This window comes from Suncus etruscus, chromosome 7 (genome assembly GCF_024139225.1).
Source record: "Suncus etruscus isolate mSunEtr1 chromosome 7, mSunEtr1.pri.cur, whole genome shotgun sequence".
NCBI classification, from domain to species: Eukaryota; Metazoa; Chordata; class Mammalia; order Eulipotyphla; family Soricidae; genus Suncus; species Suncus etruscus.
The window spans coordinates 110,924,082-111,068,260 of record NC_064854.1 but is presented as its reverse complement, the minus strand read 5'-3'; the positions used below and the strand labels follow the sequence as shown (position 1 = coordinate 111,068,260).

Below are 144,179 nucleotides of genomic sequence, written 5' to 3'. Positions count from 1 at the left end.
ATGTTTGCTGCTAAGGTTCTTGCCATTGGTGTTCCATTCTCGAAGACCTTTTTGATATATAGGTCTTCAAGTGTTCTCCCTATTTTATTCTCAATAAATTTTATAGATTCGGGTCTGATTTCAAGGTCTTTGATCCATTTTGAGTTGACTTTTGTATAAGGAGTGAGGTATGGGTTGATTTTCACTTTCGTACATGTGGTTTTCCAGTTGTGCCAACACCATTTGTTGAATAGGCTTTCTTTGTTCCATTTCAGATTCTTGCCTCTTTTATCAAATATTAGTTGGCTGTATATCTGGGGGTTTATGTCTGGGAAATCTGTTTGAACCCACTGGTCTGAGGTCCTGTCTCTGTTCCAGTACCATGCTGTTTTGATTACTATGGCTTTATAGTATAGTTTCAAGTTAGGTAAGGAGATTCCACCCAGCTTCTTGTTTTTGAGTATGTGTTTGGCTATCCTGGCTCTTTTGTGGTTCCAGATGAATTTTGTGATTGATTGTTCTATTTCTTTAAAGAATTGTGTCTGGATTTGGATAGGGATTGCATTAAATCTATATAGAAGTTTGGGTAGGATAGTCATTTTGACTATGTTAATTCTACCTATCCATGAGCATGGGATGTTCTTCCATTTCTTTAGATCGTCTTCAATTTCTTTCTGAAGCGTTTTGAAGTTTCCCTGGTATAGGTCTTTCACTTCTCTTGTAAGGTTGATTCCTAGATACTTGATATTTTTTGATACTATCTTAAATGGGATTGTATTTTTAATCTCTCTCTCCTCAGCTTCATTGTTTGTATATAGAAACGCAACTGTCTTTTGTGTATTGACTTTGTATCCAGCCACTTTGCTGTATTGGTTGATTGTTTCTAGGAGTTTTACTGTGGACTCTTTAGGGTTTTCGATGTATATCATCATATCGTCGGCAAATAGAGATAGCTTGTGTTCCTCTTTCCCTATTTGAATTCCTTTGATTCCCTTCTCTTGTCGGATTGCTATTGCTAGGACTTCTAAGGTTATATTGAATAAGAGTGGAGAGAGTGGACAGCCTTGTCTAGTTCCTGAACTTAGTGGGAATGCTTCTAGTTTCTCACCATTAAGTATAATGTTGGCTGTAGGCTTTTCATATATAGCTGTAACTATCTTGAGGAAAGTTCCTTCTAACCCTATTTTGCTGAGTGTCTTTAACATGAAAGGATGCTGGATTTTGTCAAACGCCTTCTCTGCATCGATTGATATGATCATATGGTTTTCGTCTTTCATGTTGTTGATGTGGTGTATCAGATTGATTGATTTGCGTATGTTGAACCAACCTTGCATTCCTGGTATGAATCCTACTTGGTCATGATGTATGATCTTTTTGATGAAGTGTTGGATTCGGTTTGCTAAGATTTTGTTAAGTATCTTTGCATCTATGTTCATTAGTGAGATTGGTCTGTAGTTTTCTTTTTTGGTGGTGTCTTTGCCTTCTTTGGGAATGAGTGTGATATTAGCCTCATAAAAGGAGTTGGGGAGAATTCCTGTTTTTTCTATGGTTTGGAAAAGCCTATGGAAAAGTGGTAGTAAGTCTTCTTGAAATGTTTGATAGAATTCACCTGTAAATCCATCTGGGCCTGGGCTTTTGTTCTTAGGGAGTTTTTTAATTACATCTTCAATTTCCTCTGAGGTGATTGGTCTGTTTAGTCTTTCTAGATCCTCCTTTTCCAGTCTTGAAATAGGGTGTTTGTCTAAGAATCTGTCGATTTCTACTGGGTTCTCTAACCTAGTTGAGTATAGTTGTTCATAATATGATCTCATGATGTGTTGTATTTTTTGGGGTTCTGTTGTAATCTCTCCCCTTTCATTTGTGATCCTACTGATTTGGGTGTTTTCCCTCTTTTTTTTGGTGAGTTTTGCCAATGGTTTGTCTATCTTGTTTATTTTTTCGAAAAACCAACTCCTGGTCTCATTGATTTTTTGTATTGTTTTCTTGGTTTCGATGTTGTTTATTTCTGCTCTGGTTTTTATTATTTCTTGCTTTCTGGTTGTGGTTGGATTCCTCTGTTGCTGTTGTTCCAGTTCTTTGAGGTGATCTTTTAAACTGTTGGTTTTGTTATTTTCCTGTTTCTTGACATAGGCCTGTATTGCTATGAGTTTCCCCCTAATTACTGCTTTTGCTGTGTCCCATAAGTTTTGACATGTTGTCTCTTCATTGTCATTTGTCTCAAGGAATCTTTTTATTTCTTCCTTGAGTTGTTCTTTGATCCAGCTGTTGTTGAGCAGCATGTTGTTTAATCTCCAGGTATTAGTTTTTCTCCATTGCTTCTTCTTGACATCAATTTTAACCTCTGTTGCATAGTGATCTGAAAGGGTACTTCTTATGATCCTTACCTTTGTGGTCTTATATAGGTTGGCTTTGTATCCTAAGACATGATCTATTCTGGAGAAGGGTCCATGTGGGTTTGAGAAGAATGTGTATTCTGCTTTCTGGGGATGGAGGGCTCTATATAAATCTATTAGCCCTAAATCTTCTAATTTTTCATTTAGAGCTCTTATTTCTTTGCTATTTTTCTGTTTGGTGGTTCTGTCCAATGGTGATAGTGGCGTATTGAGGTCCCCTACTATTATCACATTTCCCTTCATGTGTTTCTCCAGGTTTGCTAGTAGTTGCCTCACATATTTTGCTGACTCTACATTAGGTGCATAGATATTGACCAGGGTTAGTGTTTCTTGATCTAATGTTCCCCTGATCAGTAAGTAGTGACCCTCTTTGTCTCTGATCACTTTCTTGAGGTTGAATACAATTTGGTCTGATATAAGAATGGCTGTCCCTGCTCTTTTTTGTTTTCCATTGGCCTGAATAATTACTTTCCATCCTTTTATTCTAAGCCTGTGCTTATCCTGTAACTGTAGGTGTGTTTCTTGCAGACAGCAGAAGTCCGGTTTATTTTTTCTAACCCAGTTCTCTACTATGTGTCTTTTAATTGGAGAGTTCAGTCCATTCACATTTAGGGAAATTATTGATAGAGAGGACTGTTGTGCCGTTGTATTGTGTGGAGTGGTTGTTGTTACAATCGGGGGTTTGGATTATGTAATTCATCTCTGAGTAAGTCGTTTAGGATCGGCTTGGTTTGCACAAATAGTTCAAGTTCGTTCATGTTTGAGAATGTTTTTATTCTGCCCTCCCATATGAATGATAGTTTTGCTGGGTATTGTACCCTGGGTTGGAAATTTCTTTCATTCAGTCGTGTAAATATGTCATTCCACTGTCTTCTTGCTTGAATTATTTCAAATGGGAGATCCGGTTTGATTCTTATGTCCTTTCCTTTGTACTTGAGGTTTTTTTTCTCCCTTATTGCTTTCAGGAGTTCCTCTTTCTCTTTGTTTTTTGCCATTTGGATTATTATGTGTCTTGGTGTTGGCTTATTAGGGTCTATTTTATTAGGAACCCTCTTGATTTCCTGGATTTGTCCTGAAGTGTCTTTCCAGAGTGTGGGGAAGTTCTCTGTTATTATCTCCCTGACTACCTGTTCTTCCCCCTTCCCTATTTCCTCCCCTTCTGGTATACCCACAATTCTTAGATTGTTCCTTTTGTCTTTGTTCATTAGATATTGGATTTTTCCTTCCAGTGCTTTGCCTTTTATTTCTTTGTTGGTTTCTTGATCTTTTTTTGATTGTAGTTTTCCTTCGAGTTCTTCGATGTGCTTCTCCAACTCTGTGTTTCTGCTCGTAAGGCTTGTTACTTTGTCTCTTAAGTCCTTCACTTCTTTTTGTATGGTCTCTCTCATGTTCTTTGACATTTCTTCTTTAATTTGGCTGATTCGTTCTTCCATGGTTTTCTTATATTCGGTAGCTAGGGTTTCTTTCATTACTGTTAGTAATTCCTGCATTTCCTTCCTCATTACCGTTTTTAAGTCTTCTTCCCCTGGATCTGTGCGATTTGGTGGACTTGGGAACTTGCTAGGATTTGTCATGGTGTCTCCAGTTATTAGGGATTTCCTTGATTTGCGCATGGTTCTTTGTATTTAATGGTGTGTTTTGGAGTGCTGTGGCTTCTTTTTTTGGCCTGCTTGTTCCCCTTCCTGAAGGTGGTTCTAGAGGGGCCTGTTGGGTGAGCTTGTTGAACCTAGCTCTTTCTCCTCCCCTTTGCTGCCTAGGGGTCAGCCTTCCCTGTGGGACCTGTCCCTTTTCTGCTCCTTAGTTCTGTCAGCGGTGCAGTTCCGCTCCTGGCCACAATGTTTGCTGGCGCTGTTGAGCCTAGTTCTCTGTCCCCCCTCTCTCCGAGAGTCAATGGAGCTCCGTCCCCTCCAAGCCTCCGTTGAAGGAGTTCCTTCCGCCCAACCCAGAGCTCTCGTCCTTGGGGAGTCCCTGGTCCACTCCAGGGCCCTAGGGGATGGACTGTTCTAGGTCACCTGAGGGGCCAGACGACTGGCCCTATCTCCCTTGTCTATTCGGGTTGTTCAAGTTGCCCTTCCAGGTGCCCACCCAGAGGAAGGGCTTCCCTCAAGCCACTCTCCTCAGCGCTTGTGGTTCCTGGGGAAGGGGCTTGGCCTGGCAGCAGTGGGGGAACAGGCCTTACAAGGCCGTTTCCGTGCCTCCCGGGGTCGCAGGGAAGGGATTCGGCCTGGCAGCCACGGGGGAACGGGCCTTACAAGGCCGTTTCCGCGCCTCCCGGTTTCGCAGGGAAGGGGCTAGGCCTGGCAGCCGCGGGGGACCGGGCCTTACCTGGCCGATTCCGCGCCTCCCGGGTTCGCAGGGGAAGGAGCTCGGCCTGGCAGCCGCGGGGGACCGGGCCTTACAAGGCCGTTTCCGCGCCTCCCGGTTTCGCAGGGAAGGGGCTAGGCCTGGCAGCCGCGGGGGACCGGGCCTTACCTGGCCGATTCCGCGCCTCCTGGTTTCGCAGGGAAGGGGCTAGGCCTGGCAGCCGCGGGGGACCGGGCCTTACCTGGCCGATTCCGCGCCTCCCGGGTTCGCAGGGGAAGGAGCTCGGCCTGGCAGCCGCGGGGGACCGGGCCTTACAAGGCCGTTTCCGCGCCTCCTGGTTTTGCAGGGAAGGGGCTAGGCCTGGCAGCCGCGGGGGACCGGGCCTTACCTGGCCGATTCCGCGCCTCCCGATACTTTTTTTTTTTTTGATACTTTTTGCCTCTTGGATTTGTAGAGCAGACTTTTTCCAGAGAGTGGGAATGTTTTCTACTATTATCTCTCTCACTACTTATTCTTCCTCTTTTCCTTTTTCCTTCCTTTCTGGTATTTCTATAATTCAAAGATTATTTCATTGGTCTTTGTTCATCAAGTACCATACATTTTCTTTTAATGCTTGTCTCTCCTTTCTTTTTTGAACTTCTGTATGGATACTCTCATCTTCTGATATTTTTCTTTGAGTTGGTTAAATTGTTCATCTATAGATTGCTTAACTTTGCAGGCTAGTGATTCCTTTATTTTGCTAAAACATTAAATGTTGATTTTAAGTCTTCCTCTGTAAGGCTCAGACTTTTTGGTGGACTTGGAAATTTGTGAGGATTTCTGTTTATGTCCCCAACAGCAGGTGTCTTCCTTAGTTTCCCACTGCTCTTTGCATTTGATGGGGTGGAATGCTATAGTTTCAGGGTGTTGAAGAAAATGATATATTGAACTATTAGTATAAATTTTTGCTAAAGGTATATTTCCTTTAGAGGTTATTTTTCTAAACAAGTGAGGTTATCTGAGTATAAAAATATTGCAAACTAGTTCATTGGTTTGTTCAGTTGAGTTTTAGCTGAATATTTTCTAAGAGAGAGAAGTGCAAGATCCAATCTACCTGGAACTATATGATAGAAATTGAAATGTCTTCATGTCCATGCAGTTTGGGAAAAGGAGGATTGATGGGAGGGGCAGAGGGTCCCTGGTCCACCCAGACACAAACCTGAAATGGCCTCAGGAGACAGACAATCAGGCCAAACCTGAAAGAAGGCTGAGGGGAATTCTGGCAGTCAGCACTGGCTGTGTTTGATAGAAAACTATTGTAAAGTTTTTTGTTCTAGATTAGATGTTCATATATGAATAAATTTACTTCTGGATTCTTTATTTTATCTTAATAGCTTGGGCATCTGTTTTTGTTCTTTTATCCCAATGCCATACTGTTTTTATATTTCTTCATAATATAGTTTGGGAATATGCTATTTCCACTTTTAAATTTTTTCTCATCTCACAACTACTTTGGCTATTCAGGGTCTTATTTTGGCCCCATAACAATGTAAAGCTTTTTGTTCATTTTCCTTGAAAATTTGCTTCTGCCTCTTTTACAGCATATATACCTATATGCTGCTTTCTCATCTACTACATCATGAAAATTTCTCTAGGTTACTTTCAATATATATATTATTACATTATATTATATATAATACTTTCAATATATTATCCTCTTAAGAGGATAATATTACAAGGTGTATAGGTAAATATTTTTCAAAGAAATAGAATCACAAGGAACTATAAATATTCATCTATCTTTATCTTTATTGAGATAAATTTTGAGGAGCTGGCTTATGCCTTTGTGGAAATATTATAAATCCAACTATGCAGTGCACTGAGCAGGTTGGAGACTCAGGAAATAGTTGAGGTCTGAATCTAGATGGAAGAGCCTTTGTTCTAGGAAGGTCTGCAACTGGTTGGTGAGGGCCTGTTGTCATCACATTGTATAATCTGCTCTATTTAAAATCCATCTATTTATGAGGCTAGAGAGATAGTACAGTGGTTTAGAGGCTTGCTTTGCATTTAGCCAGTCTATTTCAAGACCTGGCAGCACGATTCTCCCCCAGAATTCTAAGGAACCCTGAGCTCAGAGCCAGAAGTAAGCCTCGTGTACTGTAAGCATGTTACTTCCAAAGCTAAATAAATATGCAAACAAACAAAATTCATCATTTAAATGATCATTTCACTCAAAAATATCTTTGAAGACTATCGAAAGGTAGTTAAACCAAGTCTTGGGGTAGTGTGGCCTAATCATTTTAATATTAATAGAGATGTTAATACACAGATCAAACCTAATGCTATTCATAGATAATTAATAATAAATTCATTTATCAATTTATTTCACTGCTAGATAAATTTTTGCATCCTTGCTTCTGTATGTATATGTGTGTACATGTGTGTGTACTTATATTTTTTACCATAACCAGTGGTGCTCATGGTTTTCTCCTGAATCTACATTCAGGGATCATCACCCTTGGAGGGCACAGGTACCATGTAATATGCCAGAGATTTAATCCCAGTTGACCACATGCAAGGCAAGCATTCTGCTTGTTGTACTATCAGACCAATCTTTCTGTATATTTTCTTAATAAGCAATGATCTATTTACAAGTTCCCAAAACAAAAATAATTGGATTCAATATTACCCTTGTTAGTCATTTTCATAGGTACCATCAAAACACTACCAAAATCAATGTTGTTGTTGTTGTTGTTGTTGTTGTTGTTTTTCATCTAAAAGTGATTTGGGTTACTCTGGCAATACACTTGTAACTGAAAGTGTGTTTTATGGGATTTTGTTTTATTTTGGGGGCCACATCTGGTGGGGCTCAAGATTTACTTCTCACTCTGAGCTCATGGATAACTTCTACAATGCTCAGAAATACAAGAGATCAAACCCAAGAACAAGGCAAGCACCTAGTCTGCTGTAGTATATCTCTGCCCTTGTGGTGTTCATTTGTTTGTTTAGTTGGTTGGCTTGTTTTTATTGTCTTACATATTTTCTTTATTTTTTAGGGGGTTAGACTGTTTATTTTATACTAAAACAACACAGTGTCCGCTAAGAATTTTCCAGAGTTGAGTACAGTCACCATATGCAAGAACTCAAGAGTTCAAGCAAATATTGACCCACCAAAAAAAAAAAAAAACTTCAAGACACATTTTATTCAGAATTCCAAAGCGCAAGGCAGAGTATTGAAACTCAGAAGAACTCACATACAAAAGGAGTCTCGGAAGATTCACAGATCAATCATATGGGACTTTGAGGCAGCAGTAATGAAGGGATACAGAAAGAAGTAGCATGGGAATCAGTGGAGTGAACTAGTCACAGAGAATATTCTATCCAATAAAGTTATTGTTCTGATTTAAAGGAGTGATGCAGAGCTTCATGTACGAGCAACAGCTTACAGTTCATAGCCTTGAAGTGGGGAACTCCTTAATGGGGGGCTTGTTCCATAGGAAAGTAGGAAGGACCAGATAATCAAGGCAGCCCTCCTGGAAGAGCATAAGTGACCTCACAGGCCTCACCAGCATGCCCCGGCCCCACCCCTTGTTGGCATTCATGACGTCACAGATGACCTCACAGAGCAGAGATTTTCCAGTCTCCTTGGTCGGTGTGTTGAGGAGAGGAGACTTTCTCTATAGCGTCTTGTTTGGATTGAGTTGCAGTATGAAGCTGGCCACCACAAGGGTGGTGGTACTGCTTTTCCTTTTGGCTTCTAGCCAAAGCTTCCCGGTCCCAATAAGGAAGTCTGAGCCAGGTAGGACTCGCTCCCCAGTTCTCTGCTCCAGAGGGAAGAGCAGAGCGCCCTGGCCTTCTCTATCCTCCCACCAGACCATCCAGAGGAGTCAGGGGGGAGGCTCTCCATGGACAGCAGTGCCCATCACTGGCCCCGGAACGATGGTCACTCTGGGCCAGCTGTCATCTGGGCATTTCCCGGGATCAAAGTCCCACAGTCTTCCTCCTGAGAACGAAGCCCATTCAGAGTCCCACAGCCCATGGGGCTCATGGGTGACCACATCACACCTTCTTGCTGGCAAGCTCTCTGCTCCATGGCTAGGCCCTGTCTTTCCTGACACAAGGTACACCCCACCTCCCTTCCCTGTTTCACCAGAAACCAAGACTGGGGCACAAGCAATGCCACTGAGTGGTGAGCTGAGCGGTTAGCAGGGAGAAAAAGATGTCTACATACACAACCGCACAGGAGACAGACACAGAGGCACACAGACTTCATGTGAAGACACACAGCTACACTTGCATATACACAGCCACACGCAAACACATGTGATTAGAGACGCACAGGAGCATGTACTTAGATAAACATAGTCAGATCCAGACTGTGCATAGGCATACAATCACACACACACATACACACACACGTGTTCTGGATCCCTGGCCTCGCCCTTCCCTCTCCACAAGAACCAGACATGTGGCCATTCTACACCCCAGCCCATCCCCATTTTTTTTCCCACTGTGGCCAGCCCAGACATCCACAGTCCATGAAGTGGTTTGCTTCTCCACATCTTCTAAACCACTATGCACCCTCAAGAGTACTTCTTTGTCTCTACTTGGAGTATATGAGAGTCCTTCTAGGCCCAGAAACCTTGGAAACCTCACAGCCCAGTAAGGACAACCTATGGCAGGCACCATACTGCCCAGGCCCTCTTGCTCTGCCCCTCTCAACTTTCATTACTCTGGATACCTTCAGCCCCATCCCACATCACTCCTCAGAACCCATCCATGACCCAGGGTCCAGCTGCAACTCTGAGGTGAGATTGCCTGCAGGTGTGGTCAGGTCCATTGTCAGTCTGGCTGGCAGGTCCATAGCAGGATGACTACAGAGGTCCTCATGGCCAGGTAATGGCCAGATAATGGCCAAATGCCCATTCGAAGGGAACTGGAAGATGTGACTCAAGAGCCCCACACGTAACCAAAGCCTGCCACTCTTCCCTGTCCTCCACAGATGTTGGCCCTGGCATCAATGACGGTGAGGACAACAAAGGCTTGGATGGCAGCAAAGGGGACTTCGAAGATGGTGGACATGATGGCATTAGCAGCAAAGTCAATATTGGTGATAGGGATATGTTTATGAGAGGCCACGGCATGAATATAGAAACATCATCAAAGGCAGTGGCAGAGGTGGTAGTAGAGGCCAAGTTAGAAGCATCATCCAGCAACATTGGGTGGAGCAGCAGCAAGGCCAGCAGCCTGGGTGATCTCAGCATCTCAAAAACTGTAAGTCCTCTGAGTAAAACCAGCAGCTTGGGTCTCAACAGGGACACCAAATTTGGTAGCCTCGGCATGTCCAGTTCTTTCAATGCTCTTGGAGAGACCACCACAATCAGTGGTTATGATGGATCAAGCATCCCTGGTAGTCCCAGTGGATTCAATGGCTTGGGTGGTCTTGTGTCGACCAATGCAAGACCTCTGACCAAAAGTAGCATCTTGGGTCTCAACAGGGACACCAAATTTAGTAGCCTCGGCATGTCCAGTTCTTTCAATGCTCTTGGAGAGACCACCACAATCAGTGGTTACGATGGATCAAGCATCCCTGGTAGTCCCAGTGGAGTCAATGGCTTGGGTGGTCTTGTGTCGACCAATGCAAGACCTCTGACCAAAAGTAGCATCTTGGGTCTCAACAGGGACACCAAATTTAGTAGCCTCGGCATGTCCAGTTCTTTCAATGCTCTTGGAGAGACCACCACAATCAGTGGTTATGATGGATCAAGCATCCCTGGTAGTCCCAGTGGAGTCAATGGCTTGGGTGGTCTTGTGTCAAACAATGTAAGACCTCTGACCAAAAGTAGCAGCTTGGGAAGATCCAGTGACCTTAAAAGTCTTGGAACTCTTAGTAAATCCAGGAACATCAGTGATACCAGTGACAGCAACCGTCTTGGTAATACCGAGAAGAGCTTAAGCGGCAGGTCCGGCAGTGTGAGTGTCAGTGTGGCCATGAACTTGAAGGTCATTGAGGTCAACACCATGAGTCATCTCAGCGGGTCAAGGGGAACAATGGCCTCAGTGGAACCAGAGGCTTGGGTGCTCTCAGCAGAAACAACTGCATCATTGGCCTCGGCAGACACAGCTGAACCCGTGGCCTCAGTGGAAACAGAGAAATTGGTGATGTTGGCACCTACAATTGACTTTCCAAAGTAGGTGAAAATGTGGGCTCTGTCACCCCTTGACCTGTAGGGCTTTGAGAGACATAGGGCCAGAGCCTGGCAACTACTGCCACAAGGGACAAGGGCTACAGGCAGCCTGAGTTTGGGGAGAGAGTGGTGAAGGTGCTGATGCTTCACCATGGATGTGCCTGGGTGTTGAGAGCTCCCTTTTCCACATGCACATTCACATGACCACTCACACACTGATATACACACTTAGCAGGCACACATCACATTAGAGGCACATATATACATAACACACTCTCGTCCCTTCACATACATGCTCAACACTCCTATGCTTAACACACAACTTGCATAGACACACATATACACACCTACCTACAAGGAACAGTCATACTTCACATCCAAACATCAACACGCTCCTCCACTGTGCCCAGGAGTCTCCCTGAAGGGTCAGGTGAATGGCAATTGCCCAGGCAATGAGTGGCAGGACAGGGTGGAGAGAGAGGGAAGAGAAGTTTCAGCAGGAAGGAGTGTCCTTGGTGGTCCAGAGGAAGCCAGACAAAGACCCCCTCTCACCAGAGCAGGCCAATCCAGCGTAGCACAGCACAGGGGTCCCGGCTAAATCTAACATCCCCTCCAAGAAGCCCCCACAATTAGCCCCGCCCTGTTGAGGAGAGTGTGTGAGAGAGTGTACCAAAGAACCCTGCCTTGCATTACAACGATTGGGTCTGGTGCACTGACTGGCTGTGATCCGTTTTCCAGGTCCTGAATGCTTCATGCCTGAGATCTCCCGAGGCCACCAACTTTGTCTCTGAGATCTCACGAAGAAGAGGCTGGGGCCACAGGCTCTACCCTTCACTTCATACAATTAAAATATTACTTATATGCCTTGATGTGACCCTTTTTACGAAAATGCTCCCTACTATCTGGTCAGTGGATATACATATTTACAAGGACAAAACAGGTGAGGGAAAGGAAATTTTTATTATTCAAGAGCTTTTGTCCCCAAAACATCCAGGGCCCTGACAGACTGGCTTGGCCTAACCTCCACCCTAGCTGGGTCCCCAGTCAGGGAGGAGGTAAGTCTAGGGGGTGGGAAGAGTCAGGGAGGAGAATGTCCAAGGAGAGGGGAGTCCAGGGAGAGAAAAGTCCAGTCAGGGGAGGGAGTGGTGTGTGGCTCCAGCTGGAAAGAAATTGTCCTGCCCCAGCCAGTCCCCTTCCGGAGTGGGGTGCCTGGCCTTGACTGGCCCAGAGGGGAGGCCTGAGCTTTGCACACGTGGTAGAAGTGTGAGAGTATGTGCAACTTCGAGCACATCTTGGGAGGATTCCTGGAATGCTCAAAATCACTGGGCAGGAGGTCACCCCCACTGACCATGTTGGAGGAGCCAGAAGAGGGTTACCTGACTGCAGAGCTGTGGCAAGAGCTGAAGGAGCATGAGTGGGCACTGCCATGGGACCTGTTGAGACACTTTCTGGGACCCTCCTACCCACACTCTTCGGCCCTCAGCTCCAACAGGAACCAAGGTAGCTGGCAGCCATGTCCAGGTCACATGGAGCCAGAGTGTTTTTTCTGGAGCCACCTGGACCCGAGGCCCACACTGCCCTGGGCGTCCTCCTGCCCCTTTTCTGCATATGATTAGTCCATGAATGAGCCAAGTTCAGAGGCCTGATGACCCAGTGGCAGAGACAACAGCAGCAGGAGGACTCCCAGATAACGGAGCATCCCCACTCACACACACCATGTGCACTGATGGTCAAGTCAGGCGGGAGGCTGTGCAGACCCCAACACGACCAGCCCCTCTGAATGCCAAGGAAGGTGCTTGACATGGCTGGTCACACCCGGAGATGCTCAGGGGTTACTCCTGACTCTGAACTCAGAAATTACCCCGAGAGGCACAGAGGACCCTATGGGATGCCAGGATTCAAAGCACAGTTGCCCTGGATCGGTGCAAGGCAAATGCCCTACTGCTGTGCTATCTCTCCAACCTATGTGTCATACTTTCATTTGATATTTGTTTTATAGCTCGGATTAGGGGACAGAGATAGCAAGGGGATTCATCTAATTGTTTTAGGAAACTGTGATAATAATAGATGGAAATGATCACTCTGGACAAGAGCTGTATGCTGAAAGGAAGTAAAGTGGTATGCATGATACACTTTCAGTAATAGTATTGCAAACCATGGTGCTGGGGTGGGGGAGGAGAGAGACAGATTAGATAGACAGGTAGATAGATATATGATAGATAGATAGATAGATAGATAGATAGATAGATAGATAGATAGATAGATAGATAGATAGATAGATAGAGATGGGTAGGTAGGTTAGGTAGGTAAGTAGGTAGGTAGGTGGGTGGGTGGGTGGGTGGGTAGGTAGGTATAGGTAGGTAGATAGGTAGGTAGGTAGACAATAGAGTCTGCCATAGAGCAAGCTGCAGGGTAGTGTGGGAATGGGAGCAAATCAGAGGAAATTGGTGTTGCGAAATGAACACTGATGAACTGATAGGTCTTAGGATATTATATGACTGAAACTCAACCATAAGCAATTTTTAACTCTGTCTCAATGAGATTTAATTTTTAGAGAGAGAGGGGAGAGAAAGGGGTGTAGAGAGAGGAAGAGAGAGGGAGAGAGAGGGAAAGAGAGGGGGAAAGGGGGAGGGGAGGGGGAGGGAGGAGGAGGAGGAGGAGACAGAGAAAGGAGAGGAGAGAGGAGAGAGTGGGAGAGGGGGGAGAGAGAGAGAGAGAGAGAGCGAGAGAGAGAGAGAGCGAGAGAGAGAGAGAGAGAGAGAGAGAGAGAATTACCAAACACCCAATTAGCCTGGGTTTGATCTCTGGCATACAAGCAAGCCTTCAAGGAATGATCCCTGAGCACAGAGCCAGTGCTCTGAGCCATAATCTGAGCACAAGTAGTTGAGGCTAAATACAAAACAAAACAAAAACAATAAATAAAATCAAAACTGGGTTTACCTGAAATATAAAATTATATAACTATAGTTTCTATTAATTACCTAGAAGGTTTTTCTTCTCAAAAAAATATGCAAACCGTGATGAGAAAAAATAAGACATCTAAAAGTCATCGCATGAACAAAAAGTCAAAATTCTTTCTGCATTCACTGCTATTAGTTGGTTCTGTGCAACTGGGAATATTCATTGCTGTCAGAATTCACATTTGCTGTTCCTCCTCAATTAGTGAGAGCAGAGCAGGTAGGGCATTTGCTTTCCACATAGCTAGTCTGGCTTCAATCCTTGGTACTTCAGATGATTCCCCAAGGATTTACAAGATCCCTGAGCACAGAGATAAGTCCTGAGTACAGACAGACAGGTGTGGTCCAAAGGACTAAAATAAATCAATGAAAGTGAACAAATAAAGTTATTCTTCAGTGAAAAAACTTCCATCAGTGTGGCTGAAACCCTAAAAGAGTGTTATTGTTGTAAAATTGTCCACCTACCTTGCACTGGTCAAAGAGTATTGTTTTCCAGGAAAAAATAGGGTTTTGCAGATAAAAAGCCCTCACTGTCACAACTTCTTTTTCTCATCTTTTTTTTGGGGGGGGTGGGGGGTGGGTTTGGGGCACACCTGGGATTCTCAGAGATAAGTTTTGGATCTGAGCTCAGAGATCACTCCTGGAAAGTTCCAAGAGACCATATGGGGTGTTGGGGATCAAACCCCTGAAAGGCAAAACCCCAATCTTGCAGTAGGTACAATGATAGCACAAACACTCCACAGTGATAGTTGTATACTCACTCTAGCCCAAGTCTCATCCACTTTTCTCAAATAGTTAAATCTTCACATTCTTCAAGGACGAATGGTTTGTTGAAGTATGTTCTTTAACATCACAGAGCTAGCTCTTTGTGCACCTCTCTGAGATAATCCTATTATCCAGGGGCCCCCATTTTGCACCCTCATATCCTGAGGGTTTCTATCTAATTCCCTTGTGCTACTGCTCTGTGTTGGATACTAATTTTTATCTCCTTTCTATTTAAGAAGAAGCTGCACATACACATTTTTCTCAGAGCATCCTAGAGTAGGTTCAGTTCTGGTAGAAAAGCACTGAAGTCAATAACAAGGAGGGGTTTGATTTGGTCAAGAAAACAGTGATTAGAGAAAAAAAAGAAAACAGTGATTCCTGCAGCTTCTGAGATGCTGCAGCATCTGTTATGTCCTACTCTCATTGCTACCCAGTCCCCATCCTTCCTCCCATGGACACGGACGCTAACAATGTACAATCATTCCTAGGAATGATTCTGTCACAACATACATATTATTTGCAATCGATTCACATTTTGTTGCTTTTCTTTATGGTGCTTTGAGCCTCCCAAGCAATTGTCAAGTGGCCAGAAACACTCATGGCTCATTGGGCCAGAAACTTTGATATTCAGGGGCCAGAGAGATAACTTAGTAGTAGGATGTTTTCCTTGCATGTGGCCAAACTGGGATGGATCTGGGTTTGATCCCTGGCATCCCCAAGCTTGTCAGGAGCAATTTCTGAGTGCAGAGCCAGGACTAACCCCAAAGCGCTGCCAGGTATGATCCCTCCCTCCCCCCAAAAAGAAAAAAAACTTTGATGCTCAGCCTGGTGATGTGATGCAGTTCAGATTCAGTAGAGCTGGATGCCACCAAGGCTAAACACAACCGTGCTGGGGGTGGTGGGATGTGGTATTGGGGATTGAATTTAGGGTCTTGCACATGTGGACATGATGTCCACTAGGCCATCTCTCTTGCCCTACATTTCATTTTTTGTATAACTGGTACAAATTGAGTTAATAGTTGTCTTGCTTTTTGGGGCATGGTTCCTGTAACAATATTCTTCAATTCTTGGAAAAGAATACACATTTGTTCACAGTATTTTCTAACCCAGTCATGGATTCAATAGTTTTTGTTTGTTTTTTTTTGTTTTTTTGTTTGTTTGTTTTTTAATTTTTATTGTGACCAAAGTGCATTACAAATCTTTCACTGCATCATTTATGGTACATAGTGACAATGAATGAGGGGTATTCCCACCACCAGTGCTGTCCTCCCTCCACCCCTGTTCCCAGTATGCATTCCATATCTCCCTTCTTTACCCCCCAGAATGCTAGTGCAACTGGTCTCCACTTTACAGCTTGTTGTAGATTGAGCATCCATTCCACCATCATTGGAGATAAAAAGGATAAGAAAAAAGGGAGAAAAAAATTTGGTGACAACTACCAAAAAAAGAAAGAAGAGAGAGGAAAAAAAGAAAAGAAAAGAAAAATGGAAGAAAAAAGAAAAAAATGGACCCGGTAAATAAAAATAAAAATAAATCTCTAAATAATAACCACAAGGGTGAAAAAGAAAGAAAAATGGAAGAAAAAAGAGAAGGAAAATAAAGTCAAAAAACTAACAAATCAAAACAAAACAAGAAAAAGTATGGGTGCTGGAGTGGCAGGGTTTGGCGTCCCCCCCCCCTTTTTTTTTTGCATAGGCACAATAAGCTTTGGGGAAGAAAGGGAATTTCCGTAGCCTAAGATATTCAGGGTTTTTCCATCCTTGAAGCATACCATCATGGGATCAACCCCTGGCTCCATGTATACTCATTACCCCATCCCAAAGGCTTTTTTATGATGCCAGGAAAGTTTCCTCTCGGTTGTGTGTGAGAAAATTAAGCCACTGTAGCTAGCGATCTTGGTATTTGCACATGTTATAGGTCAGGGTCTAGGATAGAGTCTCTAGTTTCTAGAGACCACCATTGTTGTTGTAAGTTCAGTCTTCTGTAACACTTGCTCCCTGTTTTCGTTCAGTCCCTAAGCCAAAGCGTACGATATTATGGATCCAAAGGTTCTGCTCAGTCTCTGTTCTTCAAGTTGGACCTCTGCAATAAGACATCTTGTTGTTGTTGTTGTTTTTTATGTGTCCTGGGCTACAGCCTAGGGTAGGGTTTTCCTTATTAGTCCCAAGGTAGGTTCTGTTCAATCACGGTGGTCAAAGTCAGTTTTCTGTTGTTGGTGCTCTTATTTTTCACAGTTCAAAGGACTATATCTCTTCTGATTTTCATTTAGTGTTAGGTGATGTGATAGGACAGCCTGGTCTTAGGTCACGTTTTCCTTTCCTCATTGTCATATCAAAACTGGCACAAGTTGGTGCCAGAGCAGTGTTATAAATTTCCCAATGGAGCTTAGTTCCTGGTGGTGTTGCCCGGAGCTGTATCATTTCTATGTCGGGGATCTGGGGTTTGGGATTGGACTAACACTGTCCAATTCTCTGGGGACTGTATTGTATCCACATGACACATGTTCAGGATGGGGGGTATGGCTGGAAATATGAGAAGACAGCTTGTCTATGACCTCCTGGGCTGACCACTTAGTCCAGGAAATCAAGATCCCCCCATGCCAGACTGGTCTTCAGGGCCTGGTCTGGCAACTGGGCTCTGGGGGGGGATGGAGGAGGAGGGAAACTCCAATTTCATGCTTTTTTAAACTGGAGAGGAAGGCTGCAGCTGGACCCAGAAGATCTCACATGCCAGGATTACTGTTCCTCTTCTACTGGCATGGCTGGGAATTTGGACAGACATCTGGCCAAAGGCCTCCAGGACTGACTAGTTAGTCCAGGACCCGAGAGCCCCCCACACCAGGCTGGCTTTCAAGGCCAGGTCTAGCATATGAACTCTGGGGGGATGGGGAGGAGGCAAACTCCTCCCCCATGCTTTTTCATACTGGAGAGGGAGGCTGCAGCTGGACCCAGAAGATCCCACATGCCAGAATTCCTGCTCCTTTCCTACGAGTATGGCTGGGAATCTTGGCAGACAGCTGGCCAATGGCCTCTTGGGCTGACCACTTAGTCCAGGAGACCAAGATTCCCCCCATGCCAGACTGGTCTTTAGGACCAGGTCTGGCAACTGGGCTTTGGGGGAGAGGGGAGGAGGGAAACTCCAATCCCATGCTTTTTCAAACTGGAGAGGAAGGCTGCAGTTTGTTTTTTGTTTTGCTTTGTCTTGGGGCCACACCCGGTGCACTCAGAAATTGCTCCTGGCTTGGGGAACCATAAGGGATGCCGGGAATCGAACCAAGGTCCATCCTGGATCAGCCACGTGCAAGGCAAACGCCCTACCATTGCACTATCGCTCCCGCCCAACCGTTTTTTTTCCTTTATCTACACTCTGCAGATCCCCATTTATTGAACCTTTCATTTATTTATTCAACAAAGATTTGTGGTGTATGCAAGGTGTTAGGCACTGTTCCTGACCATAGATGTAATGTACCATTTTTTTTAATTCAGATAGGATTCAAGTTGGGGAAGACAGATCTAAACAAAAAGCATAATAGAATGTTATTTTAGAAGGATGTGTTTGATATTACATCCTGACAACAAGGAAACGGCAACAACTTGATCTAAGAGCAGGTTGTCTTATCTCATCGCCTAATGGTAAGATGAAATCAGAAGACACGTCTTCCTTTGATCTGTGCAAAAGTCAAGATCACTAAGATAACTGACTTTGACAATCATGGCTGGGCAGAACTTGTTCTGGAACCAATAAGAAAGACCCTAGCCTAGTCGTCAGCCCAGGATTTGTACAATATTCAAGATCTCTAATTCCAGACATCTGACTTTTACAACTGCAACTGAACAGAACTTTTGGAACCATAATGAAAGACTTTATCCTAGGCTTAGTCCTTGTATATGTGCAAAAACCATAAAACTAATTATAGAAGACTGATTACAACTGTGATGGAACAGAACTTCTAGAACCATAAAAACTATCCTAGGTCTCATACTATGACCTGTGCAAATACCAAGATCTCTAGTCACAGCGGCTGGATTTTATCATCCACAACTGAGCAAAAAGTATACTGGCACCATAAAAGACCTTGGGGTGTGAAAATGAGCGTGTATGAAGCCTTTAGTTGTTCCCATGGCAGTATGCTTGAAGGGCAGAAAAACCCTGTATCTCTAGGCTAAGTGAATTCCCTATCTAATTTCCCCAATACTTACTGTGCCTATGAAAAAATAAATAAATAAGAAGCACAAAACCTTGCCACAGCAGCCCTAACTTCCTTTTTTTCCATTCTATTATTTGGTGGTTGTTTTTTGTTGTTGCTGTTGTGTTTTTTTTTATAGTTGCTGGTTTTGGTTTATTGTTTGTTTGTTATTGTTGTTGTTGTTTGGTTTGGTTTGGTATGTGAGGGGGAAAATTGGTTAGTACTAGGACCAAACACTTGTATAAACATTGAGTAGAAATAAAAAATGATCAAACTTAAACACTAAACCGAAAGTCAACAACAACAGAATTGATACCCAATTTACAAGCTATATACAGAGGGGACCAGTTACACTAGCAGTCCTGAGGGGAAAGGAGGGAGTTATAGTATGCATACTGGGAACATGGTGGAGGGAGAAAACGCTGATGGTGGGAATGCCCCTGATTCATTGTCACTATGGACCGTAAATATTACTGTGAATGATTTGTAATCCATTTTGTTCCCAATAATTTTTTTTAAATACTGTATATTTGGAGCCGAAGAGATAGCGTGGAGGTAAGGCATTTGCCTTGCATGCAGAAGATAGTGGTTTGAATCCGGCATCCTATATAGTCCCCTGAGCCTGCCAGGAGTGATTTCTGAGCATAGAAGAGCCAGGAGAAACTGCTGAGTGCTGCCAGGTGTGACCCAAAAACCAATGTATATATATATTTTTTTTATTTATATTTATATATATATAGTATATTTCTGTTAGGTTTTCTAATTTTTACATTTAGACATTATGAGTACTTTTTTATTATTTGTGTTTATGTCATAGCTTTAACTTTTCCTCTTTAATTTCTGATTTATTTATTATGTTTTTTTTATTTTACTTTTGGTGATCCTAGCAAAAGTTTTATCAATTTTATTTATAGTTTCAAAATGAGAAAAATTGTTTTTATTGATCTTTTAAGTTATCTCTTAAATGTCTATTTAGTTTACTTTTGTTCTAATTTTTATTATTTATGTTTCCTCTTTAATGTTTATTCTAATTTGTATTATTTCTTTATCCTCTTTAATTTTGGTTCTGTTGTTTCTCCTTTTTAAGTACTTTTAGTTGTAAGATTATAATATTTATTTGAGATTTTTCTTATTAATTAATGTTGACCTATATATAATGATAAACATCTCTAACAACATTTTTGCTGCAATGAATAGGATCGGAATAGCTCATCTATTTTTTCATTGTTCTCTAAAGAATTCTTTTTTTCCTTCTTTAATTTTCTTATTGACCCAAAAAGTGATTCTAAAAGATGTTGTTTAGTCTCTAAACAACATGTTTGATATGATATTAATCTTTACAATCTTATTGACTTTTTATTTTGCCTCAACTTATCTATTCTTTGAAATATCCAATATTTGAGAAAAATGTGTATTCATGTCTTATGTGATCAAAAATTTTATACGATCTTTTCAGTCATCTAATGTCATTATTTTATGTTAATTTTTGTCTAAGTGATAATCTGAGATTTTCTGTAGTAATTATGTTTTATCAATATATTCCTTGAGATATGTTAATAATTAGTATCTCTGTTTTAATGGTCTTGTGCTGGATATATAGATGACTATTGTATCCTTGTTTGACTGAGACATTAATCACATTTTATCAATTTTTATTTTTTCTTATTGTTTTTAGTTTGAGGTCTACTTTTCCAGATAGGAGAATAGCGATTTGTGCCTTATAATAATTATTCATTTTTCTCATAACTACTGTTCCAGAATTTGTTCTGACTTTATGTTTGTCTTTGTATCTAATTGTAATATAGATTGATTCTGCTTCTTTTAATTTTTTACCCCTCCAACCTTTCTGTGTTTCAGAATATTTTTATGGTAATTATTGATTTGTGCTGCTTAATTATTGACATACTATTTTCTGTTTGATGGTTATTTTGTGCATTTTTATTCCTGTTATTTTTATTTATTTCTTTTAATATTTTAAAACATTTTTAAGTGAAGAATCTTATTTTTTTGTTTTGTTTTGTTTTTTTGGGCCACACAGATGGTGCTCAAAAGTTATTCTTGACTTTGTGCTTACAAGTCACTCCTGGCAGACTTGGGGAACCAGATGGGATGTCAGGAATCCAACCTGGGTCCATCCTTACCACTGTGCTATTACTCTGGCTCTATTTTTATTTATTTCTATATCTTATAAAAAGTTTTCTCGGTGATTCTCTCCATATTTTTCTAAGTATCTCTGCTTCCAAATTTTGATTTGTGGTTACATGAATGATGTGTCAAACTTAATATAATCTTTTGTGTATATTGATATTACTCATCAGCATTAGACTATATATATTATGTCACTATTTCCTTTCATGATTTTTTGTTTTGTTGTTCAACTGTTATTTAATAGTGTCTGCTACTCCGTTAAGATTTCTTTCCCCCATCATTCATTGTCACTATGTCCTTAAATATTACTGTGAAAGATTTGACCACAATGAAAATTAATAAAAAGATTTATTTCCTTCTTAATGGTTTGTACTTGCTATTTTTATTTTATTTTCTTTCCATTTAGAGCAGTGTTTCTCATAGCTGGCAATTCTAACTCCTGTTGAGTACTAGAAACATCCAGGGATATGGTGGCCATCTTATATGCAATTCTGACTGGGAGTGGTCATTTTGTTCTTGTAAAGATGGTAGATTTCCAATAGAACGGGTGCTGACGGATCTTTTTTATTTTTCTGAAAAGGGAGCAGTAAACAAAATAAAGTTGGGAATGCTTGATGTAGAAGAACATCTTTCAACATTTTCTGTGGATAGTATACTTTTGCTTGTATCAAAAGGATCAAATTTCTCTATTGTATTTATATAATAATTTTGCTGAGTATAGTATGTTTGGCTAGCATTTTTTGTAGTAGTATAAATATGTCTATCTACTTTCTTCTAGTGTTTGAAGAAAAGTCTTTTATTAAAAAATCTAGAAAAGGTGACTTTGAATGTGTTTTTTTCCTTTTTCCTAGCACTCTTAATGTTTATCATTAACTCTTTGTATAAATCTTTGTGGGATTCAAAAATGTGGGTATTTTTTTTAACTTTATTAACATAGATTAGTTCTTTCCTTAGGTTTGGGAGATTTTTTTTAACTAATATTTCTTTGACTATGTTATCATCTTCTTTTCCTTTCTTCCTCTCTGAAATCCCTACTATTCTGATATTTACTCTTCTAATGTAGTAAAAATTTCTAATTGATTATATTCATTTTTCTAAATCTTGTTTCTCCTCTTTCAAATGAATCAGTACAAAATTTTATCTTCAATTACTGTTTTCTATTTCTTCTGCAAGTTTAAATCTACTGTTAAAATTCTATATTAGATTGAATGACATTTAGTGTGTTCTTCATAACCACCCTATCTGTTTGAGACTATTTTATACTTTGAGTATCTTTGGGGAAAAATTCTTTATGGTCAAGCAACTTTTTTTAATTTAATTAGCTTTACTTAAAGAGCATGTATCAGGTGATTGACATATTTGATAATAATACATTTGTTTTCAAGTAAGTGAAAGCAAAATTATCTAAAAGAAGAAAAAGAATAGAATGAAAGAGTACAGCAACAAGCAAATTTGTGAACATTATTTTATTTACAATGAGGTACTTAAGTCATTGTCAGAGGTCTTGTTCCTAGTTAACCATTCTGTTACTTTATTTCTGAAAATTAGGTGGCTTCAGATACACATTTCCATTTAAAATGGTCTGTTCCTATGAAGATAACAGTAAAAAGACAAAAATTTAGAGTTGCCCAGAAATTCAAACACTATTGCAGATACTGTATTTTATGGGATGTGTTTTCAGCTACTAGGGCTCCTGGAAGTAGAAGAAGATGAGGTAGAGTGTTCACACTAATTCACTCAAAAAAATCCTTATGATATCATTCCAAATACTGGCATACTAGGAGTTTTGATCATATTGGTGTCTCTGCAGAGAGACATAAAGGAGTGAAGCAGGGTCATAGGCAAAGCAATAATTGTGGGTGTTGGGTGCATCAGGCCTGGCTTTGGCATGGCAGGAACTTGGCTCTCCCTTTCCTCCCAAGATTGCCATCTTTCAGCTGAGTGACCAGTCAACCCATAATTGTTCATGGCTCAGTTTACAACTCTTTCAAGAAGAGAGTGAATCTCTGGAACTGGCCAAGTAAGTGCAGACATGGCGACTGAGTTTGTGGGCATCCAAGGTAGTTTTATTTTTGTTTGTATTTTGATATATTGGACTTATTTAGTTCAATATTATATAATACATATTTATAATTTGATATATTGAACTTACTTAGTTCAATATATCAAATGTATAAATATATATGTATTTAGTGAGATTTTTCTTTGTTAAGTTACATTGTGATAATTTTTCTAAGTTTTTTGTCATTTACCTCCTTCAACTTTATGCCTTCAAGTTGCCCTCTAGAAACTTCTTTTTCTGAAGAATTGTATGTTATATTTATTAGCTGCCCACACAGTTCTTTGTGTGTGTTAGTTTATTTTGTTTTCCAACAGGTGACACTGGGGATTTAGTATCAAAATCTCCATTTTAGTTTTAGTTTTAGGGATTTAGTATCAAAATCTCCATAGCAGGGGAAGAATAGAAGGAAAAGGGGATTGAAGCTTTAAATCATTAACCAAGATTTTGTTAATGGCAGATGGAAGAGTAACCCAGAGGAAATTTCCATACTGTCCTCTGACCCTGAAGTCAGTCCCAGCACCTATTGTTGCCAAACTGTTTTACAGTTCTATGCCTATATTCTGTTACCTAATCTCCTTTTCTCTTGAGGAATATAAGGGGATTTAACAGTTCCAATTGGGATTAGCCAAGTTTTAGTTTTTAGTTTGCTTTCTTGTTCTGTTCTGTTTTGTTTTGTAGGGTTTCTTTTTGTTTGTTTTAGTTTGGGTGCTCAGAGGTTACCCCTGACTCTGTGCTCAAGAATTACTTCTGGGGGCCCGAGTGATAGCACAGCAATAGGGCATTTGCCTTGCAAGTGGCTGACCCAGGACTGACACAGGTTCGATCTCAGCATCCCACATGATCCCTACCTAGAGCCAGGAGCAATTTTTTTCTTTTTTGGTTTTTGGGTCATACCCTGCTGTGCTCAGGGGTCACTCATGGCTTTGCGCTCAGATTTTGCTCCTAGCAGGCTCCCGTTAGCATATGGGATGCTGGGAATCAAACCTGGTCCATTCTGTGTTGGCTGCGTGCAAGGCAAATGCCTTACCGCTTTGCTATCTCTCCAGCTCCAACCAGGAGCAATTTCTGAGCATAGAGCCAGGAGTATCCCCTGAAAACCATTGGGTATGGCCAAAACAAGAAAATAAAAAAAGAATTTCTTCTGGTGGTGCTTGGGGAATCATATAAAATACATAGATTGAGTACAGGTCTGCTGCATACAAGAAAAATGACCTATCTTCTGGCCCTTTAGCTTGTTTTTTGTTTGCGATTTTTTGTTTGTTTGTTTTGGTTTTGGTTTTCATATCCCTTTGTGCTTGGGGCTTACTTGGACTCTATATTCAGGATCATTCCTGGCAGTGCTTTGGTGACCATATGTGGTACAGGAGACAAAATCTGGATAAACCATGTGCAAGGCTATCTTGTTAACCCATTACTGTCTCTCCAGCTCATTATTTTTGCTTTTTGCTTGTTTTACTTTGTTTAATTTGTTTTTGTAGAGCTAGTTTTGAAAGCAAACATCATTTACCCATGTCTGAAGGGTTAATGATATTTCTCATGGTAGGTTTTATTATTTTTAATAAAATGTGTTTTATTTATAGAAAGATACATGGAAACATGTTTGTTCTGTCAGTTCTGCTGTTTAAGAAACCAGTGACTTTGAACTTTTTTTGTTTGTCTGTGTTATTTATAATTCACATAACAGAAGGCCATCTAAAGGCAAATGGGTTGATCTATTAGTTACGACATTAGTTGGCCAGTCTAAGATGATCTTGACTACTTAGCAATTCTACTATTCTAATCCATATTTACGAATGTATGGATTCATTACTACAACTCTATATGGCCTGAATATAAGGCAATAAAATTCTGCCAACATTTCTCCTTTAAGACTTCTGTAAATATTAAACAAATTACAGCACTATGAAGATCAGGTACATAGGATCTCTTCCAACTTCCAGAGAGTATAAAGTATTATCTAAACATGAAGTCATATCACCATCACCCTACAGAACTTTAGAAGCATATAAAAGACATCTGGTTTAAAAAAAAAAAAGGCTTCTTTGTCCCTGAAAATAAGAGAGAAGGAAAACCCTGATGTCATGAAATCTGATAGTTTTCTTCTGCTTTACTGACAGCCCATACAGAAGAGATAGCAATCGTAGCATCACTGCCTGAGAAACATCCAGAACAACCTGATCTCTGGATCTAAAAGCAGTCAGAGAAACAAACAAACAAAAAAAAAACAAAAACAAAAAAAAAAACAAAACGAAGAGATTGAAGAGCCTAGAAGAGTCATAGAACCCCAAAGGAAGAAAAAGTAAAATATTTATATCAAACATCATAGACATGGAAACCACAAAATCTTAGTAAGAGGACATAGATTCATGTGAAATGTATAAATGTACACATCTCTCATGTATATATACCAATACACGTATACTCTCCTGAAACAACACAATGCATTTTAACTTTAAAAACCTATAGATGAGGATCAGAGAACTAGAAAGAGACTGAGGTACTTGCCTTGTACCACCTGGATATCCCCATTTAATTCATTACCACATGAACCAGAGCATGGCTAGGGCTCACTTCTTAATACAGAAACAGAAAGAGCCCCTGAACAATAGCAATTTTGTCCCCCAAATCCACCCACCTCCCCACAAAATAAAAAATATTTAGTGAGATGAAATTGTGTGTGGTTACTGGTGAACTAAATAAGTTGTCCAGATCAAGTAAAAGAAATCTGAGGCAGCAAAGCATTAATTTAATGGTTGGGAATCGTGAGAGAAAAAGATGAGAAATTTATCCTCTAAATCCTGGACACCGCAGAGAAAAACTAACCAATTTAACAAGGAGAAAAGAGAAGTTGAAAAGGCAAAAATAATTATACATAGCATAAAAGAAAATATCCCAAACTGTAGAAAGGTCTGAAGCTAATGTCAAATTGACTTGAAAGAAAAGCCTCAGATTTTCTATAAAAATTTCAGATAAAATATTATAAAAGAAATGAATATCTTAAATTATCACCATCAGGTGATACATATTAACATACTTAAAATAGCATTGTGTAAGGTTAGAAAATTTAACAGTTCATAAAACAATGAATGTAAGAGAAAAAGCTCCTTTTCACCCTCTCCATTTTGCTCCTCCAGGCAAATTATCATCATCTAAAATTATCATTACCCATGAAGTGTGATTTCTTGCCATCTCTAAAATGTACACATACTAATATGTATCCCTACAGATACTAAGTTTTTACTCATATTAATACATATTTTGTAGTTTACTAAGTTTTGTCATTTAGTATACCTTCCTTATAAATATCTGCCTAATTCTTTGTAATAGAAATACTGTATTTTCTATAAATATAAACATAATATGATTTTACAACTATTCTCTTATTACTGTACATTTTAATTTTATCCCATTTTCTTCTCTCTTAGAAAGTCACTATAAGCAACCATCTTAAAAAATCTTTTAGGTCTTCTGTAAGCACATCTATGGAGATATACTTACATCTGCATTTTTATTTATTTATGGACTCCAAATGAGTTAAAATGAGGATGTCAAACTGTATTACCCCAGGGAGGTCCCAAATCCAGCTATGGATATTCTTACAAGTTTAAGAGAAAAAAAATTGTCAGACACATATAGAAAACCAGATAGAGGCAGAACTCTGAAAAAATGTAGGCCAGGAACATCAGGGCAAAAGCACAAAACTGGATGAGGTAAGGAAGTTTTCTTCCATGGATCCTACAGAGGGAATGTAGCTTTTCTTAAAATTAGATATTAGGATTCCCATTTTCTCTATGGTGAGAGACTAAAACACAATCTCTTAAGCCACTAAATTTCTACTAATTTGTTATGGCTGCCTCAGGAAACTAAAACAATCATTATTGTTAAGCAGGCATTTTGAAGTAAAGTAAAAAATGGCACCTTGGGTTTGGAGGCAAACTGTAATGAGCCAATGTAGGCCAAATTCTAAAATCTTTCTCTGAAAGGAATTTTCTTCAGCTTCTTTCCAATCTAGGATTGTTGCCAGTTTATAAACTCTCTTGACCACATATTGAGATAAGAAACAGCTGAACATATTTAGTAATTTTCTTGGTTTAGATACAGATATGATCAAATTTATCTGACCAAACAAAACATTTTAAAGGGAGTAGATCATTTTATTTCTTAAAATCTCAGGGAGTGGCAGAGAGATGTTCACATATCTAAATCCATTTCACTGTTATAGCTTTAATGGCAGCCTTGATGGAGAAGGGAATGTTAGACAATCTTTTGGTAATTCCTTTGGTAAAAATAACTATCATGCTATCCAGAGCAAGCATATTCCTTCACAGAAGTTGAGGAGCTAATTACCAACTAATGCCAACAAAACTTGGCTTACAACCACAAAATGACTCTGTAGTCCAAGGCACTGGTCTCTTACTGATAAATTTTAACTTAATGAAACTAATGCTATTTTACACTTAATGGGCTCACAATTTACTAATGGTATGCCAAGAAAACTGTGGAAGATAATGGGGTAGAAATTATTACATTCATTTTCCAAAAGAAAGCTCATCCTCTGTGAGACTATATAACCTGCCCAAGCTCAATTTCAAATCCATTGATGTCCTCTGCACAATAATGCCTCCCGAGATTTGACTCCTCCCAACTAGTCATACATAAAAATGAGCCTAATCATTTTCAGATGTTGCCTTTTGTGCGGTGTGGTATCTTGGTGTTGAAAAGAAATCATCTGTGTTCACACATAAAAAGGGAAATAAATATCAGACTTTCATCCAACTCTCCATTATTATTTGATTCAAAGATTTGTTTCCTTGTTCATAAAGTGTTTTATTTTGGATGTAACTCATTTAAAAAATATTCCAAGTTAAATATCATTTTGGGTGAGATGTACATTTGATCTCTAGCATCAAGTCTATTAATTTAGGTAAATTTTCAAATATACATGGAGGAAGATCACCAGAGAACCAATCATTATTTTAAAGCTCAATTAAGTACATAGCTCAAAATATTTGATTCTTAAGTTTATTTTAGAAATTCATTAATAAGTAAAGTTTTCAGGTTGGCCATTCTCCATAATGCTATAAAAAGAAAATTAAAAGCAAGATCAACTGTTCTTATAAATTCTGTAAATTGGGTTAGAAAAAAAAAGCCCTTAATTTACTTATTTGAAGCCATGGAATCAGTTCCTGGCACTGCTCCTCATAAAACTAAAATAATAAATATTAAAAATTTAAAAACCAAGTGGAAAACCTACATTTTTAATGACTTCTAGAAAACCAGAGAACTTCTGTTCTAAAAATAATTTCCATTTCTATTAACATGTGATAGGCATAATAACTATTTGAATTATAAATAAGAAATAAAAATATCATAATTCATATTTATTTACCCACTAATTTTATACAGTTACCATTATGTTCCAAGCATATGAGGGGCCAGAGTAATAGTTTTACAGGTAGATACTTGCCTTGCACATGGTCCATCTAGGTTCAGTCCCTGGAATTCTACAAGATATTCTACAAGTCCTGTTAAAAGTAATCTTTGAACACATAGCCTTCGGTATTTATTCGTGTGCCCCCCCAAAAAAATAACTTAAAAAATGTGCCAAGCATTTACTGGGTCTAGTCCAGTGAGCAGAATAAAGTTTCTAGTCCTAACACATTTTTTGAGAAAATAGGACAGAGTATTCTGATATTTGGTATCTATTTTTAAGTAAAACATATTCAAAGACTCAAGAATGATCACCTCTGTTGCCCTCAACCGGAATTAGAAGCATACAAAAATCTATAAATACAAACAGCAGTTGGTCTCGATTCTACAACTGAGTTTTAGATAGCCAAGCGAAAGTCCATAACAGTGACATATGCAAAGAAGATGTCATTCAGAAACACAGAAAAATGTTATTCCTGCACAGGATTTTTAAGATTGTAGAATCTTCAGAAGGATGGATCTTTGGAAGAAAGGTTTCTTCCTGCTGATTCTGGTGGAATTTCTTCCACTTTCTTGCCCCTGTTTTGCTGTTATACACATAAATATTTCCTGAGACTGTAAAAGAAGAATACAAAAGATAGAGAAATTTTTACAATTAATTTCAGAGCCTTCACTTATTTCACAGAGGGCATTTTGAGGAATATGGAGATGTCTTCCTTCCTTCTTCTCCCTTCTTCCTTCCTTCCTTCCTTCTTTCCTTCCTTCCTTCCCTCCCTTCCCCTTTTTCCTCCCTCCTTCCCTTCCTTCCTTCTTTCCTCCCTCCTTTTCTCCCTCCCTTCCCCTTTTTCCTCCCTTCCTCCCTTCCTTCCTTTTTTCCTCCCTCCTTCCCTCCCTCCCTTCCCCTTTTGCCTCCCTCCCTTCTTCTCTTCCTTCCTCCCTTCCCCTTTTTCTCTCTCCCCCTTCACTCCCTCCCTTCTTCTCTCTCCCTTTCCCTCCCTCTCTTCCTCCCTCCCTTCCTTCCTGCCTTTCTTTCTTCCTTCCTTTTCTCACTCTCACTCTCTTTATTTCCTATTCTTTTTTTGGTTTTTGGGCCAGATTTGGCAATGCTACACCAAAATTGCTCCGGGCTTACTCCTGGCTCTGCATTTAGGAATTACGTACTCCTGACTCGGCACAGGAAACACTGGGATGCCTAGGATTCACCCAGAGTTGGCCACATGCTGGGCAAACTATTCTGTACCATCTGAGTTCTGCCCCTCATTCTACCTTGTTTATTGAGCATTTGCTAGACACTTATTTTGTAGTACTAAGTTGTCTTCTCAAGTATTGCTCTAGAAAGATTTTTTAAAAAGAAGCAAAATGTGCAGAATTACATTATTTCACATGCATTTCACATGTTCTGATGTCAGAAAGGGGAGCTAAGATGTCAGAAAGGGGAGAAATCTGAGGGAATATTCCTTCATATGGGGGGATTCTGAAACAAAAAAAATATTTCCAAAGTTATTTGGAGAAGGAAATAAATAAAAATAAAATATGATTTAAATTAAACAGAAAATCCTGTGTGGGAAGCAGCTGAAAAAACTCACTAAAGAATCATCTCCAGAAGTTACTCCATTGTGGAACAGGAACAGTTGGCTTTAAAGGAGTGGGAGAAATAGAGCAGGGACTGTGAAGGTGCTTACTAAACCCTGACAAAAGGAAGGATTGAGGTAACAAAAGAAATGGAGCAGAGCCTTAAACTTACTCTTATAAAATATGACCCGGAAGCAAGAAGCAAAACAATTAAGATTTTCAGGGCAAGTACTTCTAGAATGTGTACATCACTGACCCACTGAAAGCCAGCAGGGAACCATCAATTTGAGCCTTTTCAGCTCAGGAAGCAGTACGAGGACAAATTCTGCTATTCCAAGCCTCCAGCAGAGCTGTGATAAACTAAGTGACATCTACCTACCCTAGGCTAAACAAAATGCACTCCCTACCTAACCACATCTAATTTATTGCAAGCAGAGGAAAGAATGCTAGAATTGAAATCTTGCAGAGACTAAAAGCAACAGATCTTTTATTATCAAAATACAGGCCCATCTTTAGCCTATATTTGAATAATGGTACTTTTGTTGGAGTCCAGGCCTAATTAAACTTAAGATCTCACCAGAGCACATATCCCAAGTCAATTTGAGCCTGCCAATGCAATCTGCCAAGTGTTGGCAAATGTGAATATCCTTAGTAGATACCAGGTTTGCTTAGTGTTATAGGTATTACTGAGCACAACTAATATTTGCTGCCCAAGTTTGTTAAAAAGTGATACCCCTTTTGTGCCTGAAAATTATTATTGCAAAAATGTCTTTCATTTTTCTTAAAACCCATAGATGAGTGAGACCATTCTGTGTCTTTCTCTCTCTCTGACTTATTTCACTCAGCATAATAGATTCCATGTACATCCATGTATAGGAAAATTTCATGACTTCATCTCTCCTGACAGCTGCATAATATTCCATTGTGTATATGTACCACAGTTTCTTTAGCCATTCATCTGTTGAAGGGTATCTTGGCTGTTTCCAGAGTCTTGTTATGGTAAATAGTGCTGCAATGAATATAGGTGTAAGGAAGGGATTTTTGTATTGTATTTTTGTGTTCCTAGGGTATAGTCCTAGGAGTGTTTAGTTAGAGAAATAACTACGTTTTGAATTATCCTAATAATGAGAATGTACGAGGGAAATGGAAAGCCTGTCTAGAGTACAGGTGGGGGTAGGGTGGGGAGGAGGGAGATTTGAGACATTGGTGATGGGAATGTTGCACTGGTGGTGGGTGGTGTTCTTTACATGACTGAAACCCAAATACAATCATGTATGTAATAAAGTTGGTTAAATAAAAAAAATGAAAAAAAATGAAAAAAAAAGAATCAGCAGCAATTATCTTCCAATGTAATTCCAAAAAAAAATTAAACAAAATTAAAAAGCCAAAAAAATAAAAAAAAAAGTGATACCCCACTGATAGCAGTGACAACCCAGTAGTATAACAAGAAATCTTATGGGAAAGTTTTAGAGTAATCTACCAACCTCAGTAAGCCTAAATGTAAAAATGTAACACAGAAAATTTAAATAGCACCAATCAGAGCTCAGTAAATTCTTAGGTACTAACTTTAGTAACACGGAGAGATATAATAACCATTTCAAATTGATCTGTGTTGGTCTAAGTTTTGGGAATTCTATTTACCTTTGTGCCATAAGAAACAATACAGGGTAAACTTTTTTGTGCCTGCATGGAGATAAAGTATAGTGATGGGTCGGAGTTTGGGGATACTGGTGATGGATTAGTGTTTGAATATTTAATGCCTGGAATTACTGCATTATGAACAACTTGGTAAATCAAGAAAAAAAGAAGAAAAAAAAAGAAAGGAAGTGGTACCACAAATCATTGTCAGGCACCAACAACCATGGCACTGGGATTGCATACTTATTGTGACTGTTCTTATGTCCCTTTGTATATACCTGATTACAGTAAGCCGTGGCTACAAATTCCTAGCAGCAATCCAGAGTTCCACAAACTCAAATCCATAGATTCTGAGTAAAAGTAATGATCATGACCAGACTGTCATTCAGGTTGGCACAAATATACATCCTCGCCTCTATCTCTCAGATTACACCAGACATATGAAGAGAGAAGTTCATCTGTACTTTTGCACAAGGACAAAGGCCCAGCGGAAAAAAAATCTCATGCATAAAAGGGCCTCCCTCTGAAGACTTCAAAGTGGTAAAGATATTTGCTAAAATGAGAAAGGCAATGCAAAAGAATTTTAGCAAGGAAAAAATTAAGAAAACTATAGTCAAAAATTACTGATCTGGAGACAGAAAGATAGCACAGTAGGAAAGGCACTTGCTTTGCAAAACATGCCAAACCTGGGTTCATTCTCTAACATCACATCTGAACCTTGAGTTTCCAGGAAAAATTTCTAAGCACAGAACCAGGAGTAAGCAGCACTGAGCACTGCAAGGTGCTCCCCCCAATAAACAGAAATAACTGAACTAAAGAATATAGTAGATAGGGGCCAGAGCAATAGCACAGCTGTAGGGCATTTGCCTTGCACACGGCTGACACAGAAGGACCTAGGTTCTATCCTCAGCGTCCCATATAGTCCTCCAAGCCAGGAATGATTTCTGAGCACATAGGCAGGAGTAACTCCTGAGTATTTATGGGTGTGGCCCAAAGACAATATATACAGATATAGATGTAGTTATAAATATAGTTACATAGTAGGTAAACTAAAGCACAACTGAGGGGATCAGCAGTAGAATTATAGAAGTTGAGAAATGAATCACTGCTTATAGATGAGGGAAATGAATCATCAAAAAATAAAAAAAAATTAAAATTCAGATAATAAGAAATTAGATAATAGCACAAAATAGATACAAAATCTTGAAATTGCCATAAGAAGGAAAGATTAACATAAAGAGAAATTTTATAATTTATAGCAAAGTTATTAATGGAAGCCCTATAGAACAGAAGTGAATTGTAAGATAGAGCCAACATATTGAATAAACAGGCATTCAAATTAGAAAACTCTACTCAGGTGGCTATTGATCAAATTTGAAGGAGTGGCACAAGTTTTATAGATAAAACAGGTAAATTTATGCATACTAAAAATGTTTTACAAGCAATCCTAAATATTCCTTTACCTCTCTCTGTTCTACCACTATGAATATTCAATATTCCAAAGAGTTCCAATTACATGTCTAATACATTATTTGAATGAAGACCTTCATGAAGAATGTATATATGCCTATAAAGTGGGAAGAATCAATACTATTTACAGTGTAAGGTTGTTGAGGATTAAATGGGCACGATATATTTTTAGGAAAGTACTCATAAATGTTAATGTAAATTTTTAAAGAATTCCCGGAAACTGAAATTCAGTTATTTAATATAGATCAGATTAAAATATAAGTATATTTTGATTTAGTATAAGTAGTAACAAGTAGTAATCTTTATGGAAAGCTTAGCTGCAGGATTAAAAATCAATAATTTTATATCAAGACATTTAGAGTTATCAGAATTCAACTTACAAAATATCACAAGTTGTTATAGAGCCAAAAACTCATTGTGACTAATACTTCATGTGAATGAAACATCAAAAAATGATTTGACATTCATTTTTCATTTGTGTTTAAACACTCTATAGTCACCTACAAAATAAATAAAGCTGTGTTTTCTGCTGAAAAGGGAAAAGTTAAGTACTTTGTCTAAGTACAAATAGGTTAGAAACTGTGAACCCATGTCTTTTAACTCTCCATTTAAGGCTTTACCAATATCTCCATGACTTTCTATTCCTACCTCTTCTTTTAGAAAAAAGTATTTAATAAAAACCTCTGGAATATTGTATAAACAAGAAACATAAACCCCAAGTTAGTTTCAAGATAGATAAGAGATAAATCTTTAGATCAGGGCCCGGAGAGATAGCACAGTGGTGTTTGCCTTGCAAGCAGCCGATCCAGGACCAAAGGTGGTTGGTTCGAATCCCGGTGTCCCACATGGTCTCCCGTGCCTGCCAGGAGCTATTTATGAGCAGATAGCCAGGAGTAACCCCTGAACACTGCCGGGTGTGGCCGAAAAACCAAAAAAAAAAAAATCTTTAGATCAAATTCATGACCTGTCTGCACCACTGATTTTGTAACTAGCTAAATAAATATGATGCCAAGTAGGGGACTAGAGTGATAGAATATAGTATAATTGATGCAGTGATTGCCTTGTACGCAGCCAATCTGGGTTTGATCCTCAGATCCCACTGGCCAGAAGTGATCCTTGAGCACAGAGCCAGGAGTAAGCACAGAGCAGAGCCTGGTGTTGCCCCCCCAAAAAAAGTTTTTAAAAAGGTAAGTTCTTTAATTCTCAGGTTTTGAGATGTTTAGTGTATATATATATATATATATATATATATATATATATATATATATATATATCTTTGATTCTAAATAGACACTAGTCACTATGAAAGAGAATGTGTAGGAAAAGTGGTAACATCTATTTCCTAAATCTAGGCTTCATGGTGGCATTGTGTGTTGTTATACTTATAGCAATACATTATAATTGATGGGGTGGAAGTGTGGAAAATATTAGTTGGACTCACAGTAGAGATTTTTAATTATTTATCTACATTTAGAAATGCACTGAGTTCATATAACACATTGTATTTTACGCTTCTTTTAGAAGCATCAAAATTTTGGCAACTCCAGATCTATTTCCAAAATACAGTCATTTGAATGAGACCAGAAAATAAAACCATGTTCCAAGTCATCAGTTGCCATTGATGATTGAACATATTTGTCATGTATGGCCTCTTTCAGTTATTTATTTTACCTGTCTGACCTTTAAATGATTTTCCTTTCTCTTTAATTCTAGTACACAGTATCATTGTGCAAAGCATAGTAATAAATCTATTTAACATTCATAAAACAAAATGGGATTGATTTAAATAAAAGCATCAAACCTGGATCAATGGCTTCTCCATCAAACTCAGTCTCATACACAGTGGTTTCCTTTAAAGAAATTACAATATATTAGCAATAAATACAACTTGATTAAGTTAGTTTCAATGAGTGCTGGGTTTAAACAGATGACTTCTTAGAAATTATATCTGCTATAGAAAGCTAGTTATTTAAAAGCCACAATTTATTATTTTTTATTTCTCCCAATTTCTTCTGCAATTTGAATCTCATAACAATGCCCTTAATAACTTGGACCTTCTTTTTTAATTAAAAAATTCTGTTAGTTAAATAATATGGTCATATGCTTATAATGTTATTGACAATTTTGATCTTGATTTACAGTTAACTCTCACCACTAAAGTTTCCAGGACCCCTACTTGTGTCCTAGATACTTTTATTGGCACAATATTTTTTAAATTTAATGTTACAAGTTGAACTGTGTTATCCTAAAATTTATATGTTAAATTTCTAAGCCACATTACTTTAGGGTGTATTTTTGGAGATAGTGCTTAAACAGAAGTAATCAATATAATTTTTTTAAATTTTTATTTTGACCATATTGGCTTACATATCTTTCACAGTAGTACTTTAGGTACATATTAACATTAAATCAGAGGAATTCACATCACCAAATTTGTCCTCCTTCCACCCCCTTTCTGCAACCCATATCCCCCACCATCACCCGCTGGGCTGCTAGAGTAAGTGGTCCCCTCTGTGACTAGCTTACTACTAGTGATCATATATCTGTTTGGTCCTGGTACCCTCCCTTGTTTCTCCCTCTATTTGAGAGGTGGAGCTAAATAGTTCGAGTTATGTGGTTTTGTTTGAAGGAAAGAAAAGCAATAGAATGGGGTAAAAAATCAAATAAGCTGAAAATGAGCAAAGTCCTTCTGGAGGTTTTCAACCTCAGTTTGAGAGAGGACAGGAAAAAGGTAGTTGAAACACCACAACAATGCAGAAAGAAATATCAAATAAAATTTTTATTTGATTTGATATTTTATTTGATATTATTTATTTGATTTGATTTTGATATTTCTTTTTGTAAATTTTTAATATTTTTTATTTAAGAGATGATGAATAAACATTTAATTAAACTTTTTTATTAAAAAAAACCTTTACCAGTGCAACATGCCCATCACCAATCAATGTAAAATTAAAATATATGGATTGGTCTTAATCAAATATGTGTAATGCTATTATATATAGGGGGCATAAGTGGGGAGAAGGAAGAATAAAAAGTGAAGCAAGGAGAAAGCATAAATTCCAACAATTAACTGTGTAATGGCTACATGAGAACAAAGAAAGAAAGCAGTCATCAGCAAGTGAGACCTCAAAAAAAACACCAAATTTGTCAACAATTTAATCTTAGGCTTCCAGAACTGCAGTTAACAACCTGCCCATCTGAGATACTGTCGTATAGCAGCCAAAACTGATTAATACAGATTATCTAAAGGAAAAAGAATATAAAGTTAATATTGAAAGAGAATATTTGAGTACTGAAGAAGATTCATGACTTAATTCCATGGTCAAATGAGAAAGTCCTTGATAAATGAGAAGATAGATGAAGGAAGGCAAAGGGAGACTTTGCCTTATGACTCTCCACATTTATATCAGATATGAAGACATCCAAGAAATGAATAAGTTTAGCTAGAGGGTTGATAGTCTGAGGAAAAGGATGGAAAAAAGGTGATCTAAGGACTCTTAATTTTTAAATTAATAAAATTCCTGCACCCCCAAGATATGCCCTGCAGTAGGAGTTCTCTATTCACTCTTGTCTGCTATCTCTCCTGGAGGAAGACATTCCACAGAGACTATACATTAGTCTCCTCTTCCTTCACCCGATCTTTTTGAAATGTGAAGATTCACTTAGTATTACATAGGTATTTTCCTGTTATCTGCCCCTCTTCCTATGTTGATTTTTCCCTACAATAAATATTTTCATGTAGGAAAGTCAGACCTACATAAGGCTGGGAGTCCCCTAACCCCATGCTTTTCTATCTTATGTGTCTTGTTTCTTTAATCTTTGTGGAACCCCTGCTTCAGGCCTGTTCGCTTTGGTCCATGGCTTATATATACTTTCTGGAACCAAACTTATCCTTATACAGATGAGTCCCGAATCATGTATTAAATTAATCTCAGCCAATTTAGAGAAAGTTTATACAATTTAGGGTACAAACTTTACCATCTGCTAATACATAAAATGTGTTTTCAAATTTAGGTATTATTTTTAAGTAATGATGCATAATGCTAAATCTCCAGTTGCCTAGATGTTTGCTGAATGCAATATATAATATTTGATATATAATATTTGAGGTATATTTTACCTATACAAAATTTTAACAATCAATATATCATGTCATTCCATCTGTGTAGTAAATAGGAATTCAATAGAAATGGATATATGAAAGATATCTTTTGTATTATGTCTGAATTAATTTATCATGTTTATATGGAAAAATTGCATAAACAATATAATAGGTCCTCTTTTAATTTTAATCTTAATCTGCTATTAAATAACCACAACGTATACTTACTGTTAATATTTCTAGCTTGTTTCTGATTCTGGGTACAATATTTTCCTTTTGATTCCTATCTTCTGTTAAAAATAAATAAAAATCAGAAATCAAATTAGTAGGTTTAAAATAGGATAATTTATAATAAAACTGGAACAATAAAAATATATAACTTACCTCCAATATACTTTATTCCTCTGCATAAAAATAAAATAAAAAATGTAAGCTTCATTAGACTAACAAATGGCAAAGTGAATTTCTTTTTTGCAATACATGACTCCGATCACTTCTCTCCCACTCCCTTAAAAAATGTTGTCTGGGGAATAATAAAATGTTCTCATTAACCATCACTATCTCCCTCACTGAATCATAAGTTCTATCTACTTAATAAAAATTCATATCCAGCTCTAATATTAAAGCCATGATATTCTACACCCTGAAGAACTATTTTTGGATGGTGATAAATGCAGTTGCATTTCCTATCCATATCTTTGGTGATTCTGCTTTTCATAGATTCAAACTAAGAATGGAGTACAATACCTGAATTTATAACCTAATCTAGGCTAGTTCTCAGTGGTTGTAAAACACCTGCCCAGGAACCACTTGCACCTAAATAGAATGAAGTTATTCCAGTTGTCTTTTCGCTGATTTGTTTAAAACAATCTCACAGAGCCTGTTTCAGATATTGTAATGTAAAACTCCTTTTACTGTGTTTGCTATTTTTTCAAAAGCACACCCACCTATTTCTGAGCTGTAGTAGATTTAAATCATCAGTGAAATAAACTGTTGAATTTTAGATCTCAATTATGTTCCTCTGTGTCCCTCACTAGCAAACTTACACAGAAGGCCTCACTCTAAAAATCACTAAATATCAACTTTCTTAACTCTTCCTCTAAAAAGTTCAGAAAGGTAAAGCACATACTTAAGTTTAGGCTGGGAGAATTTCTTGGCTACTTTCTGACAGCATTCTAGAGTGTTTCTGGATCGCCAAAGTAGAAAACACACCCAAGAAACCAAACCAGCAGAGAAAACAGCCATCAGAGTGAAGATGAAAGAAATGTACCAGTCACTGGATTTGTACGTGTTTATAGCTGTATACACAATGGTAAGACCTTTTCTCTCCTGGAAAATATTAATTCAAAGCAAACAATGCATTAATTTATGTATTATGGGGGCATCTATTTATACAGAATAGCATAATTATTAAGCTACAGTCTTATACAGAGTGGAAGTTCACTTAAGTATATGAATTTATCTTTAATAATAATACACTTTCCTCATGATAAGAACTATTAAAAAAAAAGAACTATTTTCTCCCTCCCTTCTTGAAATTTTGTGTGGTTTTGATAATGCAAGTTTCCCACACTTGGCTGCAGCGTTCCAGGGATAAAACTGATGGCCTAGGGTATACAAAGCTCTAACACTGAGCTGTCTGGGCCCTAGGTTCCATTTTTTTTTTTCATTTTTACTTATTTATTGCATAGTGAAAGCATCTCAATTGCTAAAACAGTATAAATTAGAAGATCAAAGAGTATCAGAAGTTTTACCTTTGTGGTTTACAAATAAAATGCAATAATCTCACATTCTTGCATTTATAATTCAAAAAGTTTCTTTTCCAAAATAAAAAAATGCTTGCATATAAAAATATACATACTTTTCCTTGCAAGCGCTAGCCAAGGAAGGACCGCGGTTCGATCCCTCGGCATCCCATATGATCCCCCAAACCAAGGGCAATTTCTGAGCGCTTAGCCAGGACTGAGCATCGAACGGTGTGGCCCAAAAAAACAAAACAAAACAACAACAACAACAAAATATATATATACTTTTAAGCACCACAGGTCATAGCAGAAGAAAACCTGAGTCTAGGGGGGAAAATACTCACATAAAGATTCCAAAGACAATTAACTGTGTGCAAAATTCTTTGTGAATCTATAAAAAATATTATCTTCCTTTTCCTGTAAATTCAAGGGGTTGAACCAGATAATGTCTGAGGTTATGTAGTTTTATATGCATCAGTGAGCTTTTAAGCATAATTAACCCTTTTGTAGCTAGAGAAGACAATATTCTTAAAAATAAAATATTAAAAATTCTAGTGGCTTTGTCATTAATATAGAAAAAACAGACCTCTATTCAAAGGCTAGACAACAATATATACTAAAATAAATTCTGTTTAGTATACTTTAGAAGGCAATCAGGAGTTCTACTGGGGCTTTCATAAGTATATTTGAAAAAAAGAAAATACTAAAGACTCTGCTATACTTTTAGTATATCAACCATGCATTACATTATCAGGCACATGGTAGGTGGCTATTACTATGGATAAACTAGTCATTAGGAAATACTGTTTTAAAATTTCCACTTTAAAATTAATTAAATCTCTTCATGAACAGACGTTATTAACCAGTGGGCCTTTCTTATGAATATGACTTTCAGATAATTAAGACTTAATCATGAAGATTCACAAAGAGTTAACTACGGTCCTCCACCTGCAATTATCACAAATTCTCATTTACACAGTTTATATTCAAAGATGCATATTCTAATATGTGGACTGGCAGCTAGAAAAGATAATGTCCAAGTACAAAGGTGTATGGGTAAAGATACCGCTGTTCTAGTAACCTTTTAGCCTTTTCAGGTGAGCTTACATGATTATATTCCCACTACAATATTTCCTACCCAAAGACCCAAATTTAATTCTATAATTCTTTACTTCAAAACTGGTGGTCGGAGGCACTGGGGTATTGGCCCTTGCCACATAAATATCTATAATAGTGGTGCCTGTCTTGGGGTTGATGGCCTTGCTGTATTTCAAGTTGTCATCGATAATATGCACCACAAGATGGTACTTCCGTTGCACTTCAGCTCCAGATTCAAAGTTAAAGGGATTCTTCACAATTAATTTTGGAGAACTTGAACCATGAGTTGGGTCAAAGCCAAAATGATTGTTCTCATTTCCTTTAAAAAAAGATCATTTAAAAATTAGAATTATTTTATGATAAATTGAAGATTTTTTTTTTTTGGTTTTTTGGGCCACACCCGGCGGTGCTCAGGGATTACTCCTGGCTGTCTGCTCAGAAATAGATCCTGGCAGGAACGGGGGACCATATGGGACACCAGGATTCGAACCAACCGCCTTTGGTCCTGGATCGGCTGCTTGCAAGGCAAACGCCGCTGTGTTATCTCTCCGGGCCCCAAATTGAAGATTTTTATTTAAGCTACTTAAAATAGTCTTTGAAACATAGTTGTTAAATATTAATACTAATCACTATTAATTAATGCTAATCAATCTGTGTGGTTTAATGTAGATAGTTTTTGTTTCTGGTCAGAAAGGTCTCATTATTATCAAATTATCCTGCCTAATTTTTACCCTTCCTTTACCTCCTATTTGGAGTTATTTTATCTTCCCAATCAGTACATAGCATTTCAGATCACAACTATTTATTAAACAAAACTTTAAATCCTTACAAAGAACCTGAAGATATGCTATAAATAAAATTAATTTACTCCCTATATTCATGAAGTTTATTATCAAGAAAGAGAAACAGACATAGAATTAATCTGAACAAATAATTGGCAAGTGTGCTTACTAGCATTCATGTGTCCATCCATCCTTTTAGCAAAACTGACCCCTTACTTTAAACTTTAAACCCATTACTTTAAATATATATTTATATACACTATCTTATGACAAAACCTTATGAAAAAAACCTGAAGTTTTTCTTTAAAGAACTTGTCACACATTATAATTTATAATTGCTGATATTATTGCTAGTATAATGAACAGAGTTCTATAAATATAAAATCTATATTTTTATGTTGTGTAACAATTTATAGAATACATTTGGGCTCCTTAAAATTTCTTTTATGTGTTACAAGAGTCTCAATAAAGTTGATATGCTGATATGTATGAATCTAGGAAAAATGCAATTTTAGTGAAGATATGTTAACATCGCATTGAAAGGTGGCTGCAATTTTCATCTTATATGGCAGACTTCCTTGTAACTTAACATTCAGTGTCTCCCATGCAAGTCAGTTTTTCCATTGACATCTTGCATTGAAATCATTTATATTTACAATATAGGAAGAATGAGATTGGAAACATTAAAATAGTTTTTCTCAAGAATAATTGATACCAGAGAGATGAAATATATTTGCTTTTATGTTTATGGCATTAGTGATATTGTTAAGGACTGTATACTATTACAATTTTGATATGTGCTCATAAAAGAAACAATAAGATTATTTACCAGAAACCATCTCAAAGCGCATTTCAAAATCTTGTGAATCTCTGTCATGGCAGCTTAACTTGAAGCCATTGACATTTGTTCCAGCAGCAACACTGTCAAAAATGACTGTCTTATATAGAGAAGGTGTACAGATGGGCGCTTCGTCATTCTCATCTTTGATGTCAATGGTGACCTGTCAGCAATAAAAATTTAAAAAAAGAAAAAAATGTCACATATACATCATTTGACCATTTATATACAAACCAGAAATAAATATTTTGATAGAGTCAGACCACTTATAATTACTAAAGTCTGGAGTTTTGGATTTGAAGAAAGGTTCTGCAGATTTGGTTTCTGTCAATCAACTAGGCAGTTGGCTTATTATTTCTGGGTCAACTGTAACTTTCTGTGTGGCTATTAGGGAGGGTTTCAGGCTCATTAGAAAAGACAGGAAAATTCACAAATTACATAAATAATAAGGAAAGAAAAGTTACAAATTGATGGCTCTAAAAGTTGTGTTCCCTTAAACTTTTAGTTACAAATATATTCTGAGTTTGTTTCTTTTTATAACTTAGAGTTCTCCCCTGCACTGTTCACATGAGATATTTTTTAATAACAGTATTATTTTTTTAAAATATGACCTGACTGTAATTTGGAACTATTATCACCTTTTCTTAATTAAAATACCATAAACTAGGAAACTTTAGTTTATACAGAAAAAGATCAAAATATCAAAAAATTTTAAATGTCAGTGATCGAATATAAGTCAGCTTAGAAAGGTTATCTGCCTACCTCTTAGATGAGTAATAACTTTCTCAATTCTTCTTTACAGAAGAATCCCTGGTGTGCTCTTATTTGCAAGTATTATCCTTTTAAAATGTTGTCTATAATGTTTTAACAAAAACTAATTTCTGGGGAGATAATTCATTATTTAGTACTAATTAAATGAATTGAGCACAGCTATGTGTTCTATTTAATAAGTAAAGTATCTTATGATTTTATGATGTGTTAAAAACAGAACAAAAATGGTATCCTAAGTAATTATTGAAACCCAAGCCCACTACATACCAGATATTTTTTTGGTTCAAGTGTCTTATTGTTACTTTGTTCACATTTAAAAGGGTGGTCTAAATTCCTATCTTCCGGAGATTATTATAAGGATAAGTTCATCCAATGAATATTTAACATTCATTATTTGCTAAGAACTGATCTAAATTCAGAAGTTACTGTAGTAAATCAAATGAACATCTTCTCTTATTAAAATTTCCATTCTAATGAAGGATAATAAATATATCAAGCAATATCACATAGTTATTGTACACTCTCTGAATATTAAAGAGGTAGAGAATAGCTGATCAAACTATGTTAATAAAGCGTTCAGAGAAAGACCATCTTCTATAAATCACTCTACTATTTCTTTCCTGTTTCATTTTAGACCTGTACCTTCATACAAGTATATATTTTTCCAAAACAAGTAATATTTGGTCATGTTATTTGTACAAATGATATTGTTCTATAGTTCTTTTTTGTTGTCTACATTTTAAATATAGGACTATTTTTAATATTCTCTCTATGTTTCTATTTATAAACTAGTATTCTATTTCTTTCTGACTTTTATAGCATGTTTCTATTGCACTTTACTTAATTACTCTATGAAAATAAAAGTTGCTTCATAATTCCACTATAAGACATAATAAAAAATTTTAATGTGCATAATTTTACTGGGTATAAATGTGATTAAAGTAAAAATCTAAATCATGTGGTTATATGGAGGACAAGCATTACTACCTTGAGCAAAGAATTTTAAACAAAACATGTTTGGTGTGTTGAAGAAAAGCAATAAGTTTATGCAACCCAAGTGTCTAATAACAGATGAGTAAAGAATCTGTGATAACTTTATGAAGCTCACCACAAAGAGTGGTGAGTGCAGTTATAGAAATAACTACACAGAGAACTACCATAATCATGTGAATGAATGAGGGAACTGGAAAGCCTGTCTGGAGTACAGGTGGGGATGGGGTGGGATGGAGTGAGATTTGGGACATTGGTGGTGGGAATGTTGCACTGGTGAAGGGGGATGTTCTTTACATGACTGAAACCTAATCACAATCATATTTGTAATCATGATGTTTAAATAAAGAAAAAAATTTTATTAAAAAAGAATCTGTGATAAATATATGTATGAATTGGAATATAACTATGAAAAAAGTGAATCATTCTATTTTCTGTAACTTGGATGAAATTGTAGTCGTCCTATTGAAGTGAATCAGAAAGAAAAAGACAAATACCAGATCATCTTACTCATATGCCAAGTATAAATAAAGCAATCGATCAGCAAGTGCCCAATGAAAAGAATCCTGAGATATGGTTCAAAAGAGTCTTTATAGGCGGGAACTACAGGGAACAGCAAGGAAGGAACCTTGTGATAATGGTAGAGTGATCCTGGACTCTAGTGGTGAGTAAGAGGTAGCAGCACCATAAGAAAAAAAAAATAGAAAAGGCAGTAGTAAAGGGTGTTGAGTGCTTTGAGGTTGATTTGGTAAAACAAAATCATAAATGCGAACGCAATTGTAGCCATTACAATAAAAATTAAATATTAAATAAAAAAGTAGAAATAGCTGGGTTGAAGTAAGAAAAGAAAATACTAAGAAATAATAAGAAAAGAAGATCATAGAGGCAACAGGATCCAGATCATGCAGTAAATTTTTTACTTTAGAAATAACCTTGATGTTTATGCTAAGTGGAATGGGAAATCAACCACGAGCTTGAAGGAGACTTCCTTTGTAAAAGATCACTCTTGCTGGTATTTGAAGAGGAGATTATAAAGGACAGAAGTGGAAGAAGATATTTGGGATAGGAGGCTACTGCACTAAATCAGTAAGGAATTATAGGCGCAAGTAGGATGTTTACATATATGTATGTATAAATGTATATACATATATTTTTTTAAAGATGGACTGGAAAAATAGTATGGTGGGAAGGCAATTGCTTTGCAACCCCTGAGCCCTGATGAGTGATTCCTGAGATGAGAGTCAGCACTGATTCCTGAGTACACCAATTGAAAGTCGCAAACCAAAAATAAATAAATAAATAAATAAATAAATAAATAAATAAATAAATAAAAAACAGAGACAAGAATATGATTGATGGATAGAAAGTAATTTGGAATAGTGCCCAGGATACAAGAGCCACACACTGAGTGGGAGAAACTATTCACCCAATACCCATCAGATAAGGGGCTAATCTCCAAAATATACAAGGCACTGACAGAACTTTACAAGAAAAAAACATCTAATCCCATCAAAAAATGGGGAGAAGAAATGAACAGACACATTGACAAAGAATAAATACAAATGGCCAAAAGACACATAAAAAAGTGCTCTACATCACTAATCATCAGGGAGATACAAATCAAAACAACGATGAGATACCATCTCACACCCCAGAGAATGGCACACATCACAAAGAACGAGAATAAACAGTGTTGGCGGGGATGTGGAGAGAAAGGAACTCTTATCCACTGCTGGTGGGAATGCCATCTAGTTCAACCTTTATGGAAAGCGATATGGAGATTCCTCCAAAAACTGGAAATCGAGCTCCCATACGATCCAGCTATACCACTCCTAGGAATATACCCTAGGAACATAAAAATACAATACAAAAACCCCTTCCTTACACCTATATTCATTGCAGCACTATTTACCATAGCAAGACTATGGAAACAACCCAGATGCCCTTCAACAGACGAATGGCTAAAGAAACTGTGGTACATATACACAATGGAATATTATGCAGCTGTCAGGAGAGATGAAGTCATGAAATTTTCCTATACATGGATGTACACGGAATCTATTATGCTGAGTGAAATAAGTCAGAGAGAGAGAGAGAGAAAAACGCAGAATGGTCTCACTCATCTATGGGTTTTAAGAAAAATGAAAGACATTCTTGCAATAATAATTTTCAGACACAAAAGAGAAAAGAGCTGGAAGTTCCAGCTCACCTCAGGAAGCTCACCACAAAGAGTGATGAGTTTAGTTAGAGAAATAACTACATTTTGAACTGTCCTAATAATGAGAATGTATGAAGGAAATGGAGAGCCTGTTTAGAGTACAGGCAGGGTCGGGTGGGGAGGAGGGAAACTTGGGACATTGGTGATGGGAATGTTGCACTGGTGATGGGGGGTGTTCTTTACATGACTGAAACCCAAACACAATCATGTATATAATCAAGGTGTTTAAAGTAAAAAAAATTGTGGTATTGCCTCAGGACAGACTTTTAAAAAAAATTGTTCAATTGCTAACCCTGGGAAATAAAATTCTTCCTATTATAAACAAAGAAATAGCTGTTACTACTTCATAAGATGAGAATGAAGATTAAATAAGATTGGCAACAAGAATTTGTCCTCCAAAATATGTCTTTGTTGGGAGGGACACCGATTCATTGGAGCATTTTCACCCAGTTAACTTATGTTAACTTCTCCTTAAGGATATCTTACTGTAGAAGAACTTATCTAATAGAGAAGGCAGACAAATACGTAGGTCTTTAATTGTGCCTTCCTTGATAACTTCTTTAAATAAATTTCCCTTCTCCTTTTCAGTACCCTCTGTCTTAGCTAACCTGCTTAAGATGCCCGCAAGCATCTATCTCACTTTCTCTCTCTTACACACACACATACTCATATACTGATATCTTGAGTAACTCACCTCACTGTTATGAAGTGTCCCCCATGTATACTGGCTTTATACATATTATTATTAAACTTGTTTTATCAATATGCCTGATGCTTGTTTAGTTATGTGTCCAACCTCTGAAGAACCTAGCATGATGCTAGATAAATTCCTGTGTGCTTAGACAAAGTCATTTCCTTGGCTTATATTATATTCTTTTTTTTTTTTAATTTTTATTTTGATCATAATGGTTTACATAGTGTTGACAATAATATTTTAGGTACATATTTACATAAAATCAGGGGGGATTCCCATCACCAAATTGTCCTCCCTACACCTCCATTTCTGTCCTACCTCCCATTTCCTCTTCCCTCATCCCAGGTCGGCTTGAATATGTGGTCCCCTCTTTATCTAACCCACAACTTAGTAGTCTTGCACCTGTTTGGTCTTGATGCCTCCCTTAGTTCCCCCTCTAACTGGAGGCAGGACTAGCTAGTTCAAGTTGCGTGGTTTTGTTTGAAAAAGAGAAAAGTAATAAACTGGGGTAAGGATCTAATACCCCGAAACTGGGCGGAATCCTTCTAGAGGCTCTCATCATCGTTTTGAGAGATGGAGAAAAAGAAGGTGAAACACTCCACCAGTACCAAAAGAAGTGTCAAATATCTAGTGAGGGCTTGAGCTGTATCGATAAGCACCAAAAAAAAAAAAAAAAAAAAACAGGCAAACAAACAAACAACAAAAAGCAAAACAAGCAAAAACAAACAAACAAAAAAAAACACACCATGGTCTTGAAATGAGAAACATGGCATAGCACATAACGAAAGAAAAGAAAGGAAGAGAAAATATAAGTATGGTTGGGGACAGTTTCAATAATCACTCCCAAAACAGAGAAATCGACCAAAAATAGATAGGTGAATAAAAATAATAACAACAATAATAAATGGAGGTAAAAAATATATAGATAATAACCAAGGTTTTGTGCTTTTTGTATTTTTATTTTTTCCCTCCTGCCCTGGCACAGTAAATATTGGGGTCATTCGAAAAGGAATTCACTTGGCCTAAGAGATATGGGGTTTCTCCGTCCTTGGAGCATACTGTCATGGGATCAACACTAGACTTTGCTCAGGAGCCTTTACTCTCCCGGTGGTGGTTTTTTTTTTTTTTTTTTTTTTTGGTGTGTGGAAGACTTCTGTTCTGTGTTTAGAGGTCTCAGTATCTGCACAGCTCCTGAGGTGGGACTTATGATGAAGTCAGTCTTTGTGGTTCTAGAGGTTCTGTTACCTCCGTATCATTTTAAACCATCTTCTGTGGTTGGTGATCTTGGTCTTTGCCCTGATCCTAGGGTGGCACCTAGGATAGCATCTTTCTTTGTGCTTCCAAAAGCCCTGTTCCGTTACAATTTTCTCTGCCGGACCTTTGGGACTGGGGATCCTGGTTATTGTGCAGGTCATAGTTCAAACCCTAAACTAGGGCTTTTTTTTTTTTTTTGGTCCCAAGATGTATACCGTCTGGTCGTAGTTCTAGCAGCCAATCAACTATAAATCACGATCTTGGCTTTTGGACCTACCAAAGGGTGCCGAGACTTCTGGTTGTGTCTTGTCGTTAGCTGGTAAGGTAGGTTAATCTGCTCTGAGGTCAGGATGTTCAGATTTTCCTCATTGTCAGGAAATCATGTTAGAGTTGGCCCTTGTTGTTGACCCCGCAGTATTAAGGCAGTCCCGGCTGGGATTTGTTTCTTGCCACTGTTGTGAGGAACTGTGCCGTTTCTATGTCTGGGATCCAGGGTTCAAGGCTGGATGAATGGTATCTGATCACCTGAGGTCTAAGTTGATTCCACATGACATATTTTCAAGGTAGGAGATATCCCTGTTTTGTAAACAACTATGAGTTCCCATCTCTAGTAGACAAGAGCTCTTTTTTTTTTATATGTAAGATTTCCCCCTTTATTTGGTGTGCCTTTGCAGGGGGAAGTGGTGCTACATTATAATGTCTGTGTATTTGTGGGTGGACAGAGGGGATAACAGAAACAGGTCACATACCCAAAAGCGAGGAAAAGAAAAAAAAAAAGGAAATAAAAATGTATGCGCTCACAAATGTATATGTAGGACAAACATTTAAAAAATAAATTAATTAATTAAAAAAAAAATAAAAAAATTAAAAAAAAATTTAAGGTGAGTTAGTGAGGTTTTTTAAGGGACCAAAGTGGTGCAAAAGACTACCTTACATTTGGGGGAGAGTAGGTAAAGAGGTGGTGTATTACCAGTCTTATGCCTATGTTGGAGGTACAGTTTTTCCCATTGTCTTTTGGGTGTTTCCTGTGGTGTGTGGGTTCCCAGGCATCTTCCTATCCCACCCCCTGACCTTCTTCAGCTTGGTAAAAAATTTGTGGCAGGGAGGTCTTGGAAGAGTTCTTGCGTTGGGGATACTTTTGGACCCTAGATCTGGTTTCAAGAAACAGTCCCACGTTAGGGGGAGTTGGTAGGGAAGGCCGCCACAGCATGAGTCCGCAGGGAGTTGGCTGTCTTTTCTTGCAGGAGACGAGGTGTGGGTTTGACCTGGGTGTCCCCTCGCCTGGGTGCTGGGTACTGTTTCGTTGGGTAGGAGGTCGGCCTTGATGCCTAATAGATTAAGGATTGAGGGTGAAGAGTTTTTAATATGGTGGGAGATCTGGATGGAATTGAGGGGTGAAGGGATAGTTGGATTTCAGAGGGGAGACAGGGGAAGGTATATGGGGAGGGGGTATGCAGTGAGAGGAAAGAGAAAATACCTTAGAAAGAAAAGGAGAAGAGAAAGGGGAAAAAGTAAAGAGAGGAATAGAATTAAAAAAAAAAAAAGTAGTGAGAAGAGAGGGAGAATAGCAAGGGAATGCTGGTTAGGTTGAATGTGTTCGAAGAATAGAGCCTGTAGTTTAAGTCTTGTACATCACAGGCACTGCTTCGGTGGTCTGACTGGTCACTTGCTTCAATTCCTAAAAGAAGGAATAACCTAGAGATAAAGTATATGTTAGAGAGTTTTCTCTCGTGGCCCTCTCGTAGTGCATGCTATGTATGGTATCTCGTGTGGTATCCCGAGTTGCCCATCTTAGTTTGTCCGCCCTTTGTATCCAAGGGCGCCTGTGGACAGAAAAGCTGAGAGGTTATTTTAAAATATAGTAAGATAAAGGCATTAAAACATAGTGCTATGGTATGCTTGCCATTGCAGTCGTGATTTCCCTTGGTGTTCTATATACTTGTGTTCCTGTATACGAACTCTAAGGGATTATTGTGGGCCTTTGTTTTGGAAGTCTGATTACTTACCTGTTCTCTTAATGCTGTTGTTTCTGTTGTTGCTGCTTTCTTTGTGGTATAAAGTGTTGTCAAGTGTTTGTGTTGCTCCTTTTTTCATGAATTTTGGACACTGCTCCACGTATATGTTGAGTATTACAGTGTTCGAAGTTTCTACCCTGTTAAACCCTGTTATTTGATTGTTAGGTATTAGTTGTGTATAAACTATATGTTCTAGGTGTTTCAGAATAGTGCCACCATTCTGTGGTTATCCTTTTGTCCTTCTGACTTACTTCGTTTAAACATAACATGATCTAAGTCCATCCCATGTTGCTGCAAGTCCTGTGATTGTATCGTTTCTGACTGCCATGTAATATTCCATTGTGTATATGTACCACATTCTTAATGATCCATTCATCTGTTGTTGGACATCGGAGTTGGTTCCACGATTTGGCTATTATACTGAGTGCTGCAATAAATAGTGGGGTGCATACGTATTTTGGAATGAATGCCCTTCCATCTTGGAGTGGTATTATGCCTAGGAGAGCAATTGCTGGGTCAAATGGCAGCTCAATCTGAGTTCTTTGAGCACTCTCCAGACTTTTCCTCCATAGATGTTGGACTAGGGGGGCATTCCCACCAGCAGTGAATGAGAGTTCCTTTCATACCGCATCCCCTCCAACAAGGTTGTTTCCATTATTTTTTGATGTGAGCCCATCCTCACTGGTGTAAGGTGGGTATCTCATTGTTTGTCTTGATTTTGATCTCCCTGATGATGAGTGAAGGTGAGCATGTTTTTCATTGGTTTGTTGGCCATCCTTCTGTCCTACCTCAGAGAAGTGTCTATTCATTTCATCTCCTCCCCATTTTTTTATGGCTATTATTTGGTTTTGAGGGTCTCAGCTTTTCTGAGTGCTGTTGTATGTTCTAGATATCAGGCCCTTTATTCTGATAATGTCGATGTGAAAAGATTTTTTACCATTCTGTTAGCTGTCTTCCTTGCGTTAAGTAGGGTTTGTTTTGCCATGCAAGAAGCTTTTTAGTTTGATGTAGTCCCCATATGTTTATATTACATGCTAAAGTTCTTGCATTTGGTGCTCCATTCCTCAAAGACCCTTTTTGATATATAGGTCTCTTCGAGTGTTCTGCCTATTTATTCTCGATAAACTTTATAGATTCGGGGTCTGATTTCAAGGTCTTTGATTCCATTTTGAGTTGACTTTTGTATAAGGGGTGAGATATGGGTCGATTTTCACTTTCTTAACATGTGGTTTTCCAGTTGTACCAACACCATTTGTTGAATAAGGCTTATCTTTGTTCCATTTCAGATTCTTGCCTCTTTTATTCAAATATTAGTTGGCTGTATATCTGGGGGTTTATGTCAGGGAATTCTGTTCTGACCCACTGGTCCTGAGGTCCTGTCTCTGTTCCAGTACCATGCTGTTTTAATTACTATGGCTTTATAGTATAGTTTCAAGTTAGGTAAGGAGATGCCTCCCAGCTTCTTGTTTTTCAATATGTGTTTGGCTATTCATGGGTCTTTTGTGGTTCCAGATGAATTTTGTGATTGATTGTTCTATTTCTTTAAAGAATTGTGTCTGGATTTGGATAGGGATTGCATTAAATCTATATAAAAGTTTGGTAAGATAGTCATTTTGACTATGTTAATTCTACCTATCCATGAGCATGGGATGTTCTTCCATTTCTTTAGATCGTCTTCAATTCTTATCTGGTGTTTTGAAGTTTTCCTGGTATAGGTCTTTCACTTCTCTTGTAAGGTTGATTCCTAGATACTTGATATTTTTTGATACTATCTTGAATGGAATTGTATTTTTAATCTCTTCTCTCCTCAACTTCATTGTTTGTATATAGAAACGCTACTGTCTTTTGTGTATTTACTTTGTATCCAGCCACTTTGCTGTATTGGTTGATTGTTTCTAGGAGTTTTACTGTGGACTCTTTAGGGTTTTTGATTGTAGATCATCATATCGTCGGCAAATAGAGATAGCTTTGTGTTCCTCTTTCCCTACTTGAATTCCTTTATGTTCCCTTCTCCTTGTCGGATTGCTATTGCTAGGACTTCTAAAGTTATATTGAATAAGAGTGGAGAGAGTGGACAGCCTTGTCTAGTTCCTGACCTTAGTGGGAATGCTTCCAGTTTCTCGCCGTAAAGTATAATGTTGGCTATAGGCTTTTCATATATAGCTGTAACTATCTTGAGGAAGGTTCCTTCTAATCCTATTTTGCTGAGTGTCTTTTAGCATGAAAGGATGTTGGATTTTGTCAAACGCACTTCTCTGCGTCAATTGATATGATCATGTGGTTTTGGTCTTTCATGTTGTTGATGTGATGTATCATATTGATTGATTTGCCGTATGTTGAACCAACCTTGCATTCTGGTATGAATCCCACTTGGTCGGTGATGATGATCTTTTTGATGAAGTGTTGGATTCGTTTTGCTAAGATTTTTGTTGAGAATTTTTGACATCTATGTTCATTAGTGAGATTGGTCTGTAGTTTTCTTTTCTTAGTGGTGTCTTTGCCTTCTTTGGCGAATGAGTGTGATATTAGCCTCATAAAAGGAGTTGGGGAGGATTCCTGTTTTTTCTATGGTTTGGAAAAGCCTATGGAAAAGTGGTAGTAAGTCTTCTTGAAATGTTTGATAGAAATTCACACTGTAAATCCATCTGGGCCTGGTCTTTAGTTCTTAGGGAGTTTTTTAATTACATCTTCAATTTCCTCTGAGGTGATTGGACTGTTTAGACTTTCTAGATCTTCCTTTTCCAGCTTTGGAAGAGGGTGTTTGTCCAAGAATCTGTCGATTTCTACTGGGTTCTCTAGCCTAGTTGAGTATAGTTGTTCATAATAATCTCATGATATGTTGTATTTCATGGGGTTCTGTTGTAATCTCACCCCTTTCGTTTGTGATCCTACTGATTTGGGTGTTTTCCCTCTTTTTTTTGGTGAGTTTTGCCAATGGTTTGTCTATCTTGTTTATTTTTTCGAAAAACCAACTCCTGGTCTCATTGATTTTTTGTATTGTTTTCTTAGTTTCGATGTTGTTTATTTCTGCTCTGGTTTTTATTATTTCTTGCCTTCTGGTTGTGGTTGGATTTCTCTGTTGCTGTTGCTCCAATTCTTTGAGGTGATCTTTTAAACTGTTGGTTTTGTTATTTTCCTGTTTCTTGACATAGGCCTGTATTGCTATGAGTTTCCCCCTAATTACTGCTTTTGCTGTGTCCCATAAATTTTGACATGTTGTCTCTTCATTGTCATTTGTCTCAAGGAATCTTTTTATTTCTTCCTTGAGTTGTTCTTTGATCCAGGTGTTGTTGAGCAGCATGTTATTTAATCTCCAGGTATTAGTTTTTCTCCATTGCTTCTTCTTGATATCAATTTTAACCTCTGTTGCATAGTGATCTGAAAGGGTACTTCTAATGATCCTTACCTTTGTGGTCTTATATAGGTTGGCATTGTATCCCAAGACATGGTCTATTCTGGAGAAGGTTCCATGTGGGCTTGAGAAGAATGTGTATTCTGCTTTCTGGGGATGGAGGGCTCTATATAAGTCTATCAGCCCTAAATCTTCTAATTTTTCATTTAGAGCTCTTATTTCTTTGCTATTTTTCTGTTTGGTGGATCTGTCCAGTGGTGATAGTGGAGTATTCAGGTCCCCTACTATTATCACATTTCCCTTCATGTGTTTCTCCAGGTTTGCCAGTAGTTGCCTCACATATTTTGCTGACTCTAGATTAGGTGCGTATATATTGACCAGGGTTAGTGTTTCTTGATCTAATGTTCCCCTGATCAGTAAGTAGTGACCCTCTTTGTCTCTGATCACTTTCTTGAGGTTGAATACAATTTGATCTGATATAAGAATTGCTGTCCCTGCTCTTTTTTGTTTTCCATTGGCCTGGATGATTACTTTCCATCCTTTTATTCTAAGCCTGTGCTTATCCTGTAACTGTAGGTGTGTTTCTTGTAGACAGCAGAAGTTCGGTTTATTTTTCCTAACCCAGTTCTCTACTATGTGTCTTTTGATTGGAGAGTTTAGTCCGTTTACATTTAGGGAAATTATTGATAGAGAGGACTGTTGTGCAGTTGTATTGTGTGGGGTGGTTGTTGTTACAATCGGGGGTTTGGATTGTGTAATTCGTCTCTGAGTAAATCGCTTAGTATCGGCTTAGTTTGCACAAATAGTTCAAGTTCGTTCATATTTGAGAATGTTTTTAGTCTGCCCTCCCATATGAATGATAGTTTTGCTGGGTATGGACCGGGGGGGGGGGGGGGGGGGGGGGGGGGGGGGGGGGGGGGGGACCTGGGTTGGAAATTTCTTTCATTCAGTCGTTTAAATATGTCATTCCACTGTCTTCTTGCTTGAATTATTTCAAATGGGAGATCTGGTTTGATTCTTATGTCTTTTCCTTTGTACTTGAGGTTTTTTTTCTCCCTTATTGCTTTCAGGAGTTCCTCTTTCTCTTTGTTTTTTGCCATTTGGATTATTATGTGTCTTGGTGTGGGTTTATTAGGGTCTATTTTATTAGGGACTCTCTTGACTTCCTGGATTTGTCCTGAATTGTCTTTCCAGAGGGTGGGAAAGTTCTCTGTTATTATCTCCCTGACTACCTGTTCTTCCCCCTTCCCTATTTCCTCCCCTTCTGGTATACCTACAATTCTTAGATTGTTTCTTTTGTCTTTATTCATTAGATATTGGACTTTTCCTTCCAGTGCTTTGCCTTTTATTTCTTTGTTGGTTTCTTGATCATTTTTTGATTGCAGTTTTCCTTCGAGTTCTTCGATGTGCTTCTCCAACTCTGTGTTTCTGCTTGTAAGGCTTGTTACTTTGTCTTTTAAATCCTTCACTTCTTTTTGTATGGAATCTCTCATGTTCTTTGACATTTCTTCTTTAATTTGGCTGATTCTTTCATCCATGGCTTTCTTATACTCGGTTGCTAGGGTTTCTTTCATCTGTTTTAGTAATTCTTGCATTTCCTTCCTCATGACCGCTTTTAGGTCTTCTTCCCATGGATCTGTGCGTTTTGGTGGACTTGGAAATTTAATAGGGTTTGTCATGTTGTCTCCAGATATTAGGGATTTCCTTGATTTACGCATAATTCTTTGTATTTAATGGTGTGTTTTGGAGTGCTGTGGCTTCTAATTTCGGCCTGCTTTGGTCCCCTTCCTGAAGGTGATTCTAGAGGATGCTGTTGGGTGGGCTTGTTGAACCTGGCTCTTTCTCCTCCCCTTTGCTACCTAGAGTTCGGCCCTCCTGCAGTGGGTATTATTGCTTTTCTACTCCTTATTTCTGTCGGCGGTGCAGTTCCACTCCTGGCCACACTGGTTGCTGGCGCTATTGAGCCTAGCTCCCAATCCCCCCTCCTTTCTCTGGGAGTCAATGGAGCTCTGCCCCCTCCAAGTTTCCCTTGAAGGAGTTCCCTCAGTCCGACCCTTCAGGCTCTGCCCTCACCCTTGGGGAGTCCCTGGTCCACTCCAGGGTCCAGGGGGGTGGACTGCTCTAGGTCACCTGCGAGTCCAGAAGGGTGGCCCTATCTCCCCCCGTCTATTTGGGTTGCTCAAGTTGCCGTTCCAGGTGCCCACCTGGGGGAAGGGACTTGCCCAAATCACTCTCGCAGGCGCTCGTGGTCCCTGGGATGTGCTGGGCTAGGCTCCCGCGTGAGGCAGCAGGGACTCACCCAGGCCTCCCAGGCTGGCGTCTGGGGTCTCCGGGGGATGTGGTGGGCTAGGCGCCCGCGTGAAGGAGCAGGGACCCGCACAGGCCTCCCGGGCTGGCGTCTGGGGTCTCCGGGGGATGTGGCGGGCTAGGCGCCCGTGTGAAAGGGCAAGGACCCGCGCAGGCCTCCCGGGCCGGCGTCTGGAGTCTCCGCGGGATGTGGCGGGCTAGGCGCCCTTGTAAAGGAGCAGGGACCCGCGCAGGCCTCCCGGGCCGGCGTCTGGGGTCTCCGGGGGATGTGGCGGGCTAGGCGCCCGTGTGAAAGGGCAAGGACCCGCGCAGGCCTCTCGGGCCGGCGTCTGGGGTCTCCGCGGGATGTGGCGGGCTAGGCGCCCGTGTGAAAGGGCAAGGACCCGCGCAGGCCTCTCGGGCCGGCGTCTGGGGTCTCCACGGGATGTGGCGGGCTAGGCGCCCGTGTGAAAGGGCAAGGACCCGCGCAGGCCTCTCGGGCCGGCGTCTGGGGTCTCCACGGGATGTGGCGGGCTAGGCGCCCGTGTGAAAGGGCAAGGACCCGCGCAGGCCTCCCGGGCCGGCGTCTGGGTCTCCGCGGGATGTGGCGGGCTAGGCGCCCTTGTAAAGGAGCAGGGACCCGCGCAGGCCTCTCGGGCCGGCGTCTGGGGTCTCCGGGGGATGTGCCCGGCTAGGCTCCCGCGTGAGGCAGGAGGGACTCACCCAGGCCTTCCGGGCCGGCGTCTGGGGTCTCCGGGGATGTGGGGCTAGGCGCCCGTGTAAAGGAGCAGGGACCCGGGCCGGCGTCTGGGGTCTCCGGGGATGTGGCGGGCTAGGCGCCTGTGTAAAGGAGCAGGGACCCGCGCAGGCCTCCCGGGCCGGCGTCTGGGGTCTCCGGGGGATGTGGCCCAGCTAGGCTCCCGTGAGGCAGGAGGGACTCACCCAGGCCTCCCGGGCCGGCGTCTGGGTCTCCGGGGATGTGGCGGGCTAGGCGCCCGTGTGAAAGGGCAAGGACCCGCGCAGGCCTCTCGGGCCGGCGTCTGGGTCTCCACGGGATGTGGCGGGCTAGGCGCCCGTGTGAAAGGGCAAGGACCGCGCAGGCCTCTCGGGCCGGCGTCTGGGGTCTCCGCGGGATGTGGCGGGCTAGGCGCCCGTGTGAAAGGGCAAGGACCCGCGCAGGCCTCTCGGGCCGGCGTCTGGGGTCTCCGCGGGATGTGGCGGGCTAGGCGCCCGTGTGAAAGGGCAAGGACCCGCGCAGGCCTCTCGGGCCGGCGTCTGGGGTCTCCGCGGGATGTGGTGGGCTAGGCGCCCGTGTGAAAGGGCAAGGACCCGCGCAGGCCTCTCGGGCCGGCGTCTGGGGTCTCCGCGGGATGTGGCGGGCTAGGCGCCCGTGTGAAAGGGCAAGGACCCGCGCAGGCCTCTCGGGCCGGCGTCTGGGGTCTCCGCGGGATGTGGCGGGCTAGGCGCCCGTGTGAAAGGGCAAGGACCCGCGCAGGCCTCTCGGGCCGGCGTCTGGGGTCTCCGGGGGATGTGGCGGGCTAGGCGCCCGTGTAAAGGAGCAGGGACCCGGGCCGGCGTCTGGGGTCTCCGGGGGATGTGGCGGGCTAGGCGCCTGTGTAAAGGAGCAGGGACCCGCGCAGGCCTCCCGGGCCGGCGTCTCATATTCTTAATAAAGGTTGGATTATAATTATGATGAAAGTGGCAATGATGATGGGAAAGATTCCTAAATTTGGGACTCTTACGACCTGTCTCTCATGTCTAAACTTGAAAGACACACTTATTTAAATCATCTATTTTTTGCTATATTTTCATGTTATATCTTCATGTATTAAAATGTATAAGCTCCCTGAAAGCAGACATGGTGTCTTATACTTTTTTTGTTATCTAGGATGTTATGCAGAGAACATAGAAAACAAAAATTTTGAAAGAATTTTAAGAAATGACATGCCTATACCTTATCTTCAGCTATAAAAAGGTATATAAAAGAAAAATTCTTTATTTTTTATTTTTTGGGTCACACCCAGTGATGCTCAGGGTTCTTACCCTGGATATGCACCCAGAAATCGCTCCTGGTTTGAGGGACCATATGGGATGCCAGGAATCGAATTGTGGTCCATCCTGGGTCAGCCGTGTACAAGGCAAATGCCCTAGCGCTGTGCCATCCCTCTGGTCCCCAAATCCTTTTTATAAGAACAGAGTTTCTTAAAGTCAGTATTTTAATCTGCATTTCCTCCTTTATAATGAGTTAATGATAATTGCATAATTGTGTCATCCTATATTATTGAGAAATTTACTAATGTCTAAAGGAAAATTTTTACAGCATTCTGATCCGTCTCATATCATAGGCATGTTCATGAGACAAGTAACTCACATAATCTCATCGCATCACTATAGTTCAGTCCCTGTGAAAGTCATTTAATTGTTGAAATGAATGAATTTGACATTTTCTTCACAACGACACACAGAAAAACCTAATCTCCACAAAAAGTGTATTCCAGAGGGGTCTTTGTATAGTATCAGGTGATGTATAGTGATTTATCAGGCCAAACAGGGCCTTAACATTCTCCAATCTTCCTTTGTCACTTCTCCAACTAAGAAGGGGTAAACCTTATAGTCATTAATAATTATTAATCAGACAATGGTTCATACTACAAGATCAATACAACACTAATCACTTTTTTTTTTTTTTTTGGTTTTTGGGCCACACCCTGTGACGCTCAGGGGTTACTCCTGGCTATGCGCTCAGAAGTTGCTCCTGGCTTCTTGGGGGACCATATGGGACGCCGGGGGATCGAACCGCGGTCCGTCCTAGGCTAGCGCAGGCAAGGCAGGCACCTTACCTCCAGCGCCACCGCCCGGCCCCACTAATCACTTTTTTGTCTTTCCAAAGTCCTTTGAATTTGCTAAAATAATTTTGAACTTTACACTTTCCCAATTGATGTCAAAAGAATACATCTTGGTTAATGACCTTCCTTGAAAATTTACTCAGTGATAGGCAGTCAATATTTTAATATTGTTCTATAAATCATATGAATAAATTCAGACAAGAATACATTATTCTGTGCCTCAGTTTCCTCACCTGTGGAATGGAAAAAAACAATAATAATGCCAAAGATTTCTGTACCTTTGTCCTTCTTCCCTTATGCCCTGGAAAATTTAGTACTTTTCAGTTAGAAAAATATAAATCAGATTAGCCTGGATTCATGTTTGGAGAGTACATCAAGTCTGTTTCTGGGAGAAGCTTCCTTGTTGCATATTATTGTCTCTGATTGGACCAAAATGAGAACTTTAAGAACACTTTTGCACTTATAAGGATTCCTGCCCCCTCGCCAGATTGTACCAGCCAGTATAGACTGAGCAGTAGAACCCCTTTAAACCTCAATCTTCCTTTAAATTTTTTTGTTTTGTTTGTTTTGATTTTGTTTTGGGACCTTACCCTGTGGTGCTCAGGAGTTACTCCTGGATCTGTGCTCAGAAATATCTCCTGGCTGGCTCAGGGGACCATATGAGATGCTGGGGATTAAACCCAAGTCTATGCTGGATCAGATGCGAGCAAGGCAAATGCCTTACTGCTGAACAATCTCTTTGGCCCCAACCTCAAGCCTCATTGATCTTCACTATAGAACTAAAAATACACCCAGGCACATTTCTCTGCCATCTTCTATATATGCAATGGATGTTCTTTGTATTCTCTTGTCATTCGTGCTTGTCATTCTCCCTCATGAATTTGTATGAGTTTCCTGGAAAACACTACCAGAATATACATAAAGTCAGGACTGGAGCAAAAGAACAGCAGGTTAGCACATTTGGCTTGCATGCTGCTGACCTGGGTTTAATTCCTGGCAATTCATATAGCCCCTTAGCATCACCAGGAGTGATCCCGAGGTATAGACTCAGGAATAAGTCCTGAGCACTACCAGGTGTGGGCCAAAATCCAAAAAGAAAAAAGAAAAAATTACAGAAAAAATAGAAAAAAGAAATGAAAAAAAGAGAAAAGAAGAGAAGAGAAAAGAAAACTATTAATTCAGTCTATCTCTGGCTGGTCACATATCAGACCCACTCCCTTTTTTTTACATTCTCCAGTCTGTGTTGGTGGATATCCTTCCCAATTTAAGTTGTTTCATTACTAGCAAAGCCCCTTTATTCAGGTACTTCTGTGATTTTTCTAGGATAACAATATTACTACCTACCCTGTTATCAAAAATTGAAGAATAACTTCACCAATACATAAAATATATCCAGTACAAGAACTGGCACATGATGAGTACTAGACAAACATTTTTTGATATAAATTTTGTGAACTCATGAAAATGAGATGAATTAGCAGAATATTTTCAACCAAGTCTCAAACTTCCAAGGTATGTTCTTAAAATATACTACAGTTATGGATTCTTAGAAAGTCAGATCAAGTTTGAGTGTCTCCATTCTCTGTGGCATATTGCTTGGTCGTTTTTATTATTAGCACATTAGCACTTAATGTACATCCCTATTACTTTTAGATTTGGGGATCATTATTTACCATAGTCGTTGCTGTGCGAGGATGAAATTTGTCACAGTCCACACCTTCCACAGTGAGGTTATATTGCTTCACAGTCTCGTAGTCTGCTTGTGTCATGAGTTCAATCATGCCAGAAAGAGGATGAATCCAAAATCTTTGTATAATCTGTAAATCACCATTGGTTATCTTGTACTTTACACAGCTTGGGTAGTCTTCATCAATGGCAGTTACTCTTCCAACTTTGTAGAAAGCTATCAATAACATTCATTAAGGTTCATTCTTGTCATGCAGATGTACTATTTTTACACTGATTTGGGGGGCCCTTCTCAGCAGCTTTAAAAAAAAATCCTGGGATATACTCCCAATTATTCTCAGCTAACCAGGTTATTAAATTGCATGCTTGAGCCCAAGAACGTGATACTGTTTAGGTATTTAAGTGACAAAAACCACAAGAGCAACATCTAGTAGTGTCTGGAGGCAGATACTCTACTTTAGAAACTTAAAATATTTCTGTTTTGCTATTAGAATCATATTTTCTCTAAGCATCAACATGGATTTTTCTTTTTAGACAATGAAATATGTTTAAAAGTTTATTTCTGGATGAGGGATAAAATATTCAGTCTTCTTTCACTTTACACCAAAGGCTATGAATAAATTAATATGAGTTAACTGTAGCAGTTACCTTATATGAAATATATTATATCTATTTTTAACCAGGAATTATGTATCAGGTAATAGCTAGCTGAGAAATTATGCAATAACCGCAAAGTTGAGATATTTCCCTGGGTAAAAATTAAGTTTGGACAAAAAGGGCTTCAAATATATGCCCATGTAAAAGTAGGATTGATATTGCCATGACTTTAATGCTATGCATTAAAGATATTTGGTTGTTAATCAACTCATGAGTTCAGCGACATAAATATAGTAGCCTTTTAATGTTCCTGTTAATTATCCTTAATGTACCTGTTAACAATAGCTCTTAAAGTACCTAAAATAACAGGTCATGTATCTGGAGCCAGGGAACCAGAGTGAAGGAGCAGAAACTATTCAACAAATGGCCAGCCTTGTTTGATGCTGTCAAAGTTCACTTCCAACCTGCACAAACCACAGCATTTGTCTGTCATATGTCCCATTCTGAACAAACTTCAAATATACCAGGTGTTTATATCACCAAGGCTTTTTTTGAGTGAGCGTAGGAACCTTCCCCTGTATATTCCTTCTTTTGGAAAGTCTGGCAGCTCTCTACACTCTCCAAAGGGTCACAGTATCGATAATAGTGCTTTGAATTTCTGAACTTCATTTGTTTTACGCTGTCCTCACTATAGAAACACACCGATTTAACAGAATGAACAGTTAACAAGAGGAGCCTACTAAACCTTCTGCCATTGTACTAATGCCTTCATTGGAGATAATCATTTTCACCAATGTGCTTGCTACTGCAATTTTCTTTCTTGTTTTTAACATTCTTTTTTTCCTTCCTTTTAATCTTTTTCAATAACTGTTTTTACTTCTCTGGAAACAAATGTATTATGATCAAATATGTCAACTATGTGATGCATCTTCTTTAAATAAATTTTAAAAAAATTCAAGTAGGGACCAGAATGATACCCACAATGGGTAGAGCATTTGCCTTGCATGTGGCTGACTTGGGTTTGATCCTCAGGATCCTAAATACTACCCTGAACCTGCCAGGAGTAATTTAGGAGTGCAGAGCCAGTAGTAATCCCTGAGCATCACTGGATGTGGCCCCAAAACAAAACAAAACAAAACAAAAATTTCAAGTAAAGTTTCTGTGTGTGTTAGGGGAACACATCCAGCTGTGCTCAGGGTTTACTCCTAAATCTATACTCAAGCGTCACTCCTGGTGAGTTCTGGGGACTATATGTGGTGCAGGGGATCAAACTCTGGTTGACTGGGTGCAAGGCAATCCCCAATCTTCTGTACTATCACTCTAGTCCCAATTCAAGTAAAGTCTGAAGGACAATTAATCTAGGGTAATTGAGGAAAGAATGTGTTCCTCCACTAGTTGACATAAGATCCATGCATTACCTCTGATGTCCTTTCCAAATCTAATTTTCCTTGCTCTATTTTAAAAATATTCTTCTCTGCATTACTTAGACAATAACAAGACTGCGCAGAAAATAACAAAATTCTCCATACCTTTTTTAGGCTGGGATGAAATTCAGAGACAATAGGATTGGTGCCCCATACAATTTCCTGAGCCATACCAGAGAAATCCCTAAGTGAAAAGCAGAAGTACTGAATTCTGCCAGGTGTGGCCCAAAAACAAACCAAAAAAAGCCAGAATAGAGGCAATAAGAGAGCAAACAATAAAATTAATGCCAGGTATTCTTGACCCAAAATTCTAGCTCAAATTTCTAGCTCAAAATTTTAGCTCAAAATTTAATAGGAGGCATTGGAGAACTATCAAGAAAATACACAAAAGACATCAGCAATAAAAATTCACTACTCTGATTGTCTAAAGCCCACAGAGCATCCTCACCACTTGCAATTTGTCAGCATTTTAATCTTTCCATTTACTCATTTGAGATATAGTAAAAATTTCCTTGTGCATTCTTTAACACCATAGAAGCAAAATATATCTTACCTCCTGATGTTTCTGGAACAGAGAATGAATAGTGTGAGACTTTAAATACAGGGCTAAACTCATTGGCGGGAGCAATCTCTACGATGACAGTCACAGTTGCTGGAAAATTGAAAAGTGAATAAACATTTTGTTGTGGTAGTGGACTTATTTTTATAAAACAGCTAACAGTATTTCCAAGAACAATCTTCCTGGAGAATTTTAAAATTAAGGTTAATCTTTTTTATTTTTTCGGTTTTTGGTTTTTGTGCCACACCCGTGGAGTTCAGGGGTTACTACTGGCTCTGCGTTCAGAAGTTGATCCTGGGGACCATATGGGATACCGGGGATCAAACCCAAATCTATCCTAGGTAGACCGAATGCAAGGCAAATGCCCTACTGCTGGGCAGTAGGTTGATTCTTACTGCACTCAAATGATCCTTGTTTCTAGAATCTGCATTCTTGAAGAGCACAATTAATTCTGATGCTAATCAAGCCAATTAGTCAAGCTTTTTATGATATAATGAATGCCTTTATAGAAACACTCCATCCTACTTTAGGGATGGTCAATGCTCAGGGGTTGCTCCTAGCAGCACTTGGGAGACCAAGATTGAACCTGAGTCTCAGCCATGCAGAGCATGCATTCCAGTCTGATTAGCTATCACTCCAGTTTCTTAGATGACATATTTTATTTAATGTTATTTCTATATGTATTGTATATGTATTTCTAATTATATATTACCTCCAGAAGACTTTATTAGGTTTATCGTGAGTACAATATCTTCTATTAGAGTTTATTCAGATGTTATTTTCACCTAAGCCTGGGATATTCTACATTCTGAATGTAATATATATCCAAACAGGTGGAATAGAATGAGACTTGGAAAAACTATGTTTATGAATTGACTTTGACATATGCCTTGTGGCCTTGAACTAGCTCAGCTTCACAGAGACCCATTTTTATTGTCAATGAAAAAGGAATAATACCACTTTCATTTTCCCACCTCAGTGTGTATTTCAAGACTAACATCTTGCTCATGAAGGTTTTTAATATGATGAAATGCTAACTGAAAAGCAGTTATTATATTTTATTCATCTCGGCCAGATGTTTGTATATTATGCCTTCTAGAAAATGAATTCTATATTTCAGAGTAATCAACTTAAATTAGCATATCATAAAATTTGAAAAAATAAATTTGATAGCTAATATATAAGAAAATAGCAAACAAGAAAATTTTTATTACAAAAATAAAATGTTAAGTAGCATTTAGTAGGCCAGGCACTAACTTGGCAGTAAAGTTATTTTCCCTTTTTAGCAGGAAAAATAAAGTTTGAAGTTCACAAACAAATTTTTCCCCAGAGGTCATATAACTAAAAAGTCATGTAGTATATATTGGACCTTATTTATTTGCCAACATGTCCCAAAATGTCTCCTTTAAGATGCTACTGTATAAAATGCTAAGGTGCTACTATATAAAAGGCAAAGTTAAATAATGATGAAAAGGTTCTTTTAAGACAAACTTTCTTAGTGCTTCCAATTTACTTTATATACTTTGAATTTCTAGCTATATTAAATCCCAATTTCATTTGAACATGGAATTCTTTAGTATATTATCTTATAGAAATATTGTTCTAAAGGACATTTAAATTTTTATTTCCTAAATTATGTTTGTTACATGTGTCAAAACATTATTTGGGATCCATAGAAATTTTCCTTAGGAGAATATGTGACATTCTTTATATTTAATATATATTTTATAATGTATACTTTCTAGAACTAGATCCTATAACTTTCATTACCATTTCAAAGTTTTATTCTATAAAGACTTTGTATGAAGCACTGTTCTGTAGAGACAGGTGATTTATATAAAATCTTTATATTTCTTTCAGTAAATTCCATTACATGCTACAAGAGCAGGTGTCATTTATAGCTTTGCCATTCTATAAATTTTATTACATCTATAACAACTAAAATCTATGCTAATTATTTGCTCCATAAATATAGAGAAGATCACATGTGGGAGATTATAAACACTTTTTATAAGCAGTAGCAGTTGCTGTGAATATACTAGGGAATGGGAATTAGAGAGAAGATGGATTTATGATGGAGTGATTTTTTTCTTCATATTATAGAAAGGCTCAGATTTTTTCCTGACCCAAGTCATAGATTCTTTTTAGACTAGTTTAGCAATCAGGATAAAAATTGTAAGTAGACGTATTTTCTTTCTAAAGTGGTAGTTGAGCAATATGTCAAGTTGATACATGAGACGATGCAATTCCACCAGTAATGACAGAGAAAGTGCAAAAACACTTCTGGGCGTATTCTTCTTCCTAATCCATTGTATTTTACATTTCACTTTTCAATGTAAATGAATAATTCAGTCTACAAATCATATCTGTAAATGTATCCCCATTAAAACCTTTATATCAAGTGTATCAAGAGAGACCTAAAGAACATTGACCCTGTTGCTCAAAATTCAATATTCACCTTCTATATTTTTCAAACATTTAGTATAGAGACATGCCATAATCCACAATACATAACTCAAATTTGTGTTTCACAATGCTTTGTGATTGACAAACATAATATTTACTCTAAAATGCTAAAGGGTTTATGATTTTTCTATTTTACCTAATTTACAAAAATCATGGCAAATATTATGAATCTTTAGATGGGAAAATCTAAAGTGAATAGTCTATTAAAAAGACATTTACTGCTCCTTGTAAGGTTACCAAGCTTACCTGTGTGTGAGGAATGTAGGTGATCAAATACTAAAACTGTCATTTTGTAGATATGTCCAGCTGCAATTATCTCTGGGTTTTCATAATCCAATTCTTTAGAAACCTTATTTCAGGATACATTTTTAAAAATAACATTATTTCAGAAAAATAATATTGAACTTAAAATTTATAGATAATTTTAACATATTATAATTTCAAAATTGACACGTGTTCATCATCACTTAATAAAAATTATATTGGAATACATCTGAGATTGATAAAAGACTGGCATACAGGGGCCAGAGTGATAGTACAGTGAATAAGACGCTTTTCTTTCATGCACTAACCTGGGATCAATTCCCTGACTCACTATATTCCTGATATATTCCTAATATATATTATGCTATTATTATATATATAATATATATATATATATATTCCTGATCCCTGCTAAAAGTGATCAGTGAGTGCAGATTCAGGAGTAAGCCCGGATTATTTCCAGATATTTCCTAAAAGACAAAGCATACCCAGAAAGACTAACATGCAGAAATAAATATTTGGGTAATATAAAGGGATATCTCTGGTTATCTTTCAATTTTGTTCATTTTAATTTTTATTTCTTATGTCTTAGGAGCATACCTAGTGGTGCTCAGGACTTATTCCTGACTCTACACTCCAGGATCACTTCTGGCAGACTCAGGGCCATCTGGGATACTTGGGAATCAAACTATGTCATTCATATGCAAGGCAAGCATCCTATACACTGTGCATGTACACACACTCTACACGGTACACCCAAGCCCTAATGTTACTAAATTTTTTTTTGGGGTCACACCTGGCGGTGCTCAGGGGTTACTCTCAGAAATCACTCCTGGCAGGCTCAGGGGACCATATGGGATGCCGGGATTCAAACCGATGACCTTCTGCATGAAAGGCAAACGCCTTACCTCCATGCTATCTCTTCGGCCCCTAATGTTACTAAATTTTAAACAAAACAGTACAACAAAAGTGCAAGTATTTCTTTTGTCTTCATTTCATGCTAATTATGTAAACAGGCCATAAAAAGAAAAATTGCAAGTATGTTATAAATAATAAAGAACTGCAACAAATGTAATTATTTCTATTATGAGAAGTTATTCATGTTTTATAATATTGTTGAGTACCAACTTAAGTCTTAGGACAGGGTACATTGATAGGCATCAGGGCCAGAACAACAAACAATATGAAATTGCAGTAGGGATTTAAAGACAGCTCTCACGCATAGTTTTGGCATGACTCACAGATGACATTATTGGAATTAGTCAATATGACACCAAGTATCCAAGTTTTTGTAAACAACTATACAGTTTTCAAGTGCCCTTCTATTCCACCTCTTAGATATTTATTTAATGCAGAATGTAGAATGTCATGTGCTCATTTGAGAATGATACCTTGATAAACTTGCTAACGGAAGAAATTGTATACTTGTGACAAACAATAAAGTCTTCTGGGGAAAATATTATCATACATATAATTATATTTTATTTATACATTGTGTATACACATAACACTATAAATAAAGTATGTTATCCAGGAGGCTGGGGAGATAGCTCAATGAACTGGAGTTCACACTCTACATGACCTGGGTTCAGTCTTTGGCACAGCCTGGAGCAGCTCTGAAAATTGAGCAGAAAGTAACCCCAAAAAAACTACTGGGTGGGGTGTGTTTCCCAAAGGTATCGATTATATGTAAGATGCCTTGCAAATTGCTTTGACTAGCTAGATATGGTAGTAAATGAAAGCTTACAAGAATTGGTGGCATTTAAGAACTAAAGGACAATTATGAAAATGAAGGAATAAATCAGAGACAGGCTCTGGGTACAAAAAGTTTTTCAGAAATAGAAGAACATATGTGAAGATGTAAATGTTGCTTAACATCACGTTTCCAAAACTTTAATACTTATCCAAATTCCACTTAATAAAGTGACAGTTTGGCATTGCATTCTCAAAAGAACAATAACCCAATGAACCTCTTGATTCGGTGCCTAAGCTTCCAAAATTCATAACATATAGAACACTCAGCTTATAATTTGAAGAATTCAATAGAATTTAGTGTCATAACCATAGGAAAATTTTTAACAGAATAAAAGTTCTTCATGACTTTCTCAAAAATATTAGCTCAGAGTTGAGGGAAGTGAGTTGGTGATGTTTAAATTAAAGAACAGCAGCTTTAAATAATGACCAGTAGAAACTAAGAGTTAGAAGAACTTTTTCAAGAATTCTATTTTGAAAAAGGTAGGGGCAGATAATTTACTGTCTTTTCTCTGTCAAGGTGAAGTTTATAACCTCAAGAGGGTGGAGAGAAAAGGCACTTGATCCTGGCATTCCCAATGACAGGGGAATCAGCCATCAATACACATATATTTGTACAGACATATCCCTGAGTAATCAGTGTTCTTTTCAGAGCCTCAATTCATTAACCCAGCTAAGTAGAAAGTTAGTCATTTTGTGCATATCAAAAGAATGAGAAATTGATGGCTGGCAGCAAGACAATAAAGAACTTGCCCAAATGCCTTGTAGTAAGAAAGACCAGAGTCAGTTGCATCAGAGCTTTTCTAAGTGCATCTACGCACATTATTCTTACTGTGGCCATGAAATATCTTCATCTCTGAGAAAACTCCCTGGAGAGAAAGCAACTATTGCCTACCTGGATAACATTTTCAGCACTTGGTACTTGCACAAAGAGTTGTCCCGCACCAATTGGCCCCAAGCCTGGAACATACTGTATGTTATCTGGTGGCTCATCCAGGTCATGGCACAAGAGTTTTGCAACTATTGTATCTTTTTCAATCACCTCTATACCTGTGTACCTATTTTTTGAAAATTAAAAAAGTTATTAATATTGATGCCTTTTATTAATATAATGCTTATCCCATGAAGTTTCACTAGATCAGAAAAATGCTTAAATGTGATAGTCTTAGTTATCTTGAGTCATGATTTTCTGTTTTGGGACATCCTTCAGGAAGTCATATTCCAAAAGATGTTATGAATTTCTTAAGATTTTGTTTGTTCTTCAAGAGTATTTATCCTTTGCTTTTTGGCTTTCTGTTTCTGGGCCACACCCAGTGGTACTACTGGCTCTGTGCTATTTTAGGTGCATCCAATACACAGTAGGTGTTGAGTTAATTAGCTGATGTAAGAAGAGAAAGGAAGAAAGGAAGACAAAGGAGGAGGAGAAAGCAGAAGAGAAAAGGAGGAGGAGAATAAAGAAGAAGAAGAGGAGGAGGAGAAAGAAGAGGAAGAAGAAAAAGAAGTGGAGGAGGAAGAGAAAGAAGACAGAAAGAAATTACAATTACTGAGTGTATATAACCCATGTATGAACAATTTTAAGTATTACTGTAATTATTGTAATAATAGGTGCAATCGGTACAATTTACCATTTATGTTTGACAGCTAGAGGAATTTGGGATAAAAATAGGCAATATGGATAATAATAAACATAGACTATGGTTTATTTCTCATTGTCTAATTAGGAATAAATCTTAGAAAACATGGGATAATGTTTTTTGTAGTTGAGACGGGAGGAGTTGAATAATACATGCTTAGAGAATAAAATTTAAGTAATAAAATTAGCCACACTGACTATAATACAACTTATAATTTTTAATTTTCATAAAACTTATTTGGTACACAAAATCATACCTTTAAATCTTTATTACCAAAATGTCAATATCTTTCCTTGCCCACTCTTATACATATATAGAATATATAATTTCAAAAATATTTAAAGGATGCTTATGTTATATATGGTATGTAATATTACCTTTCTAAAATTTAAGTCTATTTCCTAAATATAGTGTTGAGGATTAAGACTTATGAAACTAAAATAAATATGTTGCTATCTATATGCTTAGCTGTGTGTTCAGAATATTTCCTAAATGATCCCATTTAATTTTTATATCCAATTTAAAAATAAATGTTGCTATATTCCATTTTACAAAGTATACATATAAGGAAAAATATTGAAGAGTTAAGAAACTAAGCATATATCCTCAGATCACACAGCTAATATAATCAAGATTCCAAATTATGTCTATGACTCCAAAAATATAAACTTTTAAGAACTTACTGTCAGATCCAGGAAATATAGGCCATTTCAATAGGTCATTTTAGAGTACTAGAATAGGAGACTTAAGAGCAATGTGATGATCAGACATATGTAGACCCGAGCTAATAAATACACCAATACTGCCTCTTGTCAGTCACTCTACTCCTGTTCATTGCCTTGCTCACCTAATCAGATATTGATCACAGAAAGGTTTGTTGTCATTAATGCCACGAATATAGGTAGTCACTGAAATTTGTGCACACCGCTGGTCTTGGTCACAAGCCTTAATGAAGAAAGACTGAATACGTGGAAACCCACCTCGTTCCACATCAAGGTGAGAAGCAATAACAACAGTCCCATGGTCTGAAACAAAAACAACACATCCGGTTGTCAACTGACCCATCACAATACAGGAGATAAAGAATGAATTATGAAACTGACTCAAAATATAGACACAGTATATGTTTATCATCAAAATGCCCTCAATTTTTATATTATGCTAGCTGGTAGCAAAAACAAAACTATTTTTGGCTTAGAGCAATGGGGAAGATTTTCTATAAGAGACCTTTCTTTTAGATTTTAAAAGAGATGTAAGATATGAAATGAGGGTTTGTTGGAGATCATTCTCAACAGAGAATAAAATCATAAATGAAAATCCCTTAATGAGATCATGACTCATTGGGTTTAGATATTCTATTCAGATACTTATTCTACAATAAATATAAAACATATGGAGTTCCAAGTATGTGCCAGTAAATGTGACAAAAACTGTACATACTACAGAATAGTCCTGGCCTTTGTGTTATTTATCATCTTGGCTGGAAAGCAAACCACAACACAAGTGGTTAAAAATAAGTTTAAGAAAAGACTAAATTTGATATATTTTAAGAAAACAAAATATTTTTTGAAGAACATAGGTCTGAACGTATAAACACAAAGATTTGAAAGCAGGCAACTTATAGGAATAGGCAGCATTTTTCCAACATTTTAAACCAATAATTTGTGGGAAAGGAGAATGGGGTACAATCCATACTCCAAATAATATCTCAAACAAATATATGAAGGCACAAACGCTTTAGATGTTAAGTACTGAACACTGACGTTATCTACTATAGAGACTTAAATCTATAAATACATTCAAAGGAATAATTTTCTTCTCTAATTATTCCCAGAAGTCGTATGTATGGTATAATTTCATTCTATCCTATACAAACTTCCCATATTAGACCCAGCTCATTAGATGAAAAAAATAAGTGAACTGAAAAATTCAATCAAAATCTCTCTCACAAGTTTGAACTTGATGCAGAAAGAAGAATAATTTAGATATGACCAAATGATCTAGTAAGTCATGTTAAATAGAGAACAAAGCATCAAGAAGCATCAGATGTTAGTTAACTCATGAGAGGAAAACTGGGTCTAGCAGAGAGTTATATTTCTATGTGCTTCTTGTAAGGGTTGTGAAAATATAGATAATCTCATAGATGCCCTGAATTCATTTTTACAGAGAATACTTAATATAAATAGATAACATGTAAAATATAGAATTTGCTGTGCAATTCTCAACTACCTTTGTCAATTGCAAAGTAAACATTCTGTGGATCTAGTTGAAAAGTTAAGCCTCCCAAATTATCTTCATCAGTTGCCTGGCATATTCCAACTGTATTACCAATTGGCATTTCTTCGTTCAGTGTGATGTCCACTTTATTGTTCAGAGTTGAGTTTACAGAAGTAACATTCAAGAGAGAGTTTTCAATGCCGAACAAACTTGTTTCAAAAGAAAAAAACAATTAGAGCATATTTGCTTTTCAGCCCATGATGATGGCAGATGGAAAGTGGAAAGTTATTATTAAATTAATTGTTTTATCCACTTAGAGAATACTTGCCTGTAGCTTATTTATTTATTTCTTTATTTGTATTTTGGGGTCACACTCATTATTGCTTAGAAATTACTACAAGTTCTGCATTCAGGAATTACTCATAGTGGGATGAGGGAGACCTTATGTGATGCTGGGGATTGAACCCAGTTTGGCCATATTCAAAGCAAATACTCTACTATTACTGTGGCCTTAGTTTACATTTTATCATTTATTAATCACAGTAGTCCCAGGAAATAGGTACCATTTTTGTTCTAAGAATTAGTCACATTAAAATTGAAAAATCTTGACCTACGACAAAATATGGTTCAGTCCCTGGGCGTCCTATATGGTCCCCCAAGCCAGGAATGAATTCTGAGCACATAGCCAGGAATAACCCCTGAGCGTCACCAAGTGTGGCCAAAACAAAACAATTGAAAAATCTTAGGCATAGAAAGAAGTTCCTTCTGGATATCCTATTAATTCCCTATTTCTTGCATTCTAAAAATATTATAAGTGAATGACCATTGTATGAACACTGGAGCAGTTTTGGTTTATCAGACCTCTGTTCAGATCCTGAGTGTTGTCTACAAATCTATGTTATGCAAATCTGTGTTAGTCTGGCACCCACAAGATGAAACAGAAACAATTTTCTTGTCCTCTTACTGCCGTAGAGAACAGTGCAAAACAAATATGAATGTTCCTCCCTAATTCGATGTAAATAAAGAACTGTGAAGTTCTGACAAAAAATAAAAATAAAGAAGTTCTTATCTAATATGAATAGGAACCCATACATTTTATATTGCAGGTAGGGCTTTTACCCTAAACATTAGTCATAGTGACTTAGGCTTCAGTTGATCAGACATCAGCAGCTCACCCCAGAATCTTAGATCCCATCTTTGGAACCATCTCAGTTTTCCTGACAAAATGTGAGAACAACCCAAGTGCTCAGAAACAGATAACTAGATTTAAAATAAAAAAAGTAAACATACACAATGAAATACTATTAACTAAAGGAAAAAAAATTAAAGCTTACAATTTGCAGCTATGGGAACTAAGGGGTATCATGTTGAGTGAAATAAATCAGAAAGAGGGGCAGGTGCAAATAATCTTTTTTATATGTGGGTTACAAAAAAAAAAAAACATAGTAAAGGAACAAATGGCCAAAGGCAACAGAACTTGAGTCTTGCTCTACAAAACAGAGCTTACATGGAGAGATGTGAAGATGTAGGTTGAGAGGGGTCCCCAGGACATTGATGGAGGAAAGATGGTATTCTGGTGGTAGAGTAGACATGGAATTGGAAAAACTATGCACAGAATGATAATTTATAGTATTGTACTCAATAAAAATGGAAAATGTCTAGAAAATTTAAACAAATTTAAAAAGAGATAGAAAACTATTCCATTCTAATGAAATTTTACTAATGAACTTCAGAGCTACATTTTCATATTCAATTCTCAGGGTATTTTTAAACAATTTTTTTCTTACCTGCATGTAAGAATAGGGTCCTTGTTGTTAACATTGATGAGGAAAATCTTTAAATTCCCAACAGTAAACAGTCCTCCAGGATCAACCACCTTAATAACTAATGAGAAACTAAAAATGCAACCAAGACAAGATTGCTAAGACTTTATAGTACTAACAGGTTTTAACAGAAAAAGAATCTATTTGGTTCAGTTGCTCAGTTATAACAATTTGTTCATTTTATTAAAGTAGCAGACAACCCACATGTTCAACACAAAATGGTTGACACTTCCTGAGGAACCAAGTTAGTCAAATCTATTTGTAAAGCAGGCAAAATTGTCAAGAAGTAGTTAATCCCCATCTATAAAGAAAGACAAAGGGAATCATTTCACTTAAAAGAGCAAACAAATCAAAAAATAAAAATAAAATAATTAAAATTAAAATAAACAAAAAAAGAAAAGAGCAAACAAATCAATGGCTATAGGTTCTTAACTTAAACACTGACATTTCAATATTGAAAACTGGCAAGGGCAAATAATAAAATGCTACAAAATAATTGAATGAGAATGGGAAAATCATTATGACGGTTGAATGACTAAAGGGTTTTGATGTCATAAGAGACATTGATGGGTTTGAGAAATGAAAGAGTTTGAAATGAGAGACTTAGAGAATCCTGATGGAAAGATGATTGTTTGATGTCTATAAACTGTGACCTAGAGTAACCAATCTACTCAGATTTAGCTGAAACTGTCTTGCTTTAACAAAAAAAAACCTTTTGCACATTCTAGGAAGCTTCTCAGTTCCAGGCAAACAGGGGCAGTTGACACTTTCAGGGAAAAGGCATTCTATTTTTTATTGAAAGGTACTGGTAATTGAGAACAAAATAATAGTATCCTATTATCCATGAATTTAAACTAATTACCCCTCCATTATCCTCCTATTTAATAACCTTTACTATAAAAAGATAATTGTTTATGAGATGATTCAATAAAAATAAGCCAATCTATCATTAAGAAGAAAACTTTTTTTTTTTAGCAATTCTGGGAAGTATTTCTGACAAGAATGAAAGGAATAAGGCATAGACAGGATTTTATAATTTTGAAGACTTCAAATTCATTTGGTCTAGATGGATTCTGTAGAGTTGACTATAAGGTAGTTTAAAAAAAAATTAAGGATTTCATGGTCTCCTTTGAAGAAAGATAACTGAGGGACAGGAGCAGTGGCGCAGGGCGTAAGGCAGGTCTGTCTGCCTTGCATGCTAGCCTAGGACAGACCATGGTTTGATCCCCTGGCGTCCCATATGATCCCCCAAGCCAGGAGCAATTTCTGAGCACATAGTCAGGAGAAACCCCTGAGTAAGCAGCACTAGATGTGCCCCCCCAAAAAAAAAACAAATAAAAAATATAATTGATAAAATAAATGAAGCATTTTAAAATTTTCTTAATCCTACTTAAAGGTCTACTCAGTGACCCTAGAAGCTCTAAAGTTAAAAATTTTTAAAGGCTGGGGTCAGAGAGATAGCACAGTGGTAGGGCATTTGCCTTGCAGACAGCTGATCCGAACAGATGGAGGTTCAAATCCCGGCATCCCATATGGTCCCCAAGTGCCTGCCAGGAGCAATTTCTGAGTGCAGAGCCAGGAATAACCCCTGAGCCCCGCTGGGTATGACCCCCTCCCCCCAAAAAAGTTAAAGTTGAGTTAATATATTATGTATTCTCTATGGAATTTTACTGAAAAATCCATTGCAAGACCATAACCAAATAAGTATTTATTCAAACTCTTTGGTTGAATCAAAGAGCTTCTTTGTTTTTTCAGGATCATCTCTACTGATCAAAGATATTAAGAAATGGACAACTTTCATGACCACTTATTAAGACAAAGTTAAATTATTAGTTTATATCAATGACATTTACTCCCACTTTTTAGAATATCTTAAGACATAAAAATATCTTGAAATGTGCTGATGCTCAACCCTAGGCTGGGAAAAGAGCTAAAAAAGTAGAGCAAGTCCTTGGCATGCAGAGGGTCATGGTTTGATCCTTGATGCCAAATGGCAATACTCTCACTGCCAGGTATAGTTCTGGTGTTTCCTCAAGCTGAGAAGGAGGCCCACCTAAATAAAGAAAGATATTATGCACATTCCTCATTGTTCCCAGAGTTATTATGAGATTAGCTATTATGAGGCAGAAGTCAGGGAATAGAAATAAAAAAAATTGTGTAATTTCTACCAGAAATATGTAAAGATAACATAAATTTAGAGAGTCTTTACAAAGTTGGCAGGAGTAAGCATAATCCATTTCGAATTTTGAATCTGTGCTATTAAAGATGCGAACAGTGACAATATATTTCATCATCAACTTTTGAAATTGGGAAGAATCTTGTAAGATTCAGAAGCACCCTGATTGCAATAGCTTAAAAGGACCATTTTCCTGTCCTGTAAAACAATTGATGCAGAACATATGACTAAAAAGGATGCCATGAAATCTACCATAGAAATAGAAATAATTTCTATGCCAATAGCTAACCTTTGGTCAGAGACTGAGGAAAAAAGCAACTTTCAAAGTTTCTGGATTACATTGCAAATGAATTCTGTGCCCTAAATATCCAGGGGGAAGTTTCCCACCTTTCCAATGCAGCTTGCAAACTGCATCATTGAAATTATCTTGACATTTGTCTCTAAGCAAAGTAGATGATGCAGGGAGGGGTAAAAAGAGCCACATTCAGTAGTTAAATAGGCAATTGTCAGGCTAGTTTATAGATAATCATTTCATATTTAAGGCAAAGCCTATGCATCATTATTTGAGAGCACATTAAGGACAGATAGGGGAAATATTCACACCTATAGCATAATATAAACCAAAGGATGGGCATTTCTGGGAATAAAAAAGCCCAGAGCAGTATTTACCTTCTCGCTTCACTTTCAAAATCAAAAACTGCTGCTGTAGAAATTGTTCCAACACTGTTGATTGTGAAGCCAGAGCCCTCTGGGGAAACGGAGTACTGTTTATTCGACAATAAAGAGAAAAAAACATAAAATAAAATAAAAATATTGCAGATTCACCAATTGGTTCCCCAGTGATATTATGTGTACCTCCAAGAATCAACCTTGAAATCTCTAATGCTCAGGTCTACCCAAAGCCTGAAGTCATTCCCACCTCTGCTGCTTGTACCTGCACTCCACCCCCACCCCATCCACCCTTTGATAGACTCTCATTACACATAAAGACCAGGAAAAGAAAATTCTATGTTTTTGCTCTATTAAAAATATTTCCTTGTTAAGTTGTTAAGAAAACAACTCCATTCACTATAGTGTCACACAAACTCAAATATCTTGGAATCAACTTGACTAAAAATGTGAAGGACCTATACAAGGAAAACTATAAAACTCTGCTCCAAGAAATAAGAGAGGACACGTGGAAATGGAAGCACATACCCTGCTCATGGATTGGCAGGATTAACATCATTAAAATGGCAATACTCCCCAAAGCACTGTACAGATTTAATGCGATCCCCTAAAGATACCCATGACATTTTTCAAAGAAGTGGACCAGGCACTTTTGAAATTTATTTGGAACAATAAACACCCTCGAATAGCTAAAGCAATCATTGGGAAAAAGAATATGGGAGGAATTACTTTCCCCAACTTTAAACTTTACTACAAAGCAATAGTTATCAAAACAGCATGGTATTGGAATAAGGACAGGCCCTCAGATCAGTGGAATAAGCTTGAATACTCAGAGAATGTTCCCCAGACATACAATCACCTAATTTTTGATAAAGGAGCAAAAAATCCTAAATGGAACAAAGAAAGCCTCTTCAACAAGTGGTGTTGGCACAACTGGGTAGCCACTTGCAAAAAATTGAACTTAGACACCCAGCTAACATCATGTACGAAGGTAAAATCCAAATGGATTAAAGACCTTGATATCAGCCCCAAAACCATAAGATATATAGAACAATACGTAGGTAAAAACACTCCAGGACATTGAGGCTAAAGGCATCTTCAAGGAAGAAACTGCACTCTCCAAGCAAGTGAAAGCAGAAATTAACAGATGGGAATATATTAAGCTGAGAAGCTTCTGCACCTCAAAGGAAATAGTGCCCAAGATACAAGAGCCACCCACTGAGTGGGAGAAACTATTCACCCAATACCCATCAGATAAGGGGCTAATCTCCAAAATATACAAGGCACTGACAGAACTTTACAAGAAAAAAACATCTAATCCCATCAAAAAATGGGGAGAAGAAATGAACAGACACTTTGACAAAGAAGAAATACACATGGCCAAAAGACACATGAAAAAGTGCTCCACATCACTAATCATCAGGGAGATGCAAATCAAAACAACGATGAGATACCACCTCACACCCCAGAGAATGGCACACATCACAAAGAATGAGAATAAACAGTGTTGGCGGGGATGTGGGGAGAAAGGAACTCTTATCCACTGCTGGTGGGAATGCCGTCTAGTTCAACCTTTATGGAAAGCGATATGGAGATTCCTCCAAAAACTGGAAATCGAGCTCCCATACGATCCAGCTATACCACTCCTAGGAATATACCCTAGGAACACAAAAATACAATACAAAAACCCCTTCCTTACACCTATATTCATTGCAGCTCTATTTACCATAGCAAGACTCTGGAAACAACCAAGATGCCCTTCAACAGACGAATGGCTAAAGAAACTGTGGTACATATACACAATGGAATATTATGCAGCTGTCAGGAGAGATGAAGTCATGAAATTTTCCTATACATGGATGTACACAGAATCTATTATGCTGAGTGAAATAAGTCAGAGAGAGAGAGAAAAACGCAGAATGGTCTCACACATTTATGGGTTTTAAGAAAAATGAAAGACATTCTTGCAATAATAACTTTCAGACACAAAAGAGAAAAGAGCTGGAAGTTCCAACTCACCTCAGGAAGCTCATCACAAAGAGTGATGAGTTTAGTTGGATAAATAACTACATTTTGAACTGTCCTAATAATGAGAATGTATGAGGGAAATTGAGAACCTGTTTAGAGTACAGGCGGGGGTCGGGTGGGGAGGAGGGAGACTTGGGACATTGGTGATGGGAATGTTGCACTGTTAAAAAAAAAAAAAAAGGAAACACAAAGGGACTAAAGGACTAACAAGAGTGATTAAAAAAATATTTCCCCTCAATAAAAAAAAAAACAATATGTAAGCCACTATGATCAAAATAAAAATTATATTAAAAAAAATAAAAGCATAAAAAAAAATATTTCCTTCACCCTGACAGGATGGCCTCAGATGAAAGGCAATAGTTTTCTTTGTTGTAAATAACCCTATGGTGAAAAGAAAAGGAAATATTAGAAAAATTCATGGCTCAAGTTTGCCTGTCATATTTACAACTATTGGAAGTAGTAAGATTGTGCCTGATTGTGTCTTCATGTCTATTGAAATATCTTTTAGGATGTAATCAAATATCCTTTGTATATATCTTCCCAAACATAGATTACTCTGAATAAACTATGAGATCAAAAGGTGACTTAAAAGTTATAAATGATGCTTCTCTTATATCATTAGCTTAAAAAATGAGAAACAAACCTTTGTTGTTAACTGAAATGTTAGACATTAACTAGATGCCTTCTTTTCTATGTTCCTTCCCATGTATTTTTCTATGTATTTTTTATGTATTCCTTCCCATTCCACTTACTTTTATAGACCTATGAAGATGAATTAGTCGGAGAAATAGTTACCTCAGGTCTGGGTTTTCAGATTATTCTTTCTGAAGCAACTCTTTAATTAATTGCCCTCTTAAACATCAAATTCACTTCCCCAAAGAGATTGTTTGAATCACATTTATCAATAATAATGATTAAATTGCATCTCAATCACTGACTTCAGGACAGAAAAAATTTAGATTGAAGATCAGATGTGACCCCTCAATCCATCATGAAACCCAATCTGCATATTCTCCCGAATCTGAGTATGTGTTTCTAGGCAAAACACTGCCCTGCCTACAAAACCTTCAAGGCAAACTAAACAATCCATTAATTAAAAAATTCTCCTTAATATTTAGGACCAGAGTAATAGCACAGTGGTAGGCACTTGGCTGACCCAGGATGGACCTCAGTTCGATCCACGGAGTCCCATTTGGTCCCCAAGTCAGGGGTGATTTCTGAGTGCATAGCCAGGAGTAACCCCTGAGCATCACCAGGTGAGGCCCCAAAACAAAACAAAATAAAACAAAACAAAACAAAACAAACAAAAATTCTCCATAATAGGAAAGAGTTCATAGTATTAAGCAATCTTTGTGCCATACCTGACCTTCCCTCCTAGTGGTAAAACAGCTCCACCATTTTAGGTCATTTTCAGTTCATCTCCTTGAGACTTGCCTTCCTGTGTTTCCTGCACAACTGTCCAATTTATTAAATGTGCACAGAACAGCAAACCAGGTTCAATTCCAGGAGTTGTGAGGGGCATTCAAATCTTATATACAAGAGCTTAAAACCTCTGACTATGCACAAGCCCCTTCTTCAATAAATCCCTTGCTTCAATAAATTTTGGAGAAAAGTCTGACCTTTAGTGATTTTTTTCAGAGCTAAAGAACCTGATCATTGTAATAAACTGACCAAATATTATAAAGATTTTTTTTCTAACCTCTCATACTTGGTATTGACATAAAAGAAATAAAGTTCCAAATTGGAGTCGTTCATATAAGGCCCTACTGAACCTTAACACCTAACTACGATTTAACCTCTTCCAAAGTGGGATTTTTAATCGGTCAATTGCTAATTAACACAAGCAGAGTATTCCTAGTCTTGCACTATAAGAATGGTCACATGGAAGGTGATTTTTCTGTAAATAATCTGTCTTTTGTTAACACATTTATTCCACCCTTCTTCTAATTAGAAAAATCTTTCTTTTCCTGTAATCCCCTTTTCAGAGACTTTTTGACTTGCTACATGAACTGATGCTCACTTAATGAAACATTTAATAAAACCAACCAGATCTCTAAATTTATTCTAATGAATTTTGCTTTTTAGCAAAATGTTATCCAACATTTCTCACTTGTAACATTGCACCGAAAGCTAAAGTTAAATAAAAACTCATTGCATTCAGAGAAATGTGCTGACTGTTTTGATGAGAACTCAGAGATTATTTTGTTTGTTCAGTGATGCTAAAGATACACTTGGGGTGGGGGAGTAGTGGCAGGGAGCTGTAAAAAGAACTAGCCGAAATACTAGAGCATCTGTTCTTCTCATTTTATGTGTATAGGTACAGACAATACTTTATCAAGTTGTTTTTCATAGTATCTCATAGACTTTCATTCATACTCTCTTCTATTTGTTCTGCAAAGCTCTTCAAGCACACTATCTTGATTCTCAGAGCACCTTCTGTTATAGATATTGATAGTATCTCCATTATAGAAATAAGAACAGCAAGTCTTAGAAAATTTGGATACATTTTTCCAAATCTAAAAGTGGAGCTTATTTTCCATAATGACCTTGCATGTTCCTAAGGAAAAAAAAAATTTACAAAAAAAGGATAGATATGCTCCAAGTTTTTAGATTCATAAAATTCAAATGATTTTTAAAAGCCAATGGAAAACTCCCTGAGTGAATTAATACCAAGAGTTAATTACATCAAGGACTGCTGACTTAATAATTGAGTAGATTCAGAGATAATTTAATAAGAAAAATTAAATCCAGACAGACTGCAAAGCAACCTGGAAATCATTTGGAGGAATTAGTGACCTTTTAATTTATTGACTTTCTGATGAATCATTGTTTTCAAATGAATTTAAATTCATCCTATCTATTTCTACATATATAAATAGGATGGAATTGATCTCTGCTTTTTCTTTGAAACAATGTTATAAGAAAATATTAGCACTAAAGAACTATAGAACAATCAATGACATGTTTACTTTTACAGAAAATACAAGTATAATGATCCTTTTCATAGTGGTAGGATAGAGATAGGCTTGTAGCTACATTACTTAAGAGTGTTTACAGGCATCAGTTATGGTTATATAGAAATGTGTATGATTTTATAAAGGCCCCACAGTTATGGTTGTTGTCACTAAAAACTTTTGCACTCTCCTAATCAATTTCAGTATAACACTGCTGTCAGCAATTTTTTGGAAGCGGTACATAATGGGAAGTTATGTTTTTATGAGAGTTAATTTTTCATGAACGAAGATTGTATTTAAAAAATGATAACAGATATGAGCAACTCTTGCCATTGTTTAGGGGAGGTTCGAAGCTGGTGGTTGCTAGGCAGCAGTCAAGCAGCCATCACTGGGAAAGCCATCTAAATGAAAACTTCCGTGAGCAGGAAGGCAGTCCAAGGAATGAGAAATTAACTCTCTGTGTGACCAGACAACCAAATTAATTTCCCTCTATTTATTTATAACACCATCAACTAACTAAGAAATCTTAACCTTAAGAGTAATAATAGCTATCCTGTTTCCAGAATACAAAGCTTGAAAATAGCCTAGAAGGGAGTATATGTGGCAAGGGGAAATGTCCTCAAAAATAAGTTCACTTCATTTTCTAAAAGACTTGTTTATTACACAGTGGCCATGTTCACAATTGAGCCAGCTCTATAGACTTACTCTTTTCTAGAAAGAGGTGTAAAAACCACGCTGTATAAAATCATAGGTACACCAACCACACAGCAGAAAGATGGCAATCTGTGAAGGAGATGGCAAACCAAACCTCCATCCCATCTGCCAAAGCCATGCATGTCATATCCATCACCTGTAATTGTCACTTTACCTATGGCCCTGCTTCACCACTCCTCTATATTCTTTATAGAGACATCAATCTTACCAAATTCTAGGTATGCCAGTATTTTAGCTAATAGCACCAGGGTTTTTTTTGTTTTATGGTTTTTTTGGTTTTTTTTTTTTTTGGTGTGAGTGCCTTCCACCCTCCACTCCCATATTCTCCTATTTCTGAGAGACATGGCAGCTGAGAACACATTCCACAAAAGCCACAATATCAATAATAATGATATGAATTCCTAGACAAATTCATTTTTTAAGCTATTATCCCCATAGGAACACACCAATAGAGATGCCAATGTATAGTTGAGGTCACTTAATATTTGGAAACAGATGAAGTAACAGAATGGTCAGCTGGTAATGTAAAACATTAAGAATGATAATTAAGAATGACCTCATTGAAGATACAATAATTTTATTAAATTTGCTTGTCACTGTATATTTTTAATTTTTGTATTTTTTCTTTTTTAATTCTATTCTTTTTAAATAAGTTTGTTCTCACTAATCTGGAAGCAAATTCTCTGTAAATCTGGTCAGCTATGTCAATTATGTAATGCATTTTTTTAAATAAAATAAGTTTAATAGTAAAATGTCTTAAGTTTATTTGTTTTGATTGAGAAATAAAAAATCTGTGCAAAGCAAAGTGACTGAGAAATACATTCTCATTGTTAATAGAGGTAAAGGGGAAAAGAAAGGAAGGAAATGAATAAAAATAAAGGAAAATAAGGACTAAGAAGTAAAGGAGAATGGACAGAGAGGAAGAAAGGAAAGAAAGCCTAAGATAAATTCCTGAGAAGTTTTTAATCTGAAAATCCAACAGAGGATAAATCAGCAAAGAAAGTAAAAAAGATAAGAATAAAACAAGAGTTTATTAACTTAGGGTAAATCAATAATATTGTTTATGTAATATAATTTATCATCATAATAAAATTGATTCTCTTAAAATAATCTCTTAAATCATGCTTGCTATGCAATAGATTTACTTAAGGAACTTAAAACATCTAATATTCAGACAACCTCTACACTGACAAAAATCAGAATCACAGAAGATGTAAGTTGGACATCTATAATTTTTTTCATTCTGCATCATTTACAAAAGCAGCTACATCTGAGAGATATTAATACACTATAACCCATTATTTCTCACACATCAATACACAAATATATTTAGGTCCCACATTTTCATGAAATGGAGAAAGTAATTCTTTCTCATGTTTTCTCCTGATGGGCTACAGCAGAATTCCAATCATAGCTTATATAGATACTCCTACAGCCTTGGATTTTGGTATCACCTTCAAATGTTTTCAGAAAGATCTTCTGAGATTCTAAAAAAGTGTGCATGTGATTTATTAAGTGCTTCGGGAGAATACAGATGAAACTGGAGGGAGCTGAACAGGGAAGAATCAGCAGCAAAACCAACATAAAAACTCAAAAGCTCACATGGTTTCAGCCTGGTTGACTAGAGAAGCTCAGCATAAGGATCTTTAGTCTCAGAGTTATTTTCAACCAAGAAAAAAGTCAAGGTTACATACACAAAAATCCAACAAAGCACATTTTTTAAAGATTTTCTTTTTCAAACATTTTGTGATTGGGACAGCATCCCTCTGGCAAATAAAAAATCTATCTAACATAGTATAATCTCACTCATTTATGGAATATAAGAAAATTAAATATAGCATGGTAATAATATCCAGAAACAACAAAGATGAGGATCAGAAGGACCAGTCCATGTCAGGAAGCTTACCACAAAAAGTGGTGAGTGCAGTTAGAGAAATAATACCAACAACTATCATGATAATGGTAGTGAGTGATAGAAATATAATGCCTGTCCCAACTACAGGCAGGGGGTGGGAGAGGAGGGAAATGGGAAACATTAGTGGAAGGAAAGTTGCACTGATGAAGTGGATGTACATTTTATGACATAAGCCCAATTACGAACATAATTATAACTCTGATGCTTAAATAAAGAAAAACAAAGAAAGTCAGCCATGAACAATTTTGTAACTGCTGTGCTTAAATAAATAATAAAAGAAAACAGCTATCTAAGAAACTGTACCAAAATACAAGGCTTTTATAATTAGTATGAGGATGGGGCAAGATTTTTTTTTCTGGTAAAGCAACCTTTTCTTAGGAATGTTATGTTGGGGTCTTATGATGCAAAACTATTTCACTAGTGCTGATCTGGAGACTCCAAATTAATTCATATTAAATTCCACTTTGGAAGCCAAAGACACAGTGAAAGGATTTAAGCACTTATCTTCCATATAGTGAGAATTATTCCTGAGTTGCCCCCAATCATTGCTAGCTGTGGCCCAAACAAAAATAGAAACAAAACTTTGGCCTTGAATTTAAAAATATATTACTTACAAACAGTAAGGGAAGAGAAGTTGAGGCAATGAAGAAGTGAGCTAGAAGTGACTTAGGGCCAGTGGTCTTAGATGTGTTTGGGTGGGTGTGTGTGGGTGTGTGTGTGTGTGTGTGTGTGTGTGTGTAGAAAGAGGCAGTGTATAGTACAGTATCTTTATACATTAAAACTATAAACATTAATACTTTTGCTATCATGTTACCTGAAATATTTTAATTGGAAAAAAATCAAAAACAAAAGTCTACTTTGTGGGATACAGAGAAATATAAAATAGTGAATTTGGTTTCTGTGGATGCTACCAAACTCATCAAGATAGTTCCACCCATGCATGACAGAAAGCTTGCCACAAATAGTGGGTGATAGGTCAGAGAAGAGACCACTGTGACATTGATAGTTGGAAATCATCTCTCTGGATGAGAATGGGGAGCTGAAAGAGTTAAAGAGATAGGCTCGGTACCACTCAATAACAATATTGCATACCAGTGTCTAAAAGAGTGTGGGGGGAGATGAAAGAGAGACAGACAGAAAAATAGAGGAAAAATGTTTGCCACGGAGGGCATTGGGAAGGACAAGAGGGAAATTGGTGGCATTGGTGTTGGGAATTGTGCACTGGTGAAGGGTGTTGTACATTGTATGACTGAAACTCAGTCATGAACAATTTTGTATCTAGAAAGAAAAACCCAACCAGGGTGTTTAAATAAAGTAATCAATTAAAAAATAGACTGATCCTGGCATCTCTAGCATAGAGATCATCTAGGATCTAGGATCATCTAGCATAAGCAATTTTTAGCTATACCACAGAAAGACAAGTGTAAACGAGTACCCCCATTGAATTGAGATGTGCAAAGATGAGGTTGAAGCAATAGTTCAGTGGGTAGGGCATTTGTCTTGTATGCAGCCAAACTCTGTATGGTCCCCAAGTTCCCAGGAGTGATCCCTGAGTGCAGACCGAGGAGTGAACCCTGAGCAATGCTGGGTTTGGCCCCAACACAAACAAAACACAGAGATCAGCTGCTTTTTCTGGAAGAGATATATTTGTTTATGAGACCACAGTGATAGTCTAGCAGGTAAGGCGCTTGCCTTTCACGTAGCTGGCCCAAGTTTGATCCTCAACATCCTATATGGTTCATCAAGCACTGCCAGGAGAAATTATTGACTGCAAAGCCCGGAGTAAACCCTGAGTTCTGCAGAGCATGGTCCAAAAACAAACAAATAAAAATATGGAAGTACATCCTACAGCGAGCACTGGTGTGTGTGAATACCGCAATGTTTTTTTTTTTTTTTTTTTTTTTTTTGGCTTTTGGGCCACACCCGGCATTGCTCAGGGGTTACTCCTGGCTGTCTGCTCAGAAATAGCTCCTGGCAGGCACGGGGGACCATATGGGACACCGGGATTCGAACCAACCACCTTTGGTACTGGATCGGCTGCTTGCAAGGCAAACGCCGCTGTGCTATCTCTCCGGGTCCGCAATGTTTTTAGCTTAAAGATTACATTGCAGATGACATGAAAAGTTATTAGACCTGTTCTATTTTAAAGTTTTTGTGTGTTTGTTTGGCTGTTTTGGGTTTTGGGTCACACCCGGCAGTGCTCAGGGGTTACTCCTGAGGATTTATGCTCAGAAATCGCTCCTGGCAGGCTCGGGGGACCAAATGGGGTGCCGGGATTTGAACCACCGTCCTTCTGCATGCAAGGCAAACACCCTACCTCCATGTTATCTCTCCAGCCCCATATTTTTTTTTATTTTTTATTTTTTGTTTTTTGAACCACACCCGGCGGTGCTTAGGGGTTACTCCTGGCTGTCTGCTCAGAAATAGCTCCTGGCAGGCACGGGGGACCATATGGGACACCGGGATTTGAACCAACCACCTTAGGTCCTGGATCGGCTGCTTGCAAGGCAAACACTGCTGTGCCCATATTTTAAAGTTTTTTTTTTTTTACAAGAAACAGGACTTTTCTATACTTCTCTTCCTCACTTAGTATTAGAGAGATGTTGTTGGAAGACTTGAATTCTCAGTCTCTTCAGAATTTTAAGTACTGTGCTCTTTCACTGAAAAATCAAAGCATCTATCTTAAAGGTGAGGCTGGAATCAACAGACAGTAATTGTACAAAGGGACCCAAGGGGATCTGAGAACATCCATGTTGTCCATTACACTGCATATTTGGAGGAACTACCCCTGGTGATGCTTAAGGCTTACTCCTATATCTGCACTGAGGAATCACTCATGCTTGAGCTTTGGGGAATGCCAAGGATCAAACCCAGGTCTGTAGCTTGCAAGGCAAATAGATGCCTTACCTGCTCTGCTATCACTGTGGTCCCTAGTCTAACCATTTTTGGCAGTACTAGGAATTAAATCCCAAGCCTATGAGGCATCTACTGAGTCACATCTTTGTCCTCCACTTGCCACCCCCACTTGAGAAGTCACTAAAGCTTCATTACAGCAACTGAAACATTGTTTTGTTGAATCATGCTAGAATGATGAGTTAGTGCGTTAAGAAATCAATCACTGAGCTAGAGAGATGACTCAAAAGGCTGGTTTTGCGTGTAAAAGAGCTCTGCATGATCTCCTAAGCACCACTGGGTGCAAACTCTGAATGACTGGTCCTCTCTAGCCCCCAAAACTTCAAAGCATTCTAAAGTTCCCTTAGATATCAAAGTTCTCATTTTCTTGAGGCAGGCATCAGTAATCAACTCTGGAACTTTTCTAACCTGGGTTCACAGCTTTTTATCAATATAATTCTTTGCATATACTTGACCAATTTATTCAGAATTGAAGTGAGCCAACTCCTAGAGAATCATATGACCTGCATGTTCTCAGAAAATAACTTTAATATAGGGGCTGGAGTGTGACATTTGCCTTGGATACAGCCAACCCAGGTCTGAATCACTTTACCCAAAATGATTTCTTGAGCTCTTCCTGGAATGATCCCTAAGCACAAAATCAGAAGTAATCCCTGAATACTATGAGGTGTGGTCCAAAAATTGAAAGTAAATAAATAATGATTTTACTTTATTTAAAGAAAATGCATCCTATAGTTGACATAGTTGACCATAATACATATTTCCAGATAAGTGAGAACAAAATTATTGAAAAAATAGAAAGAAAATGTAAAAAAGGAAGAGAAGTTTAATAATTAAAGAAAAATGCGGGGCCGGGAAGGTGGCGCTACAGGTTAGGTGTCTGCCTTGCAAGCGGATGGACCGCGGTTCGATCCCCTCGTGTCCCATATGGTCCCCCCAAGCCAGGGGTGATTTCTGAGCGCATAGCCAGGAGTAACCCCTGAGCTTCAAATGGGTGTGGCCCAAAAACAAAAAAAAATGAAAATATTAAACAATAAGAAATAAAAATACAGTAGTAGCACATTTGTGAAAATTATAGTATCTTCAATAAAGTCATTAATACAATGGAAGAAGGTTTAGTAAGCTCTTCTTGTTAGCTGTCCATTCTGTTAAATTGGTGTGTTCTTATAGGGATAACAGCATCAAACAAATGAAGTTGTCCAGAAATTTAAAGTACTATTACTGATATTGTGACTCTAATGGAGGTATACAGAGCTGCCAGGCTTCCCGGAAGAAGATACTGGGAGTGTGCCCACACTTGCTCCAAAAAGCCTGGGTGATAACATCCCCAAAACCGGTGTGCCTGAAGTTTGGTGAGATTGGTGACCCTGAAAGAAATTAAAGAGGGTCCTTGATGAGGAAGGCCAACATTAAAACAGTGATGGAGTGATGGAGGCAACAAGTGTGGCTTTGGCAAAGTAGGGTGTTAGCATGCCCTCTCCTCATGAGATGGCCAACTTTCTGCTGCGTGGGCCTGTGTACTCATCATCTTTCATGGCTCGGTTTATATCTCTTTTGAGAAAAGAGTGAGTCTTTGGAGCTGGCCCAGTTCTAACATTGCAACTGCAGTTATGGGTGTGGTTACGACTGCCAGGATTCCTGCAAGAAGGAAAATACAGGGAATGGGGGTGTGTCTGGTCTCCTCCAGGAAGCCCTGATGTTATCAGCTCAGAGACTGGCACACCTGAGGTTTGGTCAGGTAAGTGACCCTAAAGAGAATCATAGAGGGAAAAGGAGGCAGGGCACTGGAAAACAGTGATTCTGGGTGATGGATCCAGCAGGCATGGTTTCTGCAGGGTAGGGACTGGCTTGCCTTCTCCTCCCAAGTTTGCTAGCTTTCTGCTTTGTGGCAGGTGTACTAAATAAATTTTAATATGGTTAGGAGTCTTGCCTTACATGATGCCCACCCAAATTCAATCCCTAGTACCCCACATTGTCCCCTGAATCAGCCAGGAGTAATCCCTAAATGCAGAGCCAGGAATAAATCCCAAGAATCCCTTACCCCTGGGGAAAAAAATAAAGAAATAAGTTTAATATTGAAAAACAAGAAAGACTTTTTAAAGCAGTTTATTGATTGATTGATTGATTGATTGATTGGATTTTGGGGCCACACCCGGGATATTCAGGAGTTACTTCTGGCTCTGCGCTAGGAAATCTCTCCTGGCAAGCTCTGGGGACCATATGGGACACCAGGAATAGAACAAGGTTCATCCTGGATCAGTAGCATGCAAGGCAAATGCCCCAACGCTGTGCTATCTCTCCAGCATCAAGAAAGACTATTCTTAGGAAGAAGGTCAAATTACAGGCCAATAAAGTCACTTGTGGAATGCTTCTCTAAGACATGCTCCAATGTCTTCATAAGGTTAAGACATGGGCCAGAGTGATACTAGTGCTTGTAGAACATTTGCCTTAACCAAGGCCAATACAGATTTGATCCCTGATATTTCATATGGTCCCCCTCAGCAATGCCATGGGTGACCCTGAGTGCAGAGCTCGGAGTAAGCCTTGCACACTACTGGGTGTGGAAAATATACATATATATGTATTCACATATGTACATACATACACATGTTTGTATATGTCTGATTTAAGGATTCTTCCTACATGTACTTTTCCTGCATTAAGTTTTTCGGGGACAATAGGTAAGTGAAACATTCTTTACATCTTCATTAGTAAAAGCCCAGAGGAATGTGTCAGTTTTAATTGGGAGTACAATTCTTAATTCCCTTAAGTTATTTACAATACTAATTCCTGCATCCTGGGTCATATCCACAACGGTTTTGATTTAGTCTGAAAAGGGATCATGGTATCTCTGTTCTAAAAGCATTCAGGTTATTTTATTATTGCCTTAAACATAAAGATCCACAGTAAAAATTAGCATAAATTGCCATGATATTTCTCAATTGTCTCAGGAAATGGTTTAAGGAGACTTTCAAATAAAGTAATAAATTTTTCCAATATCAAATTTTGCTCATAATTTATTTTTAAATCATCAAAAATATCTTTTCATACACAAACAGTTAAACATTTTGGTGTTATTGGTCTTCTATATGTATTGACTTGGAAATAGCTAATCACTGCTAATCTTTTCATTTGTTTTTTGTGAATAAATTATTGATTTCTTTTCGCATTTCCTTCACATACTTACTTTTCAAAATGTATATTCTCACAATAGCCTTTGTCCATAAAAATACAAAAGATATATATTTGCAAGTTGAAGGCAAAGCAGGAGTTTTCTGTGGAATATTTGGGCTATTTCATATTACAACATAGGTTAGAAATAATTTACTCCTGGCTAATAATGTATATTACAAACTTGCATGCCATCTTGTGGAGGATGGTGCAAGTTTTTCAAAGATAGAATAAATACTACCAAAATGTTTATTAAAAATATGATTGTGATTGTTCTCCAAACATCTGCCTTTCTTTCATGTTGAGAATTAAATTTTTTTTCTAGGCAATTAAAGCTTTTCTTGAAATCACTTTGCCAATTGCATACTATTTCAACCAAAATTGCTCTTTAGCTTGAATAACACAGATAATTGTCTCAATTCTCCATTTCACCACATCTCAGAATCAAGAACAAGACCTGTTTATGTAAAGGAAGATGCAGCTGCAGATAAACCAGATTCATAAGAGGGTTGATATGTCTACACTACCAAAATTAATTAGATAAAAATAAATCATTCCCTGGCTTATGTTCATTTTAAAATGAAGTTTTTTAAGTTAATCTTTTCCATCTGTTACAAAAGATTATCCTTTCAATGGATTTGAGCAAAGATTTGTATAGGTGGGTACTATCCAAATGAAGCCAAGTTAATTTCTGATTAACTTTTCAAATATAAACTACAAAACATTTTTGTTTGTTTTGTTTTGTTAGACCCTTCAACACAGCTGTTGAGTTTGAATAAGATAATCATGCTGAATTCACATTTTCCTTCTGTAAATAGACTCACATTATAATAACCTATATATCCAACCTTTTGACACTCACAATCAAGATTTTGGTTTTTGTGGTTTTGTTTGGTTTTTGTTTATTTTTAGTTTTTGTTTTTGCTCTTTTCGTGTATGTGAAACAAGGTAATTTTTATGAAACAAAACTTGTTCAAAATAAACTTGAGCAGAGAAAGAGAGGGAATATGTTCAAGAGAGAAACACTGACTTCCCCACAGAGAAAATAAGCCAGTCAAAGAAACATAGAAGCAAGGAAAGTGAAGGATACATATCAAAGTACACGGGCTTGAAGAACAAGCCACCAAAGCATGTTTTAAGGAAATCAAGAAGAACACTTAGCTTTTTGCAGTAAGATAGCCATTAACTTTCTCCCCCTCAGCAACAGGCTCTGAATCAAGTTCATCAACACACTAAAACTCACGGAGATACCAAACTCACACAGAAATTCTAATTTTGATGTAGTAGATTATCTAGTTTGTTTCCTCACCCAACATTCTCCAGTATATCTTTGATCTCTTCTTCTGAATAACTCACTGTCCTTTCTTGAGACTAGCAGATTCATGGCCTCTCGAGAAGAAAAAAAAACTACACAACCTATAGCTTCTTTTCTCTCCCCACTCTCTGCTGCTTATTAGGCTTACTATTTCACTGAGAAGTATAGAAGCAATCAAAAGAAAACGTCTATTGAAACACATCCATTTCTTTTTTTTTTTTGGTATTAACGACTTTACTGGTGATACAATAATTTTCACAATATAAACGGCTAATGAACACTTCTTCTTTTTCCATCTTTTGTTAATGTTAATTCTCTTTTTGTTTCTTTTATTCTTTGTGTGTGTGTGTGTGTGTGTGTAGTGTGTGTGTGTGGTGTGTGTGTGTGTGTGTCGTGTGGTTTTTGGGTCACATCCTACAGTGCTCAAGGGTTCTGTGCGCAGAAATCACTCCTGGCAGGCCTCGGGGACCATATGGATGCCAGAATTTGAACCACTGTCCTTTCTACATACAAGGCAAATGCCCTCCCTCCATTACTATCTCTCCAGCCCCTCTATTTTCTTTCTTCATTTTTATTGTGGTCAAAGTGAATTACAATTATTTCACAGAATATTTAAGGACACTAACTGACAATGAATAAGGGGCATTCCACCACTAGGAACACATCCATTTCTTAACCTTTCCTTTTAATTTTTTAAATAACAACTTCACTTTACAGAATATATTAAAACCCTCCTTGTTTATTTTAGCCCTGAACACTCTATGACATCTCATATAAAGAAATATAGTCAAGACTGAGAGATAGTACAGCAGCACTTGCCTTGCAAGCAGCTGACCACAGGACCTAAAGTGGTTGGTCTCGAATCCCGGCATCCCATATGGTCCCCCAATGCCTGCCAGGAGCTATTTCTGAGAAGACCAGCCAGGAGTAACCCCTGAGCACCATATATATATAGTCAATATCTCTTCTACTAAAATATAAACCCGTAAAAGCAGAAACTATTGTCTATTTTCTTCACCATCATTTTTTTTTTTTTTGTATTTTTTGAGCCACATCTGGTGGTGCTCAGAGGTTACCTCCTGGTTCTGCACTCAGAAATTGCTTCAAAGCTTAAGGGAACATAATGGAATTGCCGGGGATCAAACCTGCATCCATCCTGGGTCAGCCGCGTTGCAAGACAAATGGCCTTACCGCTGTGCTACCACTTCAGCCATTCACCACCATTTTTCCTAGAACAATAAAATACTTGGCCCCAATATTTCAATAACAACTATGAAGTGATAATAAAATAAAAATAGAAATAAAAACTAGTATTTCTACTAATATTTCTTCTAAATTATATAATACTTTCATATTCCACATTCCTCACTATTCCGAATACCTTTAATTGTCAAGCTCTTCACCTATCTACCCATCGCTATGACCCGCAGACTACTCAAGTATTGCTACTATGTCCGACATTTATTTTCTTCTATCTACATGTACATAAATATATGATATGATTTCTCATCTTTCAAATAAAAAACTTTTTTTAATTCTACACCTTCAAACAATTTTTTTGCTCTGCATTTAGAAAAAATTCTTTGGAATTTGTCCTTTCTTGTTACTCTACTACTTGCCTCAGGACTCCATTCTTGAAATGTCTCCAAACCTTTTATTCCACAGTTTCAGTAAGCTACTTTCACTAGCAAACTCACCAAAGATCTCTGTTGATTAAGACACTGTGAACAGTTCTGTGTCAGGCTACATATCTGACTTCTGTATCCGTTAACAAACTGCCTCATCAGTGATCAGTCTTTCAGTTCTTATCTATCTTCACAGCTAAAAACAGCATTTGATCTAACCCCCTCTTGAGATAATGTCTTCTGGGAGATTCTTAAATCTCCTGATTTTTCTTTTACTTTACACTTTTCTATCTCATGTTTCTCAATCTTCTTCCTTTATTAACTTCCAAATCATTGGGACTCCATCAAGCGTTTTTGAATTTTTGTCATTTTTCTTTTGTATCCATACCTTCTCTCTGCAATACTCATTTCATCCCAAGTTATAAGTACAATGTCCAGTAGCTACAACAAAATTGATACTCTGACCTTCATGTCTGGTCTGTTTAAAATATTTTAATCTAGCATACCTGCTCTTGGGTTTTCAATCTCATCGAGTTCCATCCCAAACCATTATTTTCCTTCTCAACTCCACTTATCTTCAGCAAGCTGCCTTAAGGCAAAAACCCTAGACATATTAGTATATATCTATATATATATATATATACATATATATGTTCTTTTTCATCTGAATTATATTAGTTATTCCTCAAATCAGAGCTTCACAAAATTACTTGGCCTGTTACCCCCCCCCTTTCAGTAAAAAAAAAAAAGTTTACTCACCACCCCCTGGAAATCTAATTTTTTAATTGAACAAACAGGAAGAAGTCCCTGTTGTACCTGAGGATATTTCCTCTACTATCCCCATTACAGTATCTATCCTCTTTGAAAAATTTTGTTCTAAGTGTTGTTGCTCCTTTCAGTTTAGCCTTTTTATAATAAGTTCTTTTTCCACACTAAACCAAAATGATCTTTTGAAATTGTAAACTAACATGAAAGCCAGAGAGATTGAATAAGTATTAAGGTACTTACTTTTCATCTATTCGACCCCTGTTTGGAATTTCAAGCACTTTATTTTGGTCCCCCAGAGCACACAGCTAGGAACAGCCCCGTGTGCACCACTGGATATTACAATTCACCAATAAATGTAAATAATATTGCTTAATTCCCTACCCAAATTTCCAATAAAATCTCAACATTAATCAAAATAAGTCTATAGTTAGTTTTTAACAATGTATAAAAGAAACTAAGTAGGGACTCACTAGTAGAACTTAATATTGCACCTGTGAGGTCCTTGCTCCAATCATTGGCTTCCCCACATACATTAAAATAAAACCTATGTAATGTGGTTGATAGCTACATTGGCAACATTATCTTTCTAACCCTCTTCTTTCACTTCTTTAAGTCACATTGATTTCTTTGCGATTTTAAATATCCTAAATCTAAGGACGTTTGCACCTATGTTCCAGTGTTCAGAATCTATCTTTGATGATATACCCATGCTATCCAAAGATGCATGCATGAGTTCCTCCCTCACTTCATTTCAGTTCTCTGAGGGAATCCTTGGAAAGGCATTATGGACATATAAAATCAAAATTAACATACACTGTCATTCACTTCTCATGCTTCTCATACACTTTACTCTCCTTGTCCTTAATTTAATAATTCCCACACCACTTACTAGTTGATATGATGTTGTTTATTCATACGTGGGATTGATATAATTTTTTTCTCACCAGACTTTAAGAAATGCACATGGTTTATCTGTATCTAATTCATATGTTTTCTTTGTTATCTAGGACAGTAATGAAAATATGGCACTTCAAAAAGTCATTCACTCATCTTTTCTCTTTTTGTTTGTAATTTGAGGAGGGCCCCCCCAAACCCAAAGGTACTCAGGGATTACTCCTGGCTCTACACTCAAAGATCAGTCCCAGGAAGACAGGATATTGGAAGTACTATATGGGATGCAAGGTACTAAATCTGGGTCAGCCTTGTGCAAAATAAGCACCTTCCCTTTTTTACTATTGCTTCAGCTCCTCAAGAACTATTTATTCAAAGGATAAATTAAGGTTTCAAAACAGTTCTAACTATTTTGAAATAAGCTTTGGGAAATTATATGCAATATCAAAACATTTTAACTTATCTTCTCTGAAAATGTACTATTTTATGATCTTTCATCGAATTTAATTTCAATTTATTATGCACTTCCTAGATACCATATTACTTTTTCAAAAAAAGACAGAAAAACTTTGGTTTTATGGAGCTTATTGTTTTGTGATAAAGCCTTTTTTTGATAATGACAATACAAGATTAGTGTTATAAAAAACAAGAAGTAATAATTTTGCAAATCAGCAACTCACTCTAACTACCTAATTTTTTTGAACAATTTCTACTCCTTTTGGAGAGAGGAGTGGTATAGGATTACATCCAATGTTGCTCAGAAGCTATTCCTAGCCCTGTGCTCAGCGCCCCACTCCTGGCAGAATTCAGGAAACCATTAAGTAGTGACAAGAAACAAATCAGATTTGCAGTTTATAAGGCAAGCTTATCATTCCGACTCCATGAAACAACTTCTACTTCTATAAAAAATTTTCAAGGACAGGGAAAGTTTTAATACCGATCAACATGGGACAAAAGGAGAAAAACATTTTGAACTAATCAAATTATAAACAGGATTTTAAATTCTGTTTGCAGTTGTGTTTGTTTGCTTGTTTAGGGAGCAACACCTGGAGGCACTCAGGAGTTACTCCTGGCTCTGTGCTGGAAATCGCTCCTGGCAGGCTGGCTCAGGGGATTATATGGGGATACCAAGAAATCAAATCCAGGTACCCTCTTGGGTTGGCCGGGTGCAAGGTAAACACCTAAGCCCCTGTGCTATGACTCCTGCCCCTAATTCTGTTGACAAAGTTTGCATCCTTTTTATAAAGTTATATAAGCAAGCTTTATATTTGAATTTTTGACAAGTTAAATTTAGACTTGACCAATTTTTACAGGACTGAATTAATAAGGACAGATTTATTACAGTAAGTAGCATTTTTTATAGACTATAGCATCCAATTAAGGTATTTATAATAGCAAATCTAAACTAAATCATCCTTCCTCACTCACAAACTTTGTAGTTTTCCAGAACACTCTCCTTCCCACCTACAGTTCTGCAAATCCTATGTGGCCTAGGCTTAAGTCAATCAATATATTATGATTTGCTTTAACACAATGATTGGTTAAGGGTTGACACATAAACCAATCAGAAACTATGAAGTTGCTCTGACCACTTAGGAAAGATGATTCAAGAAATGCTAAACTATGCTAAGACAATAGGAATAATTCTACAATTAATTGTTAACAAGTGGCAGGCAGAAAAAATTAAAGGTCCTACGGCCTATTATAGTTGAGTGAGATGACGAGTCTTCTCAATTATTGAAGCCTCAAATTTCGTTCAGATTAAGTTTTTCTCTTAGCTGCAACCATAGGAATTTGACTTTCAAGAGGAAGAAATAGACCCTTACTTATCGATTATATCTTGCAAAACATATACATAAGTGACACAATAATACTTAGAACAATTAGCTACATTTTACCTATATGACATAATTTCTATCCCATATATGAAACTTTAAAAACAGGAATGTCGATGCTATTTAAAAAGATAACATGGCTTTATCCCCTAAAGTAGTTTATACTAAAAAAACAAGCTATTGAGATCAAAATTGACATCCCAAATTACAAAGAAAAATTTACATATTCAAATTTCCAACTCAATACACTCATCTTTCTCTCCCCTTTAATGTTTGTTTTACAGCTGAGTTATAAAATAGGAGTGTATAATTAAAAATCCTCAGATCTATAATTATAAGCTTTTCTTGCAGTATAATTGTTGAGTCTTTTGATGATTGCATCACTAATTATGCCCCTTAGAATTTCTAACTATCACTTTCATTGTAAAATTCTGATCATAGATTTCACTCAATATATATAACTGAATAAAAAATATTGTTTATTTCCACATAATCTGTGGCCTGTATTGATTTATTGAACTTATTTTCTCAAAGAAGGACGAAAACTGAAAGCATCAAAATAGATTTGTATGTGTTTTTAAATGGTATATCATTTTTCTCTTCAAAATATACTGTAAAATTTTCTAAATTTATTTTCATTGGGTTTTTTAAATATTTAATAAATTACTAAAAATGTTGATTTATCTGATAACTCCCATAATCCATCACTGTCTAAAATTAAATATGCACTTATTAATTGAATAATTGATTATAAAATAATTATTATTTAAGACTTTTATTCACTGACTTAAGGATGATGTGGAATAAAATATTTTACCTTCGGGGCGGCGGGCGGTGGCGCTCGAGGTAAGGTGCCTGCCTTACCTGCGCTAGCCTAGGAGACGGACCGCGGTTCGATCCCCCGGGCGTCCCATATGGTCCCCCAAGCCAGGAGCGACTTTATCTGAGCGGCATAGCCAGGAGTAACCCCTGAGCGTCACCGGGTGTGGCCCAAAAAAAAACAAAAAAAAAAAAAAAATTTATCCTTCATAAAGAACTAATAAACCCTAGTTCATGAAAATATTCAAATCTTATCCTAATTTCATCATTCCTACCTACTAGTCTACACTTATTCTCTTCACTGTCTTGCTATGCTGCTTTTCCTTAAAACCTGGGAGAAATAAACAAGCACTTACATTTTTTAAAAGATACTTGTATGGGACCAGAGCGATGGCACAGTGATAGGGTGTTTGCCTTGCACAGGGTCGAGCCAAGATGTACCTGGGTTTGATCCCCTGAGCCTGCCAGGAGCAATTTCTGAGCACAGAGCTAGGAGTAATTTCTTGAACTATTGCGGGCTATGGCCCAAAAACAAAATAAAAAGAAAACAAAAAGTTCCTTATAGTAGCTTTGTGTTATCTCATTAATACTCTCTATTGATTGCCCTTTTCCTTGAAAGTTGACATTTTTCTGGTTTCTTTCTATGCTACATTATTTTTAATTAGTTTATGACTATCCTCAATAACATATTATGAAGCCTTGGAATATTGATTAAGTTTCTATGGAAAAAAATCAATCAATCTGATTTGGTTTCAAAAATCCAGGGTTTATTTCCACAAGATGATAATTTACCATTTCTATAAATACTCCTTTTAAATAATAACTTTTAGATAATGTTTTATTAACACCTTAAGAAGGAAAGACATTACAGTGGAGATATCACTTTATATATTTATTAGAATGACTATCATCATATAAGTGATTAGGGGAAAGGAAGCTTTTTTTGCACTGTTGGTGGGGAATATAAATTGATGCATATGGTATGGAAATCAACCTACATTTTTCTCAAAAAAAATTAATACTAGAACTACCACATAATTCAGGAATACCTACTTCTATAGTACCTATAACCCAAAATGATGTAAATTATAAACCTCAAAGAAATATCTGTACTTGTGATCATTGTAGTATTATTCCATAAAAATCAAAATAAGGAAACAATTTCTGAGTTTATTGGCAATAAGGAGATAAAGAAGATGTGAATGGGGCCGGGGAGATAGCATGGAGGTAGGCTTTTTCTTTTTCATGCAGAAGATTGGTGGTTTGAATCCCGGCATCTCATATGGTCCCCTGAGCCTGCCAGGAAGTGATTTCTGAGCATAGAGCCAGGAGTAACCCATGAGCACTGCCGGGTGTGACCCAAAAACCAAAATAAAAAAAATGTGAATATGAATTCAATTGACTATTTTTTTTTTTTTTTGTTTTTGGGCCACACCCAGTAACGCTCAGGGGTTACTCCTGCTATGTGCTCAAGAAGTTGCTCCTGGCTTGGGGGACCCATATGGGACACTGGGGGATCGACCGCGGTCCGTCCAAGGTTAGCGCAGGCAAGGGCAGGCACCTTACCTTTAGCGCCACCCGCCCGGCCCCCTCAATTGACTATTTTTAAGTCAGACAAAGTAGAAAATCCTGGGCCATAGTGATGCCACAATGGGTAGTGGTTGCCTTGCACATGGCCAATCCAGATTTGATCCCACATCTCATATGGCCCCTGATCCTGCCAGGTGTGGCCCAAAAATCAAACAAACGTAGCAAATGCAGCCACTAGTAATAACAAGAATGGATCTTAAATGCATTATACTAAAAGACAAATACTGTATATATTTAATATATAATATATTTTATATATGGAAACCTTATTATAAGACAAACTAAAAGAAAGAAAACACTACCCCAGAATTAGGAAGAGGGTGGAGAGAAATAAACATTAGGTAAAAGAGTATAAACTTACAGCTATGGAAATTTAAAATTCAAAGGATCAGATGCAAAGCATGATAATTATACTTGATAGCACTGTGGGGTATGGCTTAGGTTTTTCTGGAAAATAGCTACTTTCACTAAAATAAAAAGGAAAGGGTAAGATATGTGAGGTGAAGATGTGCTAAACAGATGGGGTTGTTTTTTTCATAATATATTTGTGTGTATATAAAATGATGTACATTGTTTAACTATACCATAATAAAATTGAATTTTGAAAAAGACAAAACTTAACTTCTAACAAAATAAAAATCTTGCCTCATTTCTTGTTTAGAAGAGTCTAAAGTTTGCTGGCTCAAGAAAGTAACTTCTAAATACAGACTATGGAATATTTAAATTATTAAAACTGACTTTTGGTAGAATAACTATTCAGTGGTTCAGTGAACCCTAAGTCATTTGAGGTTGTCATGTTCAGGGTGTGAAAATATGTATAGAATGTGTTACAGAGAATTGGAATCTAGAGTCAGGCCAAGCATCAGAAAGACCATTTTGGGGAAGAGCTTTAGGCACCAAAGAATCTCATTGCTAAGGAATAAGAGAGGAGATAGGTATTCTCTCTGCAATTATTTTTAATTAATCTCATGGTTAGGACCCTAAACATTGCTGGCTCATTCTTTATGGATAGTTCCTGCTGCCTGCTCCCCAGTATATATTTTTCTTTTCTCTGCTCTCCTATTTTTGTCTAACAACAGCTTTTCTGGATCAGTGTTAACATGATATATCTATTTCCAGGTCTATTTATAGTCCATTAGTTATTTGCATTTAAAATAGATTTTTGTAGTCAAAATATTATCAAGTCTTTTGTTCTGCCCTGAATATCCCTCTGAAACCATACATTTAAATTAATGAATAAAATTGATCAGATTTAAAATTTTGTATTGAAGTTATTTTATATTTTCCTCTCCCTTTGTTTTAATACAACACTTTATATGAATCTATTGTTTTCCCCTTTTTTTGTCAAAGCAATTTTACTTATTAAAAAAAGTAAATGATTGAGGCTGGAGTGATAACACAGCAGTAGGGTATTTGCCTTGCACGCGGCTGACCTAGGACAGACCACGGTTCGAACCCGGGCGTCCCATATGCCCCCCCAAGCCAGGAGCCATGTCTGAGTGTATAGCCAGGAGGTAACCCTCTGAGCATTACCGGTATAGCAACAAAACCAAAAAAAGGACAAAAAATAGTGATTGTATTAGATTTTTCCAACATATTTTTATGTTTTGTTTTTTGTGCAACATCAGCAGTGCTTAGAACTTGCCTCTGGCTCAGCACTGAGAAATCACATCTGGTGAGCTGAGGGTGGGGTGGGAATCAAATAAAATTGAAACCATATCAACTATAGGAAAGGGCAACTTTCCTACTCATTGTGTATCTAACTTTCTGACCCCCTACATTTTTTTTACCCCCTACATTGTTAGTGGTTTTTTGTGCCATTTTTTGTTTGTTATTTTAGGTTTTGAGTTACAACAGCAGCACTCGGGGGGTCATTTCTGGCTCTGCACTCAGAAATAGCTTGTGTCAAGCTCAAGGACCATATGGGATGCCGGGGGTTCAAAAAGTACTATCCATCCTAACTGACCCCTACATTTTTTAACTAAGTGTAGCTTTTGTCACTTTTATCATTACTGTAGTGTAGATCTCATAAACGGGTAGTTCCAATTTTTTCTACAGTGAATATTTTACTCATTTCACTGATCAATATGTTATAATCTTCTAATACATCATTGTCAAAAGAAAAAGAAGAAAGAAAGAAAGAAAGAAAGGAAGGAAGGAAGGAAGGAAGGAAGGAAGGAAGGAAGGAAGGAAGGAAGGAAGGAAGGAAGGAAGGAAGGAAGGAAGGGAGGAAGGAAGGGAGGAAGAAAGAGAGGAAGGAAAGGAGGAAGAAGGGGAAGAAGGAAGGAAGGAAGGAAGGAAGGAAGGAAGAAAAGAAAGAAAGAAAGAAAGAGAAAGAAAGAAAGAAAGAAAGAAGAAAGAAAGAAAGAAAAAGAAAGAAAGAAAGAAAGAAAGAAAGAAAGAAAGAAAGAAAGAAAGAAAGAAAGAAAGAAAGAAAGAAAGAAGAAAGAAAGAAAAGAAAGAAAGAAAGAAAGAAAGAAAGAAAGAAGAAAAGAAAGAAAAGAAAGAAAGAAAGAAAGAAAGAAAGAAAGAGAAAGAGATTGATTTCCCGAGGGGTGTGTGTGTGTGTGTGTCCTAGATGAGAAAAAAATTAGGATTTTATTTTTTGCCCTAGATAATAAACTTTTGTTATGAAATTTCTGAATGTATTTCATACTATTCATGTTCCCTTTTCTCAGAGATTTCTTCATTATGAAAATCTAATGGAGGTTCCCAGGAGCAAAAAACTCAAGAAAATGTGGAATATCCTCTCTTCCAGACTAGAGTTTTCTTACACTAATTTTAGCTATGCATCAATTTTACCACCGAAGCCTATATAAATTTTATGGTTCTAATAGTTTCTGCTATTTGATTATACTATTAGGACGCTTGCTATTATTATTATGACCCTCTGGAGTCACCTATTTTGGAGAGCTGGTTTGCCCTGGTGTATCTCAAAAAGTAATTAATTTTCTTTTTGTCGAGTATAAAGGGTCATTTTTTTAACGATATCTCAGAATAACACCTAAAAAGAATACCAGACATATTTAAACAATAGTAAAGGATATAATACAAAGGCAGTCTTAGGACTTAGAGGGTCTGGGTATAGGTGAAAATATATTTTCATTGTATTTATTACTATGGGTCAGGTCCTACCTGAGCCTTCATCTTTCATCATTATAACAACCCCACACTGTCACATTATGTCAATATTAGGAAGATACCAGCTAAATTTTCAGACTTTTTGGAATATTAATAAGCACAACATAATTTTACTAAATTACATTTTCAAAAATGTATTATTAGTTATTATTTAAAAATTAAACTGCGGCCAGTGAGGTGACGCTAGAGGTAAGGTGTCTGCTTGTAAGTGCTAGCCAAGGAAGGACCGTGGTGGTTCAATCCCCCAGCGTCCCATATGGTCCCCCCCAAGCCAGGGGCAATTTCTGAGCACTTAGCCAGGAGTAACCCCTGAGCATCAAATGGGTGTGGCTGAAAAAACCCAAAATAAAAAAATAAATAAACTACTAGTTAAACTACTTTTTTTGTCCCCAACCCACAATAAAGACCAGGCAAAGGGCCTGGGTTGAGGTGTATGTAATATGGGGTGCATTTACTGTACCTCCTCTTTCTATTACAGTCAGTGTAAAGAACACAGCCTGTGGTAAGAATTGGGAGGCCTTATTCTTTTCTTTTCTTTTCTTGTTTTTTATTATTTAACATACATATACATATATATGTATATATATAATCCTTCACCAGTGGAACATTCCCATGACCAATATCCCAAGTGTCCTTCCTCTCCACTCCACACCAGACTGTACTCTAGACAGGCTTTTCTACTTCCCTCATTCAGTCACATTTTGTTCTGATAGTTCTCAGTGTAATTATTTCTGTGAACTGCACTAAATGATCCCTGTGGTGAGCTTCATGTCAGGAGCCTGGGACCCTCCTGTCCTCCTCTATTTTGTCTCTGAGAAATCATTACACAAATGTTTTTCATTTTTTCCTCAAAAACCATAGATGAGTGAGACCATTCTGTGTTTATCTCTCTCCCTCTGACTTATTTCACTCAGCATAATAGATTCCATGTACATCCATGTATAAGGAAAAATTTCATGACTTCATCTCTCTTGACAGCTGCATAATTATTCCATTGTGTATATGTACCATAGTTTCTTTAACCATTCATCTATTGAGGGGCGTTTAGGCTGTTTCCCAGAGTCTTGGCTATTGTAAACAATGCTGCAATGAATATAGGGTGTGAGAAAGAGATTTTTGTATTGTATTTTTGTGTTCCTAGGATATATCCCAAGGAGTGGTATAGTTGGATCGTAAGGGGAACTCAACTTCCAGCTTTGGGAGAAATCTCCATAATCACTTTCCACAAAGGTTGGACCAGACGGCATTCCCACCAGCAGTGAATAAAAGTTCCTTTCTCTCCACATCCCCGCCAGTACTGCTTGTTCTCATTCTTTCTGATGTGTGCCAATCTCTGTTGCATGAGATGGTACTTCATAGTTGTTTTGATTTGCATCTCCCTGATGATTAGTGATGTGGAGCATTTTTTAGTGATTAGTGATGTGGAACAATATGTAGGTCAAACACTCCATGGCATTGAGACTAAAGATTTCTTTAAAGAGGAAAAGAGTACGGGGCCGGGCGGTGGCGCTGGAGGTAAGGTGCCTGCCTTACCTGCGCTAGCCTAGGAGACGGGACCGCGGTTCGATCCCCCGGCGTCCCATATGGTCCCCCAAGCCAGGAGCGACTTCTGAGCGCATAGCCAGGAGTAATCCTGAGCGTCACCGGGTGTGGCCCAAAAACCAAAAAAAAAAAAAAGAGAGAAAAGAGTACTCTCCAAACAAGTGAAAGCAGAAATAAAAGATGGGATTATATTAAGCTGAGAAGCTTCTGCACCTCAAAGGAAATAGTGCCCAGAATACAAGAGCCACCCATTGAGTGGGAGAAACTATTCACCCAATACTCATCAGATAAGGGGTTAATATCCAAAATATTCAAGGCACTGATAGAACTTTACACGAAAAAAGCCTCTAAACACCATCAAAAATGGAGAGAAGAAATGAACAGACACTTTGATAAAAAAGAAATACAAATGGCTAAAAGGCACATGAAAAAAATGCTCCATATCACTAATCAGCAGGAAGACATTAACTACTTTTGAGCTGGAGAGTACAGTGGGTAGGACACTTGCCTTGAAGGAGACTAATTTGTGTTTGATTCTGAGATCCCATGTGGTCATCTGAGCACTGCCTGAAGTTCTGAGTGCAGAGCAAGATTAACCCTTGAGTATTACTTAGTGTGGCCACAAAACAAAGAAACAAAAAAACAAACTACTTTTCAGAACTGTTCAGAGCATTTAATATATTGTGCATTATGAAATCAGAGGTAAGTAGATGTAAATATCTAGAATATTTATTTAAAATGAAACAATAAATTATCAGTCCCTCAGAGGTTAGATCTGGCTCTGCTCACAGAAATCACTCCTGGTAGGGCTCAGAGGACCATATGGATGCTGAGGTTAACCATGCAAGGTAAGGCAAGCATCTTCCCTATAATCTATCTTTCTGGTCCCACATTTTCAGAATCGTTAAAGCACAAAATCTTTCTTTTCTCAAGGAATATTTTGGTGGAATTTGGGCTCTGAAAATATACAGTGGTTTGACTTTATTGCTATGGTAGAAAATCTTTAGACTATAAATACAAATACCCTTCTGTCTGAATCTCAGTTCCTCTACTTATTCTTTAGTCAAATTACCTCATCTTATTAATTCAATGTACTTCATATATAAATAAAATTACAATAATAGTTAATGGAATCTATTTCAAGAATTTGCACAAAATGTCAATGATTTAAGTATAAACTTGCCACTTGGTAGTTATTTTATATCATTATTATTACCATCAACCTGGACTTAAAAGAAGTGACAATTTTCATTCCAAGATCAGAACCACAGTTTTTCTCTGAATCAATATTAAGGCTCTAATAAACAAAAGTTGTTACCCGGTCATGAGTAGCTGAATAACACATCTGGTCTGACCTACTGTGTAAGAGGATGTGTGTAGGAGTGTATCTAAAAGTCTCCACAACTTATGTCAACAATGAAATGTCATTCCGGTCTGGTAAAATGTGCAAAGAACATAGCATGAGCCTTCCAAATATGGTCCAGGAGCCAATTCTGTTCAAAGAAAAAGTATAGGGGCCCAGAGTCAAAAACATTTAATCTGTATGAGCAAGCATTTGCGAGTCCTTCATTTGAAATGAATTACTTGCATTAATTGGCTACTAAGTCATTGTTATTGCATTGTTAGACTCCCAACTAAACCCTAATGGACTGTAATGTGTTTTCTACCCTAAAATGTCAACATGGTGGGTGAGCAAGAACACCAAGAAAGCAATTGAGATATGATGTCTGATTCCTGTGTACTCAAGAGTTGCTCAGCACTGAACTTCAATACTATAAAATCTGAACATGTTGATTGGAACAATATGCATGATTAGGTAGCTTAATTGCATGTTTCAGAGGAAGCTGTGACCTTTCTGAATCCATCCTGAATGTGGCATTGTGCCTTTGGGAGGAAGATGAGACAAATGTGTGTGGGAGGCATGACATCAGTGTTCCCATGTGTAATTACTCAAATGTGTTCAATACCTTAAAAAAAAACCATGTGGACAGTACCTTAGATACTAATAGTCACACTATTATTTAAAGAATTATTTTCTAAAAATCAACTTTTCCTGGACAAGGAGACAGTATCATTGTCACTAAATTAATAAATTAGAAATTCAAATTTTCATTCAATTTGGAAAGCAATTATGCCATATTAGTTAAAAATATATTCTTATTTATAAATCCACTCACTGAAAACATGACAGTTTAATAAAGCCACCATCATTCCATGTTCCATCAAAACTTAAGACAATATTATCAACCTCTCATTTTCAAGATTTTTTTTTTTTTTTTTTGGTTTTGGGCCACACCCGTTAACGCTCAGGGGTTACTCCTGCTATGCGCTCAGAAAGTCGCTTCCTGGCTTGGGGTACCATATGGGGATGCCGAGGGGATCAAACCAAGGTCCATCCAAGGCTAGCGCTGGCAAGGCAGATACCTCTAGGCGCCTCTCCGCCGGCCCCAGATGTACTAATATTTTAAAACTTTAATTGTATTATGATGTGAGAGAATGCAATATGAGAGAAGATACATTTTTCAAATGCAATACATGACGACAGAAATGAAGAAATGCATATATTTTTATTTCTATTTTTATATTTTTTTGGGTGTGTGACCTATTCTGTTTTCTTCTCTTTCCACCCTCAAATGCAACTGGCAATATAATGTTAGCACCATTTCTCCCTGCAAAGACACCACTAAAAAAAGGGGAAATCTTAAGTATAAAAAAAGAAGCTCTTATTTAACTAGGGGATAAGAACTCATACTTGTTTACAATACAGGGGCATCTTCCACCTTGAAAATAGACTCACGTGGACCCAACTTAGACCCCAGGTGTATTAGACACCAACCGACCAGCCCTTGAACTCTGGATCACAGACATAGAAATGACACAGTTCTTCACAACATCCACAAGAAACAAATCCCATTCGGGACATCCTTAATACTGCTCGGGACACCAACAAGTGTCAGCTCTAATATGATATCCTGACAACGAAGAAACTGGGAACAACTTGACCTAAGAGCAGGTTATCCAACCTCACCAGCTAACAATATGACAAAATCAGAAGACTTGTCACCCTTTGGTCTGTCCAAAATGCCAAGATCACGATTTACAGATGACTAGCTGATAGAACCATGACTGACTTTATGTATCCTGGGACCAATAAAAAAGGGCCTAGTCTAGGGATTGAGCTATGACCTGCACAACAACCATGACCTCTAGTTCCAGAGGTCTGTCTGATGGCAATTTGCAACGGAATGGGTCTTCTGGAAACATAACGAAAGACGCTATCCCAGGCCCCTGTCCTAGGATCAGTGCAAAGACCAAGACCACCAACCACAGAAGAAGGATAAAAATGACACTGAGAGAACAGAACTTCTAGAACCACAAAGAAAGACTTCATCATAAGTTCCAATTCCTGACCTGTGTAAACACCGAGATCTCTAGATACAGAGGTCTAGATTTTATCATCCAGGACAGAGCAGAAGTCTTCTATACACCACAAAAGCACCAAAGGAGGAGGAGTAAATGAACCTGACAGGAGTCTATAGTTAATCCCATGACAATATACTTCAAGTGCGTAGAAACCCTGTATCTCTTAGGCTGAGGGAATTCCTTTTCGAATGACCCCGTTATTTTATTGTGCCTGTCAGGAGGGAAGAAAAAAAAATGAAGAAAAAAGCACAAAAACAATTTTCTTTTTTAGTTATTTACCTAGTTTTTGTCGATTTCTTTGTTTTGTGTGGTTATTCAAGTTGTCTCCATTTATATATGTTTTGTTTTCTTCTCTTTTTTTCTTCCTTTATGTGCTCTGCCATGTTTTGTATCTCAAGACCATGGCCTTTATGTGGTGCTTATTTTTATTGTTGGAGTGTGCTCACTGGATATTTTACTTGACACTACTTTTTTGTACTGTTGTGGTGTTTTCACCCTCCTTTTCCCCTTTGTCTCTCAAACCTAGGATGAGAGCTCCAGAAGGACTCCGCCCATTTTCGGGGTATTTGATTTTTTTTCCCCAGTTTAGTACCTTTCTCTTCTACAAAAAAATCCACATAACTTGAACTATCTAGCCCCGCTTTCCCAATTAGAGCGGGAAATAAGGGAGGTACCAAGACCAAACAAGTGTAGGGCTTCTAAGTAGTAAGCTAAGCACAGAGGGGACCACTTATTCTAGCAGCCCCCGGGGGTGAGGGAGGAGGATATGGGAGGTAAGGACGGGAGTGGAGGTGGAGGGAAGACAATTCAGTGATGGGAACTCCCCTGTTTTATGTTAATATGTACCTAAAATATTATCGTCAATGATATGTAAGCCACTATGATTAAAATAAATATTATATAAAAAATAAAATAAAAAATAGAAAAGAAGAAATGAAAAAATAAAATAAAAAATAGAAAAGAAGTAATGATTAACTGACTTGCAGAAGTTAGGACTTGTATCTAAACAGCTTAGTACCAAGTATATAGTTTGGTCCCATTCCCATGGTATCTATAAATAGAACCCTCCCTCCGAAAGCAAGTGTATTCAAGGAACACTCTAAGGACCAGTAAGTGAGATCTAGCATTTAAAACACAAATTAATTATTTCAGAAAAACTTCATTGCTTTATGAAAGTAAATGTGGCCTATCCATTTAGGAATAAAATAAAATGGTTTGGCATTATTTGTCAAAAGTTACCTAAAAATTAGTTTGGGCCTGCCTGCACAGAGCAGAATGCACAAGAGAAGATTAATAACATACTCAGACAACCTCGTTTTCGATCATTTTCCCCTGAAATATTCTGATAATTGAAAAAAAAGGTATTTTCAGAAACTGATTGTGTACTGACCTGGTCAACTTCATGGCTTTATATGGTGAATGCAGCCACAGATAAAAGCATGGGCACTGATCATCTCTGCCTACGAACCTATAAATTACCTCCAAAACAGCAATCTCTCCTGGATCCGTGGCCACTGCTCTGTAAATGACTGTGCCTAGGGCAGTGTCTTCCAGGATATAAATTTCAGTAACTGAAAAAATGTACAAAATAGATTTGTTTGGAGGAGGTTTGATGACTATCAGTAATCTAAGCATCTCATTCGATTGCAGACTTCAGATAAAAGCAGGTATTGTTCTTGTTCAACACAGATGCTTTTATAGTGTGATCACATTATCAGTGATAACCACAAGAAAGCAAAAATAGGATCTACTTATGAAGTTCCTGTTAAATATCAAGAGAGTAAATATTTTACCCATTTTAAACAACAATGATGTTGAATATCATCTGAGAGCTTATTCAGCAGGTAAATTATTGTCAAACCCTCCTTGCTATTTCCTTCTTACTGTGGTTTAGAAAGATTGAGGAATAGATTCCAGGGCCCAAAGCTAATAAATTAATTGTCTAATTATGTTATTAGGATTTGTTTCTTTCTCAAGTTTATACTTGTTCTAAACATTTTTTTAAAATAGTGGGGAGCAGGCTTGAGGAGATATAGCTCAAAGGACTGGGTAACATATTTTGGCATGTGGAAGTTCCAAGTTCAATTCCTGTAACATAAGGTTTCCCTGAGCTCAGTGTTTCGAGTGTCCCAGAGGCCTCATGAACACACCAAGAATGGCCTCTAACATTACTGGATATGGCACAAAAAACAGACAAAATAAGGAGTATAAAACTTGACGTTTTATTGGTCAAATCACTCTTTCAGGGATCAGAAATACTGGAAAAAGCATGGAGTTGCCTCAATACTTAAGGGAAGGAACTCCATCCAGAAGGACTACTGTCCCATTTTGCCAAGGAAACATGGAATTTGTGAAAAGCAAAAGAATCCAAGACCTTTTTGGACTCTTGCAAGGACACTGTTCCATAAATAAAGGCTTATGAGAAGTACAGAAGCAACTTGACACTTGGCTCACTGTTTTAGAAATCGAGATAATATAATAGGACCCTGAACCTTCCCTTGAAGAAATTATCATCTGTTTGGGTATGAGATTATCAAGACTAACATTGATTCAGCATCTACTGGTTGCCTGGTACTGTGGTTAACAAATTAAAATAGTATTTCAGGTAAGTGTCATCAGGAAAGGATTAAACATTCAATTTAACAAGGAAACTGAAGTTTGGACAGGATTAGTAATGTTCCCCAGTTATGTAGACCATTCCATTGTCTAAATCTCAAATGCTTGTGTTTTCAAATGAGATCATGGAGACTAATAATTTGCTTTGGAGATAAAATCACTGTCCAGCCTACAAAGGTCATGGGTTCAGTTTCTATAACTACACCATACAAGCAACTAACAGCCAAATACAGTTAACCTTTATACCAATTATGCACACACTGTATCCAAAGCACCCCAATCAAATGTGCATGGGCCATAATCAAGTATATAACCCCTAGAAATATCAATAACAGCATTGACAGCAAAGGGAAGGGAGCATGAAAAAATAAGATGACAATATGACAATATTAGTAAAAAAAAATTGTAGAAAATATAGATTATCTACCTATAACATTATCTGATTATATACAAAGAGACAGAAAAGATGAGACACAGTTAGGGAAACACATTCCTAGTGAAAATCTAATAGAAAAAATTTACACGACAACTACTTTCACAAGCCTTCTTATTTAATGATGTAGTTAAATTGGTTCTTTTGGGTTATTTTGGGTTTTGGTTTGTTTGTTTGTTTGTTTGTTTGTTTTTGGTTTTGGTTTTTTGGGCCACACCCGGCGGTGTTCAGGGGTTACTCCTGGCTGTCTGTTCAGAAATAGCTCCTGGCAGGCATGGGGAACCATATGGGACACCGGGATTCGAACCAACCACCTTTGGTCCTGGATCAGCTGCTTGCAAGGCAAACGTCGCTGTGCTATCTCTCTGGGACCTTGTTTGTTTTTTTTATTTTGGGTCACGCCCAGCAGTGCTCAGGGGTTACTCCTGGCTCTATGTCAGAAATCGCTCCTGGCAGGCTCGGGGACCATATGGAATGCCAGGATTAGAACCACCGTCCTTCTACATGCAAGGCAAATGCCCTGTCTCCATGCTATCTCACCGGCCCCATGTAGTTAAATTGTTAATTAATTTATCTCAGAGATATAGGGGTGATTTTTATATAAAATTATAAAAAAAATAGGAGCTGTAGAGATAGCACAGCAGTAGGGCATTTGCTTTGCATGCCGCCAACCCTGAATGAAGCTGGGTTATATCCCCAGCATCCCATATGGTCCCCCTAGTCTACCAGGAAGAATTTCTAAGCACATAGCCAGGAATAACCCCTGAGTGCCAGTAGGTGTGGCCCCTCCCCCAAAAAACAAAAACAGATCTATAAAATTATAAAATAAGTCCATAGTGTGAATGTTACTTTACCTTTATGAGACTTTGATATAACCTTACAATATAAAGGCAAGTAGAAACTTCCAGTATTTGCACTAATTAAACAAATTTATTTAAAATTCTTATATAAATCTGTAGCAGTGCCTGCTACAGATGCCTAGTAAGTAGAAGCCAATTATAGCTAGTTTTGTTGTGTTTATCATTCTTAAGCCATGAAAGAACAAGAGCATAGGATAGAGGTATATTCACTGAATCCTTTCTCCCCGCAACAGAACTCTGTACCTTGGTCTTCCTGAGCAAGTGATCCAGTGAAGGTGGGTGGTTCATTCACATCTGCAATCTGGATTCCAATGGTCTGTGAGGCAGTAGCCCCTTGGTCATCTTTGGCATAGAGAACCAGGGAGTAGAGAGACACTGTCTCAAAGTCCAGCTTGGGTTTTCCAGTGGTCAATAACTAAATTTTGTCAAAGATCAGAAAAAGTAAGTAAATAACAAGCTTCAAAAGGATAGAACAGATAGAACCAGAAAAGTTTAGATTTCCAATATGAATAAACATCTTTTTTGAAGTAAATGATCATTAAGATAATGATCCAGGATATTTATTTTGAATAATTACTAGAAATGTATTTAAAAGTGTTTTGGTATTAAGAATGGTTCATATTTTTAAAATAATTTGAATCAAATCATCATGGGATAATTACAAAATAGTTCGTTTGCATTTGTCCAACACCTATCCCTTCACCAATGTACATTTCATGCCACCAATATCCCGTTCCCTCTCATAGTCCCAGTCTATAGCAGACATTTTTCTTAGATCACTCACTCTTACTCTCTTTTTCTCTCTGTCAATTTTCATTTTTCCCCTTTTAGACACTGATGTCTGCAATTTTATTACCGATGAGATATTATATATATATTATTTTATCACCTTTCAGTATTCAGTTCTTGTTTAGTGATAATGTCCAATTATCAATGTCCTAGTGGTCTCTTCCCCACCCTATCTTTGCTTGGACCAATACTATGGCAAGATATAAATCTGCATATTTTCTTCCCATGAGCATGAGTAAATAGGTATATATTTGATAGCTATCTTTGACCAAACACTTAAGAGGCATTACACATTATTTTTCTGATTCATGGGGGCAAATAATGTTATCACCTTCATGCTAATAAAGAGTAAATTGAGGTGCAATGATAGAAATCTAAGTAACACAGCTAGTCTTTGACAGAGCTTAGAATTAAAATCAGAATTCCCTGACTGTAAACCTTACAGTTGCATCCCACCCTGAGGCTGCCTGATAAAATAAAGTAATACGACAGTGTCTGATCAAAACCTGCAGAATGTTTGCGACTGCAATTAAGCACGGCCTTGTTCTCAAGACCTGCTTCCAGAAAAGTATGATTTGGGGTCCAGGCTGGAACTATCAGCTGTGGGCCCCTTAAGTAGCAATTATGCCTTCTTGTTCCCTACCACTTTACCGGGCACAAGGCTTTTAAGCAAACAAATTCTTTAAAATGCAAACTGTATTCTTCATAAAGTATAATGGAAGAAAACTGGAAGATGGCTAAATCCCCCTCTGGGATTACTCCCATCTAGGGCACAGAAAATGCATACGCAAAGGCTCACTTGGAATCTTTTTACCATCCTGCATGCGCAAACCCACTTATGACTCTCAGTGACAGGTAGCAATTTGAAACTTACATAACTGGAGCAAATTCTGTCTCATTTCCCTTGATTTATCTGTATAATCAGTTCACTTCAAGCTCTGGTTTTGACTGGTTTTTTTTTTTTTGGTTATTTATTTATTTATTTGACAGCCTACCCATTTAGCTATTCTTTACTCAGTCTTCTGCAAACTCAACAAGCATCTATATCACAAGTTAGGAAATTTTTAAAAAGAAGAATTATATGCTAAACCTCAAATAGACTAGCGTATGTCTCTTTATACCGTAGTGTTGTAGAAACAGATATTAACTCATTTGGCTTTGCTTTCTGTAGATTTATTATCATGCTGAGAAAATGTTTCACATTTGAACTATTTCCAAAGCTATCAAGAGCAGGTCTATGATCATTATGATAATATGCCTTTTCATAACTTGCTATTATCTGTCATTTTATTAGAGTACTGCTAAATATTAAAGTATAAATCTGTTTATTATAGCAATAGCTATGTGTGCCAAATGCTTATTATGGGCCATACATTAAGATGACACACACTCTGATTGGCTCTTCTTATCAACCTGAGTAACAGTGTATTATTATTGTTGTTATCATCATTATCTTTATATAAGAAAGAAAGCACAAATGCAGAAAAGTAGAGTAATTTTCTCAGGTTTTCATACATTACATGTATGCATGAATGTACATGCACGTGACCACACAACCAATAAGTCTAACTATTGAACAATCTTTGCTCTAGACTTGTAGGAAAAATCTGAAAACTAGCACTAGCCAGCATATTACACTCAATTAAAAACTGGAAGCAAATTTAAAACCAGATCATTATAAACTTTGGCAAAGTTGTTCCATAGCCTCCTACCAATGTTGTCTTTCTATAGTCTATTCTAATTATAACTAGAATCATCCATTTTAAGTCGAAGCAAATAATATCTCTTTTCCAGAAAATTCTTGAGTGGTCTCTTGAGTGGAGATGGATTCAATATATCCAGTTACTAACGATTCCTTATATTTTGCAGTGTGCAAAGTACATTTACAAGGTGACTTCATAATCTTCCACAAACCGCTACTCCATTCTCAAATACACATAAGAATCAATGCTTTATTTCCATTACAGAATTTGGAGGTATGGCTTGTTTTAACCCATGGGATATAAGCAGGCAGAGGACTTAGAATAAGCATGTGGAGTTGGATGTGAAGAAACAGAACAAGAAACAAAACAATCATACAAAAATTCAAATCATATCCTGGAATCAAACCAGATTAGACTAGCTAATGACCCACTAGTCCATTCTATATAGAAGGAAGAAATAAATGTTTATTGTTGTATATCTCTGAGGTGCCTTGTTATAAAGTATGTTATTGCTATCAGTAAATAATGCTCCCACCTTATTCATAATACATCTAAAATCCTAACCATTTCGCCATAAGGCTTTATTGCTATGAGCATTTGCCTTGTTCAACTCCCATCAGCCAAGGCAATCTTTTGTTGTTTTAAGTCATTTTATAAGATATTTTATATAAATGCCCCCCTTTAAGGACACAATGAAATTTTGAAGGTTATACAATGAATATATGTATTATAGATTTGAAACCTCATATAAGAAGCTGGCACTACTTATTGATAAGTGAGATGAGTCCTCTGTCCTCTAACCTTTATTTTACCCCTATTCTACTTTTAGAGTATTTTAATAGTATATAAGAACAACTATTATATAAATGATAAAAGATTTTATTTAGTATGAAACTTCACTTTCTTCACATACAAATTTTGTTTGTTTGTTTGTTTGTTTTGTTTTGGGGCCACACCCGGTGACTCTCAGAGGTTACTCCTGACTTTGCGCTCAGAAATCAGCTCCTGCCTTGGGGGATGGTATGGGACACTGGGGATCGAGCCAAGGTTCGTCCTGGGTCAGCCACGTGAAGGCAAACTTTGCCCTAATACTGCCTTATCGCTCTGACCCCTTCACACACAAATCTATCCAGCCATTTAACTAATGGCACAAGAAATTTTTGCAATTTCCTAACTGTCTGATTGCATTTCCTTACATTTATACAACATTAGGCATTATCAAGCTTTGTTAACTTTGTGATTCTATTTAGATTCCACTGTATTTACTTCCAACTTTCAAAGGTTTTCAGTGTCTTCAGAAAAATCTAAAATACTTAGCAAAATATTCATTTCCTGAAGTTGTATGAGTGCCTATTAGTTTGTATGATAGTTACAGGACACACAAAGATCAATAATAAGACCAGACACTTGTCTTCAATAGACTCAAAATAGAGTTCAAGGAGCTAAATATCTCCAGAGTGAGTAGAAACATAGTATACAAGGTGGGATAAATCATAAAGTGGAAATTTATTGTTTACCACCTCAATCATTTTTTTCTCTGTAACATTCTCTTTTTTAAATCTGAATCTAATTTTTCTTTCTTTTTTTTTTTTTTTTGGTTTTTGGGCCACACCCGTTTGACGCTCAGGGGTTACTCCTGGCTATGTGCTCAGAAATCGCCCCTGGCTTGGGGGGACCATATGGGACGCCGGGGGATCGAACCGCGGTCCTTCCTTGGCTAGCGCTTGCAAGGCAGACACCTTACCTCCAGCGCCACCTACCCGGCCCTTTCTTTCTTTTTTTTCTGAATCTGATTTTTCATTTGTGATTTCACTTTATCCATTGCTTTTCTGTGGGGTTGTGCTTTTATCAAATGGTTGTGAGCTGGGGCTGGAGCAGTGCCACAGCAGTAGGACATTTGCCTTGCACACAGCTGACATAGGATGGACTGTGGTTTGATCCCCCAGCATCCCATATGGTTCCCGAGCCAGGAGTGATTTATGAGTGCATAGCCAGGAGTAACCCCTGAGCATCACCAGTTGTGGTCCAAAAACCAAAAAATAAAAAAGGTAGTGAGACTACTTGTAGTTAGCACATGTCACTGTTCTAATGATAGAAAAATAGAAATCCAAGGTGAGCACCAGACCTAATACAATTAAATCAGACTGCATCTCAAGACTTTTGAATGGAATTTTGGGAAATGCATCTGGAATGTGTTGACCTAGAAAAATGTCCAGTAGAAATTTGTCAACATATGAAGAAAGTCTCCAGTTCTTCTAACAGTATGTAAACAGTGCTTCAAGTTATATCTAAATAATATTACATACATTTTCTGAGCACTTATATTTTGAGCATATTCTTTCTCATATCAGTTTTTACTGACTGCTATTATTTTTCATGGTAACTAATTCACATAGAAACAAAAACTAACACTGCTTAAGGATTTTAGGACTGACAAATTGAAGATGAAACACTTGAAGTCAAGAAAAATCATGTTTTCCAAGTATGGAGTGATCTCGCTGAACTCAGAAATGAGCTGCCATATGACTCAGAAATCCCACTGTTGGGCATCTACCTCCAGAACAGACAGTCATTCAAAATGACATATGCACACCATTATTTACAGTATATAGTACAAAATCTAAGATCAACCTAGCTATCCAGATGAATGAATTATGAGGATATGGAATCAATCTAAGTATCCACCTGACTGGATTATGAAGATGTTGTATATATGCACAATGGAATACTATGCAGTTAAAAAGAAAGATGAAGTCATGCAATTTGGTGCAACTTTTGTTGGAACTGGAAGATTCAATGTTGAGTCAAATAAGATAGGACAACCCCAGGACAATCTCACTTATCTGTGGAATATAGAATAATCAGATGAGAAAATAGAATACAGTAAAGGGGAAGATACATAGATCAACCTTGATCTAAAAGGGCAGCGAAAGAAAGAAATCAATGGGCAGGGAAAGGAGGAAGAAATAAGAGAATGGGAAGTAATAGTGGCAGGAGTCAAGGGCCTAAAGTGGTATAGAAATATTTCCAAAGCACAGACTCAACAACATTGAAAACAAGATCAAAACTACAAACACAGAACTTTGAAATCTGCCTATTAAGGTGGGAGGTATTGGGATGGTGTGTGGCAAGAGGGAACATGAGAACACTAGTGGAGGAAAGTTGGCACTAGTGATGAAATTGGTGTTGTTTAAGTCCGGAACTCAGAATCTGCCATTTAAAGACCACCAGGGAGACAGGCAGTGATATAAATACAAGGGAGTTTCTTCCATTATGCTGGGGTCCAACATCTCCTAAGAAATGAGGACCTCTAGAATGACTCATCTGTCAAACTTAAAGGGGTACCTAAGCCAGATCCAGGGTACAGTGTCATCTGGCTCTCTGTCCATTGTAGCAAACCCAAAGTGCAGTTGTCATCTGGCCATCTGTCAGCTGCTGTTTAGAGTTATATAAGTGTAATTCCTGGTATTTACCCCTATGGTCTGGTTCCAGGAACTGGCTTTTCTCTGGGCCTAGTCTTGCTAGCTTAAAATTGCAGCCTGTCATGGCAGCACTTAGGCTCACAGCAAAGCCCCAATTTATAGCAGTCAACTACCTTAAGCAAGCAGAATACAGAATCCAAAGCACTATTATCTCTAAGCAAAGGCACACCATATTCTAACACCAACAATTAGGTTACAGTTAATTCTAAATCTTTTATTCTAACAGTGTCTGAATATTGTATGCCTAAAATCCAACTATCTATAAATTTGTAAATCATAGTTCTTTAATTAAATTTTTTTAATGTTTGAAAGAAAAGAAAAAATAGGTTTTATAAAACAAGGAGACACTGTATGAAGGAAATAGCTTGCTGGATGATAAAAGTATGAAAAATGCAATCCCTTCAGAATGTGATTTCACCTCCTTTCCTTGACTAAGTGGCCACTTTATTTCTGATTCTCTCTTCCACGTATACTGATACAAGTATGCCCTGATTTTAAAAAAAATTGGAGTTGTACCACTTGTGCTTTTATAAAAAAAACTGACATTAGTATATATTTTACTAATAAAATCTAAAAATGATTTCCATTTTTATGACATAAAGAAAGGCAGAAATAGCATTTGGCATTGGTTTAAAGCAGTTGTCGTAGAGGTGGCAAATGACCTAAGCATCAAGAATTATTTCACCAAGCTCCTTCCCTGGAACTATTTTATACAGGATAGTTATATATGCTATCATTCCTGTTTATTTTCTACATGAAAACAATATTAAAGACCGGCTAAGCTTTGCAAAACCCGGCTCCCTGTGTGTGACACCAGGCGGGGAAAATCTGCGAAAGTACACCGGCCCAGTGGGGCTCAACTGTGAAAGACTGTGAGTGTGACCTGTCTATGTCTGTCTACTGTCCTCTTGCGTGAAACTCTTGCGAGTGGGGCAAAAAGAGCCTCCAGAAACCTCGCTCGCCCAGACGCCATTTTCAGGGAGGGACTTCAGAGCATAAAAACCGGCTAAGCTTTGCAAAACCCGGCTCCCTGTGTGTGACACCAGGCGGGAAAAATCCGCGAAAGTACACCGGCCCAGTGGGGCTCAACTGTGAAAGACTGTGAGTGTGACCTGTCTATGTCTGTCTACTGTCCTCTTGCGTGAAACTCTTGCAAGTGGGGCAAAAAGAGCCTCCAGAAACCTCGCTCGCCCAGACGCCATTTTCAGGGAGGGACTTCAGAGCATAAAAACCGGCTAAGCTTTGCAAAACCCGGCTCCCTGTGTGTGACACCAGGCGGGGAAAATCCGCGAAAGTACACCGGCCCAGTGGGGCTCAACTGTGAAAGACTGTGAGTGTGACCTGTCTATGTCTGTCTACTGTCCTCTTGCGTGAAACTCTTGCGAGTGGGGCAAAAAGAGCCTCCAGAAACCTCGCTCGCCCAGACGCCATTTTCAGGGAGGGACTTCAGAGCATAAAAACCGGCTAAGCTTTGCAAAACCCGGCTCCCTGTGTGTGACACCAGGCGGGAAAAATCCGCGAAAGTACACCGGCCCAGTGGGGCTCAACTGTGAAAGACTGTGAGTGTGACCTGTCTATGTCTGTCTACTGTCCTCTTGCGTGAAACTCTTGCAAGTGGGGCAAAAAGAGCCTCCAGAAACCTCGCTCGCCCAGACGCCATTTTCAGGGAGGGACTTCAGAGCATAAAAACCGGCTAAGCTTTGCAAAACCCGGCTCCCTGTGTGTGACATCAGGCGGGGAAAATCCGCGAAAGTACACCGGCCCAGTGGGGCTCAACTGTGAAAGACTGTGAGTGTGACCTGTCTATGTCTGTCTACTGTCCTCTTGCGTGAAACTCTTGCGAGTGGGGCAAAAAGAGCCTCCAGAAACCTCGCTCGCCCAGACGCCATTTTCAGGGAGGGACTTCAGAGCATAAAAACCGGCTAAGCTGGGGCCGGAGAGATAGCATGGAGGTAGGGCGTTTGCCTTTCATGCAGAAGGTCATCGGTTCAAATCCCGGCGTCCCATATGGTCCCCTGTGCCTGCCAGGAGCAATTTCTGAGCATGGAGCCAGAAGTAACCCCTGAGCACTGCCGGGTGTGACCCAAAAGCCACAAAAAAAAAAAAAAAAAAAAAAAAAAAAAAAAAAACGGCTAAGCTTTGCAAAACCCGGCTCCCTGTGTGTGACACCAGGCGGGAAAAATCCGCGAAAGTACACCGGCCCAGTGGGGCTCAACTGTGAAAGACTGTGAGTGTGACCTGTCTATGTCTGTCTACTGTCCTCTTGCGTGAAACTCTTGCGAGTGGGGCAAAAAGAGCCTCCAGAAACCTCGCTCGCCCAGACGCCATTTTCAGGGAGGGACTTCAGAGCATAAAAACCGGCTAAGCTTTGCAAAAACCCGGCTCCCTGTGTGTGACACCAGGCGGGGAAAATCCGCGAAAGTACACCGGCCCAGTGGGGCTCAACTGTGAAAGACTGTGAGTGTGACCTGTCTATGTCTGTCTACTGTCCTCTTGCGTGAAACTCTTGCGAGTGGGGCAAAAAGAGGCTCAGAGGAGCACGGCCGCTCCGCTTCGCTACGCGGCCGTGCACTCTTTCTAAGAAAAGAACTCCATTGCAACAAGAAGGAAAAATCACACTAAAAACGGCGCTATATCACAGAAGCACACATTTCTCTCTGGACTGTCTTCTCTGTTGCATGCTCGGGCCTAAGATTTGACCCAGTGTGAGGCTTCATCCAAGGAGGACTCCCCTCCCTTAGAGGCAAGTCAGCCCATCCAGAAAGGGAGGAGCCAGAGGAGTGTGCTGCCTACATCATATAGACAATGAATACCACCACAACACGTAGAAAAACCCACAATACAAGTGTAACAATGGGGAAACAACGCAGGCCAGCATCAGACATAGAGAATGAAGATGACAATTCGGAGGACCAGATAATGACTGAACAACTAATCAACCTCTCAGATAAGGACTTTAGACTAGCAATATGGAAGGTGCTCAACAGACTCCAAGAAACCATGGATCGAGTTGAACAGAACACTAATAAGAACCAAGAAAATATGAAGGCAGAAATGACAAAACTCCAAACTGAAATAACATGTCAACTAACAGGACTGAAAAAGTCAGTAAACGAAGTGAATGACAAAATGGATAAGCTCTGGGACAGGGTATCAGAAGCTGAGAATAGACTTGGTGCTGTGGAAGATGAGATACATAACAATTCCATACAGCAGGAGAGATTGGACAAAAAACTTAAAGCAAATGAGCAGACAATGGAAAAATTAGTCAAAGAATGGGAACAGACGAAAATAGAAGTCTATGATAAGATCAACAGAAACAACTTAAGAATCATTGGAGTCCCAGAGACCCAGGAAGAAAATTTCCAGGAAGAATCAATGGTCAAGAACATCATTAAAGAGAAACTTCCAGAGCTAAAGAATATATGTGATCAAATCCTGCATGCCCGAAGAGTACCAACCAAAAGAGACCCCAGAAAAACCACCCCAAGACACATCCTAGTCACAATGACAAATCCCACAGATAGAGACGGAATTCTGAAAACAGCAAGATCAAAAGGGGAAATCATGTTCAAGCAAGCTTCCCTGAGATTTACAGCAGACCTGACACCAAAAACGCTCAATGCCAGAAAGCAGTGGTGGGATATTGTGACAAGACTGAATGAAATGAATGCTTCACCCAGAATACTATACCCAGCAAAACTCACTTTCCGGTTTGATGGAAGAATACATGGTTTCACAGACAAAAAACAGCTCAGAAACTTCACAGACACAAAACCAGTCTTAAGAGAAAAACTGAAAGACCTAATCTAAGACAAGACTACCCAAAAGACACACCAAATTTTGAAATAAAGATGGCGTTAAATCCCAGGACAATTCTTTCTCTCAACGTCAATGGACTAAATGCACCAGTTAAGAGACACAGAGTGGCTAAATGGATCAAAAAAACTCAATCCAACCTTCTGCTGCCTACAAGAAACGCACCTGAATAGTCAGAACAAACATAGACTCAAAATAAAAGGCTGGAGAAAAGTTATCCAAGCAAACAACACCCATAAAAAAGCTGGAGTGGCCATACTAATATCAGATAATGCAAACTTTATACTCAGGAAGGTTGTAAGGGACAAAGACGGACATTTTATATTAATCAAGGGGTACGTAGAGCAGGAAGAATTCACTCTCCTAAACATATATGCACCGAATGAGGGGCCAGCAAAATATTTAATACAACTGTTGACAAATCTGAAAAATAATATCAACAACAACACAATAATTGTGGGGACCTTAACACGGCTTTGTCAACACTGGACAGGTCAACCAGACTGAAACCCAACAAGAGTATACTAGACCTGAGGAGAGAAATGGAAGAAAGAGGCCTAGTGGATATATATAGGACACTCCATCCCCAGAAACCTGGATACACATTCTTCTCCAATGTACATGGGACATTCTCCAGGATAGACTACATGCTGGCACATAAAACATACCTCCATAAGATCAAGAGGATAGAAATTTTGCAGACTACCTTCGCTGACCACAAGGCTCTGAAATTATTTGTGAACTCCAAAGGGACTCAGAAGAAACACTTTAACACCTGGAAGTTAAACAGCCTCATGCTCAATAACCAGTGGGTCCGAGATGAAATCAAGGAGGAAATAAAAAGGTTCCTGGAAACAAATGACAATAAAGACACAAACTCTCAGAACTTATGGGACACAGCAAAAGCAGTACTGAGAGGAAAATTTATAGCTTTGCAAGCACACATCAGGAAGGAAGAAGGAGCTTACCTGAGTAGCTTAATGACACAGCTAATAGAACTAGAAAATGCTCAACAAAAGGACCCAAGAATAGGAAGACAGAAGGAAATAACAAAGCTGAGAGCAGAAATCAACGAAGTGGAAACTCAAAAAACAATCCGAAAGATCAACGAAAGCAGAAGTTGGTTCTTTGAAAAAATAAACAAGATTGATAGACCACTGGCAAACCTAACAAAGAAAGAGAGAGAGAGAAACTTGATAACTCGTATCAGGAATGAAAAAGGAGAGATCACTACTGATATGACAGAGATTCAAAGGGTAATCAGAAACTACTTTGAAAAACTCTACGCCACTAAAAATGAGAACCTGGAAGAAATGGATAAATTCTTGGACTCTTATAATCTTCCACGGTTGAAGGAAGAGGATGTAGCATATCTAAACACCCCCATCACCATTGATGAAATTAAAACAGTAATCAAATGTCTGCCGAAAAACAAAAGCCCAGGTCCAGATGGATTCACTAATGAATTCTATCAAACTTTCCAAGAGGAACTACTGCCAATCTTGGCAAGACTCTTTCATGAAATTGAACAAACAGAAACACTTCCAAATAGCTTTTATGAAGCCAACATCACCTTGATACCTAAACCAGACAGAGACGCTACCAAAAAAGAAAATTACAGACCAATATCACTGATGAATGCAGATGCAAAGATCCTCAACAAAATCCTGGCAAATAGGATTCAATGCCTCGTTAAGAAGATCATCCACTACGATCAAGTAGGTTTCATCCCAGGAATGCAAGGCTGGTTTAACATCCGTAAATCTATCAACATAATACACAACATCAATAACAAGAAAAATAAAAACCACATGATCATATCAATAGATGCAGAGAAAGCATTTGATAAGGTCCAACACCCATTCTTGATCAAAACTCTCAGCAAGATGGGAATGGAGGGAACCTTTCTCAATATAGTGAAGGCCATCTACCACAAGCCAGTGGCAAATATTATCCTCAATGGAGAAAAACTGAAAGCCTTCCCTCTAAATTCTGGCACAAGACAAGGCTGTCCTCTCTCACCACTCCTATTCAACATAGCACTGGAAGTACTTGCTATAGCGATTAGGCAAGAAAAGGATATCAAGGGAATCCAGATAGGAAAGGAAGAAGTCAAGCTCTCACTGTTTGCAGATGACATGATACTCTACTTAGAAAACCCTAAAGACTCTATCAAAAAGCTTCTAGAAACAATAGACTCATATAGCAAGGTTGCAGGCTACAAAATTAACACACAAAAATCAATGGCCTTTCTATATACCAATAGTAATAAGGATGAAATGGACATTAAGAAAACAACCCCATTCACAATAGTGCCACACAAACTCAAATATCTTGGAATCAACTTGACTAAATATGTGAAGGACCTATACAAAGAAAACTATAAAACTCTGCTCCAAGAAATAAGAGAGGACACACGGAAATGGAAACGCATACCCTGCTCATGGATTGGCAGGATTAACATCATCAAAATGTCAATACTCCCCAAGGCATTATACAGATTTAATGCCATCCCTCTAAAGATACCCATGACATTCTTCAAAGAAGTGGATCAGACACTTTTGAAATTCATTTGGAACAATAAACACCCTCGAATAGCTAAAGCAATCATTGGGAAAAAGAATATGGGAGGAATTACTTTTCCCAACTTTAAACTGTACTACAAAGCAACAGTTATCAAAACAGCATGGTATTGGAATAAGGATAGGTCCTCAGATCAGTGGAATAGGCTTGAATACTCAGAAAATGTTCCCCAGAGATACAACCATCTAATTTTTGATAAAGGAGCAGGAAATCCTAAATGGAGCAGGGAAAGCCTCTTCAACAAGTGGTGTTGGCACAATTGGATAGCCGCTTGCAAAAAATTAAACTTAGACCCCCAGCTAACATCATGTACAAAGGTAAAATCCAAATGGATTAAAGACCTCGATATCAGCCCCAAAACCATAAGATATATAGAACAGCACATAGGCAAAACACTACAGGACATTACAGGCATCTTCAAGGAGGAAACTGCACTCTCCAAGCAAGTGAAAGCAGAGATTAACAGATGGGAATATATTAAGCTGAGAAGCTTCTGCACCTCAAAGGAAATAGTGCCCAGGATACAAGAGCCACCCGCTGAGTGGGAGAAACTATTCACCCAATACCCATCAGATAAGGGGCTAATCTCCAAAATATACAAGGCACTGACAGAACTTTACAAGAAAAAAACATCTAACCTCATCAAAAAATGGGGAGAAGAAATGAACAGACACTTTGACAAAGAAGAAATACACATGGCCAAAAGACACATGAAAAAATGTTCCACATCACTAATCATCAGGGAGATGCAAATCAAAACAACGATGAGATACCACCTCACACCCCAGAGAATGGCACACATCACAAAGAATGAGAATCAACAGTGTTGGCGGGGATGTGGAGAGAAAGGAACTCTTATCCACTGCTGGTGGGGATGCTGTCTAGTTCAACCTTTATGGAAAGCGATATGGAGATTCCTCCAAAAACTGGAAATCGAGCTCCCATACGATCCAGCTATACCACTCCTAGGAATATACCCTAGGAACACAAAAATACAATACAAAAACCCCTTCCTTACACCTATATTCATTGCAGCTCTATTTACCATAGCAAGACTCTGGAAACAACCAAGATGCCCTTCAACAGACGAATGGCTAAAGAAACTGTGGTACATATACACAATGGAATATTATGCAGCTGTCAGGAGAGATGAAGTCATGAAATTTTCCTATACGTGGATGTACATGGAATCTATTATGCTGAGTGAAATAAGTCAGAGAGAGAGAGAGAAAAACGCAGAATGGTCTCACTCATCTATGGGTTTTAAGAAAAAAGAAAGACACCCTTGTAATAATAATTTTCAGACACAAAAGAGAAAAGAGCTGGAAGTTCCAGCTCACCTCAGGAAGCTCACCACAAAGAGTGATGAGTTTAGTTAGAGAAATAACTACGTTTTGAACTGTCCTAATATTGAGAATGTATGAGGGAAATGTAGAGCCTGTTTAGGGTACAGGCGGGGGTTGGGTGGGGAGGAGGGAGATTTGGGACTTGGGTGATGGGAATGTCGCACTGGTGATGGGTGGTGTTCCTTTTATGACTGAAACCCAAACACAATCATGTATGTAATCAAGGTGTTTAAATAAAAAAAAAAAAGAAAACAATATTAAAAATTTTATGCTATTTCATATGACATGCACATGATTTGGAGTATCTAGGAATGCTCCTCAGCTTTTTCATATATATATATATATATATATATATATATATATATATATGAAAGTATATATATATAAATATTATATATATTATATATATAAATATATATAATATATATAAATTATAAGACTTTCTGGAGTAGGAAAGAAACACTCTACTTTTGCATATCATGGGCAATCATCTTTGGTCTTTATTAAATAGCATTTTTTAGGTTTTATGTCATCATTTTATTTTTTATTATTTTTTTATTTTTTATTAATTTTTTATTTTTAATTATGAGAACAAATATGCAAAGAAAGAGGACAAGGCAAAGTTACAGTGGAAGGACAATCACCCATAAACAGAATTCTCAGTAGTCCCATTGCTTATATCTTAACTTTGAACTTTCAGCCAAAGAACATTAAGAAAAATAAAACAGAACCCATGTACAATTGCTTTCTCCCTCAAGTCCCCAGATTGTAGTACATAAAATTTCTTAGCACACAAAGCAATCTAAAGACATAAAACTTATGTAACTCCTTAAACATTGAAGGCAAAGTACTTTTTTACATTTCCATGCATATGCATATTAGTTTAAGTTAACCTCAAAAGTTTAAGTGGGTTGTTTTTCTTAAGGATTGGAGTCAAAGGAGCACAGTAAAAATGGTGTTAGAGTGGCAATTATTGTTTGCATAGGTCCACCAAAATATGAGGGACATGGAAAGGAAAAGCCTTGGCCTAAATACAAGGAGACCTTACCCCTGAAGTTTCCTGGCATAAGACCAACTCCAGGCTCCAGGCAAACTAGTTTGTCCAATCCAGGTCATGTAGTGCCAATACACTTTTATTTTTCACACAGTCTCTGTTGTTGGTATCATGTTTCTGTATTAACGATCCTGGAATCCGCATATCCTATATTGCAGTCAGGATGGTGCAGAGCGTCCTCTCCTTTCACCTCACAATTAAAGGGCAATGCAGAGAACCCTGTCCTGTAAGCAGGTCGTTGTTGTTGTCAAGTCTTCTTAGTGTTAAAGGAAGTCTCTTTTGAGCCGGTCGATGTCAGAGCCATGGTAGGGTCTTCCCTGGTAAATGATTGCTTCCAGATGTTGTTATAAAAAACCTTGGATGTTTCTTAGATAGCTTCCCTGGTTCAGGGGTGAATGGAGGATGCCCATTCTTCTGAGGCCTGTGCCAGGTCATTATATCAATGTTCAGGGTGTAAGGTTCCATTGCACTACGAGATTTGTGTGTTCTAATCTCTATTAGATAAGAACTTATTTGTATGTATAGTGTAAACTAAACTCGGTTAGTTATTTTTTAATATTTTTTATTTAAACACCTTGGTTACAAACATGATTGTGGTTGGGTTTCAGTCATATAAGATGACACCCCCCCATCACCAGTGCAACATTCCCATCACCAATGTCCTAAATATCTCTCCTCCCCTCTCTGCCCCCACCTGTACTCTAGACAGGCTTTCTATTTCCCTCATATATTCTCATTGTTAGGATAGTTCTCAATGTAGTTAGTTCTCTAACTAAACTCATCACTCTTTGTGGTGAGGTTCATGAGGTGGGCTGTAACGTCCAACCCTCCTCTCTTTTGTCTCTGAAAATTGTTGAGAAATGTCTTTCATTTTTCTTAAAACTCATAGATGAATGAGACCATTCTGAGTCTTTCTCTCTCTCTGACTTATTTTGCTCAGAATAATAGATTCCATATACATCCATGTATAGGAAAATTTCATGACTTCATCTCTCCTGATGGCTGCATAATATTCCATTGTGTATATGTACCACAGTTTCTTTAGCCATTCATCTGTTAAAGGGCATCTTGGTTGTTTCCAGAGTCTTGCTATGGTAAATAGTGCTGCAATAAATATAGATGTAAGGAAGGGATTTTTGTATTGTATTTTTGTGTTCCTAGGGCATATTCCTAGGAGTGGTGTAGCTGGATCGTATGGAACTCAATTTTCAGTTTTTGGAGGAATCTCCATATCACTCTCCAAAAAGGTTAAGGTTAAACTAGTCGGCATTCCCACTTTTTCTAGGTTTTTATTAATAATCTTTCTCTTGCTATTTCCTCTGTGTTGTCTTGAAAGATATTTATCCCATGACACAGCCTCTCCCATGCCTCTTAGGTTGGATTTCTCCAAAGTACAACTATTCTTTGTAATGAGTCAAATTTTTTTAGCCTAGAGAATCCTTGGGATAAAATAGTGACACCAATATAGTATTGATTAAACACCAAGCTGCATGAATGATGCTAACATGTTTTAAGCATGTTATTTGATATACATTTGATATACATAGTATTGTCATTGAGAGAGCTGTTGTTCTTCTGCCCACTTTATATATTTTATGGCAAATATTATAATACAATGGTCAAGTAACTTACAAAAAATGGTTAGGGTTTGAACCCACGCAATTTGGTTCCAACATCCCTGCACTTGAGTATCTTTCAACTGCCACTTGTAATTCATAAATAGTTACTTTGGTTATCTGTTCACCCTATGAGTTTTAAAATTTCTTTCTTTTTCTTTTTATGTGCTCCCAACATAAAACAGCTCTGGCCACCAATCCAGGGCATCAAGCTAAGAAGAACAAAGGACCATCTGCTTCACCCTAACTGATATAAGAGCAATCAAATCACCAAATGAGGCATATGTCTGCTCATTGCCAGGGCTATTTGGAATTTGTTAAAGTCAAAAACCAATTTATATCCACCTCTTTTGGGTGGAAAGTGCATATTTCTCTAAAGCACAGAAAGCAATAAGGTTTTCAGAGCCATATTGGTCTCCCTTGTTGTCAAGTTTCATGGGTAACACGGAGGGTCCCAGGTGAACATTGAACATTATGTTTGAGGAATTCTGAGTTTAGAAAACTCGGATTTTCTAATTAAGCAGTAAGCTTGCCTAAGCTTTGTCCCAGAAGGAGAAATTAGCTATATTATACCATATGCTTAATGGGAAGTCATCCTGAAATTCTTTTCTCTTTCACACACTTCCCCACCCCACCCCACCCCCAGCACACACACATGCACACAAACCAGTAATCTTTCTTACAGTCTACCCTCTCACTCTGTCCTTTAGCTCCTGCCAAAATGAGCTCCTTTTAGGTGTCCCATATCCTCTTTGTCTTGCCTCAGGGCCTTCAAAAATAGTTATTCTCATTGAATTCTTCCCCCTCTCCCTGTGAATCTCTCTCCTCTCTCTTTCTCTCTTTCCCTCCCACCTTCTCTCTCTTTTTCTCTCTCTCCCTCTCTCTCTCTCATCAATTTAACTCTTACTAATTCTAAAAAATCTCATATGACAATTTCTCCAGGAAGTCTGATTAGGGCAAATGTCCCTTTCAGGTATTTTCTTAGACACATAGGTTTTCCAGGAAGATGCTAGTTTTATTTTAGAATATCTTTGATACAGGTGATACTGTTTGTCTCCAAACATACTTACTTCCCACCGATGTGTAGATCTATAAGACAACACAAAAGGATGCACAACCGGATTGGAGTTAATGATGATAGGATCTCCAATCAAGGAAGCTCGAGGTGCGACAGTCACGGTAATTATGGCGACCAATGTATGAATGGAGGCATTTTCCAGAAGGGAGTCCACATTTTCGATGGCAAAATTTGGAAAAGCTAGAACACCTTAGAGAAAATATAAGATGTTACTTTTAAAATAAAGATTTGTATTGCTTTCTTATCACTTTGGTTTCTTAAAACTAGAAAGGAAAAGCATAATTCATATTTTCTTATTTAAAAGGTTTAAAATATGTTGATTTGAACTTTCATCAAAAATGGTAAAAACATATGAGAAATTACTCTACTTCCAAGCAAACACTTCAGGTTGCTACAGTTTTAGAAGCAGCAGAACCCAAGACTCTTGAGTCAGACTGTGATGGTTAATCTTTGCATCAGTTTGAACTGGATCATGAAGTGCACATTTCCTGCCACCAATGTTCCCAGTTTTTCTCCAGCACTGCTGCCTGCCCTCTCTCATTCTCTCCCTGCCCCTTCTCTTTCTCTCTATCCTTTTCTCATTTTAGAGACTCTTGTTTCCAATATCATTACTGATAGGGTATCATGCATATCATGTTATCTTCTTTCAGAATCCAGTTCTTGTCCATTGTGATCATTTCCAACTATCATTGTCATAGTAGTTCCTTCTCTTTCTTCCCTGTCTGCACTCCCCCATTCTTTGTGACAAGTTTCCTCCATGAAGTGGACAAGGACCATTTTAAAGTGTGCAGTCAGTCAATCTGATTTTTGAGTTAAAAGAGCTTCATATTATATTTATTTTCATAAGTATACTTTAGTGTATGGTAAACAAACTGCTTCTAAAGGGAGATCCTATCTCAATCATTATGTGAATGTTCTTGAAAAGTGAGCCTAGAACACAGGCAGCCAATGTTTTCTCACAAGATATGCAGGAATGCAAAGTAGGGAAAAAAACTATCCGAGCAGCCTTGAACATTTTTTTTTGTTTATATCTTTTCTTTTTAAAAAAAAAACATGCTCAGAAATGTAAATCAGATGTGAGGTCCCACCCAAATTTCCTTTGTATTCACTTCAGTGTGCAGAAAATTACTAAAATCATGAACAACAGCCTGTATATAGGGCAAGCCAAAATGCTAAGGAGGTCATGTGCCTGCAAACAGGCCTCAACTCCAAATTAACAGGGATCTGAAGATTAAGGACCTCAACTCTTTTATATGTCAGTGTAGCTAATTCAGTTTGTGATGTGTTTTTGCAGTAGAGTGATGGATGACTCTCCCCAGAAGAATCCAGCTCTTGTTAGTATCCCCTGATACAGCACATCTTTTTTGGCTACCCTCCACCTGGTAATCTCATCTTTCTATTCTAATGTTCAAGTTGCACCTGAATCTTGGTTTCTACTTCTAGGAGAATCCAAATAGCATGATAGAACATAACTGATGTTTTAGAGTCACAGTAAAATAAAAGGAGCATTTCAGTGGCCATGAGCATTGAGAAAAGCTCCTCAGAAAAATCAAGCCACTGCATTTGGTTAAAAGTAATTTCTACAGGATCAATTCCCTGCTCACTTTTCTGAGCTGGCTTAACTTCTCCATTTTCCCCTCTTCATGTTTTAGTTCAGTTATTCTAGCTTTTCTAGATTCCCAAACTTATTTGACTTGTCATCTCCTTTTCCAAAAAAAAAAAGTCAATTTTGTGCCCCTCACCCAAAATCTACCTTCTGAAGGTGTAAAACAGAAAAAATAACCTGTAATTACATCCCAGGTTTCTTTTCTTTTTTTTTTTGTATTGCAAACCAGTGGTAAGCCAGCACTTACTGTTTTTTATTTAAAAACAGAGATTTATAATTTTGTTACATAGCCATCCTCTTCGCTTCCTATATTCTTTTTTAGGCTATATTTAAATTTTTTAATATTTCTTTCTCTATTTAAACTTCTTGATTACAAAAATGATTGTGATTAGGTTTCAGTCATGTAAAGAACACCCCCTTCACCAGTGCAACATTCCCACCACCAATGTCCCAAATTTCCCTCCATCCCACCCCACCCCCATCTGTACTCTAGAAAAGCTTTCCAGTTCCCTCATTCATTCACATGATTATGGTAGTTCTCAGTGTAGTTATTACTATAACTGCACTCACCACTTTTTGTGGTGAGCTTCATGAAGCGAGCTGGAAGTTCCAGCCCTCCTCTCATTGTCTCTGAGGATTGTTGCAAAAATGACTTTTATTTTTCTTAAAACCCATAGATGAATGAGACCATTCTGCGTCTCTTTCTCCCTCTGACTTATTTCACTCAACATGATAGATTCCATATACATCTATGTATAGGAAAATTTCATTACTTCATCTCTCCTGACGGCTGCATAATATTCCATTGTGTATATGTACCACAGTTTCTTTAGCCATTCATCTGTTGAAGGGCATCTTGGTTGTTTCCAGAGCCTGGCTATTGTGAATAGTGCTGCAATAAGTATAGGTGTGAGGAAGGGGTTTTTGTGTTGTATTCTTGTATTCCTAGGGTATATCCCTAGGAGTGTAATAGCTGGGTCGAATGGGAGCTCAATTTCCAGATTTTGGAGGAATCTCCATATCGTTTTCCATAGAGGTTGGACTAAACAGCATTCCCACCAGCAGTGGATAAGAGTTCCTTTCTCTCCACATACCCGGCCAGCACTGATTGTTCTCATTCTTTGTGCTGTGTGCCAATCTCTGTGGTGTGAGATGGTATCTCATCGTTGTTTTGATTTGCATCTCCCAGATGATTAGTGATGAGGAGCATTTTTTCATGTGCCTTTTAGCCACTTGTATTTCATTTTTATCAAAGTGCTGTTTATTTCTTCTCCCCATTTTTTGATGGGATTAAATGTTTTTTTCTTGTAAAGTTCTGTCAGTGCCCTGTATATTTTGGATATTAGCCCCTTATCTGATGGGTATTGGGTGAATAGTTTCTCCCACATGGTGGGTGGCTCTTGTATCCTAGGCACTATTTCTTTTGAGGTACAGAACCTTCTCAGCTTAATATAGTCCCATCTGTTGATCTCTGCTTTCATCTTCAAGGAGGAAACTGCACACTCCAGGTTTCTACTGCACTCCAGATCATTCTAGTAGTAAGCAGCAGACTAAAAATGACAGGAGAAAGAGTATGTCGCCCACTGTGGCAAACACTGCAAACTCTGGACAGTTATAATTGCATATAAAGTATTTTTGTGGGCCGAGAGATAGCACAGTGGTAGGATGTTTGCCTTGCACGCAGTCAATCCAGAAGAGATGGTGGTTGAAATCAAGGCATCCCATATGGTCCCCCATGCCTGCCAGGAGCAATTTCTGAGCACAGAGCCAGGAGTAACCTCTGAGCACTGCCAATTGTGATCCAAAACCCAAAAAATAAAATAAAATAAAATAGTTTATGTTTGGTAATTTTTTCGGGGTCACACCAGGTGCTTCTCACAGATTACTCCTGGCTATTTACTCAGAAATTACTCCTGGAGATGTTCTAGAGACCATATGGGACGCAAGGGATCATACTCAAGTCAGTTGCATGCAAGGCAAGCGCCTCACCCACTGTAGTTTTACTCTGGCCTCTAAAATACTTTTTCTTTCTAAAATTCTACACATCCTCCATTGCTCCTAGATAAAACTTGTCCTTTAAAGCCTCTGCTAGCCTTCTCAGCTGAGACTAGATGCTTCTCTTCAGGGTGGCCCTGTTTCCCCACCATGACTCTTGACACACCATATTATAATGCCTATCATTTGTATGACTCCCCAGGAACACTAATTGCAAGGAATGTATTATGTTGAACATTAAGTAAAAGTACCTCTGACATATTTCTGAATAAGTAATAAAATCATTACTATGACCTTTTATTCATCCATGTGACTTTTTTTATTCTTTCTTCACAAAAACTCTGGGGTACTTAGGTACTAACCTGATAGATCCAAATCACATATTGTTTTGTGGGGAGTGGGGTTTTATTCAAGGAGCTGGAGACCACTCCAACCAACCCAGCTGTGTGGGTCTGCAGGTTCATTACTCAGTCCCAACAGTGCCTGGAGGGGGTTAAGGTAGGATCCAAGAGACTACACTGGGAACTATACCAAATGACCATGTGGTTCCAGGAATTCAACTGCTAGGGCCTCTGCATGTTACACATGTGTTCTAACCTTTTAGGATAACTCCTAGGCCCTAATACTTTTTTTTTTTGGAACTGTCACAGTTTACAATAATATTGAAGTAAGTTTTTCATAGTTACAGAGTTACTATGCAAATCCATACACCAGTATTTCAAGATCCATCCACCATTATTACACTTTCCTTCCCCTAGGCCCACATTTCATTTCCTAGTTCTTTTGATAATGTCTCGGGATTTGATTCGATCGGGACTTCTCTACTCCCTTTCTTTGTTTCTTTTATTCTGCATATGAGCAAGATCTTATGTTACTTATCTTCCACTTTTTTTTTAACAAATTAATTGGGATGGGCAATTTGCAAGACACATTTTTTCTTATTTGTTACATTATCTTGAATGATTATAGAAAAAAAGGTTTTTTTGTTTTGTATTTTGGTATTTAGGTCTCACCCAGAAGTGATCAGGGGTTACTCCTGGCTCTATGCTCAGAAATTGCTCCTGGCAGGCTCGGGGGACCATATGGGATGCTGGGATTTGAAACACTGTCCTCCTGCATGCAAGGCAAACACCCTACCTCCATGCTATCTCTCTGACCCCCTTTTTTCTTTTTTATTAAATATCTTTATTTAAGCACCATATTACAAACATGTTTGTGCTTGGGTTTTAGTGATAAAAAAAAAAGTACACCCCTTCACCAGTGCAACATTTTCACCACCAATGCCCCCAACTCCCTCCTCTCCACTCCTGGCCTGTATTTGAGACAGCCATTTTATTTCTCTCACTCACTATCACTGTCATGGTAGTTGTCAGTATAGCTATTTCTTTAACTGGACTCACCATTCTTTGGGGCAGGCCTCATATCGTGGGCCAATCCTTCTAGCCCTCATCTTTATTGTCTCTGTGTATTATTACAATAATGTCTTTTATTTTTCTTAAAACCCATAGATGAATGAGACTATTCTCTCTCCCTCTGACTTCATTTCACTCAGCATAATAGTCTCCATGTCCATCCATGTATAGGAAAATTCATGACTTCATTTCTTCTGACGGCTATATAGTATTCCATTGTGTAAATGTACTACAGTTTCTTTAGCCACTCATCTGTTATTGGTATATCTTCTACTTTCTTTTATTTTTTGAGAGAGAGGAGAGAGAGAGAGAGAGGAGAGAGCAAGAGAGAGAGAAAGAGCAAGCAAGCACCAGAGGCTAGACCTATCTTCTACTTTCTGACTAATTTTATTTAGCATGATATCTCATATTCCCATCAAAGCTGTAGCAAACTGAAAAAATAATTCACCTATTCTCACAGTTGAATAATATTTCACTGTGTAATGATAAGAAAAAGTTAATGATTTGACATGAGATAAAAAGAGAAAATGCCAAAGTCCCCAGAATTTTCCATTTTCAGAATGAAAGTAGTTCTAAGGAGGAAGGACAAAAGTCACATTAGGAATGAACTTTGAATCAACTCCACCTTGGTTTTTGTTCTCAATTTTGCCCTCTTAGTTATCACATGTCCACTTTGGTAAGTAGCACATCTTCTCAAGTATTTAAAGTCAGATATTACTTGATAAGAAGCCTCTGTAGGAAGCAGATCATACTATTTAAAAGATAAGTGAATTGGATTATTGGCCATTGTTTTAATGAAAGTTTTCCATTCAGTCTCATAGGAAATACAGGATTTCCTATTACATCAATGTATTTTATTTTATTAGACATGAAGCATGAAGTGTGGATAAAAATAGTTCTCTGAATGACATTATGACATTATCCCATACAACTTCTGCCTAACCCTGCAGTGTCAGGAAATTACTCAGTGTTGGAAGTCACAAAGGATTCAAAGACAAAAAGACACCCTACTGATCTGGCCTACTTTGATTCTTTGTTTTTGCTTTTCCCCTCTTTTTTTGTATTTATTCTCTCTTCCCATTATTTTACCTAAATATTTTTCTTTATAATGAAGATTTAAGGTAAGATGAACTAATACTAAACTCTCAAAATTCTTTGAAAAAAACTCGAAGATTAAAACAATGCCCTGAAATTTGACTTCTCAATCTCACTAATTAAAACTATTCCTATGTAGCTGCTCAGACAGCTATTGAGCTGTGTAAGCCAGCTTTTGTTACATAATATTTTTCTTTTCCAATGGACAACAAAACAAAGAATTTTGCAATGGTTAGTCACTAAAAGCAATGAATGTATTCTTCCTAAATGATTATTACTAGGACTTTATATCTGATTCCGCTCTCTTACCACAGTCATTCTTAGCCTTATAGGAGGTCCAGTATATTCATGAAGATGAAGGAAACAGATAGTATGTATATCCCTCAGCTATGTACACAAGCCTAGTTTGCATCTGTAAACTTTTAACTTTTTTTTTTTGTGTGTGGTTTTTGGGTCACACCCGGCAGTGCTCAGGGGTTATTCCTGGCTCCATGCTCAGAAATTGCTCCTGGCAGGCACGGGGGACCATATGGGACGCTGGGATTCGAACCGATGACCTCTTGCATGAAAGGCAAACGCCTTACCTCCATGCTATCTCTCCAGCCCCTACTTTTAACTTTTTAACTAAAAATTTTAACTTTCTTTTTTTGTGTGTGTGTGTGTGTGTGTGATTTTTGGGTCACACCCGGCAGTGCTCAGGGGTTATTCCTGGCTCCATGCTCAGAAATTGCTCCTGGCAGGCACGGGGGACCATATGGGATGCCGGGATTCGAACTGATGACCTCCTGCATGAAAGGCAAACGCCTTACCTCCATGCTATCTCTCCGGCCCCGAATTTTAACTTTCTTTCTCTCTTATGCCCTCCATCCAAGATTTCTTTCTTGACTATCAGTTATTTCTTGAATCTCTTTGTAAAGATTGTTACAAGTCAGAGCTATTTCATCCTTTATCCTATGTTGAAAAATTATATATAATTTATATATCATCTTATTATGTCACATGTATAATATAAACAGAATTACTTACATAAATTATATATAATTATCAATAAATTATATCATAAGTATATCTTTATCTACTTCTAAATAAATGCCTTAGGTCACAATATAGTCTTTCTGTTTAAGAAGTGATCTCAATGGGCTGGAGAGGTAGTACCCTGAGTAAGTCAGCTATCTTAGACACAGTCGACCTTCACACATATGGCCAGCCCCCTGTGCCCCATTAGAAATGATTCCTGAGCACAGAAAAAAACAGGATTAAATCCTGTGCACTGCTGAGGTGAGACTTCCTCACTCCTCAAAATGAAATGAAATGGAAATTTTTTTCATGAAGCTTATAAATGGAAATTTTTGACTTCTGACCATTATTTTCTCTTGAAGCAGCATTTCAAAGTCTTAACAGGAACTTCTTTTTCTCTAAAATTTACATTCTATTTGGGTAGCTGAGGGGGGTCGGGAGATTACAATTATTTAGTGAATGGGGCATATTAAATAATGACTCAGACACAATATACATTTCTATTCCTAATCCTCAAATCTCTGAATATTGTACTTTTTACATGGCAAGAATGTAAATAAAAATGTTGAGAGGAGAGATTATCCTGGGTGATAATATAGCAACAGAGTCCTTTAAAGTAGAATTAGAAGGGGGGAAGGAATGTAAAAAATGATGCCAACTTTTCAGATAGAGTCAGGGGGTATAACCAAGGGAGCTGGTTGAAGTCTAGACACTAGAAAAGATAAGGAAATGCATCCATCCTTAGAAATTCCAAAAGAAAATGCAGCCTTGCCAATTCTTTTATTTTTAGTTTAGGGAGGACTAAATCAGATTCTTTTTTTTTTTTTTTTGGTTTTTGGGCCACACCCGATAACGCTCAGGGGTTACTCCTGGCTATGTGCTCAGAAGTTGCTCCTGACTTGGAGGACCATATGGGACACCGGGGGATCGAACCGCGGTCCGTCCAAGGCTAGCGCAGGCAAGGCAGGCACCTTACCTTTAGCGCCACTGCCCAGCCCCTAAATCAGATTCTTAACTGAAAAACTGCAAGTTAGAGGCCAGAGCAGGTAAGACATTTATTTGCCTTTGCATGCAACTGACCTGGGATTGATCCCCAACATCCCATATGGTCCCCCGAACAAAGCCAGGAGTGAGTTCTGAGTACAGAGCCAAGGCATAACCCCTGAGCTCTGGGAATAATAACCCAGGAATTACCTCTCCCCCCACAAAAAAAGAGAAGAAAAACTGCAAGATAATAAATTTGTCATTATCAATGTTTGTGGTGATTTTTTAGGGGTTACTTAGATTGTGTAGATGTCAATAAGCACATGAACATAAATGACAATTTATAGTAGAGATTACAATGTGCTAAAACTAAAGCCAAAAAGCACCTTTCTTTCCTGATTGGGAGGATATTGGCTCCCCAGATGTTCTTGAGAACTGAAAAGCCCCTTGAACAATATTTGGCCCTGTGATGCCACCCAGTGGTTCGGTCCTGCAGGAACAACATGCTTTTTCTTTTTTCCTTTTTCCTCAAAATCTTCTCATAATTTTTAATATGTAAAAAAAAGGTCAAGTTCATGTGCTGAACTTCAGACCACACATGATAGGCCACCCTTTCTTTACCTATCTGGCCTCATGTTCTACCAATAACTCTCTTACTTTCTTGGCTCCTGTCTCATAAGCCTTTCTGTTCCCTCTATAGAGCAAGCAAGTCCCTTTTCAGGGTCTTTAACTGGGTCTTAAATGCATCTTCCTGCACATAAACATCTAGATAATCTACTTCCTTTAGATCTTAGACAATGTTTGTGGATCTGAGAGGTCTTTCATGACTACTTAAGTATAAAATTGCAACAACACTATTTCTACATTTCATTGCTTCTTTTTATTATATAGATAATCTATATCAACTGTTTCGTTTTCTGCCTCCTCTTCCTCTCTTCAATTCCAAACACAAATATTTTATGAAATTGGGCATTTTTCCTCATTTGTGCCCTTTTGTATTATATTATTAAGGACAGTGTCTGGGGACTGGAGAGATATACATTGGAAAAGGCAATTGCTTTGCACATGCCAGACCTTGGTTCTATTCCCAGCATGTTATGAAGATGCTTGATTTCTACCAGATGTGATCCCTGAATACTGAGCCAGAAATAAAGCCTCAGCACTGCCAGTGTGGCCCCAAAACAAAATGACAGTGTCTAGTCCTAGAAGCTTTTAATAACTATTTGTTTAAGAAATATATGAATAAAAATTTTTTGGCTAACTGAAGTACTTTAATTAGGTATTGTTGATCATTGTTGATCAAGGTATCATTATTTTGTAATACCATGAGCATCTCAAAATAGGCAATTACCTATATTTCACTGATTCAGAATTATTTTTTATTTCCTTGTTTACTAACAATTTACAATATTTTAATAATAGTTTATACAACCTATGGATCTATTTCATTGTCTATATGTGTGAGTGTCTATGTATCTGTCTACTTGTATCTGGCCACTTGTATCTATCTGTCTAATGTCCATCTCTATTGTACATAATCTGTCTAGTTTTGTATATAGTCCTTCCTCCTGTTATATATAACCCTTCTTTTTACCCCCTCCCCTGCTAACCATTTTGCAAATCCTTTTTACTTTCTACCCCTGATCTGTTATTTCTCCTTATTTAACCCTTTTTACCCTCAGTTCTTAACTCCCCAGGAACCAAAACACTTCCACTGGCTCCCGAAGCAAAAGGGCAGCTTCCCAGCTCGCCTTGCCTCAGCCTAGGAAGAAGTTACAGCCCCTGCTGCTGCTGATTAGCTCTTGGAGGTTCCTTTTCTTCCACCTCCCTTTTCTGTAGACTGTTGCTCGCTACCAATTTGGTTTTTGAGAGACCCTCAGCTCAAGGGCATTTCCTGATCCATGAATGCTGTGGGTCAATTTTCAGACCCCATAAGACCATGTTGCAGGCTGAAGATGTGCTCCATACTTTATTCCCTCAACCCAGACTATTTCAAAAGACTTAAAAGGGATATTTATATTTCCTTTGTATCTTTCTTAAGTGTATTTCCTTAATAGGTATAATTCTTATTGTATATTTCTTTATGTAGATGTAATTTTCCACACCCTCTTTTTCTTAGGTTTGTTTAGTAGATAATTCTAGTATATAAATTTCTCTTGGGTTCCAAGCTCATGTTAGAACCAGATTATAAGAATTGCTTAGCTTTGGGCCGGGAGTGGTGGTGTGGAGCAAAAGGCATCTGCTTTGCAGGCACTAGCCTAGGACGAACTGCGGTTCAATCCCCTAGCATCCCTTATGGTCTCCCAAGCCAGGAGCCCATAGCCAGGAGTAACCCCTGAGTGTCACTGGTGTGGGCAAAAAAAAAAAATTGCTTAGCTTCTAATTTTTACCCCTATATACCAGTGGTATCTTGCGGCATTGTTCTTTTTGACATAGGAATATTAAAATGGGGGAGTCTTAGGTATAGAAGTTCTTATCTGATAGAGATAGGAACTCATAAATTTTTAATTTGTCATACTGAATTGACTTATGATTCAGTTGATCAAATATTGGCCAGTCACCCCCAAACCTTGGATCCCATCTTTGAACCAGCAGAGTTTTCTGCACCAGCACCAGGAATCGAACTTCTACCAGGGAAGGCCCTAATGCTGCCCTGGTACCAACTTATTCCAACTTGTTATTATATGACATCACGACGACTTGGAAACAGTGACAACTTGCCTTCAGGGTGAGTGTCTCTGCATCACCACTTTAGAGGCAGATGAAACCAGAAGATGCTTTGTGACACCCTGACTTTGACATAGAATCTGTGTAAAAACCAAAATTTCTAATTACTGAATCCTGATTACAACATCTGTAGTTGAAGAGAACTTTTCCTAAGACCATTAAGACAGACATGGGGGGGGAGGCGAAGAGACAGCACAGTGGTAAGGCATTTGTCTTGCATGCAGAAGGATGGTGGTTCGAATCCCAGCATCCCATATGGTCCCCGAGCGTAGAGCCAAACGTCCAGAACATCTAAGCCATTGACCTAAAAGTTCTTCAAGTCCACCTTATCATTTCTGCCCACCAACTCCCCCCCCCCATGTGCCATCTCAGTTCTGTAATCCAGGACCAAAATTTCCCTTATGTTGATACTTTGAATTCCCTTGACTAGTTCCTCTATATATCACAGATGAGCAAAATCATCCATTGTCCTTCTCCCTACACCTTACTTTGTTTAACATATCACCCTCCAGTACAGTTCAGATTTTTCTATCATGTTCTTTAGCTGGGTTGTGCCAACAACGGCCTCTGTATTTGAGGTTTTGTTGTTGCCATTACAGTAAAAATTGCTCTGATTTAAGGTTTTCTTCTGTATATTTTTTACATTGTAAGAAATTTGAGGACACTTAGTTTTCCACTTACAGCTGTGAAAACAGCTCAAAGAGGGCAGTAATCTTCCATGCTTATCAACCTACTTAGAAAAAGGTTAAGTAGAATTGTCATTTTATTAATGCAACTTCCTGACAGAATAGCTCCATATTAAATTCTCTTTCTATCTTAAATCAATTTTCTAAGTCCAGGAAAAGAAGATTCGGGACTGGAAAGATAGCACAGCAGTAGGGCATTTGCCTTGCATGTCGCCAACCCAGGATAAACCTGGGTTCTATTCCCAGCATCCCACATGGTCCCCCGAGCCTACCAGGAGTGCAGAGCCATGAGTAACCCTCTGAGTACCTCCAGGTGTAATCCCCCCAATGGTTCAAAATGATGGTTGGCTGATAGCTGGATCATAATAATTGTTTTTTTAAAAATACCTAAAACTATGCTAAAATGCTAGCATGTAAATCAGAATCATTAAGATTGAGAAGCTATATATTTATAAAGAAGAATAAGAGAAGTCTTTTAAAGTTTAGATGTACTCCTTTACTGGAGTAATGTCTAATCAATTGGTGTAGGATATGGGGACATAGTAGAGTATACAAAACCTGAGAGCTAGCTCCAATCTAAAGGAAACTGCCACTATTAAATATAGGCACATGAGATAGCTGACCAGATCTTGTTCTTCGTGAGGAAACTAAAATAAAATTTCTGTGCAAAACTATCTAATAGTCAAAGCATTGTATATACCAAGCGTATCTGCAGTGCTCGTTGTGGCATTATTTTTTTATTATTTATGGGTAACAATAGCTAAGATTTGGAAACAAACCAAGTACCCAACAACAAATAAGTGAATAAGAAATATATGATGGGAGCAGGAGTGTTAGTACAGTGAGTAGAGCATTTGCCTTGCACACCACCAACCTGGGTTCAATCCCCAGCATTCCATATGGTCCCCTCAAAACCACCAGGAATAATTCCTGAACACAGAGCCAGGAGTAAACCTTCAGCATGGCCAGGTGTGACCCCAAAACAAAAACAAAGCAAAACAGATTGTATTGTGAATACACATAGTGGTATACTACTAAACAATAAGAAAAGATGAAATATTAATATTTTACTACAACATGGATGAAACTTAAGGGTGTCATGTTAAGCAAAGCAAGTCATAAATAAAGACAAATACATCACCTAGAGGTAATAAAGAAAAAGAAGGAAGGAAATAGATGGTGTCTAATGAGAATGAACAAACCTCTGACAACAGAGAAGGAAAGAGATGAGGGATATTGGTGGTGGGAAGGTTGCACTGGTGAAGAGGGGGGGTGTTCTTTTTTTTATAACTGAAACCCATTTTTCAACAAACATGTTGATCATGGTGCTTAAATAAAGATGTTTTAAAAATTGATAAATTAATTAAAAATTAAAATAAAACGAAATGAAATTACCTAAGAGGAGTAATTGGAGTGGAAGAGAAAGATCTTATGAGTTGTGGTGTAGGGACATTGGCAAACTTTGATCGTAGAATTATTTAAGAGTATACTCTGAAAACATATGAATACTTACACTCTGGTAAGTGAATTGTATGTCTATAATTTACTAATTTAGGGGCCGGAGCTTTGGCACAGGGTGGTGTCTGCCTTGTGCACATTAGCCTAGGATGAACCACAGTTCAATCCCCCTGCGTCCCATATGTTCCCCCAAGCCAGGAGTGATCTGAGCGCAAATAGCCAGGGAGTAACCCGCCTGAGTGTCATCGGATGTGGCCGAAAAAACAAAACAAAACAATAAATTACAAATTTAAAAAAAAATTGAAAGGAAAACACCTTGTATATCGGCTCAGCAGTAGAATGCGTTGTCCACAAGGTCCTGGCCTTGGATTCCTGGGCACCAACAGAAACAAAACCACAAACAAAACAAAACCAAAAGACACTCTACTCTCCAACACTGTTATATCAAATGATTGGTTGAAAAGATAGATTGGAAGAAACAGAGTGAAACCTCTCCATGCCTGGAAAAATATAAGTTAACCTTAGAAGAGTAAAATAAGGTTGATTTATATAGCACTTATATAAAATCATAAAATACGTTCTGCCTAATATATGATAAAGTTTCTAGTAATCTCATTAAAAATTTGCATCTTGCAAATTTTCGATTAGAGTGAAGTGTGTAAGGCGACAGTCCCTCTCACCTGGGAAATGTGGAAGTTCATTTTCATGAGCCATAGACCCACAGCAAGTCTCCAAGTGCAGGTTTTTGTTTTGGGATCACACCCAGAAGTGTATAGGGCTTACTTCTAGCTCTGTGCTCAGGCACTACTTTAAGCAGGCTTGGGAGACCATATTGAGTCTAGGGAGTGAACCCAATTGGCTGCATGCAAGACAATTACCCTACTCACTGTACAATCGCTCTGGCACCAGGGTTAGAAGGTCTTGAACTCTGTCCTGGTACCAAACTGATTCAAGATAAAGCTCTCAATAGCAGTGGTAGCATTCTCTCTTAAGCTCACATATTCATTCTTAAGCATTCTCTCTTAAGCATATGGTGACTGGAAGTTTGTTGAGGATAGATCTATCTCAGGTCACAAACTATATGTCTTAATCTCTCGATGCTTTATTTTAGAAAATATTTTTATTTATAATAAATATAGTAAACATACAAATAATATACATATATCCTGATTATGGGTCTTTGTTATTCAGTATATAAACCCCCATAATTGTTGTGATTAAAGATGCTATTGATGTTTTGTTATAAGAATAGCTAGCAAAATTAGAGGGTATATGGATGTAAGATTTTAAATATTGTGTTCACTAAATAAAAAGTGTGTATTGCTAAAAAAAATTTTTTTTAATTTTTGTGCCACACCAGGTGGTACTCAGGGGTTACTCCTGGATCTGTGCTCAGAAATCATCCCTGGCGGGCTTGGGGGACTATATGGGATGCTGGGATTTGAACCACTGTCAGTCCTGGATTGGCTGCATGCAGGGCAAATGCCCTACCTCTGTGCTATCTCCTTGACCCCCCAAAACTTTTTTTGTTTTGTTTTTGGGCCATACCCGGCGTGCTCAGGGGTTACTCCTGGCTGTCTGCTCAGAAATAGCTCCTGGCAGGCTCGGGGGACCATATGGGACACCGGGATTCGAACCAACCACCTTTGGTCCTGGATCAGCTGCTTGCAAGGCAAACGCCACTGTGCTATCTCTCCAGGGCCCCAAAAAAATTTTTTTAAGGAGGAATTATGCTTGTGCATCAAGCCTATGTTCTCCCTTGAACACTTATCTTGTTTGCCTGTCTTTATGTTGCTTTCTTATAACCACTCTGGAGAAGCCTGGATTCTCACATGAGCATGTTTCTCTTTTTCTCTCCCCTCCCATTTTTCGTGTGCGCCTGTTTTTGTGTGTGTGTGTGTGTGTGTGTGTGTGTGTGTGTGTGTGTTTTGTTTTGTTTTGCTTTGTTTTAGTTTTGTGCCATGCACAGTTCAGAAATTACTCTTGTCAGAGTTTGGGGAACCAGATGAGATGTTGGGGAATGAAACATAGGCTGGATGCATACAAGGCAAGCACCCTTCCTATTGTACTATTGCTCCAGTCCGTTCTTTTACTTTTTTTTCATGTCTTTCTTTGTTGTTTTGTTCTGTTTTTGCCACCCATGCTGGTGTTCAGGGCTTACGCCTGTCCCTCATTTAGGGAATCACTCAGGACAGACTTGGAAGACCATCTGGGATACCAAAGTTTTTTTTTTTTTTTTTTTTTTTTTTGGTTTTTGGGCCACACCCTGTGCCACTCAGGGGTTACTCCTGGCTATGCGCTCAGAAGTTGCTCCTGGCTTCTTGGGGGACCATATGGGACACCGGGGGATCGAACCGCGGTCCGTCCTAGGCTAGCGCAGGCAAGGCAGGCACCTTACCTCCAGCGCCACCACCCGGCCCCAAATATTTTTGGTTACACAATCTTTTTTTTTTTTTTTTTTTGGTTTTTGGGCCACACCCTGTGACGCTCAGGGGTTACTCCTGGCTATGCGCTCAGAAGTTGCTCCTGGCTTCTTGGGGGACCATATGGGACACCAGGGGATCGAACCGCGGTCCCCTAGGCTAGGGCAGGCAAGGCAGGCACCTTACCTCCAGCGCCACCGCCCGGCCCCGATACCAATGTTTAAAAGTGGATGGGCCACATACAAGGCAAATGTTCTATTCTTTATACTACATCTCCAGCTCCTCCTTTTATATTTTTCTAAATAATTTTCAATTAAAAAAGCAGAAGGGGGGCGAGAGAGAGCATGGAGGTAAAGCATTTGCCTTTGATGCAGAAGGATGGTGGTTCGAATCCTGGTATCCCATATGGTCCCCTGTGCCTGCCAGGGGCGATTTCTGAGCATTGAGCCAGGAGTAACCCCTGAGCGCTGCCGGGTGTGACCCCCCCCCCCCCAAAAAAAAGCAGAAGGGAAAAAGTGAAACTAGGTGTCAGGGAGATTGCTCAGTGATCAGGGATGTATCCCTCGCATCCACAGAAATGTGAGTTTAATTAATCCCTGGCATCTCATGGACTCTGAGCACCCATGCATTCTAAGCTCCTAACATTTCCTGAACCTTAAAACAGCTGGCCTGGTTGGCCAAGTGTCACCAGGAAATCTCCTGAACCCTTCATGGGCCCTCAAGCCCCCAAAATATTAAAATTAATTTTAATATTATACTTTAATGTTATATATAATATATTAATTTAACAATATTATACTATCTAATATTATTAACAGTATTATTAATTATACATGTCAGAAACATTAAAATATTAATAAGATTTTTTTTTCTTTTTGGTTTTTGGGCCACACCTGGCGGTGCTCAGGAGTTACTCCTGGCTGTCTGCTCAGAAATAGCTCCTGGCAGGCTCGGGGGACCATTTGGGACACCGGGATTCGAACCAACCACCTTTGGTCCTGGATCGGCTGCTTGCAAGGCAAACGCCGCTGTGCTATCTCTCCGGGCCCAAAAATATTAATAAGATATTTTATAACCATTCATGCATATAAACTTTTCAAAAGGCTGTATGTGTTTTACACTGTTGCACATCTCAAGTCAGACTAACCACATATGTAGATTGTGATTAATTATCATGAGAAGCAGAAAAATCACAGAGCTTTCGCATTCTTAATGTAAATGCTATTGTTTATTCTCATTGGAAATATAATCTAACTATACCTAACAAATTAAAATTTATATCAGGTGACTTTATTAATGTTAGTATATTATAATTTAAACTTATTTGGTTTTTGTGCTGATTTGGGGCCACATCCAGTGATACTCAAAGGTTATTCCTAGCTCTGCACTCAGGAATTATTTTTGGCAGTTCTCTAGGGACT

General features: G+C 38.0%; 1 protein-coding gene and 1 pseudogene across 1 annotated transcript; both read right to left on the bottom strand.

Annotated features, from left to right (window-relative positions):
• Positions 1–39,851: 39,851 nt before the first annotated feature.
• On the bottom strand, positions 39,852–141,049 carry LOC126014385 (cadherin-related family member 3-like). The gene is made up of 15 exons (XM_049777674.1): positions 141,016–141,049; positions 127,348–127,544; positions 110,129–110,300; positions 107,456–107,547; positions 75,333–75,427; positions 72,452–72,559; positions 70,677–70,873; positions 69,295–69,472; positions 67,709–67,871; positions 65,044–65,146; positions 62,326–62,424; positions 59,739–59,968; positions 41,631–41,802; positions 40,094–40,338; positions 39,852–39,869 (listed from the first exon to the last, which is right to left on the bottom strand). The coding sequence occupies exons 1-15, from the start codon at positions 141,047–141,049 to the stop codon at positions 39,852–39,854; spliced, it is 2,103 nt and encodes a 700-aa protein (XP_049633631.1).
• On the bottom strand, positions 101,391–101,530 carry LOC126014812 (uncharacterized; annotated as a pseudogene).
• Positions 141,050–144,179: the final 3,130 nt, after the last annotated feature.

What these genes read in the sequence shown, in the direction of transcription:
- LOC126014385 (XM_049777674.1), bottom strand. Translation starts at nt 141,049, where the DNA reads ATGGCTCATGAAAATGAACTTCCACATTTCCCAG. An exon ending in CCTACATTCCTCACACACAG is followed by an intron (nt 62,425 to 65,043) that starts GTAAGCTTGGTA and finishes TCAATTTTCCAG; the next exon opens with CAACTGTGACTGTCATCGTA. An exon ending in TGTTCCAGAAACATCAGGAG is followed by an intron (nt 59,969 to 62,325) that starts GTAAGATATATT and finishes TGTTATTGATAG; the next exon opens with CTTTCTACAAAGTTGGAAGA.